This window comes from Corella eumyota, chromosome 1 (assembly GCF_963082875.1).
Source record: "Corella eumyota chromosome 1, kaCorEumy4.1, whole genome shotgun sequence".
Taxonomy (NCBI): Eukaryota; Metazoa; Chordata; class Ascidiacea; order Phlebobranchia; family Corellidae; genus Corella; species Corella eumyota.
In genome coordinates, this window is record NC_137490.1 from 20,212,712 (window position 1) to 20,330,510 (window position 117,799).

The 117,799-nt window shown below is 28.7% G+C and overlaps 8 protein-coding genes, 67 non-coding genes and 6 pseudogenes across 76 annotated transcripts; 9 read left to right on the forward strand and 72 right to left on the reverse strand.

The window, feature by feature from the left end:
- The first annotated feature begins 7,068 nt into the window (after positions 1–7,068).
- On the forward strand, positions 7,069–8,575 carry LOC145763938 (mitochondrial inner membrane protein OXA1L-like). The gene has a single exon (XM_082575496.1). It carries the CDS (start codon positions 7,107–7,109, stop codon positions 8,331–8,333), a length of 1,227 nt encoding a protein of 408 aa, XP_082431622.1. The 5' UTR covers positions 7,069–7,106; the 3' UTR covers positions 8,334–8,575.
- A 7-nt stretch (positions 8,576–8,582) lies between these two features.
- On the forward strand, positions 8,583–9,707 carry LOC145763939 (dehydrogenase/reductase SDR family member 4 pseudogene; annotated as a pseudogene).
- A 1-nt stretch (position 9,708) lies between these two features.
- On the forward strand, positions 9,709–10,672 carry LOC145763940 (uncharacterized). Its single transcript, XM_082575497.1, has 2 exons — positions 9,709–9,842; positions 9,937–10,672. The coding sequence occupies exons 1-2, from the start codon at positions 9,739–9,741 to the stop codon at positions 10,628–10,630; spliced, it is 798 nt and encodes a 265-aa protein (XP_082431623.1). The 5' UTR covers positions 9,709–9,738; the 3' UTR covers positions 10,631–10,672.
- On the reverse strand, positions 10,646–11,999 carry LOC145763941 (dehydrogenase/reductase SDR family member 4-like). The gene is made up of 2 exons (XM_082575498.1): positions 11,900–11,999; positions 10,646–11,805 (listed from the first exon to the last, which is right to left on the reverse strand). The coding sequence occupies exon 2, from the start codon at positions 11,725–11,727 to the stop codon at positions 10,969–10,971; it is 759 nt and encodes a 252-aa protein (XP_082431624.1). The 5' UTR covers positions 11,728–11,805; positions 11,900–11,999; the 3' UTR covers positions 10,646–10,968.
- A 701-nt stretch (positions 12,000–12,700) lies between these two features.
- On the reverse strand, positions 12,701–13,319 carry LOC145763943 (dehydrogenase/reductase SDR family member 4 pseudogene; annotated as a pseudogene).
- A 4,373-nt stretch (positions 13,320–17,692) lies between these two features.
- On the forward strand, positions 17,693–64,721 carry LOC145749896 (roundabout homolog 2-like). The gene is made up of 26 exons (XM_082565782.1): positions 17,693–18,026; positions 24,720–24,941; positions 25,835–25,981; positions 40,622–40,776; positions 41,423–41,543; positions 42,230–42,374; positions 42,517–42,644; positions 43,389–43,508; positions 44,197–44,364; positions 44,650–44,858; positions 45,007–45,088; positions 45,301–45,466; positions 46,579–46,745; positions 47,413–47,626; positions 47,982–48,100; positions 58,069–58,359; positions 58,554–58,721; positions 59,280–59,496; positions 59,622–59,735; positions 60,129–60,359; positions 60,738–60,896; positions 61,055–61,153; positions 62,063–62,187; positions 62,392–62,504; positions 62,876–63,554; positions 63,691–64,721. Exons 1-26 carry the CDS (start codon positions 17,981–17,983, stop codon positions 63,972–63,974), a joined length of 4,689 nt encoding a protein of 1,562 aa, XP_082421908.1. The 5' UTR covers positions 17,693–17,980; the 3' UTR covers positions 63,975–64,721.
- On the reverse strand, positions 48,130–48,211 carry Trnas-cga (transfer RNA serine (anticodon CGA)). Its single transcript has one exon. It is a non-coding gene; the product is annotated as a tRNA-Ser (tRNA).
- On the reverse strand, positions 48,293–48,374 carry Trnas-uga (transfer RNA serine (anticodon UGA)). Its single transcript has one exon. It is a non-coding gene; the product is annotated as a tRNA-Ser (tRNA).
- On the reverse strand, positions 48,447–48,528 carry Trnas-cga (transfer RNA serine (anticodon CGA)). The gene has a single exon. It is a non-coding gene; the product is annotated as a tRNA-Ser (tRNA).
- Positions 48,610–48,691, reverse strand: Trnas-uga (transfer RNA serine (anticodon UGA)). The gene has a single exon. It is a non-coding gene; the product is annotated as a tRNA-Ser (tRNA).
- Positions 48,764–48,845, reverse strand: Trnas-cga (transfer RNA serine (anticodon CGA)). The gene has a single exon. It is a non-coding gene; the product is annotated as a tRNA-Ser (tRNA).
- Positions 48,927–49,008, reverse strand: Trnas-uga (transfer RNA serine (anticodon UGA)). Its single transcript has one exon. It is a non-coding gene; the product is annotated as a tRNA-Ser (tRNA).
- Trnas-aga (transfer RNA serine (anticodon AGA)) lies at positions 49,081–49,162 on the reverse strand. The gene has a single exon. It is a non-coding gene; the product is annotated as a tRNA-Ser (tRNA).
- On the reverse strand, positions 49,235–49,316 carry Trnas-cga (transfer RNA serine (anticodon CGA)). The gene has a single exon. It is a non-coding gene; the product is annotated as a tRNA-Ser (tRNA).
- On the reverse strand, positions 49,398–49,479 carry Trnas-uga (transfer RNA serine (anticodon UGA)). The gene has a single exon. It is a non-coding gene; the product is annotated as a tRNA-Ser (tRNA).
- Trnas-uga (transfer RNA serine (anticodon UGA)) lies at positions 49,552–49,633 on the reverse strand. Its single transcript has one exon. It is a non-coding gene; the product is annotated as a tRNA-Ser (tRNA).
- Positions 49,706–49,787, reverse strand: Trnas-aga (transfer RNA serine (anticodon AGA)). Its single transcript has one exon. It is a non-coding gene; the product is annotated as a tRNA-Ser (tRNA).
- On the reverse strand, positions 50,006–50,087 carry Trnas-uga (transfer RNA serine (anticodon UGA)). The gene has a single exon. It is a non-coding gene; the product is annotated as a tRNA-Ser (tRNA).
- Positions 50,160–50,241, reverse strand: Trnas-cga (transfer RNA serine (anticodon CGA)). Its single transcript has one exon. It is a non-coding gene; the product is annotated as a tRNA-Ser (tRNA).
- Trnas-uga (transfer RNA serine (anticodon UGA)) lies at positions 50,323–50,404 on the reverse strand. The gene has a single exon. It is a non-coding gene; the product is annotated as a tRNA-Ser (tRNA).
- Trnas-cga (transfer RNA serine (anticodon CGA)) lies at positions 50,477–50,558 on the reverse strand. The gene has a single exon. It is a non-coding gene; the product is annotated as a tRNA-Ser (tRNA).
- Trnas-uga (transfer RNA serine (anticodon UGA)) lies at positions 50,640–50,721 on the reverse strand. Its single transcript has one exon. It is a non-coding gene; the product is annotated as a tRNA-Ser (tRNA).
- Positions 50,799–50,880, reverse strand: Trnas-cga (transfer RNA serine (anticodon CGA)). Its single transcript has one exon. It is a non-coding gene; the product is annotated as a tRNA-Ser (tRNA).
- On the reverse strand, positions 50,953–51,034 carry Trnas-aga (transfer RNA serine (anticodon AGA)). Its single transcript has one exon. It is a non-coding gene; the product is annotated as a tRNA-Ser (tRNA).
- On the reverse strand, positions 51,116–51,197 carry Trnas-cga (transfer RNA serine (anticodon CGA)). The gene has a single exon. It is a non-coding gene; the product is annotated as a tRNA-Ser (tRNA).
- On the reverse strand, positions 51,279–51,360 carry Trnas-uga (transfer RNA serine (anticodon UGA)). Its single transcript has one exon. It is a non-coding gene; the product is annotated as a tRNA-Ser (tRNA).
- Positions 51,438–51,519, reverse strand: Trnas-cga (transfer RNA serine (anticodon CGA)). The gene has a single exon. It is a non-coding gene; the product is annotated as a tRNA-Ser (tRNA).
- On the reverse strand, positions 51,592–51,673 carry Trnas-aga (transfer RNA serine (anticodon AGA)). Its single transcript has one exon. It is a non-coding gene; the product is annotated as a tRNA-Ser (tRNA).
- Trnas-cga (transfer RNA serine (anticodon CGA)) lies at positions 51,755–51,836 on the reverse strand. Its single transcript has one exon. It is a non-coding gene; the product is annotated as a tRNA-Ser (tRNA).
- Positions 51,918–51,999, reverse strand: Trnas-uga (transfer RNA serine (anticodon UGA)). The gene has a single exon. It is a non-coding gene; the product is annotated as a tRNA-Ser (tRNA).
- On the reverse strand, positions 52,072–52,153 carry Trnas-uga (transfer RNA serine (anticodon UGA)). Its single transcript has one exon. It is a non-coding gene; the product is annotated as a tRNA-Ser (tRNA).
- Trnas-uga (transfer RNA serine (anticodon UGA)) lies at positions 52,230–52,311 on the reverse strand. The gene has a single exon. It is a non-coding gene; the product is annotated as a tRNA-Ser (tRNA).
- Positions 52,384–52,465, reverse strand: Trnas-uga (transfer RNA serine (anticodon UGA)). Its single transcript has one exon. It is a non-coding gene; the product is annotated as a tRNA-Ser (tRNA).
- Trnas-aga (transfer RNA serine (anticodon AGA)) lies at positions 52,539–52,620 on the reverse strand. Its single transcript has one exon. It is a non-coding gene; the product is annotated as a tRNA-Ser (tRNA).
- Positions 52,702–52,783, reverse strand: Trnas-cga (transfer RNA serine (anticodon CGA)). Its single transcript has one exon. It is a non-coding gene; the product is annotated as a tRNA-Ser (tRNA).
- On the reverse strand, positions 52,856–52,937 carry Trnas-uga (transfer RNA serine (anticodon UGA)). The gene has a single exon. It is a non-coding gene; the product is annotated as a tRNA-Ser (tRNA).
- Positions 53,014–53,095, reverse strand: Trnas-uga (transfer RNA serine (anticodon UGA)). The gene has a single exon. It is a non-coding gene; the product is annotated as a tRNA-Ser (tRNA).
- Trnas-uga (transfer RNA serine (anticodon UGA)) lies at positions 53,168–53,249 on the reverse strand. Its single transcript has one exon. It is a non-coding gene; the product is annotated as a tRNA-Ser (tRNA).
- Positions 53,323–53,404, reverse strand: Trnas-aga (transfer RNA serine (anticodon AGA)). Its single transcript has one exon. It is a non-coding gene; the product is annotated as a tRNA-Ser (tRNA).
- On the reverse strand, positions 53,486–53,567 carry Trnas-cga (transfer RNA serine (anticodon CGA)). The gene has a single exon. It is a non-coding gene; the product is annotated as a tRNA-Ser (tRNA).
- Positions 53,649–53,730, reverse strand: Trnas-aga (transfer RNA serine (anticodon AGA)). The gene has a single exon. It is a non-coding gene; the product is annotated as a tRNA-Ser (tRNA).
- Positions 53,800–53,885, reverse strand: Trnas-cga (transfer RNA serine (anticodon CGA)). The gene has a single exon. It is a non-coding gene; the product is annotated as a tRNA-Ser (tRNA).
- Trnas-cga (transfer RNA serine (anticodon CGA)) lies at positions 53,962–54,043 on the reverse strand. The gene has a single exon. It is a non-coding gene; the product is annotated as a tRNA-Ser (tRNA).
- Positions 54,125–54,206, reverse strand: Trnas-aga (transfer RNA serine (anticodon AGA)). Its single transcript has one exon. It is a non-coding gene; the product is annotated as a tRNA-Ser (tRNA).
- Trnas-cga (transfer RNA serine (anticodon CGA)) lies at positions 54,283–54,364 on the reverse strand. The gene has a single exon. It is a non-coding gene; the product is annotated as a tRNA-Ser (tRNA).
- Positions 54,437–54,518, reverse strand: Trnas-aga (transfer RNA serine (anticodon AGA)). Its single transcript has one exon. It is a non-coding gene; the product is annotated as a tRNA-Ser (tRNA).
- On the reverse strand, positions 54,595–54,676 carry Trnas-cga (transfer RNA serine (anticodon CGA)). Its single transcript has one exon. It is a non-coding gene; the product is annotated as a tRNA-Ser (tRNA).
- Trnas-cga (transfer RNA serine (anticodon CGA)) lies at positions 54,758–54,839 on the reverse strand. The gene has a single exon. It is a non-coding gene; the product is annotated as a tRNA-Ser (tRNA).
- Trnas-aga (transfer RNA serine (anticodon AGA)) lies at positions 54,921–55,002 on the reverse strand. Its single transcript has one exon. It is a non-coding gene; the product is annotated as a tRNA-Ser (tRNA).
- On the reverse strand, positions 55,079–55,160 carry Trnas-aga (transfer RNA serine (anticodon AGA)). Its single transcript has one exon. It is a non-coding gene; the product is annotated as a tRNA-Ser (tRNA).
- Positions 55,230–55,316, reverse strand: Trnas-cga (transfer RNA serine (anticodon CGA)). Its single transcript has one exon. It is a non-coding gene; the product is annotated as a tRNA-Ser (tRNA).
- On the reverse strand, positions 55,393–55,474 carry Trnas-aga (transfer RNA serine (anticodon AGA)). Its single transcript has one exon. It is a non-coding gene; the product is annotated as a tRNA-Ser (tRNA).
- Trnas-cga (transfer RNA serine (anticodon CGA)) lies at positions 55,551–55,632 on the reverse strand. The gene has a single exon. It is a non-coding gene; the product is annotated as a tRNA-Ser (tRNA).
- On the reverse strand, positions 55,705–55,786 carry Trnas-aga (transfer RNA serine (anticodon AGA)). Its single transcript has one exon. It is a non-coding gene; the product is annotated as a tRNA-Ser (tRNA).
- Positions 55,868–55,949, reverse strand: Trnas-cga (transfer RNA serine (anticodon CGA)). The gene has a single exon. It is a non-coding gene; the product is annotated as a tRNA-Ser (tRNA).
- Positions 56,031–56,112, reverse strand: Trnas-aga (transfer RNA serine (anticodon AGA)). Its single transcript has one exon. It is a non-coding gene; the product is annotated as a tRNA-Ser (tRNA).
- On the reverse strand, positions 56,189–56,270 carry Trnas-aga (transfer RNA serine (anticodon AGA)). The gene has a single exon. It is a non-coding gene; the product is annotated as a tRNA-Ser (tRNA).
- On the reverse strand, positions 56,340–56,425 carry Trnas-cga (transfer RNA serine (anticodon CGA)). The gene has a single exon. It is a non-coding gene; the product is annotated as a tRNA-Ser (tRNA).
- Positions 56,502–56,583, reverse strand: Trnas-cga (transfer RNA serine (anticodon CGA)). Its single transcript has one exon. It is a non-coding gene; the product is annotated as a tRNA-Ser (tRNA).
- Trnas-aga (transfer RNA serine (anticodon AGA)) lies at positions 56,665–56,746 on the reverse strand. Its single transcript has one exon. It is a non-coding gene; the product is annotated as a tRNA-Ser (tRNA).
- On the reverse strand, positions 56,823–56,904 carry Trnas-aga (transfer RNA serine (anticodon AGA)). The gene has a single exon. It is a non-coding gene; the product is annotated as a tRNA-Ser (tRNA).
- Trnas-aga (transfer RNA serine (anticodon AGA)) lies at positions 56,977–57,058 on the reverse strand. Its single transcript has one exon. It is a non-coding gene; the product is annotated as a tRNA-Ser (tRNA).
- Positions 57,135–57,216, reverse strand: Trnas-cga (transfer RNA serine (anticodon CGA)). Its single transcript has one exon. It is a non-coding gene; the product is annotated as a tRNA-Ser (tRNA).
- On the reverse strand, positions 57,298–57,379 carry Trnas-cga (transfer RNA serine (anticodon CGA)). Its single transcript has one exon. It is a non-coding gene; the product is annotated as a tRNA-Ser (tRNA).
- On the reverse strand, positions 57,461–57,542 carry Trnas-aga (transfer RNA serine (anticodon AGA)). Its single transcript has one exon. It is a non-coding gene; the product is annotated as a tRNA-Ser (tRNA).
- Positions 57,619–57,700, reverse strand: Trnas-aga (transfer RNA serine (anticodon AGA)). The gene has a single exon. It is a non-coding gene; the product is annotated as a tRNA-Ser (tRNA).
- On the reverse strand, positions 57,773–57,854 carry Trnas-cga (transfer RNA serine (anticodon CGA)). The gene has a single exon. It is a non-coding gene; the product is annotated as a tRNA-Ser (tRNA).
- Trnap-agg (transfer RNA proline (anticodon AGG)) lies at positions 57,927–58,008 on the reverse strand. Its single transcript has one exon. It is a non-coding gene; the product is annotated as a tRNA-Pro (tRNA).
- On the reverse strand, positions 61,249–61,330 carry Trnas-uga (transfer RNA serine (anticodon UGA)). The gene has a single exon. It is a non-coding gene; the product is annotated as a tRNA-Ser (tRNA).
- Trnas-aga (transfer RNA serine (anticodon AGA)) lies at positions 61,412–61,493 on the reverse strand. The gene has a single exon. It is a non-coding gene; the product is annotated as a tRNA-Ser (tRNA).
- Positions 61,566–61,647, reverse strand: Trnas-cga (transfer RNA serine (anticodon CGA)). The gene has a single exon. It is a non-coding gene; the product is annotated as a tRNA-Ser (tRNA).
- Trnas-uga (transfer RNA serine (anticodon UGA)) lies at positions 61,715–61,796 on the reverse strand. Its single transcript has one exon. It is a non-coding gene; the product is annotated as a tRNA-Ser (tRNA).
- Positions 61,870–61,951, reverse strand: Trnas-aga (transfer RNA serine (anticodon AGA)). The gene has a single exon. It is a non-coding gene; the product is annotated as a tRNA-Ser (tRNA).
- LOC145749908 (vesicle-associated membrane protein 7-like) lies at positions 64,574–66,791 on the reverse strand. The gene is made up of 6 exons (XM_082565794.1): positions 66,566–66,791; positions 66,024–66,200; positions 65,797–65,909; positions 65,459–65,526; positions 65,181–65,273; positions 64,574–65,008 (listed from the first exon to the last, which is right to left on the reverse strand). Exons 1-6 carry the CDS (start codon positions 66,709–66,711, stop codon positions 64,916–64,918), a joined length of 690 nt encoding a protein of 229 aa, XP_082421920.1. The 5' UTR covers positions 66,712–66,791; the 3' UTR covers positions 64,574–64,915.
- A 1,190-nt stretch (positions 66,792–67,981) lies between these two features.
- LOC145748028 (von Willebrand factor A domain-containing protein 3B-like) lies at positions 67,982–88,299 on the forward strand. Its single transcript, XM_082564931.1, has 44 exons — positions 67,982–68,084; positions 69,019–69,279; positions 69,558–69,649; positions 69,801–69,923; positions 70,225–70,352; positions 70,651–70,810; positions 71,608–71,777; positions 72,414–72,667; positions 72,938–73,140; positions 73,678–73,832; positions 74,220–74,358; positions 74,608–74,731; positions 75,135–75,241; positions 75,494–75,523; positions 76,058–76,240; positions 76,567–76,686; positions 77,274–77,410; positions 78,360–78,514; positions 78,735–78,872; positions 79,057–79,120; positions 79,475–79,631; positions 80,195–80,367; positions 80,661–80,782; positions 80,887–80,993; positions 81,182–81,268; positions 81,419–81,484; positions 81,564–81,661; positions 81,894–82,047; positions 82,166–82,252; positions 82,458–82,603; positions 82,886–83,018; positions 83,205–83,282; positions 83,434–83,511; positions 83,688–83,753; positions 83,929–83,951; positions 84,386–84,492; positions 84,796–84,885; positions 85,170–85,245; positions 85,495–85,618; positions 85,823–85,960; positions 86,335–86,455; positions 86,927–87,052; positions 87,486–87,594; positions 87,905–88,299. Exons 1-44 carry the CDS (start codon positions 68,009–68,011, stop codon positions 88,011–88,013), a joined length of 5,394 nt encoding a protein of 1,797 aa, XP_082421057.1. The 5' UTR covers positions 67,982–68,008; the 3' UTR covers positions 88,014–88,299.
- An 887-nt stretch (positions 88,300–89,186) lies between these two features.
- Positions 89,187–90,095, forward strand: LOC145741883 (retinol dehydrogenase 14 pseudogene; annotated as a pseudogene).
- A 941-nt stretch (positions 90,096–91,036) lies between these two features.
- LOC145748044 (retinol dehydrogenase 14-like) lies at positions 91,037–91,975 on the reverse strand. The gene is given in 1 exon segment (XM_082564932.1): positions 91,037–91,975. A coding segment is annotated over 1 exon segment (909 nt). The 3' UTR covers positions 91,037–91,066.
- Positions 91,976–92,770: 795 nt separating this feature from the next.
- Positions 92,771–93,676, reverse strand: LOC145741889 (retinol dehydrogenase 14 pseudogene; annotated as a pseudogene).
- Positions 93,677–94,529: 853 nt separating this feature from the next.
- On the forward strand, positions 94,530–95,435 carry LOC145741900 (retinol dehydrogenase 14 pseudogene; annotated as a pseudogene).
- Positions 95,436–95,725: 290 nt separating this feature from the next.
- Positions 95,726–97,897, forward strand: LOC145751398 (retinol dehydrogenase 14 pseudogene; annotated as a pseudogene). The gene is made up of 2 exons (XR_014283734.1): positions 95,726–97,239; positions 97,766–97,897. The product of XR_014283734.1 is annotated as a retinol dehydrogenase 14 pseudogene (transcript).
- On the forward strand, positions 97,360–98,074 carry LOC145741906 (thymidylate kinase-like). Its single transcript, XM_082559592.1, has 2 exons — positions 97,360–97,368; positions 97,766–98,074. Exons 1-2 carry the CDS (start codon positions 97,360–97,362, stop codon positions 98,072–98,074), a joined length of 318 nt encoding a protein of 105 aa, XP_082415718.1.
- The last annotated feature ends 19,725 nt before the right edge of the window (positions 98,075–117,799 follow it).

The window sequence follows — 117,799 nt, forward strand, 5'->3', positions numbered from 1 at the left end:
TATAAATAAAAAGATAGCCTATGCATAATCATTAACTAAGAATATTACATATATTTAATTTTCAATTAACAAACAAGCAACAATAAATAATATTTAACCTAGTTTTAAGTTGCTAATATTAGAATACACATTATACTTAATTTTAAATATCTAAAATTGATTTTTGATTTTTATTAAATAAACAAGCATTTAAATATGATTACTAAACGATAATGATTTTTTGAATATAATTTTTACCTACTTATATTATCAAATACATTATACTAAAATTTTAATGCTTAATATCAGACTTTAATTTTTAAAAAACAAACAAGCATTTCAATATAATAAACAAACAAAAATTAAATTTTTAATTTATTTTTGAGTTATAAATAGTATAATATATAACCGACCAAAATTTCAAAATCTAATACCAATTTTTAAATTTTAATAAACAAACACCTATTACTTAGTAATTAGTAACAAATATTAAACTTTTAATTCATTTTTGAATTACTAATATCATGATATACAATTGACAAAAATTTAAAAAATTAACAACAACCTTTGAATTTTAATAAACAAACACTTTTTAATTAGTAATTAGTGATAAAAATTAAAATTTTAATTCATTTTTGAGTTACTGATATCATGATATACAATTGACCAAGATTTAAAAAATAAATAACAAACTTTAAATTTTAATAAATAAACACTTATTAATTAGTAATTAGTGATAATTAAATGTTGTAAATAGGAGAATGAAAACATAATCTGATAATAAACAACATACTAAAATTTCAGATTTTTAAATTCTAAGGAACTAAAGATATCTTCTTTCAAAATTGGGACTAGAAAGAATAAAAATAATAATAAAAATAATAATAATAAGTATAATGACAATAACAATAAGTTTAATAATAATCAGTATAATGAACCATAATAATAATAAAAAAACCATAATAATAAGTATAATGACAATAACAATATGTTTCGAAATCTAAGATTTCGAACCATAATGACAATAACAATATGTTTCGAAATCTAAGATTTCGAACCATAATAATTGTTGACTTCTAGTTTAAATTAGCAAGGTATAAATTTATTTTTTCAAATTCATTATTTTTAAAGAATTCTAACTCTTCGCCTACAATAATTTTAATATTCTTCAATATTGTGCCTTAAGAATTAATGGTCTGTTTCACTGTTGGAGTAAAAATCAATTATTTTAAATTAGAAAATGTGTAAATCGAAACTGCAAATAATGTGATTGCCTTCGTTGAATCTGTCTTTTAAGTGAAAAAAATAATTTAACCATTTGAAATAAACAAGTTCCAATTAAAGTAATTAACCGAACTTGAAAGACGGTTTAATAGTAGGCGTATGAGTATAAATATGAAGGTTTAACAGTAGGCGTATGAATATAAATATGAAGGTTTAATAATAGGCTTATGAATATGAATATGAAGGTTTAATAGTAGGCGTATGAATATAAATATGAAGGTTTAATAGTAGGCGTATGAATATAAATATGAAGGTTTAATAGTAGGCGTATGAATATAAATATGAAGGTTTAATAGTAGGCGTATAAGTATAAATATGAAGGTTTAATAGTAGGCGTATAAGTATAAATCCGACACTGTGGTGTAGTGGTAAGAACTCTTGCTACACCACACATGAGGTCGTGGGTTCAATTTCCACTGATCTCATGCTGTAGCGCCCTTGAGTAAGGCGCTATAAACAGTATGAACTCCTGCTGAGCCAGCACTTAATCAGCAGCATAATTAGCGGACAATTATAGTCTCCATAATATCCCAAACTGCCACAGGCAACTCGAGACTGGGTCGGAGTAACTGATGTTACTCTATGTTTAAGTCGCGCAGTTGACTTTCCCACATCGAGGATAAAGATATATACAAAAAAAAAATATGAAGGTTTAATAGAAGGCGTATGAGTATAAATATGACGTCACTTGTTATAAAGTAATAAACCTATCCCTTTAAAGCCAAGGTTTTTTACAAATAAAACTGTTTTTTAACACTTTGTTTCATATAAAAAGATTCTTGTAATTTACAAACAGTTTTTTTTGTAATCTAAAATAGAATAATTACAACTTATTTTCTAGATTTGCTTAGGTGCGTATTAATCTCATTACGTAATGCTATATCGTTGCGATTCTTTTATAATTACATCACGAATTTTAACTAAGTAAAAGCCGTGATAAAGTCCGAGTAGGGTTGTTTATTCACAACAAATTTGTAAAGATAAACGAATGCTTTTGTTATTGATGATTAGACATCGTCTGGTCATTGAAAATTGTCATTTATTTACCATTACGTAATTTTATTTTGAGAAATCTAGACCTAACCTAACCCAAGCCTAACCAATACATATTCTACATTAAAATTGATATTATTTTTTTCTATACAATTTCATTCTCAATATTAAATTTGAATAAACAAACACCTATTAATTAGTAATTAGTGACAAAAATTATAATTTTAAATCATTTTTGAGTTACTAATATCACGATATACAATTGACAAAAATTTAAAAAATTAACAACAACCTTTAAATTTTAATAAACAAACACCTATTAATTAGTAATTAATGACAAAAATAAAAATTATGTTTTATTTTTGAGTTACTAATATCATGATATACAATTGACCAAGATTTAAAAAATTAACAACAACCTTTAAATTTTAATAAACAAACACCTATTAATAAGTAATTAGTAATAAAAATAAAAATTTTAATTCATTTTTGAGTTACTAATATCATGATATACAATTGACCAAGATTTAAAAAAATAATAACAACCTTTAAATTTTAATAAACAAACACCTATTAATTAGTAATTAGTGATATTTAAGTGTCGTAAATAGGAGGTTTGTGATTCGTTGGGATAATAACAAACATACTAAAAATTAAGAACTTTTAGTTTTAAAGAACAAAAGTTATCGTCTTTCAAAATTCGTCAAATAAGAATAAAAACAATAATAATAAATATAATGACAATAACAATATGTTTAGAAATCTAAGATTTCGAACCATAACTAGATTTATTTGATAAATAAAATATGGTTCGAAATTATTTGATTATGTTTAGCATAAATTTTTATTAATAAAAAAAAGATGCATACACCTTAACTAAGAATAGTACATATCTTTGATTTTTAATAACAAACAAGCATTTAAATATATTATACAAATAAAATTAATTTTTCAACCCAGTTTTATGTTGTTAATATCAGGATATACATTATAGTAAATTTTAAATTCCTAAACTTGATTTTTGATTTTTAATAAATAAACAAGCATTTAAATAAAATAAACAGCTAAAAATTATTTTTTAAACATGTATTTTAATTACAAATATTATAAAATACATTTTATTAAATTTTAAATGCCTATTATCAAACTTTTATTTTTAATAAACAAACAAGAATTTAAATACAATAAACAAACAAAAATTAAATTTTTAATCCATTTTCGAGTTATTAATATTATAATATATAACTGACCAAAATTTGAAAACTTAATAACGATCTCTAAATTTTAATAAACAAACACCTATTAATTACTAATTAATATTATTTAAATTATCAAAATAGGAGGATTGAAACACAATATGATAATAAACAACATACTAAAATTTTAAAAATTTATATACACAAAATCAAAAGTTATTCGATTTCAAAATTCGGATTAGTAAGAATAAAAATAAAAATAATAATAAATATACGGACAATAACAATATGTTTCGAAATCTAAGATTTCGAACCATAATAATAATAAGTATAATGACAATAACAATATGTTTCGAAATCTAAGATTTCGAACCATAATAATAATAACTAGATTTATTTGATAAATAAAATATGGTTCGAAATTATTTGATTATTTTTAACATGAATTTTTATAAATAAAAAAAGATATGCATAAACATTAACTAAGAATATTACATATCTTCGAAGAAACAAACAAGCATTTATATATACTATACACACAAAAACTAATATTTAACGCAGTTTTAAGTTGTTTATATCAGGATATAGATTATACCAAATTTTAAATTCCTAAAATTGATTTTTGATTTAAATTAAATAAACAAGCATTTAAATATGATAAACAATTGAAACTTATTTTTCAAATATGTTTTTTAACTACTTATATTTTAAAATACATCATACCAAATTTTTAATGCTTAATATCGGACTTAAACTTTTAATCAACAAACAAGCATATAAAAATAATAAACAAACAAGAATTAATTTTTATTTCATTTTCAAGTTATAAATATTATAACATATAATTGACCAAAATTTAAAAACCTAATAACAATCATTAAATTTAAATAAACAAACACCTATTTATTAGTAATTAGTGTCAAAAATTAAAATTTTAATTTATTTTTGAGTTACTAATATCATAATATACAATTGACAAAAATTTAAAAAATTAACAACAACCTTTAAATTTAAATAAACAAACACTTATTAATTAGTATTTAGTGATTAAAAATTAAAATTTTAATTCAGTTTTGAGTTACTAATATCATGATATACAATTGACCAAGATTTGAAAAATTAATAACAACCTTTAAATTTTAATAAAGAAACACCCTTTAATTAATAATTAGTGATAAAAATTAAAATTTTAATTCATTTTTGATTTACTGATATCATGATATACAATTGACCAAGATTTAAAAAATAAATAACAAACTTTAAATTTTAATAAATAAACACCTATTATTAAGTAATTAGTGATAAAAATTAAAATTTTAATTTATTTTTGAGTTAGTAATATCATAATATACAATTGACCAAAATTTAAAAAATTAATAACAACCTTTAAATTTTAATAAACAAACACCTATTAATTAGTAATTAGTGATAATTAAATGTCGTAAATAGGAGGTTTGCGATTCGTTGGGATAATAACAAACATACTAAAAATTTATAACTTTTAGTTTTAAAGAACAAAAGTTATCGTCTTTCAAAATTCTGACTAGAAAGAATAAAAACAATGATAAATAAAATATGGTTCGAAATTATTTGATTATGTTTAGCATAAATTTTTATAAATAAAAAAATATGCATACACCTTAACTAAGAATATTACATATCTTTGATTTTTAATAAACAAACAAGCATTTAAATATATTATACAAATAAAATTAATTTTTCAACCCAGTTTTATGTTGTTAATATCAGGATATACATTATACTAAATTTTAAATTCCAAAAATTAATTTTTGATTTTTAATAAATAAACAAGCATTTAAATAAAATAAACAACCAAAAATTAATTTTTAAACATGTATTTTAATTACAAATATTATAAAATACATTTTATTAAATTTTAAATGCCTAATATCAAACTTTTATTTTTAATAAACAAACAAGAATTTAAATATAATAAACAAACAAAAATTAAATTTTTAATCCATTTTCGAGTTATTAATATTATGATATATAACTGACCAAAATTTGAAAACTTAATAACGATCTCTAAATTTTAATAAATAAACACCTATTATTTACTAATTAATAATACTTAAATTATCAAAATAGGAGGATTGAAACACAATATGATAATAAACAACATACTAAAATTTTAAAAATTTATATACACAAAATCAAAAGTTATTCGATTTCAAAATTCGGATTAGTAAGAATAAAAATAATAATAAATATACGGACAATAACAATATGTTTCGAAATCTAAGATTTCGAACCATAATAATAATAATAAGTATAATGACAATAACAATATGTTTCGAAATCTAAGATTTCGAACCATAATAAAATGTATTTTATAATATTTGTAATTAAAATACATGTTTAAAAAATAATTTTTGGTTGTTTATTTTATTTAAATGCTTGTTTATTTATTAAAAATCAAAATCAATTTCAGGAATTTAAAATTTAGTATAATGTATATCCTGATATTAACAACATAAAACTGGGTTGAAAAATTAATTTTATTTGCATAATATATTTAAATGCTTGTTTGTTTATTAAAAATCAAAAATATGTAATATTCTTAGTTAAGGTGTGTGCATATTTTTTTTTATTTATAAAATTTTATGCTAAACATAATTAAATAATTTCGAACCATATTTTATTTATCAAATAAATCTAGTATTCTTGTTTTTTTTTGTATATTTTGTTAATTTTTTAACCGCCAATTTTTAAATGGCCTCTCGTTAGTTATATTCGTTTAAATAGTTTGAAAATGTTGTATTAGTTAGCGTAGCTTTGTGAAAAAGTTGTTAATGTGTATTTTCTTATTATTCAAGTTGATTCGTTTGTATATCATATCATACTGCTAAGTTTAATTGGCCAGGTATGTAAGTTATTTATTTTAATAGGCACATACGACTGCATCATTTTATAATCGGCTTAATCTATTCTTTAATTTTTTAACGAGATTTAACTTCGTTACAAAACAAAGTTTAAATTTTAGCGGGGTGTAAGGTTTGCCCCGCTTATTGCTTATAACCCTGTTAAGTCTGGCGTTAAAATATTTTTAATTAGTAGTTTTATGTTATATGTTAAAAGCGTTAATCATAAAGTATATCATTTAAATTTTTAGTGTAACGTTTTTTATTAAGGTCGTTGTAAAAACTTGAAAATAAAAATATGCGGAACACTGCGTTTGTCGAATATCGGTTACCAGCATTGTTTGAAAAGTATTGTAGTCGAATCTGACTTAATCTACCTGACAAAAATATATATTTGACGGATCAACGGATCGAACGGATTAATGGATCAAGTTTTATTAACTGAATCGAATATATATTAAATAGATATTACATAATTCAAATGCATATTTGACGGATATTTAATTAAACAAAAAGTTTTCATGAATTAAACCCTTACCCTAACCCTCACCTATTCAGATTACCCATTAACACATCCGACCCTTTCGATCCTTCTATCCATCTAATAGTCAATCAATCCATACAATCCGAAAATATATTCTCGTCAGGTGGATTAAGTTACAATCATTGTAGTCATGTGCGTTAAAGAGACTTTAAGGTAGAAGCAAATAATAATTTTTATTTTAAAAAAATACAGCATGTTAGGTGTTATTTAAGTAATTGATTAAATAAAATGTTGCAAAGTCGACTTGTGCGTTATTCCTTACCACTTTGCCGGCGAATTTGCTTTCAACAATGTAATTCTGTTAAAAATTTTAATTTTTCAAGTAATGTTAAAACGGTAAGAGCATTTTCCATATCAACTAGAAAGAATGGATCCACAGATGAGGCGGTAAAACAAGCAGTAGAATCCGTGCCTTTTTTATTAAAGTCGGAGGTTGCTGGAAAAATTGTTGACCCGTCTTTTGCAGATATGGGCTTAGCAACTGGCTGGCTCCCTTACAATTATATTCAAGGTTTGTATGAATTTCTACACAACACATTTGATCAGCCTTGGTGGGCAACTATTGCAGTTGCAACACTGGCTGTCCGCTTACTTACGTTTCCACTTTATATATCATCAAAAAAGTTTGCTATTAATTCAAACAATAAAAGAGAAGGCCAACAAAAATTGGTTCAACAACTTGAAAAAGCAAAACTTAACAATGACTACATGAAAAAAATTGTAATGCAAAAAAAACTCATGGAGTACATGAAAAAACATAAAATCGGGCCTGGACGTATGTTAATTACGATTCCGCTACCGTTATTATTTATGTCTTGCATGATAGCTATTCGTAAGATGACACAACTACCGATACCATCTTTAGATGCAGAGTCATTTTTTTGGGTATCTAGTTTATGTGCCCCTGATCCCTATAGAATTATTCCACTTACAGCTGGAATTGTTTTGGGATTTACACTTAGAAGTGTGCTAAGTGCTGGTCATGCAGACACAAGAAGCGATGTTCTAAGAAAACTTAGCCCATATCTTCCTTTTTTGCCGCCTGTTTTTTTCGTCTTACTATTAGGAAAAACGGCTTCGATTGTAAGTATGTACATTTTAGTAAATGGCATATTTACTTGGGGGTCAACTTTGCTTATTTTAAACCCAACTGTAAAGAAAGCATTTAATATACCCGAACATATAGTAAAACCAGCAAAAAATGAAGAAAGAAAGGGTATTTTAAGCATGTACAAAGACCTAATGAAAGATTCACAGGAAAAAAGCAAAGCTAAAGCAGTAGTAAAACAATTTCAAGCGGATAAAAAACGGCAAGATAAGGAAAGAAAAAAGGAATTAAAGCGTGATCCACCAATCACTTTTGAAATTGGGTCAGAAGCGAAAGAACGGGTGTTTGTTCCGGATTTTGAAAGAGAATGGAAGCCTAAATTAACACGTCGGCAAGATTATATGTAACAAATATATAAACATGTAAAAAAAAACTTAAGTTAATTCTTTTATTTTTGAGTTATTTTTTATGCGAGAAATATTGTTACGGTTTCATACTATTTTCGTTGTTTCAATTTTAAATATTCAGATATTTTGACTTGTTTGTGTTAAACCTAAATTTTTTAATGTTCTTAACCAACTTCTCAAGTTAAAAACGATATAAATTAAACAACAAGTAATGCTTACTTCAATTTGAATCTTTTTTTTTTCAGCAATTAGCTTAAAAACTTTTTGAGCAATGTTGAAAAATATAGGAAGGTGTATTTTATCATTTAATGCGCATCTATCTACCGGTGCAAGATGTAATGCCAATCTAAATGGAAAAGTTGCAATTGTTACAGCTTCAACAGATGGTATTGGATTTGCAATAGCACGAAAACTTGGCAAAGATGGTGCAAATGTTACGATATGTAGTCGAAAGCAGGACAACGTAGACAAGGCAATTGAAAACCTAAAAGCTGAAGATATTAATGTTTCTGGGTATGCATGTCATGTCGGGAATCCTGACCATCGAAAAAATTTGTTGGAATGTGTAAAGGAAAAGCATGGAGGTGTTGATATTTTAGTCTCAAATGCAGCCGTAAATCCATTCTATGGTACTCTTCTAGATACCCCGGAAAGTTCATTTGATAAAATATTCGACATAAATGTGAAAAGTGCGTTTATGCTTGTAAAAGAAACTGTACCACTCATGAAAAAAAGTAGAAATCCTTCCATTGTTTTTGTGTCTTCGATTGCTGCCTATTCCCCATTCAATTTGCTTGGAGCATATTCTGTCAGTAAGACTGCTCTGGTAGGACTTACTAAAGCATTCTCAATTGAATTAGCGCAGCATAATATTCGTGTCAATTGCTTAGCGCCTGGAATTATACAAACCAGATTTAGTGAAGCACTTTGGCAGAACGAACATCTCAAAAAGGAAGTTGTAAAGAATGTGCCTATGGGAAGACTCGGAGTACCTGAAGATTGTGGAGGAATGGTTTCACATATTTGCTCTGACGAGGCTTCGTACATCACTGGGGAAACCTTTGTAGTAAGCGGGGGAATGCAATCGAGATTGTAACAGTTTTGTGATCTTAGTTTTTATTAATTTAATAGAAATTTATTTATATGCAATTAAGTGTTTAATTTTTTTATAATTTTTAGGTTTCTTATATATTTTTTTCATAGCGTAAAATAGGTTCTTTTTTAATAATATTTATTCAATCTGTTGCTCATATTGTACTCTATTGGTGTTATATAACAATGAAATTTTCTACGTTTTTTTAAAATAAATAAACTATTGTTAAAAATATTAAGGATTTTGATTTATATTTAATGTTATTTTTAATTTTTCTGCAGCTTTATATACAATTTTGTAAACTAGTTAAACATGAATACAAGTTGCAATTATAAAACACTTCTGCCTATACAACATAATAAATGCCGTTATGAAACCTGTGTTAAATGTAATAAGAAATTTATAACAACAAAAAGGTAACATATGTAAAGTATTCAATCCATATATGCCTTAAGCATTTGTTTGTTTTGTGTTTTAAAGTTTAACTCACAAAAAAATAATTTTTTTTAGGGAATGCAACAGTTTTTCTGAAAACAATTGGACACAACATCAATCTAGATCAACCCAAAATATTAATTTAAGGCCAAGTTTAAAACGGACTTATTCTGATAGTTTCACATTTCTACAGGACTCAATAATCCCAAAATTGCTGAATCATTCAGGAAAAAGATTATGCCAACATATAACAAAATGTACTGATAATATTTTTGAAGTATCTGAATATTTAAACATAATAAGTGTTTATCCTAATAATGTTTCATGCGAAATATTAGACGAAGTAACTTTACCAATCATCACACAAGTTTGTGAAAAATGGGCGAAACAACGTTACCAGTCAAGAGTTAATGAACAAAGCGAAATAGTTGGCAACTTAAGTGACCTAGCAAACAACAATAAACAAACAAGCTCCTATGTTAATCATACTAAGCCAAAACCTAATGATAAAAGTATATCTGTATCATCTAAATATGAAGATTCCTTTTTTAATGCATCTTTAAATGAATTCGAAAATAATGATTTACCAAGCTCACAACCACTTACTTCGAATCCTATATATGCCAGTACTCCACTAAAAACCATTGAGAAAAGAAAAATGAAATACTCATTGCATTGGGAATCACTAGAACTATTTTCTGCACATGAAGATATTAGTAAAAACCAAGTTTCAAGTAATACCGATTCCTCTTATGATTTATTTATGTGATTTTGAGTGCAATAAACTGTTTATTCGTTATGTTGTTTGCTATTGTAGCAAGTTTAATAAAACTTGCTCTTAAAAGGTAAATTTTTACACCAAACGTTTAAAGTTACAGTTTTGATATATTTAAATTTAACTAAGTATTTTTTTTATTTGCGTAGAAGAATTATTGATATTTTAAATAATGAATAATCAAACGCTTCATTTTTGTACATAAACTTAAAAAATAAGAAATTAGGAAAAGGCTAAACTCTATAGATGTTAAAGCTCAATCTTAAAAATGAGTAAAAATTGAATGTGACATGGTAATTAGGAAAAAATGTAATTTTTATATTGTAACTATTTTACAAATTGCATGGTATCCCTCCAGCAACAACAACGGTTTCTCCTGTGATGTAAGAACCTTCATCGGAGCACAACAATGCCACAATCCCACTGCAATCCTCCGGTACTCCCAACCTTTGCAGTGGAATACTTTTTGCTATATCCTCTTCTGCCCCTGGCCCATTATATATTGCAGAGCTGAACTTGGTTTTAATAATACCAGGTGCCAGGCAGTTTACTCGGATATTCATCGAGCTTAACTCAGGGGTGAGTGCTTTTGTTAAACCAAGTAATGCTGTTTTACTGATCGAATATATACCAAGTAATTCATTTGGTTTGTACCCAGCAAAGGAAGAAATTATAACAATAGACCCTCCACCTTTCTTTTTTATTAATGGAATAGTTTCCTTTATTAAAAGAAATGTAGCTTTCACATTGACATCGAAGATCTTGTCATAAGCACTTTCAGGAGTTGCAAGAATTGTTCCAAAATATGGATTTACTGCTGCGTTTGAAACCAAAATATCAACACCTCCAAAATCCTGTTCAGCTTTATCTAATAATGCTTTTCTGTCACCTGCTTTACTTACATGGCAAGTAATACCAGAAACCTTTAAGTTTTCATCTCTTAAAGTTTGTACAGCTTTTTCAACGTTTTTAGCTTTTCTGCTACTGATAATTACGTGAGCCCCTTCCTGCGCCAATTTACGGGCTATTGCAAATCCAATGCCTTCAGTAGAAGCAGTTACTATTGCTACTTTATTTTCAAGTTTCCCCATTTTGCAACGAAGTAAGTCGACCTTGTGTTAAAACGATACTATTGCATAGAGTTGATATTAATGCCTTTAAATCCCAGACTGTTAAGCAAAATATAGTAAATGATTAACTTGTACAAATTCACGCTATTTTTTTACGTGACTTAGCATTTTATTTTGTTTAACACAAGCTTACCTAAAAGGATCCCAACTAAATATAGTAACACTTTATAAAATTCTTCGAAAAACCTTAAAGTTACGTTAGTTAGATTTTTTTAAATATAGCATTACACTAGAAAGTAAACACTAACATTTTGTATCACTTTTGGGTAATTCCCAAATTAACCACGTGAACATTTGTAACAAAATATGAAAAACCTTCTTAACCAAAATTTTAGGGTAAAAAACAAAGTACAAAATTATATTTATATTACTATTAAAAATATTTAGGCATTAATTTTTACGCTTATTTTAAAAAGACCAAATGATCTTTATTTTTGCTGAATATGAGTTTGCTTTAGCATACGTTGACACTTCAAACTATTTTTGCAAAAAAATATTGTTTATTCAAAACGTGTACAAGTTATATGGCAGATAAACGCATGAATAATTTACAGTTAGGTGTATTAAAAATTGTTTTGCAAAACAATATCTGTAACAGTCGTGGTTTTGAGTTAGATAAAATAGGAAACTTTGCAGTAGGCTAAACATTTCAATGTTTAACAAGCGACTCGATACATTATTATTGACAAAATACCAAGAAGCAAAATAGTGCAATCGATGCACTTTTTAAAAAATTGTTAAACACAGTTATTGCAAGGCAATTTGTACGCTTAATATGGACAATAATTTAATTTTAAAAACAGCTTTTAATAAGCAATTAAACAAAACATGTTTTCAGTAAAAGCATTAAGCTACTACACAAAAAAGTGCGTTTTTAACGCTTCCAGTTTTCTTATATTTTTCAACATTTACATTCTTGTGGCTTTCACTTGTTTTACAGACGGCATGGTATCCCTCCAGCAACAATAAAGGTTTCTCCCGTGATGTAAGAACTTTCATCGCAGCACAACAAAGCCACAATCCCACTGCAATCCTCCGGTTCACCTAATCTTTTCAATGGAATATTTTTCACTAAAGACTCCCTCTCTCCGGGTCCTCTAAACATTGCGGAGCTAAACCTGGTTTCAATAAACCCAGGCGCTAGACAATTAACTCGGATATTCAAATTACCCAAGTATGTAGCTTTTTAAGAAGAATGTAGCTTTTACATTAATATCAAAATTTTTGTCGTATACACTTTCCGGTGTTGCAAGAATTGTTCCCAAATATGGGTTTACTGCTGCGTTTGAAACCAAAATATCAACACCTCCAAAATCCTGTTCAGCTTTATCCAATAATGCTTTTCTGTCACCTGCTTGACCAACATGGCAAGTTATACCAGAAACCTTTAAGTTTTCATCTCTTAAAGTTTGCACAGCTTTTTCAACGTTTTTACTTTTTCTGCTACTGATAATTACGTGGGCCCCTTCCTGTGCCAATTTACGGGCAATTGCAAATCCAATACCTTCAGTAGAAGCAGTTACTATTGCTATTTTATTTTCAAGTTTCCCCATTTTGCACAATTATTTAACAAAAATGCTTTAATAGACTTTAAAATAGTTTGGTATATTGACTGTTAAACAACATATTTTTTGAAAGGCTTTTTTCTGGGTGATTTTATTAAAGTTTACACACACATACAAAACTGATTACTGTCATATTGCCAAAAACCATTTTACCGAGTAGTTTTTTTACCGAAAATCATATGGTCGAAAAGTCTTTTTAACTACAGTACTATATTTTCTGTTAACCCCCTTTTGTCTTAACCCATTTTCTGCTAAATATCTTCAAATTAAAAAAAAAAACATAAAATGCGGTAAAATACACAAAATTTTGTTTTTCGGGTATACGCTTATTCGGTAAAATGCTTTTCGGCAATATAAGCGGATACCACACAAAACGTCATAATAAAAATATAATAAAAACATAATTTTCTTATTTAAAACAAATGTTGCAATAGTTCTAAACAGATAAATGACTATTAAAATGTATTTGCTAATTATAAAATAGCAAAACATTATAAAAATATATAAAAAAATTTATGATTTGATTTTAAAAGATTAAAATGATCTTAATCGTCTTTTAACATGCTAAATGTCCACCCGCATTCTGACTGTGACTCAATTGTTTTAACTTTAATCAAATACCAGCCCAGTTTACCAACTTCTTCCAACAAAACAACATGCAGTTCGTCTTTTGGCAAGCAAATTGCAGCAGATTTTTTCGTGAACCCGTAACCGTTCCGGTTGTGATTCGAAGGTAACTGAATCTTGTATTTTGAACACTTTGATGATTTAGAAACGGTTTTTATCACTCTAACGTTGTCCTCAAATGACTCCAAAACGTCTTGCAATGTTACCGTAACAACGTCTTCGTAGCCCTTAGTTACTATGGCAACAAAATCAACACTTTCTGATTTAAAATACAAGTGTGGCATTTTTGGCTGAAAAGTAATGTAATATATTAGCATTTAAATTGTTCAAACATAAGCCTTTTCCGCTTAATATCATTTCTATCGTGCAAATTACTAGGAATTATTGGTGCGTTACTACACTTTTTTGTTTGATTAATAAACTCTTTTAACGGCTTAATATAGATTTACACTTTTTACCAAACTTACTGTAATCCCTGCCTGTCTTTTTTACACATATATTATTTAGTATGCTAGTAGTAAAACCTAGTGAAACTTATTACCATAATGCTTTGAATATTTACTTTGGCCTGTCACAGTTTGTAAGCATTGGTAAACAAGCAGTAGGTTTTCGCCTTTCTCTGCAATTCAACTGATCTGAATATACCCGCTAGCAATAGCTGAACTGAACAGGCCAACAAAAACAATATTTAGCACCTTATTTAGCATAACTATCTACAATACAATACTCAGCAGTAAAGTACTTTATTTAAATATGTATCTGCAGTACAAAATTCAGCGGCGGAGTACTTTATTCAAATGTGTATCTGCTGTAGGAAACCATTAAGCTACTTGCTAGCAAAGCACAACTTTCCTATTTCGATTACCACAACACATTATCAATCAAAGTGCATGACGCAAAGCAATTCTACGCCAACTCGAAGCAGATTAATTTTATTACCATATCCTGTGGTATTGTATATTTGACCGCAAGATTTAATAAATATTGTAAATTCAAATTTAATATGCAACGAATTTGAATAATAAATTGAGAAAGGGTTTTAAATTTTAAATAAAATATATAAAAAAGCAAATAAATATAATATTTCTTTTGTTTATATTTTGATATTTAATTAGTTAAAGTCATGACTAACGTAGTGTCAAGTCAACGTCAATAAAAATTTTGTTTTTTTATAATAAACAAAACGCATTAATTTCTTGATTAGCAATTAACTGTCACTACACGTAGTTTACGTGTTAAAAAAATTACTATATTTTGTTTTAATTTTATTTTGGTATTTAATTTTTGTAGTAAAAAAACTTATTAATTTTAAATTCATGATGTAAAAAAATAAAATTAAGGCTTCAATGTTGTGATAAATACTGGCCGCTAGGTTGCAGGCAAGTGTCATGTAAACTATTTTATTTTTTTCACTAGTTTTTCTTAGTTTTATTAAAAATACGAGATTAATATATCTTGTTTTTTGATTAAATTTTTTTTATTTATTTATTTAACTAATAATTTTTGCTTTTTAAATCATATACTAAATTATATATCATTCAAATTATGTTTATTAACTACTACGGCGCCTAAATCTTATTTAAAATGGACCAAGTACATATATAAGAAATTTTTGAGGGTTAATAAATCAAAATTTTTGTTTGATGTTAACCGTATTGTGTATTACTCAGTGTGCTTTATGTGTAGTGTAAATATATTGTCTATGACGTCACGCAACGAAACAATATAACATACATTGCGTGAAATTTTGATTACTGGACACTTTTGACCCAAGAAAAGTCTTCTGCGTTGTTGACCTGCTGTATTAAGATTTTAAACTGTTGCAATATAACGGCAATAAATAAATGACGAAATCAAATAGATAAACAAACTAGATTGCTTGATTTTATTGAGCACTTCGCACGAGCTCAAGAAACAAATATTGTCTTCTGATATTTTTTAATTAGCATATTAAAATATATAACAATTTGCCTAAAATATTAACTTTTTTACAAAAATATAATTGTTTTGTATATGTATTATTTTTGTTGGTTGTATTAGAATGAAAACCAAATGTAAGGATTTGGAATATTGTATTCTTTTTTCTTTGATGCGCTTCCAGTTTTCTGTATCGCGACATAACAGAATGTAGGCCCTGACAGAAGGTGAAGTCGCTATAATATAATGTCGAAACCAAAAGTTATATATTTAGATAAATATTATAAATAGTTGCATAGAAAAATTATCTAAAGATATATGTTATTTAAATTTAATTAATATATAGAATATTGTTTTTAAATATTAGGTTAGTTAGCAGCATATACGTTTTTTAAACTAAACGTATATAATAGAATATGGTAATTTAAGGCTATTAATTTTTTTTATAAATTTCACTTGTATGTTTAAACCTTTTATAATTAGGTATTGTTTGGAATAATGAAACTAAATTCGTATAAACAATCTTTTGTAAAAAAAACTGACTGTCGAAAATTTAGCGGAAAACGAAAAAAAATTCCCGTAGAAAGAAAAAAAATTTACCGATGTCAAATTCTCGATCGAAATAATTTAATTTTTATTATTTAATTTTAATAAAAAATCTTCAAATGGTTATAGAATAACTAAAATTTATTATTTTTTTTGGTAAATTTAGCCATACATAATTAACATACATTTTTGTATACTACAATTCAGGGAATATACAACTTTAAAAATCGCATTAAGTTATAGGTATTGTTACCACATTATATATAACGTAATATACAACAAAATCTTTTATAATACTTAATTTATGCGTCGTGGTCAGTCATACGGAGTGGTCTAATCCTTGTTTTTTTCACTGAACGAAGACAAATAAAAGCGAAACGTGTGTTAACATATGGGCAAGTAGCAAAAAGCGAAAATCGAAAAACATTTATGTCAATTGTCTTGAGAAGGAATGTCAGATTCTTTAAACCTAAAATAGGGTTACTAATAGCTGAAGTAAAATAGGATTAATACAATTATTTAGAAAGATATAGACTGCCTACGAAGCTAACAGCATAGTTATCTTTCAATATTATATTATTAATGTCTAAAAATAATATTATTTAAAAAAATAGAATTGTTAAAGTTGTACAATTTGTTCATGTTATATAATCAAGATTGGTCAGTTAGTCAATTGTATTTAAATAGAGTTTCCTGCGTTTTCAGACAGTGTCATTTATATACTCCTTTTTATTGAATTAAATCAGCAAAAATTGTAGATTTGTCTGGAAAAAAACAAAAAAAAAAGAATTTTCTATTGATGTTGCAATTTATAAAATTGATTTTTATATTAAATTTGAGGGTTTGAGCCAAATATTTTTTAATAAAGCACAATAGTTAATTTGGCGTTTAATAAAAGGGGAATTAAGATACAGTGGGATTATAAGCTTAGAAATTGAGGAATTCTTTCGAGAGATAAAAGAGAAATCCCTTTTTTTTTCGAATGACAAATATTTCCTCTCTCTTTTTTGAAATTGTCGCGGCGTTTTTTTCGCTTTTCGTTTTTTCGTTTTCACTTCGTGTCGAATCATTCTAGTAGCAAGCGCGGCGGTCAGTAAAATAAAAGAAGATTGCGCGGAAAATGTGTTAAGATTTCTCTAATCAAGCGTAATGGGGATTACAGATGATTAAATTGTTAATGATCTGTATTATATTCCCTTTTGTATCCTGCTAAAGTTAGCACGTTATATTAAAAATCAGTTAATTTTAATTTTAACTTTTTTGCAGGTTGTGCCTTTGCTCTTAGGTTAAGATTCTGAGACTATTTTGTTCTGAATATTGCCCATAGCTTGCCGTTGAACGATACAGCAAAGGATTAAAGATTGAAAGAGGATTACAACACGCCAACCTTAATTTTCAAACTTAAAAATCCACTTGATAATGCGAATTATTTAGCAACTTTATTCAAAAATTCAAAAGAAAATTTTTCGACGAGCTTTAGCAAAATATTTATGGCCGTTTCTATTGCTGATTAAAAGAGAAGACGATTTCACAAATTCGTGAAAAAACAGAAGACGAAAATGATAAAAATATTGCTACTAGGAATTATAGCCGCGGCTACACAAGGTATGTTTCATTTTTACAAAAATTGTGTTTTTGATAAATATCAATACGGGCCTGTTTATTGTAAAAATTGCATTTTTTGGCAGTCGGTCGTCAATTTTTGTTTTGTTATTAAAAAGTGCATTTTTTATTTAGTCTACAACGGTACCACGCCTTTCGACCTAATATTGTGTTTAATCACTTTTAAGAGCACTTGATGTTTTTAAGTAGGCTGCTTGTGCGACCTGTCGCCCAGCCGATATTGCAACAGAAGTGTTATAAAATAACGTGTAGCCAGCATCTGACAGTATACTGCTAAAGCCTTGTTTACGTTTCTAAGGCGCTTTCGTAAGTAGCAGGCCTACTGCAAAACGCGTGAGATTGGCAGTGATTAAAAGGTCTCGTCAGCTTTTGTTTATAAAAAAATACTAAATCCTACAAATGTAATTTAAATGTAGACGTTCGACATTTTTGTCTGTTAGCACAACTAACCGTATGTTAGTTTTCTGGTATATTTTCGGTTCTTGAAATAAACATGACAAGCGTGGACACAAAGTATTGGAAATTCGACATACTAGTTCATTAACATACCTCAATCAAATTAAGTTTGATAGAATCAAGACATTTAACATTTCTTAATGGTTTTTAAATATCAAAACCCTAATTAAATACAACACTGAAATACCACAAACAACATAACTAAATTAACAGCGGTTTTTAAATCGGAATAATTAGAATAGAATGTGTATATTTCCTTTTAAAAATACCGGTGCCCTTCCGCTAACTCTTAACTTTTTTACAGCTTTTGTTTAGCCTAATCACTTTTATATATCCCATTCCGATAAAAACCAAAACATTGTTAAATAGGAAATAAAAGCTGGAGCAGCTGTTGCTTTTAAGATTTTGGGACAGTTTTTTCTTCACTCTATAAGATACAGTTCTATATTTCATTGATTTTTAGTTATTATTTAATATAAAGGATTTGCAATAAAACAGGTTTTTAATCTCTACGGCCTTTGTGAATTTGAAAAATATAAATCGATTTTTTTTAATTATTGCTTTTTTGAATAAGAATTATTACGATTAAAGTTTACAAAAATTGGCATACACAAAAAACAAAATAATAATCAACAATTAAGAATAATTATAATATATTCTTTAATTTTAAATTTAATTCCTAATTACAGTTTATTTTATTTGTTTTTAGTTTTATTTTTGTGTTTTATGTTTAAATAGGCGTAAAATTGTAACGACATTTTATAACTTTGTTTTTAAACTGGTCTGGTTATTACCTCGTAAAATCATTGACTATTATTAACACGACTTTAAAGAAATAAAGTTTATTTTTGTGTGGTTTGCGCCTGTTTTATTGGTCACAATAAAACCATTACTTTCTGTCGAAGGTGTTTGCAAAATATTGGTTGAACTCAAAAAAATTCTTCGGTTTCAAAATTGTGGAGTTCTCGAATTTCGTTGACGTTTGATCAGGAGCGCTGACCCCATTATTAGCGAATAATGACGTCTAAAAGAACAGCGATTTTTGGCCAATCCACTATTTTGCATAACCCGTACATCCTACAGTACGCTTAATAGGTGCGTTAACCACAGTTCTGTAGTTATTAGTACGCAAATTAGAACCTGACCGTGAGATAAGATGATGTTTTATTGCCGAAGCCGAATTAGAACCGTTAAACTTTATTAACTTAAAATATTTAAACTAACCGATGAGAATGTAGCCCGCCAAGGCAATTACCGCAAATCGACATTTTGTGACGTAACAATTAGCACCGCGTGCGCCTTATCGCTTCGTTGTTAACTCGTTAGTTTGGTGCCATTGTCTTAAACAAAAAGTTCGCAATGTTTTGATTGATAAGTTTCTCTGTCAGCACGACCAGTCAAACACACGATCGTTAGTGGCTATTGTTACACCGGCAAACGATATTATGACGTCACAGTGACCCGGTTTGCTTCCTGGTTCGATGCATTTCGTCGGTGCAACCCAAACCGTGTTCATATCGGGTCACGTGACGCGCGCTGACAGCGCTCCAAGAAGCAAGTACGACGAAATTACCGGGTTAACACGCGGAGGGAGCGCGACTCCATCGATTAATTATTCATCCGCGGCGAAGACAAGACAGCCGCGCATATTGTGTTACGTGAAAATTTGGGACGATTTTTATATATATACTCTATGAAAATAATCCTGTAATTGTATAGCATAAAACAATGACATTCAATCAGACAGTATCAATTGAATAATTTATATTTTTATACTTAAACTAGACACAGTCTAATTTCTTAATTGAGTGCTGCCGCATAATTCTACGTTCTTGTTTTATGAATGTTTTTGCGACATTTTTTTAATGGCCATCTGTCGACCGTCGCGTAATTCTTTTGGGCAATCTAATTCTTTAGGGAAAAGCTCACGTGAAACAATAACAGTTTTGTTATTATTCGTTTCCATTTTAAAACAACTCGAAATTGTTTTCTGCGGCTTTTGTTTAGTCTCAAATGCCAAAAATTTGATTAAGCACAAATAATGTTGTCTTCGTAATAAGAGCTCTATTGTTTCGCCATTGTTTGCTAAAAAATCGTTTATTTGTTGCGTCATAATCGGCAAGAGTTCATCATCGAATATTAGAAACTTATGAAAATATCAAGATTCGTTCGTTATTGACTTTTCGGCCGAATTTATTTGCTTTGCTCTTGAGGAAAGTAGCGATGTTCGTATATTTAGAAATTCCGTTATTATTTCTGACGGCCTGAATGTTGTTTGGTTGTTTTTGATTGCTTTTCTGTTATTTCGCAAGTCTGTTAAATAATTTGGGAGAATTGAATATTATTTTAAAACATGGTTTCGAATTTCTAAAAAAACAAAATTAATTTTACAATTTAAATATTATTTTTAAACTTTACCAAATTTATAAAATTTGTAAAAATTTATTTAAAATTAAAAAGGTTACATTTCGGTTTAAAAAAATTAGTTAAAATTTTACAAGAAATCTTCTTAAATTTCATGTCAAGTGCTTGGGTTTAACCAAATCCGTGGATTAAGTTACTGCGGGCCTGATTTCTGTCAATTAACAAGTTAAAACTGTAACCAACTTACATGTTATAGCCAACGTACACCCTACCTTCGATCTCACGCTCTTACAACCTTGTGACGTCACGAATAAAGTCACGTGGCCTGCCAATCAAAATTTTAATTTTTTTATGTTTGGAATTGAAATGATAAAAATTTTTTTAAATTGAATTTTTTTTTGTTTCGCGTGGCGCTTGTGCCAATTTCGGTCACGGGAATTTAGGTTTATGTGGTTTATTGGTTATGGCTTTCTGCGTCTTATACCAGCGATTTTTGATTAACAAATTTACAATAACAAATTTGCCCACACACTTTCTACAACAAAAACGCTTTGAATTGATTAAGAAGGCTTTTTATATTCTATAGTATAATTTAAACGGTGTATTAGGAATATTATATATTTTTTTGTGGTTTCCAATTATACAAACGCTAATTACCACGAGACGTTGGCTTCTTATTAACGAGGAATCGGTAAAAATATCGAATTATTGATAAAGATTGTGCGTTGAATATAAGTAATTAGGATGTATGATCGATTGATTTTTAACATCACTCTAACATAAATTACAACCGACAGGTTTAGTTATTTTATATATATTTAAAAAAATTTTATTAAGTTAATAAAATAATAATTCAAAAATAATATAACAAAATGCGTTTAAGCTATTGGAAACGGTGATACTATTTTTTTTAAATTAATTGAATCTGTTTTTTAACGCTTCTATAGTTACAGGAAAACCACATACCACAATTCAAATAAAAGCTAGGTTATTTTCAATTCCTATTTTTGTAAGACTAACCGAAAATTATAGACCAAAACTAGGTAGTATTAAACGCAATAGAGCATATCGCAAGCAATGACAGAATATGACGAATTTTTTGTGTACAAAATTTTAAAAGCACAAACAAATGGGTTAAATATTTTGGTATAAATACTATTATTGCCTGATGTTATATGAATAAGTTGTGATTTTTTTGTTAAATATGTTAATACGTTGTGTTAGAAAATAAAATTAACTGATTATAATGGATTAATATTGTTTAAGCTATCCGTACCATGAACGCTGGTTGGATTAATTTGAAATTTTTTAGTGATTCCTTTATTTTTAATCTTTATTTTGACGTTGAATTTTGACAATTTTTTCACATTCAAATTAAAATTTTTTCGATTGCTGATTAAGATTTGTAGTTATTGTATTTGTTAAAGTGTTTATTAGGTCGTTTTGTGTGTTTTGAGTACATACTTAATTATTTAAAATAACGGAATACCAAATTCAAATTCAAAATTGTTTTAATTTAAAAATTCAAAATATTTCTAACCTTTTTTGTCAAGGTTGTTTTCACACTAATATGAGAATTATTTCTTATAGGGAAAAATATTTTTTTAAAGTTGTCAAATAATTTGTTTATTTTAACAGTGATTTGTAAATTTACCGAACGCAGTCATGGCGCTTATGTCAATAAAAAAGTGTAAAAACTTGATTCAAGCGCAAATGTCACAACAAAATTTCGACCAAAATTGAAGGAAACGGTTTGTTTGGTTAAATTTAATCCAAACTACAAATATTTAAACTGTCTTTTTGGTAGGAATTTTAACCTGGTTTTGAATTTTTTTGCACAATCTTCAAAGCCAGTTTTTTTTATTGAACGACAGCATGTTACTTCGTTTTTTAGTATACTTGTAATTGCCTTAACCTGTTCACTCCCTTTTTGTTGGTTTGGGTGGTCTTTTAAAGGCAAATAGGCATTAAAAACATGTTGGTATAAAAGCTTTGTTTTGGACATGCTGAGCTACTCTTGTAAACCAATAAAAACTTAGTTAAAAAATTAAAATCTAAGTTTTTCAACTCCTTAGAAATATATTTAAAAAATAATTTGTTTTTAAAATCTTGAAAAATTATAAATGTAAGAAATTAATTAATGTAAAATGTAAGAATTTAATTAATGTAAAATGTAAGAATTTAATTAATGTAAAATGTAAGAATTTAATAAATGTAAAATGTAAGAATTTAATTAATGTAAAATGTAAGAATTTGATAAATGTAAAATGTAAGTATTTAATTATTGTAAAATGTAAGAATTTAATAAATGTAAAATGTAAGAATTTAATAAATGTAAAATGTAAGTATTTATAAATACCAAATGCCATTGGCTTTTATTTAAAATTTTTAACATTTAAATTCACGTATGGGAATGCTTTGAGTTTTTGCTTTTAAAGGTTATTATCTAACATCGCCAGCTGCCCGACTTTCGCATAAATATTTAATGCACCTTATTAAAAATTAAAATACTTAGTTCAATTGTATTATCGTCGTCGTTCTTACATGTACAATAAATGAACTCCATTAATGCATTGTCTTAATAGAATGACGTAATAATGAACTAACAATGTAATAAATTTAAATAATCAACAAATTTTGAGCAAAATTTAAAAACATTTTTGCTAATTTTTTTATAGTTTTTTTTTTAATCTTGTTAAATTTAAAAAAATTCTCTATTTTTTATTTTAAAATGGGTCAAAATGAGTGTGATTGTTACATATAACGTTTATATAGGCCATCAATAGCTTAGTTTAGCAAACATCTTGAAAAAATGGTAATTTTTGATTGAATTAGGAATTATGTGTAGGTTAATGCTATACACTTTACTTTTTACATAAAAACTTTAATCCTTTCTACAGGCACTTTAATATAACAAGGCTTTCATGCAATTCGACACTATAAACCACAAATAAATGTAAATTGATACTAAAGCATGTTTAAGATTATTTTTTTATTTTGGTTTTTCGCGCATTGATAAAAGTAAATAATAAATACGATATACAAATAATATTACAACAATGCGACAAGAAAAAATGACAAAATCGATTTAATGATTTAAAACATGCCAAAAATATTAATGTTTACATAAAGATTTTAAGTATGTTTTATGGCATGGTCACCGAACCCAAAATTTTGGCACTAAATGATATGTAGTATAACTGTGATAAATTTAAGTAAACAATTTCACAAAAAATTAAAATAATTAGATTGAGAATTTTTGTCACAAATCATCGGTAACTTAATATTGTTAATTGTTTAAAAATTTACAAACAATTTGTTGGAACGTTAATGTGTTATTACTTCTATCCGTTTCCAATCGTCGGGTTAATTTCGAATCCAGTGTTAACGTAAACCTATCTCGATCTTGCGGTTTAACTGGTAATTACCAAACGTTATCTGTGGTCAAACGATTCTAGTTAACGAATTATTTCGGCGACCAATTGACTGTAGGTTTCAATTTCAATCCATCTTAGTTAAAATTAACACGTGCGTTTTTTTTTCGACAGGTCAGTCGCCTGTTATTTATATCTTATAAAGCGGAGTTCCTATTTTTTCAGGTTAAACTATTATATCGGGCTCATTCGTCTTGTAAATCTGTCAAAAAATGTCAATATTAGGTAAAGATATACCCGCGTGTTATAAGGCACACAAGATGAATATTTTAAATTTTAATTTAATAAACAATAAATTTGAACAAAATTTAACTGAATCAAAAAAACTAATATTTAAAAAAAAAATTGTGTGTTAAAAAAATTGAGTGTTTATATATTAAAAATATCGATTTGTGCTTTATTTTAAATAATTTTTTTTTAGCTATTCCAGCTTCTCTTCCATCGGAAGACAACTTAGAATCTTTACCAAAACCCCTGGCTCAACGAAACTCGGTCCCAGAAGCCCCAAAAATTGTAGAACAACCCACAAATCAAATCGTTAAGAAATCAACCCCCAATGTAAGGTTGTATTGTAGAGCAGCAGGGTTTCCAACTCCAGTTATTTCGTGGCTTAAGGAAGGGAGACCTCTGAACGAACTTGGAAGTAGGATTTTTTTTTGGTTTTTTGTTAATTTATCGTTTTAGATTTTTTCCATCAACAAAAAATTTTAGTGACTTTTAAAAAATTATTTTTCACTATAATGACTCTACGCGATGCCTTCAGTTGGTTCCAAACTCAGGACCCCAAATACAGTAATCAAGGAACCTGTGCCTATAGCTGGTATCAAACCCTAGACTCTTACTACATTATTTAAGGACGCTTTACCTTTAGTTGGTATTAAACCACGAACCCAACTAAAATATTTAAAGACGCTATGCCTTTAGTTGGTATTAAACTTAGGACCTTAGGTTTTAAGGTGATGCGCACCTAAATGCCCTCTGCCATTGCTCCTACGTCACTTTTCAACTTGTCAAAATTCAATGTTTAGCACAACGTCAAAACCGTTTTCCATAACCTGATATAAACGGTTTAAAACTCTCTGTTTATTTATGTTTTCGGTTTTAAGTTAATCTAATTTTCACACGTATTTTGATGGAGAATTGTGTTTAATACGATTATAGGCAAATATTCACTTACTTATAACTACCACAAAATCTTTTCCGAATTAATTGCGCAAACTTTCAAATACCTTTAAACCGCACGACTTTTTAAAGCACCTAAAAAAACATCGAAAAGTAGCGAAATTGTTACGACACAAGGTAATGGGGATTTAGTACACTATATTGTGACGTCATAGCTAACAATAGAAATCTTAGGTCGTCTGATCCTGGATTTAAAATGGCAGTAAACATTGGAAATTCGATTATGTGAAAATTATAAAACGAAAATTGTTGTAATTTTTTTATTAAAAATAGCTTAAAAATTGCAATTTTGAAATTGTTACAAAAAAAGAATAATTAAACTTTAAAAAAAAAAATTGCGAATTTTTTTTACAGTTCGAGAGATTGTGATTCTTGGCGACGATTTAATCCTCCTAAAAATTATTGGAAAAGGCAAGGATGCGAATACAGGAGTATATCAATGTGTTGCCCGTAATACTGTAGGACAAGCTGTGAGCAGAAACGCTACTGTACAAATAGCAAGTAAGTCAAAATCTGTATTTTTAAACTCCCATTTTGTGTGATTGTATTATCTGTTACTAATGTAATTGATATTGTTACATTGTGTTATAATGATATGTGATGGGGGAGTGAAGTGTTATCATTTAGTTATCAGTAAAAATAGGGGGTAATATTAGAAGATATTTAAACTTTAGGTTTTAAAATTAACTTTATTAAAGCAAGGGTATTACAACTTATAATATTTGTTATTTTTAATGGCGAATAATTTTAATCAAAATTCGCATTCCAAACTATGTTATCATATTGGATTAAACAGTCAACTCGCTAGCTATATTGTTATCTAAATCGTCACAAAAAAACTTTAAAAATCACGTATTTTTATTTGTCTGTTATGTTTACCAGCTTCCAGTAATGGTTCAGTTACATTTTTGAAACATTTTATCAATTTAAATATTTATTTTCGTAGTCAATACTTAATACCGCGCAGAATATGATTAATATTTCATGATATTTAATATCAAATGGATAGAAATATGTTTTAAGTAAGTTTGTTTAACTTGATAACAACCCATTAAAAAATCCAATGTTGATATTTTGATAATAAACAGAAAAAAGTTGAATTCCAAAATTTGAAAATTCTCACAATTTTCAAGCGCGCTATCTTAAACACGTCACAATCCATCTTATTATCACGTCATATTGAGTTGTTATTATATTAATATCCACTTTTATTGGTTTCCTATATATTGGTTACTAAGGCGTTGGGATGTTTTTGTTTGGAAAATTGTCGTTTTTTTGTGACCCGTAATACAAACCTAACACCTGCCATTGACCACCTAGGCTTTCGGACTTTGATTCGCCGACCTTAGGACTATAAAACATGTCAAAAATACGATTTTTAACCTACTTCTGTACGGTGTGTATTCTTGTCATATAAAATTCCTTAGCAAAGATTTATTAAGATTGTGTAATTTTTTTAACATCTTTAATTAAATCGCTTTCGTTGCGGGGTAGCAATGTTATTTGTATTAGCTTGATATTTATTACCTAATATTAACTGTTGCAATATCATATTGTGTAATTCATTTATGTCTACATATGACTGGTAAATTTTAATAATTTGACCCCCTTTGGTTTTTGTTTATTTATTAGGCTGACTGGGTTTATTTATATTACATAATATTTTATGTTATAGACTGAAATTGTAATAAAAAATGTGTCATTTTTTGGGTGGCAAAAATTTAAGATTTTTTTGTAAGAATTTAAATTTTGCGTGACATTGTTTTTGGCCGCACCTGTTTGACAATTATCTAGAAAATCGAACTAAGCTTTTGACAGAGTCTGTTTAAAATTCGACACAAAAATTTTAATCATTTAAAAAAAAATTTTATAATTTTCTATACCATTGTTAATAGGTATACTACTAAAAAAGCAATTTTTAGACAATTTTTGATTTTTATTTAAAGTTTAAATGGGTACAAGTTGGCCTGCTCTAGAAAATGTATGTAGGGACTCCGAAATAATTCTTTATAAGTGAATTACCCGCTCTTAAATTCCAATTTGCTTGCTTGTAAGCGCTAGGCTAATTTAATTTCAGTTCAAGCTTCATTTTAAAGTTTGTGTTTTTCCTTAATTACTTGAAATTTTCACTCAAAATTGAAATAAAATCGATTAAATTTTCGTCTTGAAAGACCGGGTTGTTAAAATACTGAAATTAAAGTTAAAATTGTTTTGTTAATGTTCCGTCAATTTTTTCGAAATTCACGCCCGACTTTATTGCCAAAAAGTCATCAGTTGTAATTTCATTTATCTTGTGACGTCATAGACATTTGAAGTTCATATTAAAAAAATTTAAAATAACATTTTTAAAAGTTGTTACAAAAATTTAAAAAAAAATTTTGAATACTGTTTTATTAATCAATTTAAATATTACCGTATATATACACTAATTTTTAGACTTTAATTAACAAAATAAATAAATAATGTTGGTCTAATTATCAACAAATTTAAATTGAATATTGATAACCTTTTAACCTTAATTTAAAACTAAATTGATAATTGGTAAATAAAAGTTGGAATTTTTATTTCCAATTAACATAGAACAGGGTTAAATGTTATCTTAACGTTGTTAAACTTTAATAAATAATGCATAGGTTAAAAACAAAGTTGTTTATTTGTTAAATTTGTTTAGGACTACTTTTTAAAATTTTAAAAATAATTACATATTGGTCTAATGTTTTTTGTATTGTTTTTAAATTAAATTATAATATATCATCTAATTGTAACTGTCATTTAAACACTTAATCCATTTAAACCACCTTTATTAAACTATAAATGGCCTTTTATTAGGATTGACAAGTATAATAGTTTATTATCATCAATTCTCATGAGATTTTCTTATTACCTCTTGTGTTAGATATTGTATTTGAAGTTATATCGAGCTGTGAAAACTAATATAGAACTCTCTTAAATTACATCTCACCTTATTAAATATAAATATGCTTATACATTTTTTTGGGCGTTTTTTTTTGTAAACTATATGTAAACTAAAACTATTCAATTAGTTGGGTTTAAATAATTAATTAAAATAATAAATTATTAATAATAGGTATTCTAAAATAAAGGAGTCTATTGTAGAATAAACAGGTTTTATTTTAAATTTATTAATTATTCGTTAGTTTTTTTTAAAACTATAAAACTTCTTTGAGTAAACAATATTTTTAACCCGTACACTGTCTGTTGAATTATTCAACATTTTAACGCAATATCCTTTAAAGATCATTTTGTCTTTGAGATGAGTTCTTCCATAATTTATGTTTAAGAAAGATAAGTAATTACTTTAAAGGGCAAAGTGGTTTCGTGACAAGTTTATGTTACTAAAAATACTTCAAATATATTTTTGTTTTTAATATTACATAAAAGTTTGCTTTTTTGTCTGTTGCAAAATCTGGGTATTTTAACTTTATTTGTTTTTAAAAGTCGACTATACATAAACAAACATCAATTTGCCATTCTGTTATATATATAATGTGTCAAATTACAGAACCATATGAAACAAAATCCAAGTTCACGGCCTCTGCGGTAAATGTGTACAATTATATCTCAGTAATAAGCATGTAATTGTGTTTTGTGTTATTTGTTTTCGCAAACAAAGAGGTTTAGACATTGACTGATACAGAACGGGGTTTAATATAGAACCCACGGGTATAATTTACACAAAATTAGCCCAGTTATGGTATCAATTTAGGGTTAGGTTGACAGACTGGCAAAAAGCACGTGACAGGGTGATATATGCTGTCAAAATCATTTTTTCAGTCGTTCTTTGATCGCTTAACTAGCGCCATGCTTGAACGCTTATAAATGAGGCGAAGTATAGAACTGTTAAAATCTCGGTATCCAGATATCAACGCCTAAAAGACTCATAAAAATTCTGATCTAAACGCCTTTATATTTGATGTGTGTAAACGTGTGATACTGACTTTGATGTCAATCGTCGCCTTTCGTTTCATTAAGATTTAGATTTGGGTCGGGGAAAAATGTTTGTGAAGTCTCGACGCTCTATTCAAATATTGTTATCGAACGGAAATCAGAAGCTCTTTAATTTGTTCCTTTAAACTTCGCACCTGTGATATATATGGCACAGTTCCATATTTAACTACATCACACCGTGGGAAAGTTTTCAATGTTAATTTTTTTGTGCCTGTTGTAAAATACCCTTGGCAATGGTAACAATTTTTACCTACTAAAAAGCAGTTAAAATGCACTTAATAGATCAACTAGACTTAACATAGCATATCAAACAATAAAATAAACGGACCTTGAGTAGGTAATACAATATTAACGTTAAAAATACCTTTGATACGACTATATTAATCCATTGGCCGATATTTTATAATTCAAAGCCTAATACAGTTGTCCAGGCTTATCTACAAAGGCAGAGCCCAGCTTTACTTATAACCCTGGGCTTGATAATAACAGGTATATAGATCACAGATGTTGAAATAATACCTGGTCTTGTCGGTTTTATTGTATATCGCACGTTCGGTAGGCCTTTAAAGCTTTGAAGGCGGGTAACGAGAGCATATAACGTCATAGTATAATTTTGCAGGTGGTTTTGGGAATTTATTTTATTAAATTATTTGATTATTCGAAGTCTTTAAATTAATGTTAATTTAGTAGCGGCATTGGTGATTACTGTAAATTATTGTCAATTTAAAAATTAGGTTTTGTTATTTTTAAATGCAAAACTAATTCAATGCTGATTTTTCTTGAATTTTTATATTTGTTTTTTTATTTATGGATTTTATTTAAATTAAATTTTACTTTATATGGAACTTTTTACTGTAAAAACAAATTGATTTATTTTTAAACTCCGACCAATACACAAAACTCATTAAAATCTAAAAACACAAGATGACGTATTATCACCAGCTGCACAAATGTCAAAATTGTTACATTTTTAACTTTTCCTCAAAAAATGTGATTTGTGTTTTGTTTGTTAACTCGGCGTGACAATTCGCTTGTTTGTGATGTCATAATAGACCGACGGGAGACTTGTTGACTCACAGGTCACGTGCTGAGAAGGAATCTTTTAAATTATTCTGGAATTTGTAATAAATATTTTGACTTGTTTCCATAAAAAATCCAGCGTTGTCGACATTGCTTTATATGGGCATATATTGATAGTATACTAAGTTGTAAAGTACGTTGTCTAAATTGAGGATAAAATATCTTTTGTTTAAAATTATTTATTTTTCGGATTTAAAGAAAGATTATTCTAATACTATACCCGCTATTTAGATCAGCAATTTATTAAACATCTTATATTACATAGAGCTATGACTTAAGCTACTATTTCAAACGTTAAATTACGACCCGGCGACTTATTTTTACTTAATCTAGTCCACGATATTGCCTTCATGGTATAGGGTGTCATACGTTCTAGTTGTAACTTAACTCTCAATACCTTTAATCGCATTTTTCATTTTCTAAAATGTTTGGTTTTCGAATTATAAAGTGACGTAATTAGAACGAATTTGAAATCGTGACTTAGAAAACGTGATTTTTTTTTAAATGTAAATTGCATAATTTTCCGACGGAATTTGTGAATTGAAAATTTTTTCGAAAATTCAAGGGGAATTGACCACAAATTAGATTTTAAAGTGGATTATTATATCTCACCGAAACGGGGAAAAATATCATTGTTTGATTGCTACCTTTAAAATTGAACCTATTCCTAGAAATCGCTTTTTGGTTGGGCGGGTTTTTTGAAATTTTACGTCATCTGACGAAGGTGTTATCCGCAGACTTCCTGCATTAATGTATTCATCCGCCGTATTCCCACGTGACCTGGAAAATATCTCACATCGTAACCTTTCTTTAAAACCTAATTGAATCGTCTTTTACAGTCTACCGCCGATGTCTATAAAAGGATTAAACCGATTTCGCATATCGTAAACATATTTATATAATTTATAAAGTCCGGTGACTGATTTATAGTGACGTCATTTATTCTGTGACGTCATAATTGCGCGGAAACGCTAGGGTGATAGGGATCACAGTGGATTATGTCGAGCGTAGGTGGTCTTACGAATATCTCGATTTTTGAGAAGGTTTAAACTTAAACAATGCGACATGCTGGGCCATAAAACACTGGTGACTTTAATGTATTATTGTACTTGACTAATGGTGAGCTTTTATTGGCGAAAAGGGCAGTTTTTAACGCGTCTCTCTAGACGGTCATAAAATGTGTCGGGCCTCGATAATTGACTTAATAGCTATCCTGTGCGTACATGAGAAAATTATTTCGATTATTTTTTAGTCACTGATGTAGTTAAATTATGATAAATAAAAAATAACCTTTGGTACTTACATAAAAAATCGTTATTTTTGAGTTAAAAAAAAAAAAAATTTAATTCAGATATTTTAAAGTTTTCTATTTTCTAAAATTTTAAATATTTACTAAAACAATACGGTTGTTAAATTTATATCTGGTTTAATTTCGAATTAAGTTCGACCTAGCTCAATTAAGTTGAACCCAGTCTAAAGGAACAAAATATATGAGCTCAAATTTTTAATAACATAATTGAGCGTTGGTAAATATCCAATACGACCCACACACTTTAAATAGGACAGGAGTTTATAAGTTCTATGCAATTATGGCTCACACTTTAAAAGGATTATGGACAGCTTGTTTAAAAATAAATCAAATTTTTGACACATTTTAGCTTTTGTACTTGTAATTACAACACTCTTATAAAACCACATCCATGGCTTATTTGTGAGAAAAAAAAGAACAAGTCAATGTATATATATATATTGCCTTGTTTACATGCACGCTAAAACTAAAAATGTAATGCTATATTTTATTGACTGTTTTATATTTTAACTAGTCTATATTTTTACGTAAATAACACCCACATAATAGGCTACACACTTAGGTCAAAGTGTATGCAGATGAAACTTATTTTATCGCAAGAATAACCAACCAGCTGTACACCAGTTACAAGTCACTGCATTTTTCTATTTACCCAGCATTTCCAGATCATATTGTTATTAATAGTTGTAGCAAAACAATAGCGCTTATGTTTTGTAACAATACTTAACCGCATGTCTATAAACCATATCTGCAGAATGCTCATTTTTTGACTTATTGTTGGATCCGTTTTTTGAAGTGCTTCCTTAATTGTGGTGGATTGAATAAGGGTTGTAACCGCGTGCGCTATCTTCCGGAAAAGTTGTCAACCAGAAATTTTGTTATCAAATTTCGGGGAACTCAAACCCGTCTCCATTCTATTTTAAGGGTTCTTGATTTAAGATAAAAACCAAAGATTACTTGATTTCTATTTTCCGTTTAGTTTAAAAATAGGGACATTGATATGTGATGTGTTTGTGCGATTTGCCAACTTTGTTATTCAATTCTCAAAGAAAGTAACAGGATAGCGGTTAAGGTGCTATGAAGTGCAGCCATGCGCATGGATAGGAAATGGGGCTGTTTACTAAGATCTGAGGGTAAAGGATGAGATTTCAGGGAATTTATCATAACACCAATCACTAGTTTATTTCCAAAACAGTTAGTTTTTTTTGCGCTACTGCTTATCCAGCATCCTTGAATAACGTTTACAAAAATCCCTACTTGAAATAAATAAACAACTTTTAACTAATATTAGCGACACTTTTTAAAAATCGCATTTTTAAGTTGTGTTTTAAATTTAATTTTTGGATGATTGAAATGGTGTCATTTTACATGTACACATAGCTTGAGAATGTAGAATCATTTTGTATGTGTCAAGCCTTCTGCACTGACAACAAAATGCCTCGACTTCTGCACTGACAACAAAATGCCTCGACTACTTTTTGAAGATCACTTGCCGATAAAAACAGAGTTATCTAGTTTTTTTGTTTTGTTATTACAAATCAAAATACTGATGTACTGATAAACAAAATTGTAAATTTTTACCATATTTCCACTTTAAGTTAATTGATTTAATTGAATCATTAGGCGGTGCAATTTAGCTTATGCCCTAGTTGAAAAGGTATTTAGTTTCTTTAATTAATATGTATATACAAAGGTATTACTAACATTTAAAACCAGTGCTATATGTAAAGTCTTATGTGATCTGTTAAGCTTACATTGCTAGAATATTTTGATTTTATTTTAATTTTGGAAAAGTTTTTCTGCCCACTCTTAATTTGGCTTACCCAAGAATTTTTGTTTTTAAGCCCATATTTTATTGGCGCCCGCTCGAAATCTTTCCCTTTCCGGTGCTGCTAAAATCAATGTAAACGTTACTGACAGGTTTATAACCCCACCACATCAAAGAAATAAGCGAAAAGGTAGAAACCGTAGACGGAGAATTACGATTTCTGTGCCAAGTATTAAACCGAGTATACGAGATCGTCTGGCTTTCAATTACAATCAACCGTAACATATTGGGTCGCTAAATGCGCCCTGCCAATTATGAAATATATTTAAACAACAGACATGGCGTAGTCATTAAGATATAACCCCGTGACCCAAGGTAATAATGTTATGTAGAAGTCGCACGAAGGAAGTAACGAGTTCGCTTTAGATTTGCTGATAGGAAATGAAGTGACCCTTAGACCGGCAGTTCACTTTCCATTTGGCAATACTAGTTCTTGATAGGTTTGTGTTGTTAGTGTCTTTTGTTTTTAAGAAATATTTTTTTTGGCTCAAAACATTAAAAGATTTGAAAAATTTGTCTCAAAACATGAAAAAATTTGCTGAATTTTTCAATCTTGCAAAACTTTTAAAAATTTGGGTCAACTTTTATTTTTTAAGCCATTAAATATATTTTTTCTGTTAAAAATATGCCGTTACATTTAAATTAAACCATGCTGTATGAAAACAATATTAATGGACCACAATCTTTTTCCAACAACCATAAGTCGTTCGAAATGTTGACACAGCCTCAACTCAAGATTTTAGCCCGGTTTTGACAAAATACAACCTAGCCAAGCTCTCTTAAACATCGATTTTGGTTTTATATAGACTCCGAATCACTTAAAGTCGATTATATCACAGCATTTTGCTATTCCAAGTATGTACAATTATGTCATCAATAACTGTTGTGTGTCAATTTGTTTTTTCTAATTGTGTCTACACTTTTACTTAGTTCTGGAAAGGGATCAATGTACAAAAATCTGGTAAAACCTTTTTGTTTATTTAAGATTTCTACTTTTTGAACTTTGTCAGTTTTTTCGAGTTAGTTATTTAGGCTCGAGTTATGATTATATTGATGCTTGAAACATGCTAAAGTTGTTACAAATGTCAATGTGTGGGGCCTGGACTGTATATACAACTTTACACCATCACAATGATTTGTTTAGGCTGTGTTCAGTTCGTTTTTGTTTGCTTAAGGGCTTTGTCGATACAACAATTTCATGTTAAGAGTGTTATTAAAGTGTTTCAAATGACTCTGCAAATGTCGAGAATTGAATTCTCAAAAAATGAAAAAATGTCGACATTTTAAAAATTTTCGAAAAAAAATTAAAAAAAAGAAAAAAATTTTCAAAGATTTTATCCAGTATAATTTGTTTGTTTTTACTAAATGTCGGTGGTTATGTTTTATCACCGATAATATCAGACAGTTCCTGTTTGAAATCTAAACCCTATATATAGGAAATGAACATTTAAATCTTCAAAGCTCAACCAGGGGCGGGGGCAAAAAAGTTTTTCGTTCAATTATACATGACTAGCACCATGACTTACAAACGCTTGCTTTCTGTCGTTTAAAGTAGACATAACTGATCAAAACCCTTATTTTCTATATTTAATCAAGATTTCAAACTGTTTTGATTTGCCGAGGATAATTTCAAAAGTATTTTAGGAATAACATTTTCGGGCAATCTTTGAATATTTTTTCCCCGGAAACGATTTCAAATTTTTTTGAAGTATTTTTATTTCGAATTGTTTGAAAATTATTTTATTTTTTGATATCAACAACTTTTTCAAAAATGACAAACTTTATTTGATTTACTCAAGCCATTTTTTTATCTATTTAATTTACGATTTATTTTAAGAATAAAAATTAAATACTCCCCTCAAAAGATTTAACAATACCCCCCTTTATTACTTTTAAGTTACAAAAGATAATCTAAACAAAATGTCTTCATCTTTTTAAAGTCAATTCAGTGGGAAAATAATATTACAAATATTTACATTATCTCTTAAATTAGATTATATTAAATTTAATAAATATTTTTATTGGGGTATTTTTAATTTAATTTTTTGTCTTTTGTTATGAAATAAGATTGATGACAATTTGACAATATTGTTTAGAATTTTTTAATAAATTAGAAATAGTGGAACTATATTAAATTTTTTTTGTTATTTTTTTGCTTGGGTAAACCATATATCGATTATAAAAGTTTAACATGACATTACATGTAATTTAAATTACCATTAGACCTTAATTAGCCCAAAATCTCATTAATAAATAAAACTATGACGTAATTTAAATATTTACAAAAAAAAATATTTTTATGAACTTTTTGCATATTTTAATTGTGTCACGTGACTGGCATAATTCTAGAACAAAGTGCATTGTGTACGTCATCACTTGTCAGAAAGTAAAATTTACGGAGGCGCCTGTCTTGTCGATAAATCTGAGTTAAGAATTGCCAGTTGAAAGATCCGTCATATTTCGAATTTTCGCTAAAAGACAGCATTATATCGGTATTGAGTACCCTTTAAAAATTCCAAGTAATGCTTACGTTATAACATACTAGAGGAAAATAATAAAGATTGTATAACATTTTTTACATATTCTGGATTTAGTGACCTTATCCAACATAAGTTTTGTCATTTTTTCTGTGTTTAAATTTTATTTTTGTATGATTTAAGACAGAGTTATCACTTTAGAATGTATTTAAGTTTTATGCAATTACAAATACTCAAAATAACTAAAGTTAAACGCTTAAAAAAGTTTAACGGGACAATTGACTTATAAAATATAAAATCTTCGCTTATATTCTACGCATAGTTAGTATAGCATGCTGTTGTGACAATGTTTAAAATTTTTGTGTTTAATTTTTGCACAACTGACTTGGTATGCAGACTTTTAGGTTAAATTGTTGGATAGGCTACTTGAGCATTAGGTCATGAAGGTCACTTTAACATCCGGGCCACGTTGTTGCTAAAATTATCAGTTTTTTTTACAATAATTACCTACAATTTAACGCAAGGTTTTACTAATTACGATTGCGTTCTAAGTCTAGGTTTATGTTTTAAAAATGCATGAGGTTTGTGTTGTTTTGTATGTGTATGTCTTATTATTAATTATTCATTTTATTTAAATGCAAAACTTGGGTTTGTTACAGTTCAAATATTGCATAAAAGAGCTTCAAAGATTTTAAATTAAACGAACACACTAACACGCAATATGGCTTAACACTACAACCCTTACCTTACAGCCTTTTTTTAAATACTCAACGCTACTGAAAGTTTAAATTTACCTTTAAAATTGAATTTAAAAGGAGCTAAAATTGCTATTTTTATCACCTATTTAAATGCCTACTTTTTCCGTCTGTCAGTACCTCATTTTCTTTAAATTAAAGTGTTAGAACGGTGTCAGTTTTTATCCTAATCCCAAGTAGGTATAGGGTTACTTGGTAGCGGTAACATTATCCTTTAACTTACATTGAGAAATGCTTTACTAGCGACCACATTTTCTGTCTGCTTCTAGGTGCATTTTCATATATATCGTTATCCTCAATGTGTGAAGGTCGAATTCGCGACTTAAACATAGAGTAACATTTGTTTCCACGACCCAGTCTTAAATTCCTTTTGCAGTTTGGAATATTATAGATTATAATTGCCCGATATATACTGCCGATTAAGTACTGGCTTAGTATGACAGTTGATAGCGCCTTACTCAAGGGCGCTACACCATGAAAACAGTGGGGATCGAACCAACGCCCTGATGTGTTTTGGCAATGATGAATATTAGTAGATGTGTATGTACAATGTTTTATTACTGAGTTTGTTGGCCTTTTTCCCTGATATAAGCAATGTATGTGTTTTGACATTTTTATCCAACTAAATTAAATGTTTTTGTTATAACTGTTTAAAATTTGGTGACTCTTTAAATCTTTTTAAGCATTTAACCCCTTCTAAATCCTCCCATTTAGGTTTTGTTTACATTTTCGAATTTATTTATTCTCTGTCATTATGTAAACAGTGGATTGTCACATCCGGTCAAAACCCCTGTTCAATTACCCGAGAGACCATTAAGCCCTCTATGACATCACAATTAAAATCATGAGTATGGTTGAGTATGAGAAAGTATCTCCCGAAATGAGATCATAATCCGAACATTACATATTGTGACGTCACATAGGCTAGAAAGCCGGTGTATCATAATAACTTTAACAACGTGATTTATGAAAAAAATTTTAAATTTTTAGAACCTAATTTTTTAAAGGCCACTTGTCCTATATAATAAGGCACCAAATTTAATCCTAGGATTTTCGTGTAGCATTTTTTAAGTAGGTTTTGTTAATATAAGACGAAAAAAAAACAACAAACAAAAATGTTTTTTTTTTGCGACAAAAAATTTGAATTTTAAAATATTTTAAAAGCATATTTCTTTACAATCATCAGTAAAGGCAAATTTTTCTTACGAAATTTTTATTTATTGATAATGGAGATAGAATTGTTATCCTCCACTTTACATTCCTATACCAAAAAATCGACATTCAGCCGGACGTGCTTATTTTCACACGTATCCAAACCGACTGTTATTTACCCTTAATGTTAAATGCATCGAGTAGAAGTGAGAATAAGTATTGCGCACTTACATAAGCGACTATTTTACCAGATAAGATCTTTTCGCTTTCGTATGCCACCTGTATGTGGTAATGTATTATGTTTTATCTGCTCTTTTTGGTTAAGAATCGTTTAAAATGGAATTCCAAATAGCAGTACATTTAAAATTTTGTCGCTAGCGCTATAAGTGCCTTATTATGACGTCATAATACTAGGTTGCGGGCCAGCCAAGCGTGCTATCGAGTCCAGCCGAATATTTCCCGTGCGAACTTAGAAATTATCACCAGAATTCTATATCAGTCATTTCCTCTTTAATTATTTCCGCGGACGTGACGTCAGTTTCGTTGCCGTTAGATGTCGCCAGACCGGATAAAAATCTCCCGACTTTTCTCGAATTCGTGTTGTCTGTCAACATACCCACAATGCAATTTCATTTCCACTCGCTTTGTCGCTCTAACGACTTTTTCATTGTAATTCCTGTTGACCAACAAATACTTAACCCCTAAATCGAGTGTGGGTGAATTCACGCGCTTGGGGTGGCATTTTATCGCTTACCCATCTCATGACCCTGTGACGTCATAATCGTGCTGATAAAAACGATTGTTTGTCGATATAAAGAGTTAAGGTTTGTTGTGGTCATAATAACTTCTATTATGACGTATCGAATGTCAAAAATCGAGAAAATATTCTCACGTGGTTAAGAATTTCGCTGGCATTACACATTGATGACGTCACAAAGAGGTATTGTTACGCCTAATGGGTAACATTGTAAAGATTTCGTTGATATTAATGGATATTATCTTTATTCAGTGACATATTGTTATCGTGAATTGTTTGTATATTTTGTAGCATTTTTAGTGTGATACATCTTGTAGAAAAATTGTCTAAAAATTATAGTCCCATTTTTTTTTACTTAAAAATTAATAAAGTTGGTGTCACTGAACACAAAAATGGTTTAAACTTTAAATAATTTTACCTTTTTTTTTAAATTATACAACTTTAAAAAAAATAATTTAATTAAAATGAAAGGCCTTGTTTGTGATGGAGTAGAAAGTTCTAGCTTGTATACATTCATTACGTTAACTTAGTACTTTCTACGTCACACAAACAATATGGTAACCTGGTTTTAAAAATTAAATTGTAAGTACCACAGACATTATTCAGAGGTTCTAAAGGCATTTTGTGATTCAGTGTCAACCATACTAACGTGCTATATACAACACTTACAAAATTGCAAAAACTCACTAATATAGCACTTTAATATTTTGTGTATTTTAACAAGATATTTCAAATAAATATCACATCACTTTAAAAAGGCATATTTTAACTGAAACCAGGTGGCCTACTTATCATTAATGCCACATGATAATGTAATTTAAACCAAGACCACCTCGGTAGCTTAACAGGAATTCCGAATTTTATTAAATTCGGGCGTTTTTGAACACAATTTACACCTCTATCGTGTGTGGCATTAAACACTTGTGTTTTTATTCTATAAACTTTAATCCTCTTAGCTTATAGATCGCCTATTTCTTATAACTTTGTGTTTTTTGTTAACAGATTAGGTAGCTTAATTATATAAACATAAATGTATTAAAGTTTATAGGAATTTAGATTTGATTATGCTGTAAATATTTAAGTACTTACAAACTTAAAACGATGTTTATACTTATATCTACTTACTACCGTTTATTTATTATAGGTTTTAATAAAAAAGGCAATTTTACAAAAAGTAAAAAATAATTTTTTTGGGGATTTTTTTTGTTGAAATTATTGATTGGTAAACATATGGTGTTGTAAAAAGATTATCAAGTTATTTTTCCATTGTTTCTTAGCGTGACTAAATATGATAAACGAACCCAGTTGATATGCCCATTTAAATAACTCTATAATGGGATTTATTATACGCGACCTATGCGATAAACTATACAGACGCCATATGCTATTACTCGTACTTAAAGATGATATCATTTCTTATTAGATTCTATCTTAAAAATAAATTTTTATTTTTTTGATGTAAGAATATGGCTTTGACACTTTATGGGCGGGATTTAATCTTGTTATAATTCTAGAAATATGTGACATTTGCTTAAAAAGATTTTATTAAAATACTGTTTACCCATTTATTTTATACCAGTTTTAACATTTCATATCATTCTATACAGTTTAAATTATGTATTTTTGGCGGTATAGGCTGTTGTTAATATTCAAAACTTAAGTAATTTACCTAAAAAAAGGTTTTAAAAAGCGCTTGGTAATTTGCTTAATAACATATAAGAAAAAGAAGGCATTTTTTATGACCTTAAAATATTGTGTTTTTTTAATTTTGGTCTGGTAAAATAAATCACTAATGTTAACATTTTTGTGTGTAGGTATTAAAGACGAATTTCGTGTGAACCCAATTGACACGGTAGCCAGTGTAGGTGGTACAACGACCATGGAATGTGAAGGGCCGAGGGGAATCCCCGAACCTACGATCTCGTGGAAGAAAGACGGAAAGACGATTCAACCGAACGACCGAATTCAGGTAAATTAAAAAAAAGATCTTTTTTAAATTACTTAAATTTATGAACTTTAATTTTTGCTGTTTTTTATAAGAAATAAAATGCAAAATTTTAATTTATTTGTTACATTTTATTTTGTAATTATTATAAATCACTTTTTAGCCTTTAATTCAATACTAACTGAAATTTTTTATTATTTTTTTTCTGTCTATCCAATTAGTCTAAACTCTTGACCTATCGACATGCTTTAAAATACTTTATCAAAACCCCAGTAATTCGTTCAACTATCAAGCTAGTTTTACGGTTTATTCAATAAGTGGATCCGTTTAAATAAATTGTTCGAATATTAAATTACAAAATTGAAGCCGGATCGTCCAATTTTGGTTTTGATGTAAAATTGCTTTTAAATTCGATGATTATTGTTTATATCAATTTAAAGTTGGCGATGTAATTGCTTATGACGTCATAAAGTTCGATAAGACTCGTGACTAATAAATAATTTCAAGTTATTTTATTGTTTTGAAGTATTTTTTATCAACAATAAAATTATTTAATAAAAAATGGAAAAATACTTAACTTTTTATTGATTTTCTTATTTATTTTTTTTTAAATTTTGTAGTATTTTTATAGTATATTTTTTATTGCATTTTTTTTATTTTTTTATTCTAGATACGAAATGGAAATTTAATAATAACTCGAGCACAGAAATCTGATCATGGGGATTATGAATGTGTGGCGAGTAACTTGGCGGGAACGAGGGAATCAGCTTACGTCGTTCTTATGGTACAAGGTGAGTAAAAATATAAAAATTAAATCTTAAAAAAAAAAAAAATTAATTCTAAAAAAATGTAAAATGTAAAATGGTAAAATTAGTGAAGAATTGTAAAATAAGAAAATGGCTTTAAAATTAAAAAATGAGTGTATTTAAAAAATTGTAAATTATAGTAAAATGGTCTAAAAACATAAAATGAGTGTATTTAAAAAAATTTGTGTAAGATTATAAAAAAATATGGAAATGTAAAACGATCTAAAAATGTAAAATGAGTGTATTTAAAAAATGCGTTTAAAAAAATTTAAAAAACTTTATTAAATTAATCTATTTCATTTTGCATTATTTATTTAAGCAAAATTAATAAAAATAATATAACAATAAATTATGATTATTATTTTAAACTTTTTAAAGACCACACATAACATTTTAGTGATTAATTAAATAACAAAATAACAAGTTGTCATAGAAAGGCATTAGAGCATAACCTTAATAAATGAACTGTTTTATATTCTTTGTATTTATTTAAGAAATTGTTAAATTTGATTTATTTCTCTGTCAAAGTTTTGTTATTATAAACAAATTAGTTTATTAAATAAATAAATCTTCCTTAAAAACACAAAAAAAATATAATTTATTGCAAGTAAATTTCTAAAACAATTTTTGTGATTTTTTTTTAAATTTGTGAAAAAAATTTTTTTTTTTAGTTCCACCCCGAATTGTTGTAGAACCTCAGAAAAATAATCACGTGACAGCTGGGCAGAATATTGAGTTAAATTGTGTAGCAGAAGGGGAACCCCTTCCTAATATTAAATGGCTCAAAAATGGAGGACAACTTCCTAACGGAAACAGGTAAAAAAAAAACCTTTTTTTTTAATTTTTTTTTTATTTATTTTTTTTTTTATTTTGAAAAAATTGCAACAAAAATATTTTATTTTATTTTTTTTAAATTATTTTCAGTAAAAACACAGTCTAATTTACGACATTTTTACAGGATTTCGTCTTTAAATAACGGTAATCTTCTTATCTCACAAACCCAATTAAGTGACCAGGGTCAGTATACTTGTGTTGCAACCAACAGAGCTGGAAAGGATACGGCTTCAGCTTATATCAACGTTCAACGTAAGTTTAAATATTTTAAAACTATAAAAAATAAAAAAGTTTACTTAAAAAAATTTTTAAAGTATCAGAATATATTTTAAATTAACAAAATAAAATTGATAAGTAGTTTTTTTAATTGTTAAATTTTTTTTAGAATTTTTAAACTTTTTTTTCCATAAGTCAAAGTTAAGTTAAATTGCTAAGCCACTTAATATAAAAAAAAATGCTTTTTAATAACAGTTTGACGTGTGTAAAGTTGCTAATCTACATTTGTTTATATCTCTAACCACATTCACTTAAAATATTTTGCTTTTGTTATTTTTATAAAACGGAGAAAAATTTTAAATATTGGATTTTTCTTAAACCCGGATATTTCAATATATAACTACTTAACATTCCTTTTCAATAAATCGTTTCTTGTCACGGATTCGTGGAATAAAATTCTTATTAAATTTGGATTCGGTTTTATAATGTTGTCACGACGTTTTTTTAATATTAAAAATTAAAATTTTTGATTTTTTTGCGAATATTTTTTTTAATTTTTTAAATAATTTTTTTGATGTAGCATTTTAATTTTTATTCTTGATTTATTGTCCTAAAATGTTATGCTTTATTTAAAAATAGATTTTTGTGTTAATTATAAAGTTAATTTTTTTTTTAAATTAAATCATTTTTTGTTGTAGCTTTGTAATTTTGTAAACATATTTTTATTTAAAAAGGAACATCACTTTTTGGTATTTTTACCTAATATTTTTCATTTTTTAGCTAAGGCCTCGTTCAGTGAAATATCACCAGACCAAACAGTAAAAATGGGGGAAACTGTAACACTTAAATGTAGGGCCTCTGGGAACCCACAACCAACTGTTTTCTGGCGGGATCTACAAGGTACTTAGTGTATTAAAAAAAACAAAAAAAATTATATAATTTTTTGATGTATTATCAATGTAAAAATATGAACTCCATAGTCCGGTAGTGGGGTGAACAGGTCATGGCGTCGGACTACGAGCCGAAAGGTTTCGTGTTCGAGTCGCACCATCATCACACTATTCGCTTTTGAGCCCGGCGTTTACGGATAGCTTAAATACGTCACAATATCACACCCCTACCCTATAAAAATATCAAAACCTATCACCTTAAGGGTCCATAATGTGAAAAAAAAGAAAAAAAATATAAACTCTTTAGCCTTAATGTATGCCCATAATTTCTTTTTTATTTTTACAAATTTAGTTTTCTAGATATGTTAAACTATTAACCTACACTCAAAACCTTAAGATAAGAGTCTATAGGGCGGTAACCATTTAATAACATAGTAGAACAGGGTTTGGGCAAATTCCTTATTAACTAGCCTATAATTCTATCTCTACTAGTTAAAATAACTTGTTAATTTCGGATACTTAAGTTTATATATATTTATATAATGAGTCAACAGCTTTAGAAATAATTTTCATTTCATTTTAGAATATTACTTTTTGGAGAAAAAATATTTTTAATTTGTTGTTTTTAAATTGATTTTTTTTGTCTAGTACACATATATATTTCTAAGATTTTACAAATTTTTTCATTTTTTTTTTAGGTAACGAAATGTTTGTCAAAAATTCTTACCAAGACTCGCATATGGTCGTAAGTGCTGACGGTGACCTTATTATATATAACATCAACTTTAATGATGCTGGAACGTATAAATGTACGGCGCTAGGTGGCGCTGAAACGATCACAGCTTTAATACTAGTTACTGTACAACGTAAGTAAACTAAACATGAAATATAATTTTATATTTTTGTGTTTTTTGGTATGAGTTGGGCTGTGATTTATTTTAAAAGTCTAATTTTAACATATTTTTGAACGTTTCAACCTAGATTTTTTATATTTTTTGTCTATTTTTTTGTCTAAACATTTTTGTATTTTAATTTTAAAATGTGGATTTATTTTATTTTTATCTTAGTCGAAAAAATTCACTTTTTTTACTAGAAAAAAAATTCACTAAATTTTTGCATTTTAAATTCTATTTTTAAATGTTTTAACATAGCTCGTCAGATAGGTGTCCCCCCTCCCATAATAAGAACTGTACCTCTCAATACAACCGTAGTGGAAGGTGGAGTTGTTACTTTTACTTGTAACTCAGTTGTTTCAACAAACAAACAGACTTGGTTGGTTAATAAGATCCCCCTTCAATCAAGTTCAATCAGAATGAGACAAACGAGTAGTTCAGGGACGCTACAGATAACTGAAATCCAAGTAATATTTTTTAATTATTTTTTGGGGAATATTTAATTTGCTTTACTTTACAAAAAAAGTAATATGCCCAAATAATTTGGGGATTTTTGTGCTAAAAACTCTTTTTTATTATCATTTTAAATTAAAATACCTTTTTTTAACTTTTTAGCTATCGGACGCTGGTAGATATACTTGCAAGATTACCAGCGATTATGGGGTGTCTACTTGGGACGCATTTTTAACTGTTTTACGTACGTTTGTCAATTGTTAGTTTGTTTAAATGCAAAATTAATTTATATATTTGATGTTATGTAGATAAAAATTGTCTGTAAAACAAAAAAATTATAATTTTTTGGCGTAATATATTTTCAAATAGCGATATCATGGTACATCAAGATTCATGTATTAAAAATGTATTAAATTTAATATTAATTTGAAATTTTATTTTATTTTTTTTCTAAAGCACGTGGTAGCTTACCTCCTCCAAAAGTGACGTCAGCCGACTTCCCTAGCGCCCCCTTGCGGATACAACAAAGCAACGCAACCGATTCGAGTATTGGAATAAATTGGAACGTACCGAATTATAACGGAAACTCGGAGATCGCTTATTATACAATCGAATATTACAGGTAATTTAGAATTATTTTTTTTATTTTTAGATGACGAAATATGACGTCACAACCATTTAAATGTTTTTTATGCCACAAGTTTTTTTTTGTTTTTTTTTATCATTATTTTTTAATTTTTTTACTTCGCAAAAAATAATTTTGACACATTCTCTAAAATCACGTCTGTCATATTACGCCCAGACTTGTCTACCACAAATCATAAAGTCACGTAGTTCATGAGATAATGGACTTCATTGTTGTATAACTTATGATAACACATTCTCTCACAATGATAACATAAGTGTAACAACTCCACTGTTTACCACGAAATGGTTCAGTTTTCTATTAAGTTAAATACAACTACATTATGTGTAGGTATGTTAACATGACAATAAGATAGGTATGTGATAAGACGTTATGCATGTTTTGATTAACCAACAATGAAATTATTATTATAAATTTAAAATATATTTCAGGATGTGATATTAATAGAGATTTGACCTGCAAAATTTGATAATTTCATGTATTTTGAATTTTAAAATATTAATATTTACTCTTTGTTTTAAATAATTGAATAAATTCAAATTAACGCCATTTTTTACATAAAATATTAAATAATAACCCATAGTTTTATATATGGCATTTTAATAATAAATTTCAATAAAAAAATTTTTTTTTTGACTAGTTTTTTAAATTTTTATGTTAAAAAAATGTCGCCAAACATTATATGCATTTGGCGTTTAAAATCCTTCGGTTTCAAATTACATTTACCGTTTGTTTATGGGCTAAGAGAGGTTAAATATTGTCAGAGTGTTCTAGGCACGACCAGTTTTATGCTTGGCTACGAATAACAACAAAACACAATAATTTAACGTCAGATTTGGCAAATTTTTGATCCGAAAAGTGCTGGTTTAACAAGTTTAACGCAAAATAAGTCGAGTTTACTGTTTTGGTTTTGAGTATGTTTCTGTAGTATTGAATTACAAAACTTAAAAAAAATAATTGAAAATTTTTCGGATGAACTAAACTTGTTTTTTTACACAGTTTCGCACAAAATATTTATTATTTTACGATCTTTGATTTTATATAAATACATAATAATTTGATTGTAATTTGTAATTTATTTGTTGCAGAATCGGTGGTTCATCTATCTCGTGGGAAAAAATATCTGGGATTAAAACTCGATCTTTTATTGCTCGTTCGTTACTGCCTTCTTCTCAATATGTCTTCTTGGTTCGAGCTGTCAATCAAAATGCAATCGGTGAACCAAGTTCGATGTCGAAACATATGAAAACTAATGGTAAGATGGTGCTTTTGAAAATAGAATATAAGTTAAAAAAATTAAAGCTGTATATTTTGAAATACCCAAAATAACAAAAATATTAAAATTAAAATTTTTTGATTAATTTTGAAAAAATCTCTTTTTTAATTTAATTTTTAATTTATTAATAAAAAAATTTTGTGATTATTTAAACTTTTTAATTTAATGCTAGATGATATTTTAATTTAATTAAAATACCTAATATTTAAATATTTTATATACAATTATACGTAAAAATTCGAACCATAATCTCCCAATAATTTTAATTTATAAAAATTACTAATCAATTTAACTTATTAATACCGGATATTAATAAAATGATTATGAATTTGTGGTAAAGTTGTCCAAAAATTTAAAAAAAAAGAAAATTGAAATAAATTAATTTTGATTTTTTCAGCTATTGATATAAACTTGTAATAAAAACATGGCTATTAAAAAATTAAAGAACTTATTATAACTTATATTAACTTTATTATATTGGAAAAGGGTGTGCTTTTGTGACGTGTTTAAGCTATCCGTAAACGCTGAGCTTAAGGGCGAATAATGTGGTATTGGTGCGGCTTGAACCCGAAACCTTTTGAATCGTAATTTAATTCCATATTTCATATAACCAGATAACTTTTTAAATTAAAACTTATTTTTACAGCTCTTAGTGTCAGTTCTTCACTCGCAATAAACAAAATAGCTGTCACATTATTGGATGCTGTCCCATTACCCGACCCTACAACAGGCACTGGTTCTATTCGAATAAGATGGAGTACTACAAGTAGTTGTAATGATATTGATGGATTTAAAATATTTGCCCAACCTCTGACGTCAGATGGTGACGTCATCAGTGTAACGACCACGTGTGCTAACAGGTAGGAAGTTAGTTTAGATATGGTTGAGTGATTATAGCCTCTTTTAATTTTTTAGGGAGGGGTAATATAAGATTTTATTTAGTTTATTGGCTTAGGAAATTAATGTTAATTTTTTATGATTGATTATTTATATTTTATTAATTTTTTTTTCTAATTTTGTAATTTTATTGATTTTATAATTTGGTTTGAAATCTATATTAATTATCTTAGTTAAACAATTTTTCCTTATCATATTTTCCTAGATTTATATCTGCAATTCTGTTAATCTTTATAATTTAATAATCAATCTATATCGGTGATTGTAATCAAATATTATTTTATTCCTTTTTTTAAATTTTTTTATTTTTATTAACAGAGCTATTGATATCGATAACCTCAAATCAGGAATAAAATATGAAGTTCGTATTCGGCCTTATAAAGGACAATTAACTGGAAACCCAAGTCAAATAGAATTTGTATCTCTACAAGCTGGAAGTAAGTTAAAGGGTTAAAAAATAAAAAATCGTTGTCGGCAGGATTCGAACCTGCGCGGGCAGAGCCCAATAGATTTCGAGTCTATCGCCTTAACCACTCGGCCACGACAACTCTTGTTTACTCTCCTTGAAGCAGCTAGCGTGATTTTAATTAATTAATTAAAAATTTAATTTAAAAACTTAAATAATAAAACGTTGTCGGCAGGATTCGAACCTGCGCGGGCAGAGCCCAATAGATTTCAAGTCTATCGCATTAACCACTCGGCCACGACAACTCTTGTTTACTCTCCTTGAAGCAGCTAGCGTGATTTTAATTAATTAATTAAATTTTAATTAAAATAAAATACCGTTGTCGGCAGGATTCGAACCTGCGCGGGCAGAGCCAAATAGATTTCGAGTCTATCGCCTTAACCACTCGGCCACGACAACTCTTGTTTACTCTACCTAAAGCAGCTAGCGTAATTTTAATTAATTAATTAAAAATGTAATTTAAAAACTAAAATAATAAAACGTTGTCGGCAGGATTCGAACCTGCGCGGGCAGAGCCCAATAGTTTTCAAGTCTATCGCCTTAACCACTCGGCCACGACAACTCTTTTTTACTCTCCTTGAAGCAGTTAGCGTAATTTTAATTAATTAATAAAATTTTAATTAAAATAAAATACCGTTGTCGACAGGATTCGAACCTGCGCGGTCAGAGCCCAATAGATTTCGAGTCTATCGCCTTAACCACTCGGCCACGACAACTCTTGTTTACTCTCCCTAAAGCAGCTAGCGTAATTTTAATGAATTAATTAAAAATGTAATTTAAAAACTAAAATAATAAAACGTTGTCGGCAGGATTCGAACCTGCGCGGGCAGAGCCCAATAGATTTCAAGTCTATCGCCTTAACCACTCGGCCACGACAACTTTTGTCTTCTATTTTTGAAGCAGCTAGGGTGATTTTAATTAATTAATTAAATTTTAATTAAAATAAAATACCGTTGTCGGCAGGATTCGAAGCTGCGCGGGCAGAGCCCAATATATTTCTAGTCTATCGCCTTAACCACTCGGCCACGACAACTCTTGTTTACTCTCCTTGAAGCAGCTAGCGTGATTTTAATTAATTAATTAAATTTTAATTAAAATAAAATACCGTTGTCGGCAGGATTCGAACCTGCGCGGGCAGAGCCAAATAGATTTCGAGTCTATCGCCTTAACCACCTGGCCACGACAACTCTTGTTTACTCTCCCTAAAGCAGCTAGCGTAATTTTAATTAATTAATTAAAAATGTAATTTAAAAACTAAAATAATAAAACGTTGTCGGCAGGATTCGAACCTGCGCGGGCAGAGCCCAATAGATTTCAAGTCTATCGCCTTAACCACTCGGCCACGACAACTCTTGTTTACTCTCCTTGAAGCAGTTAGCGTAATTTTAATTAATTAATTAAATTTTAATTAAAATAAAATACCGTTGTCGACAGGATTCGAACCTGCGCGGGCAGAGCCCAATAGATTTCAAGTCTATCGCCTTAACCACTCGGCCACGACAACTCTTGTCTTCTATTTTTGAAGCAGCTAGCGTGATTTTAATTAATTAATTAAATTTTAATTAAAATAAAATACCGTTGTCGGCAGGATTCGAAGCTGCGCGGGCAGAGCCCAATATATTTCTAGTCTATCGCCTTAACCACTCGGCCACGACAACTCTTGTTTACTCTCCTTGAAGCAGCTAGCGTGATTTTAATTAATTAATTAAATTTTAATTAAAATAAAATACCGTTGTCGGCAGGATTCGAACCTGCGCGGGCAGAGCCATCGCCTTAACCACCTGGCCACGACAACTCTTGTTTACTCTCCCTAAAGCAGCTAGCGTAATTTTAATTAATTAATTAAAAATGTAATTTAAAAACTAAAATAATAAAACGTTGTCGGCAGGATTCGAACCTGCGCGGGCAGAGCCCAATAGATTTCAAGTCTATCGCCTTAACCACTCGGCCACGACAACTCTTGTTTACTCTCCTTGAAGTAGTTAGCGTAATTTTAATTAATTAATAAAATTTTAATTAAAATAAAATACCGTTGTCGACAGGATTCGAACCTGCGCGGGCAGAGCCCATTAGATTTCGAGTCTATCGCCTTAACCACTCGGCCACGACAACTCTTGTTTACTCTCCCTAAAGCAGCTAGCGTAATTTTAATTAATTAATTAAAAATGTAATTTAAAAACTTAAATAATAAAACGTTGTCGGCAGGATTCGAACCTGCGCGGGCAGAGCCCAATAGATTTCAAGTCTATCGCATTAACCACTCGGCCACGACAACTCTTGTTTACTCTCCTTGAAGCAGCTAGCGTGATTTTAATTAATTAATTAAATTTTAATTAAAATAAAATACCGTTGTCGGCAGGATTCGAACCTGCGCGGGCAGAGCCAAATAGATTTCGAGTCTATCGCCTTAACCACTCGGCCACGACAACTCTTGTTTACTCTACCTAAAGCAGCTAGCGTAATTTTAATTAATTAATTAAAAATGTAATTTAAAAACTAAAATAATAAAACGTTGTCGGCAGGATTCGAACCTGCGCGGGCAGAGCCCAATAGTTTTCAAGTCTATCGCCTTAACCACTCGGCCACGACAACTCTTTTTTACTCTCCTTGAAGCAGTTAGCGTAATTTTAATTAATTAATAAAATTTTAATTAAAATAAAATAAAAATTCGTTGTCGGCAGGATTCGAACCTGCGCGGGCAGAGCCCAATAGATTTCGAGTCTATCGCCTTAACCACTCGGCCACGACAACTCTTGATTACTCTCCTTAAAGCAGCTAGCGTGATTTTAATTAATTAATTAAATTTTAATTAAAATGAAAAATCGTTGTCGGCAGGATTCGAACCTGCGCGGGCAGAGCCCAATAGATTTCTAGTCTATCGCCTTAACCACTCGGCCACGACAACACTTGTGATGAATTTTTGAAGCAGCTAGCCTGATTTTAATTAATTAATTAAAAATCTAATTTAAAAACAAAAATGAAATACCGTTGTCGGCAGGATTCAAACCTGCGCGGGCAGAGCCCAATAGATTTCGAGTCTATCGCCTTAACCACTCGGCCACGACAACTCCTTTTCACTCTCCTTGAAGCAGCTAGCGTAATTTTAATTAATTAATTAAAAATGTAATTTAAAAACAAAAATAAAAAATCGTTGTCGGCAGGATTCGAACCTGCGCGGGCAGAGCCCAATAGTTTTCAAGTCTATCGCCTTAACCACTCGGCCACGACAACTCTTTTTTACTCTCCTTGAAGCAGTTAGCGTAATTTTAATTAATTAATAAAATTTTAATTAAAATAAAATAAAAATTCGTTGTCGGCAGGATTCGAACCTGCGCGGGCAGAGCCCAATAGATTTCGAGTCTATCGCCTTAACCACTCGGCCACGACAACTCTTGATTACTCTCCTTAAAGCAGCTAGCGTGATTTTAATTAATTAATTAAATTTTAATTAAAATGAAAAATCGTTGTCGGCAGGATTCGAACCTGCGCGGGCAGAGCCCAATAGATTTCTAGTCTATCGCCTTAACCACTCGGCCACGACAACACTTGTGATGAATTTTTGAAGCAGCTAGCCTGATTTTAATTAATTAATTAAAAATCTAATTTAAAAACAAAAATGAAATACCGTTGTCGGCAGGATTCAAACCTGCGCGGGCAGAGCCCAATAGATTTCGAGTCTATCGCCTTAACCACTCGGCCACGACAACTCTTGTTTACTCTCCCTAAAGCAGCTAGCGTAATTTTAATGAATTAATTAAAAATGTAATTTAAAAACTAAAATAATAAAACGTTGTCGGCAGGATTCGAACCTGCGCGGCCAGAGCCCAATAGATTTCAAGTCTATCGCCTTAACCACTCGGCCACGACAACTCTTGTTTACTCTCCTTGAAGCAGTTAGCGTAATTTTAATTAATTAATAAAATTTTAATTAAAATAAAATACCGTTGTCGACAGGATTCGAACCAGCGCGGGCAGAGCCCAATAGATTTCAAGTCTATCGCCTTAACCACTCGGCCAAGACAACACTTGTTTACTCTCCTTGAAGCAGCTAGCGTGATTTTAATTAACTAAAAATGTAATTTAAAAATAAATTAAAAAATCGTTGTCGTCATGATTCGAACCTGCGCGGGCAGAGCCCAATAGATTTCAAGACTATCGCCTTAACCACTCGGCCACGACAACTCTTGTCTTCTATTTTTGAAGCAGTTAGCGTAATTTTAATTAATTAATTAAATTTTAATTAAAATAAAATACCGTTGTCGACAGGATTCGAACCTGCGCGGGCAGAGCCCAATAGATTTCAAGTCTATCGCCTTAACCACTCGGCCACGACAACTCTTGTCTTCTATTTTTGAAGCAGCTAGCCTGATTTTAATTAATTAATTAAATTTTTAATTAATATAAACAATCGTTGTCGGCAGGATTCGAACCTGCGCGGGCAGAGCCCAATAGATTTCTAGTCTATCGCCTTAACCACTCGGCCACGCCAACTCTTGCGATGTATTTTTGAAGCAGCTAGCCTGATTTTAATTAATTAATTAAAAATCTAATTTAAAAACAAAAATAAAATACCTTTGTCGGCAGGATTCGAACCTGCGCGGGCAGAGCCCATTAGATTTCGAGTCCAACGCCTTAACCACTCGGCCAAGACAACTCCTTTTTACTCTCCTTGAAGCAGTTAGCGTAATTTTAATTAATTAATAAAATTTTAATTAAAATAAAATACCGTTGTCGGCAGGATTCGAACCTGCGCGGGCAGAGCCCAATAGATTTCAAGTCTATCGCCTTAACCACTCGGCCACGACAACACTTGTTTACTCTCCTTGAAGCAGCTAGCGTGATTTTAATTAACTAAAAATGTAATTTAAAAATAAATTAAAAAATTGTTGTCGTCAGGATTCGAACCTGCGCGGGCAGAGCCCAATAGATTTCAAGTCTATCGCCTTAACCACTCGGCCACGACAACTCTTGTCTTCTATTTTTGAAGCAGCTAGCGTGATTTTAATTAATTAATTAAATTTTAATTAAAATAAAATAACGTTGTCGACAGGATTCGAACTTGCGCGGGCAGAGCTCAATAGATTTCAAGCCTATCGCCTTAACCACTCGGCCACGACAACTCTTGTCTTCTATTTTTGAAGCAGCTAGCCTGATTTTAATTAATTAATTAAATTTTTAATTAATATAAACAATCGTTGTCGTCAGGATTCGAACCTGCGCGGGCAGAGCCCAATAGATTTCTAGTCTATCGCCTTAACCACTCGGCCACGACAACTCTTCGGATGTATTTTTGAAGCAGCTAGCCTGATTTTAATTAATTAATTAAAAATCTAATTTAAAAACAAAAATAAAATACCTTTGCCGGCAGGATTCAAACCTGCGCGGCCAGAGCCCAATAGATTTCGAGTCTATCGCCTTAACCACTCGGCCACGACAACGACTTTTTACTGTCCTTAAAGCAGCTAGCGTAATTTTAATTAATTAATTAAAAATGTAATTTAAAAACAAAAATAAAAAATCGTTGTTGGCAGGATTCGAACCTGGGCGGGCAGAGCCCAATAGATTTCTAGTCTATCGCCTTAACCACTCGGCCACGACAACACTTTTTTACTCTTCTTGAAGCAGCTAGCGTGATTTTAATTAACTAAAAATGTAATTTAAAAATAATATAAACAATTGCAGGATTCGAACCTTCGCGGGCAGAGCCCATTAGATTTCGAGTCTAACGCCTTAACCACTCGGCCAAGACAACTCCTTTTTACTCTCCTTGAAGCAGCTAGCATAATTTTAATTAATTAATTAAAAATGTAATTTAAAAACAAAAATAAAAATCGTTGTCGGCAGGATTCAAACCTCCGCGGGCAGAGCCCAATAGATTTCGAGTCTATCGCCTTAACCACTCGGCCACGACAACTCCTTTTTACTCTCCTTGAAGAAGCTAGCGTAATTTTAATTAATTAATTAAAAATGTAATTTAAAAACAAAAATAAAGAACCGTTATCGGCAGGATTCGAACCTGCGCGGGCAGAGCCCAATAGATTTCTAGTCTATCGCCTTAACCACTCGGCCACGACAACACTTGTTTGCTCTCCTTGAAGCAGCTAGCGTGATTTTAATTAACTAAAAATGTAATTTAAAAATAAAATAAAAATCCGTTGTCGGCAGGATTCGAACCTGCGCGGGCAGAGCCCAATAGATTTCGAGTCTATCGCCTTAACCACTCGGCCACGACAACTCTTGATTACTCTCCTTAAAGCAGCTAGCGTGATTTTAATTAATTAATTAAATTTTAATTAAAATGAAAAATCGTTGTCGGCAGGATTCGAACTTGCGCGGGCAGAGCCCAATAGATTTCTAGTCTATCGCCTTAACCACTCGGCCACGACAACACTTGTTTACTCTCCTTGAAGCAGCTAGCGTGATTTTAATTAACTAAAAATGTAATTTAAAAATAAATTAAAAAATCGTTGTCGTCAGGATTCGAACCTGCGCGGGCACAGCCCAATAGATTTCGAGTCTATCGCCTTAACCAATCGGCCATGACAACTCTTGTGATGTATTTTTGAAGCAGCTAGCCTGATTTTAATTAATTAATTAAAAATCTAATTTAAAAACAAAAATAAAATACCGTTGTCGGCAGGATTCAAACCTGCGCGGGCAGAGCCCAATAGATTTCGAGTCTATCGCCTTAACCACTCGGCCACGACAACTCCTTTTCACTCTCCTTGAAGCAGCTAGCGTAATTTTAATTAATTAATTAAAAATGTAATTTAAAAACAAAAATAAAAAATCGTTGTCGACAGGATGCGAACTTGCGCGGGTAGAGCCAAATAGATTTCTAGTCTATCGCCTTAACCACTCGGCCACGACAACACTTTTTTACACTCCTTGAAGCAGCTAGCGTGATTTTAATTAACTAAAAATGTAATTAAAAAATGAAATAAAAAATCGTTGACGGCAGGATTCGAACCTGCGCGGGCAGAGCCCAATAGATTTCTAGTCTATCGCCTTAACCACTCGGCCACGACAACTCTTGTTTACTCTCCTTAAAGCAGCTAGCGTGATTTTAATTAACTAAAAATGTAATTTAAAAATAATATAAACAAATGCAGGATTCGAACCTTCGCGGGCAGAGCCCATTAGATTTCGAGTCTAACGCCTTAACCACTCGGCCAAGACAACTCCTTTTTACTCTCCTTGAAGAAGCTAGCGTAATTTTAATTAATTAATTAAAAATGTAATTTAAAAACAAAAATAAAAAATCGTTGTCGGCAGGATTCGAACCTGCGCGGGCAGAGCCCAATAGATTTCTAGTCTATCGCCTTAACCACTCGGCCACGACAACACTTGTTTACTCTCCTTGAAGCAGCTAGCGTGATTTTAATTAACTAAAAATGTAATTTAAAAATAAAATAAAAATTCGTTGTCGGCAGGATTCGAACCTGCGCGGGCAGAGCCCAATAGATTTCGAGTCTATCGCCTTAACCACTCGGCCACGACAACTCTTGATTACTCTCCTTAAAGCAGCTAGCGTGATTTTAATTAATTAATTAAATTTTAATTAAAATGAAAAATCGTTGTCGGCAGGATTCGAACCTGCGCGGGCAGAGCCCAATAGATTTCTAGTCTATCGCCTTAACCACTCGGCCACGACAACACTTGTGATGAATTTTTGAAGCAGCTAGCCTGATTTTAATTAATTAATTAAAAATCTAATTTAAAAACAAAAATGAAATACCGTTGTCGGCAGGATTCAAACCTGCGCGGGCAGAGCCCAATAGATTTCGAGTCTATCGCCTTAACCACTCGGCCACGACAACTCCTTTTCACTCTCCTTGAAGCAGCTAGCGTAATTTTAATTAATTAATTAAAAATGTAATTTAAAAACAAAAATAAAAAATCGTTGTCGGCAGGATGCGAACTTGCGCGGGTAGAGCCAAATAGATTTCTAGTCTATCGCCTTAACCACTCGGCCACGACAACACTTTTTTACACTCCTTGAAGCAGCTAGCGTGATTTTAATTAACTAAAAATGTAATTAAAAAATGAAATAAAAAATCGTTGTCGGCAGGATTCGAACCTGCGCGGGCAGAGCCCAATAGATTTCTAGTCTATCGCCTTAACCACTCGGCCACGACAACTCTTGTTTAGTCTCCTTAAAGCAGCTAGCGTGATTTTAATTAACTAAAAATGTAATTTAAAAATAATATAAACAATTGCAGGATTCGAACCTTCGCGGGCAGAGCCCATTAGATTTCGAGTCTAACGCCTTAACCACTCGGCCAAGACAACTCCTTTTTACTCTCCTTGAAGCAGCTAGCGTAATTTTAATTAATTAATTAAAAATGTAATTTAAAAACAAAAATAAAAATCGTTGTCGGCAGGATTCAAACCTGCGCGGGCAGAGCCCAATAGATTTCGAGTCTATCGCCTTAACCACTCGGCCACGACAACTCCTTTTTACTCTCCTTGAAGAAGCTAGCGTAATTTTAATTAATTAATTAAAAATGTAATTTAAAAACAAAAATAAAAAATCGTTGTCGGCAGGATTCGAACCTGCGCGGGCAGAGCCCAATAGATTTCTAGTCTATCGCCTTAACCACTCGGCCACGACAACACTTGTTTACTCTCCTTGAAGCAGCTAGCGTGATTTTAATTAACTAAAAATGTAATTTAAAAATAAAATAAAAATTCGTTGTCGGCAGGATTCGAACCTGCGCGGGCAGAGCCCAATAGATTTCTAGTCTATCGCCTTAACCACTCGGCCACGACAACTCTTGATTACTCTCCTTAAAGCAGCTAGCGTGATTTTAATTAATTAATTAAATTTTAATTAAAATAAAAAATCGTTGTCGGCAGGATTCGAACCTGCGCGGGCAGAGCCCAATAGATTTCTAGTCTATCGCCTTAACCACTCGGCCACGACAACACTTGTTTACTCTCCTTGAAGCAGCTAGCGTGATTTTAATTAACTAAAAATGTAATTTAAAAATAAATTAAAAAATCGTTGTCGTCAGGATTCGAACCTGCGCGGGCACAGCCCAATAGATTTCGAGTCTATCGCCTTAACCAATCGGCCACGACAACTCTTGTGATGTATTTTTGAAGCAGCTAGCCTGATTTTAATTAATTAATTAAAAATCTAATTTAAAAACAAAAATAAAATACCGTTGTCGGCAGGATTCAAACCTGCGCGGGCAGAGCCCAATAGATTTCGAGTCTATCGCCTTAACCACTCGGCCACGACAACTCCTTTTCACTCTCCTTGAAGCAGCTAGCGTAATTTTAATTAATTAATTAAAAATGTAATTTAAAAACAAAAATAAAAAATCGTTGTCGACAGGATGCGAACTTGCGCGGGTAGAGCCAAATAGATTTCTAGTCTATCGCCTTAACCACTCGGCCACGACAACACTTTTTTACACTCCTTGAAGCAGCTAGCGTGATTTTAATTAACTAAAAATGTAATTAAAAAATGAAATAAAAAATCGTTGTCGGCAGGATTCGAACCTGCGCGGGCAGAGCCCAATAGATTTCTAGTCTATCGCCTTAACCACTCGGCCACGACAACTCTTGTTTACTCTCCTTAAAGCAGCTAGCGTGATTTTAATTAATTAATTAAATTTTAATTAAAATAAAAAATAGTTGTCGGCAGGAATCGAACCCGCGCGGGCAGAGCCTAATAGATTTCGAGTCTATCGCCCTAACCACTCGTCCACGACAACTCTTTTGCTTCCTTCTTGAAGCAGCTAGCGTAATTTTAATTAATTAATTAAATTTTAAATAAAATAAAAATTCGTTGTCGGCAGGATTCGAACCTGCGCGGGCAGAGCACAATAGATTCCTAGTCTATCGCCTTAACCACTCGGCCACGACAACTCTTCTATTTCCTTTTCGAGGCAGCTAGCGTGATTTTAATTAATTAAATTTATTTTGCAGAAATTCAACCGATCGCTCCAATTCTATTCTGGAAAAACTCGCCAAAAACAAAATCCATTACATTCTCGTGGGCGGCGCCTAGTGACGTATCAAGTGATTACGTCACAGGGTATAAGTTAGATTGTAATTCACTGGACAACCAAGAAAAACACACTTTATTTTTCAACGCGACTTCAACACAAACTACGTTAACGAAGTTACGAGTTGATACAACCTATGTAGCATCTTTAACTTATTTAACTCAACTAGGAGACGGGGTGACCAGTCCACAAGATAAAATAGCATTAGGAGGTAATGTAAATTTAACAAAATTTTTCTTTTATAGGAATGTATGTACATTATTCATTTTTTTGTAATTTTTTAAAATCAAAATATAAATTTTTTACAAATTTTTTTAGTCGTTATAAACCACTTCATTTTTTTACATTTTTTTAAAGATATTTTTTAAGACACAAAAAAGTTTACCCCTTTTTTATATTTTCTAGTTGTTATTACTGAGGACCCAACAGATGGTGGATTTGCTGGTTTAATCCAACGACAACCAGCAATAATAATTGGTGTTGCTATCGCATTGTTGGTCATAATAGCTATTATTGTTGGTGGTTGTTGTTATTATAGAAAGTCGAAAAGTCGAAAAGCTAGAGGACTTCACGGTAAAAATGCAAAAATAAATAAATTTGATTGCTTTTTAGTTTTTTTTTTATACAAAATGCTGCTTTTTTATAAAATTATTTTTTAGCATGTTTTAAAGACTTAAAATAACCACAAATATTTAAAGCTTTTTGGTATAACTCACTCTCTGCCTTTTTTTAAAAAGCGCATGTTTTTTGCAAATAAATTTTTTTTTCGTAAAAATTTTTATTTTTATTTTCTGCATGTTTTCTTTACTGACATTTTATTCTTATTTTCACTGCAGTTCGATCCTTCAGCTTCACCCCACAAGCAGGTATTACACGAATCTGTGTGTGTTGTGCAAATATTAATAATATGCATGGTTTGATATTTTTAACTATTTCTCATCAAAAAATTTTTAGTAAAATCGATTTTTTGTCACATTTATTGTTGTTGTTTTTTTATTTCTGTAATAAAAAACGGTAATTTTTATAGAAACACTCAAAACTAATTTAATTTCATAAAAAATAAGTTTATTTTTTAAAATTTTATTTTATTTTTTTTTAACAATTCAAAAACTTCTTTTTTTTAATTTTTAGGTGCACATAGAAACAATATAATCGACCGATTCGACTCCCCTTACACTTCAGGCTTCCAAATGACAGCAACAGTGCCCCCAAACATTGGGGGTGGCGATGTAGGGGTCAAGGATAACTTATTAGGGGGTGAAAGTGATGTGTACCTCCAACAAAGTCCCACTAATATTGGGGCCCCAACAAATGTGTCAAAAAATGCAGTGATCTATTATAATGCAAAGTAAGTTTCAAAAATAAAAAAAATCTTAAAATTTGTAAACTAAAAATTAGAAAAGTATTCTAAAATTCAATTTTGCAAGTTTTTAAATTATTTTTTTTATTTTTAAAATGCTTATCTTTTTTTAGAAACGGTAACACTCAAATCGGATTGGACGAAAAGCCAACCAATCAGGGCTCGTTTTCTTATGTCGCTGATCAGTTGACTAGTAAAACCGATATTCCTCCCCAATTCTCAGCAAGGTAAACAACCTCTTCCTAATTTAAATATTAAAACAATTAATTTACATTATGTAAAAAAATAGAAAAGGGAATACAGTCAGATGTAAAAAAATTTGCTAGGTAGTGTAATGGTCAAAACACTTGGCTTCACTACATGAGGTCCTGTGTTCGATCCACACTGCTTACATGCTGTAATGCCCTTAAGTAATGGCTAAAAACAGTATGAACCCCTGCTAAGCAAATTTAATCAGCAGCGTAATTATCGGGCAATTATATTCTGTAATATTCCAAACTGTTAAAGGCAACTACTTCGAGATTGGGTCGGGGTAACTGTTGTTACTCTATGTTAAGGTCGTAAAAATAATGTTCTTACAGCGAAGGTAAATAAGTATAAAAAAAATTGTTTCTTTGTAGACCTAGTATAATTTCAACCCAATCTAGCGTAACCCAACAATTACAACAACACCAACAACAACTCATACGTCAGCGAAGCGGAAGCAGCAATATGTTTGCACACGGCACTAACTCGACGGTCTCTATGGAACAAGATTATCCTCACAACGATTCGAGTCAGAATATTCGAGGGGAACTCCCACCACCGCCACCAAGTCCTCCTTTATCACAAAGAACCGCGATAAGTGACAGGTAATAAAAATGTTTTTTTTAAATAATAGATTTTGTATTAAAATATTTTTTGGGATATTTATTAATTTTTAATTTGTGAAAGTCGACTTCAAGACTTAAACATAGAGTAACATCAGTTACCCCAACCCAGTTTCGAGTTGCCTTTGGCAGTTTGGGATATTATAAATTATATTTGCCTGATAATTAAGTTGGTGATTAAGTGTTGGCTCAGCTGTAGTTTATACCGTTTTGGGCGTCTTACTTAAGCGCTACAGAAGAAAAGCAGTTGGGATCGAACCCACGACCTCGTGTAGTGTGGCCAGGTGTTCTGACCACTACACCACACTGCCTGTAAAATATGGAATAAACTCTACAAATAAACGTTTTTTAAAATTATAGAAGTCGTACAAGTAGTAATATGCAATCAACTGGAAGTAGATCAGGACAAAGATCGAGACGAACAAATCAAAGAAATCGACTTCCATCTACTCCTAAACAAACTAATTCAACAATTCAATATTTTCCTATGGATAATACTAAGCATCACTCACCGCAAAGGTATGAGCATTCTTTATTAGTTTAAAAAAGCAAAAGATTTTTTAAATCTAGCATTTTTATAATTTATTCACAATTTCTTTTATAAAACTCATTTAAAAAAAAAAGTTTTAATTAAGTTTTTTATTTTAGTTAAAATGTTTTTATTATTGATTATCTAGGAATGAGGAATATATTGGTTCACCTACCCCTGCTACACCCCCGGTTAGAGGGGCTTCATATCCTTATAAGGGTCAATCTGTACTTCAATTTGATAACAGGTAAACCATTTATCACACTTGTAATTTAAATGTTTATTTTACAAGAAATTCAACTAACCAGAAAATGTTTTTTATTTACTAAAAAATAGAAAAATCACTGTCGGTAGGATTCGAACCTGCGCGGGCAGAGCCCAATAGATTTCAAGACTGTCGCCTTAACCACTCGGCCACGACAACTGTTGTGTTCAATTTTTGAGGCAGCTAGCGTGATTTTAATTAATTAATTAAAAATGTGATTTAAAATTAAAAATAAAAAAACGTTGTCGGCAGGATTCGAACCTGCGCGGGCAGAGCCCAATAGATTTCTAGTCTATCGCCTTAACCACTCGGCCACGACAACTCTTGGGTTTTCTTCTCGAGGCAGCTAGCGTAATTTTAATTTTTTAATTAAATTTTAATTAAAATAAAAAATCGTTGTCGGCAGGATTCGAACCTGCGCGGGCAGAGCCCAATAGATTTCGAGTCTATCGCCTTAACCACTCGGCCACGACAACTGTTGTTGGTTGCTATCGGGCAGTTAGTGTAATTTTAATAAATTAATTAAAATTCTAAATAAAAAATCGTTGCCGGCAGGATTCGAACCTGCGAGGGCAGAGCCCAATAGGTTTCAAGTCTATCGCCTTAACCACTCGGCCACGACAACTGATAGGCTTCTGTATCGCGGTAGCTAGCGTGATTTGATAATGTTTTTAAATTTTAAAACAAAAATAAAAATTCGTTGTCGGCAGGATTCGAACCTGCGCGGGCAGAGCCCAATAGATTTCTAGTCTATCGCCTTAACCACTCGGCCACGACAACTGATAGTCAACAGCTCTCGACAAAGCGACCTAGTGCAGAGTTTCGAACTGAAACAAAAACCCACAATTGCGCTTGTTGAAATAAAATCAATTGTGTGTTTTTTATCTACAGAGACCCGACTTTAAACTTGGGTTATTTAGCTGGTCCTTCTGAAGGTGAAACCGACGTTGAAAATGATCAAGTCGGACAACTTCGTAATTTTAATCAAGATATTGATCCAAGAAACAGTGTAGCAGGTGAAGATTAATTTCAATATAAAATTAGCTTTTTTTATCAACTAATTTAAAAATAAATTTAAAAAAGACGATTTTTAATTATTTAAGTGCGTTATAATATAAAAGCAATAATTATCACGTATTTTATGATTACCTCATTTTTTTGTATATTTTTAAATTTCTTCATTTTTTTAATTTTTTAGTAATTTATTTTTTTATTTGTAGTATCAGGCGTGTCGATGATGAATGCTTATGGTTCCGAGTTAGAATCCGACCACGGATCAGATTCAAATGTTTCATCTGATGACGATTCTTTACACATGGAATCCGCATCACAGGTAAGCAAAAATAAGTTTAAATAAAAATAAAATAAAAATAGATTTTGAATTGTTTAAAGTTGAAAAAAGCGTTTAAAAGTCTTATATTTGATTTGTTTCATTAAGTTTGTCATTAAATCTATTTTAGTTTATCGTACTTTTTAAATTTTCTGGTGTTTGCTGTATTTTAATTCAATAAAAAAGGGTTTAAAATGTTTAGTTTTTTTTCTATTAAGTTCGTTCCTAAGTTGGATTGTATTTTTAACATAAAATGTTTTATATTTTCTGCCAATATCTTCATTTAAATACTTTAAAAACATTTAAAAAAAATTGCAAAACTTTAAGTTAAATTAATACTTTTTGGTAAAATAAATTTTTAAATCTTATTTTAGGTTGGTCCCAATATTTTATGTCAAGAACCCCAACCCCTTCCCCAACCTCGATCCTACAAACAACCAAACCACACCGACCAATCACCCAATCGGTTGTTCCCTCAACCCCCTTACACCCACCATGAGGGTATCCCCCTTCTACCTGATACCAATCAACATATATCCACCAAACCAAAGCCCCATCGAAAGCAGGGCAGCAAAGCAAGACGTACGACAGCTAAAAAGACCACAAATAGTAACATAGCACGATCTGAGACTAGCTCTTCTTCGTCATATCAGCAGAATACTGGAGATAGCGGTATGAGCGCTGGTGTTGGTTGTTCTACTGAACATAGCAGTCTTGGAAGTAGTGCTAGCGGGGGTAGCGCGAATAAAACTGGCTCAAAAGTCGCGCGAAGTCGAACCGCGGGGAATTTAACCCAATATGAAAACGTGGGCACCCCCCTTGAGAACACACCTCATGGTGAAAGTTATAATAATACCATGGACGCGATTCGAACCCAAGATGGCGGGTTCTCACCCGTTTCACCGAGTGCTAGTGAGATTTCGGAACAGAGTGGATATAACAGCACAGCTTCAAGTTGTTGGCAATACCACCAGCAACAACCACGGAGACCTCCGAGAATGGGAACAAATGGGAAAATGCCGGGGACCCCACAAAGACCTAAAAATTTTGCAGGTAAAATAGAAGCTAATTGTAAAAGAATATAAAGATTTTTATTTATATATTTAGGTATAAAATTGATACCTCAACGCTTTATATTATTTTTATTATCCCAAACTGCCAAAGTTCAAAATAATGTTAAATTTTTTAGATTCTGGTCCAATAAATTTTAATAATTCCCAAAACTCGGGACTTCATTCTCCCAATTACGGGGAAATCCCCTCTCCAATCTCTCCAGAGCTTACCCCGATCATATCCGATTATGACGTCACGCCTACTAACATTCCGCCCGGAATGACGCAGTTCCAGGTGGCCCGGGCAAATTTCGCCGACATCGGCGAGAAAACGGCGCTCGGGAAGCCGCAGAATCTTTCAGATGTCCCTGAGGTCTCGACCTCGGATTTTTGTGAAGATTACAGCGACCAGAGTCAATAAAATCTTGTTCCGAATATAGAACACAATTATCACAAATCGTGGATATTTATAGACAATTTATAAACCGCCAGTATCGTTTACTTTAGGCTATTTTATTGGCCACAATAATTGGTTTACGGCAGTTTGTTTTTTTTTCTTCTTTGTAAGTCTAGTTCCATTTTTTTATTTCCAGTTTTAATAATTTTTTATTCACTATTCGCACAAAGTTTTTTTTATTGTTTAAACGGGTTTAAATATTTTGCGGAAAAAAATTCCCGTCAATATTCTGCATGTAACTGCCACCAGACCGCATGCAAAACCACGTGGTCGAACACGTGACTGATGTTTTTATCACGTGACCGTTTGCTCATCACGTGACTCGATATTTTCTTCAGCTGGTATATTTAATGCAGTTTCAAGTTTTTGTTTGTTTATTGTTCGTAGGGTTTCTCGAAGCACAAACTTTACTTCTTTCTCGTATTTTCCTATTTATTGTTACCGTGATGACGTCACGTTCTATTTTTGATGACGTTATCGCACTCTAAACGCGTTTACGAGCTCTTCTTTCAATAAAAATCTCGTTTTTCATTTAGATTTTTTTTGTAGTGACAGAAAAAAAACTCATTTTTTTTAATTTTATTTTCAATACAAAAACACTTAAGGCAAGCTCTTATATACTAACTACTAAATGCAAAAAATTAAAAACATTTTTTCTCACATTGTGATAATTTTACATGAAAAAATATTAATAATTTTTAACTAGAGAGAGCTATCGCAAACAAAGGCAAGATGATTAGACAAATAACATGTAAACATCGACAAATTATGTATAATTGTGCAGTAATCACCGAAACTAACATAATACTTGTTAAAATGTTTTTTTAAAAAATAATAAACTCGATGGCCAGCTCCTGCTCTGATCTAACCCAGCTTTTAATGGACTACAATTGTGTAAGGGAAAATCAAGGAGTCGTTGTCCCGTTATTTGATGATTTTACACATTTTGGCCAATTTAAACCACCACACCCAGCTGATATAAGAAAATATAACACAACCTAAAAAAATGGAAAATTTTTAATAACCCTTTCCAATTTTGTTAACTAAAGAATTATAAATTTAATTTACTGTATAGATTTAAAAAATGGTAATATAATAATATATTATTTACCCTTTAAATAAACTTAAAAACCTTGAAAAATATAAAACGTTTTAAAGTTAATAACTTACAATTCCAACGATAAATAAAATGATCGTAAGTTTAAAGTTTTTCCACCATAATTTACGGGCCAGATAAGTGCTTTGTTTTTTGAAGGTGACAGCCTGCATTTAATTATATCAGCATTAAAATTTCTAATCAAAAATTTCAGATAATTTACCAAAAAAATTTGGGAAAATAAATAGAGAATTTGCATTTAAAATTTATGTCAATCAAGTTCTTAATGCTATACTTTTTAATAAAAAGCCTTTTTAATTTACTTTATTTAAAGTTTGATAATTAAACTTACGTTATCAGAAAGGTCTTCAGTTTTGTCAACAAGCAAATTTAAATTTTCTCCACGATCAGCTATCTTATCTATAAATTAATTTAAAAAATTCGATAACCTAATTAAAACTTATTTGTTAATAAATTAATTAAATTCATAAGCTTTCCTCAACTTAAGTAAACATTTTAAAAGATTACCAAATTAAATAATATGAAGTGGTCAAATAAAGAAGACTGTAACTTAATAATATTTAATATGGTAGGCTATTATAAATTATTAAGTATAATATCCTTAATTAATCTTATAATATACTTCACCATATATAGGCTTGTATAGTTAAATAAATTTGGGATAATTACCAATATTTTGAACCATAATTCCTTTTAACTCATTCAGTTGTCCCTGGACTTCATCAACTTTGTTAAAATCTTTTTCTTCTTTGCTGAAGTGTTTCATTTGAAGCATAAGGGTGCTAACAATTAAATGGAAAACTGATTAAAAATGTTTAAAAATAATGACAATTGGGTATTAATAAATAAAATTAAACATTTTAATTTTTAATTGCTAATGTTGCTGATTTTGTAACCTTGAAAACTCAGTGTCCATTGCATATGGTTGTGCAGTTTGTGCACTTTGTCCATATTGAATTTGAAATCTTTTTTTAATTTCGGTTAAAAATCGAAAAGCTTTCGATCTTTCAAAATCGTCTTCAGTAATTGCCATGTAAACTATTTGATCCTCACAAATATAATGGAACAGAAAACTAAAAAAAAAAAAATATTTGTAATTATTCATTCTTGATGTGGAAAGGTCAACTTCATTGCTTAAACATAGAGTAACATTTGTTACCCTCACCCAGTTTTAATTTGACTTTGGTAGTTTAAGAAATATTTAAATATTGCCTGATTATATTGTGCTGATTGGGTTTTGGCTTAACCCGAGTTTATAACGTTTAAAGCACACAACTTAATTTACTAAGGTTTACAGCATGGGACTGTGGGAGCAATGGGAACCAAACCAGGTTTTGAAAATATCAACACAACTATGTCTTTAATCCAATTTTTATCATTGAAATTTAATTATTTTGCAACAAACAATTAATTATGCGTTAAATAAAACATTACTTACCAGCCATGAGAATATGTTAACTTGGCATTTTCTTTCGATATTTTCGACAAAATTTGCTCAACGACTTCCTGAAAATTTCCAGCACAAGAAGCAAACCTTGCAAGCACCGTAGGTCCCCTGGCTACCACAGAATACAAAATCGTCATTTTTTAAAAACTTTCGTAAGTTTTAAAACTAAATTGTTCCAAGAACGAGTTGAAAACAAAATGAAATCAGCTGACTATGTTTTGTTTTTACTCACGTGACCTATCAACACTTTATGACGTAATTACAATCACAAAGTAAGTGTAGAGTTGTCAATTTTAGAAATAAATTAAGTTATATTTGATTATTTAATCACAAAATTCATGTTAGTAAAAATAATAACCATTTATTTTTAAGTTTGCTACTTTATTAATGTTGCTACAAGGTTAAGTAAATGTTTTTTTTACATAAATAGAGTAATTTATAAGCGTATAAAGTATTTAAGTTATGAAAAGACCAATATGAAAACTAAATAACTTAAATACAAGGTTTTTAAAAGTTTTTAAACCTTTAATTAAATCAATTAACCACATTTTTTAAGTTTTAGTAAGGGCTTAGTTGGGTGATTTGGCGCGTTGTATTGCGCCATCTAGTATAGTTGGTAAGGCAACAAACAAAGCGGCCTTGAGCAACACTTAAAACCACAAAAAGTAGGTAATAAAATCAACATTGTAATACTTCAAAAGTTACAACTTGTTTGCTACTTATAAGTGTAGAAAGTAACTACTTTTACTAATTTAAATGTTGTCTTTACATATATAGTTATACAATTAAATTTTCAGTTTAGCAGACAGATAAAAATAAACCTAATTTGGTTGGCTATCTGACTATATTTGTATCTCTAATTTTTGGTTAAATGTTTAAAAAAATCTATTAGAGTTAACTGTAGTTTTATCTTGGGTTATTTATATAATATTAAAGGGTTATTTTTGCAAAAATTTGCTTAAACATATTGGGTAGTACTAAAATACAGGATGCGGGAAGTTGCGGGGTGCGGGAAATACCAAGGCCGCATGTAAACGTTAACAAAAAAACGCTGAATGCGGAAAAGGACGGACTTTTTATACCCTTCCCTAATCTTTCCATGTGCTTTATATTCAATTTCGCATCATTTCTTGACCTTTAAAGTCAATCCCGCATCACCCCTTAGCCCTTTAGATTAAAACAGCAATCATCCCGCAGAAAAGTACAAAAATTTCGTTCCGTCCCGCATTCCGCGAATATTTGTTAACGTTTACATACGGTCCCGCACTATCCCGCATCCCGTACTTTAGTATTGTCCAACATATCCTATGTATTTGCTATTTGCTTATTTTTAATTTAAAATTAAATAGGTCTATTAAAATAATGAAGCATTTTTTTGCAAATAAAATTTATAAAAATATTCTAGTTTTTGGTTTTAGATGATAAAAATTAGAAATGGTTGATGTAGATATAAGTAATCCCGATCTTTTAAGAAATATTGATCCAATAAGAAAGGCTGTCTACGATGAAGGTATGTTTTATCTTTTATATTACCAAAACCAATAATAAAGAAGTCTACATAGTTTATGTCATTTAAAAATATTCTTAATACTTGCAAACTCAATTTTACAGCATAAAATATCTGCAAATTAGTTATGCTTTTTAGGTATAACTTTTTTAAATTTTTTGAAATTTACTAGACATAGGTACAATTGGAATAATTTTAAAGGCTAAAATTAAAAAAAAAATTAAAATATACTATTTTAGGATGGTTTAAATTTTTAACATTATAGTATCAGTTAATCAGTGTTTAGGGCATTTACAAAATAAACCCATTCATTCCAAACAATAGACATTATTGTGTGATTTTAAAGTGACAATAGATCTCATTGTTAGATCTTTAATTTTATTATAATGATTAAACTAAATGAATGGCGCTTGTAGGCTGGCCTTGTTACTTAGCAATTTGTTTTATTTATTTAACAAAAATTATATAATTTTGTAGTTTTTTGAAATAGTTAATTTACTTTACAAATTTTGTATTTAGAATTATATTTATAAAGAAATAATATTTGTTGAATATTAAATATTATAACATTTTTGTTTTAATTTTTTTTTAAATAACATTGTTTATTTTTATTTTTATTTTTTACAAATAAATTTGGATAAACTTTAAATTAATATTGTTAAAACAATTTTTTTGAAAGAATTTTTTATAGCTACCTAAATGGTTAATTTATTTTAAAATTTTATTCTCAATATGGAAAGGTCAACTTTATAACCTAGTAAAATCAGCACCTTATCGAAGGGCGTTACAGCTTAAGAGCAGCTAGGATCAGACCTAAGATGTTATGTAGTGAAGCCAAGTGTTTTGACCACTACACCACACTACTGCTGGCAATTTTTTATACACTTTTATAAAATAAAATCAATTTAAAATAACAATAAAATTTTTATTTTTTTAGGTGCTACAGCAAGTTTCAACATAGGACATTTAAATGAACCACAACCAGCAGACTTATATGGGTGGGCTGATAGAGAACGAGGTTCAAAAGCTCCCTATGAGTTAGTTGAACAAAATCAGGATGATGGTTTAGAAGAAAAATGGGAATTAGATGTTCGGCCTCTTATAAGTTCAACTAAATGGTTGAAAATTCATGGTCTTCAGAGGAATAGATTGTCCATGAAACAAATTTTGACACAGATAGGATTTAAGCATACTGAAGGTAACTAAAGATTTTAGTAGAATTTTTATTATAAAATTTATAAACAGGCTACTTTAAAAAAAGCAAAATAAGCATGAATAAAAAAATGGATATTCCAAAATTGTAATGTTACTCTTTAAACGTTAAATGAATTTTTTTGTTAAGCGAAAGGCTGAATAAAAAAGGTTAAACAAAAATTTGTAAAATAAGCTAAAATTTTCGATTATAATTTTGTTCTTTTAATTTTTTATATTTTTATTTGGTGTTATTTATATCAGATTATTTTTTTATGTTTACAGAATATGTTGAAACACTTGGCAGACCAGTTGGTTCTTATTATGGTCAAGGTTTATTTCAACAATTTAAAAGAAAAGATGGACAACTTTATAATGTAAGAATTCTACTAATATATGTATTTTTTAAAATGGATATTAATATTTTTTAACAAACGCTTCTTTATTTCTATATTACAACAACCGAATAGTAAAAAACTTAGCTTGGTATTTAAAATTAGGATTTATTTTTAATTTATTATTCAATAGGTAACAGTTGGAAGACCAAAATTAATTCAAATTGGCGAAAGTTTATTAAAATCTTCTCATTTATTTAAAAGAAGATTACAGTGGCTATCTACTGGTAGTAGGAAAATATTTGGAGTTATTCAGGTATGAATAGAAAAAAAATGCCATTTTTGACATTATTACCTATTTTTGAACTTAGCTTAAATCATAATAGAGTTTTTATTTGGTTTTTGAAGATCAAAATTTTAATTTTTAACAGTAGTTTTGTAATCTGCCTTAAAGGTGGCTATGTTAAATATTTTATTTCTTTTTAGGAGCATTTTTATTAGATTTTTAAAATGTCATATTTTTGTATACATTAAATATATATAATGTTTATTAGTTAACAGTATTTCTGTAACTTATTTTAAGAGTAGCATATGTCACATATTGTGTTTATTTTTAGGAGCATTGTATCTGTATAGTAATAGATGTAACAACAATGTCACAAACTCAGTTTGATTTGTACAGAGAATCTTTATGTCAAGTTATCAGGGATCAAGTATCACAGTTGGCTAAATTTAATATGATAAAGTAAGTGAACTGTTAGGTTTTAAAGTCCAAGATTTTATAACATGTAAACGCAAAAAAGGTTATGTTAAAAAAAAGTATTTGTTACCATGACATGGTTTTCAAAATTCTGAAGTTATTTGGCAGTTTTGTATATTGCCACCTAGTGGCTGGTGTGAAATATATGTATGGCTATTTTTACTGTAATTTTTTGTCATAATTTTCTTTACAACTTGAAAAATTTAAAACAAAAAAAATGCAAAAAAATGTGCGATAAAACGATTAAAAATATTTTTTTTACTAATAATTATAAAATACTCAGAGCACAGGCTGATATGCAAATGTGGCAGGAGCAAGCCACTCCTGTTACTGAGGTAACCCTCCAGTCTGCCATCGAGTGGATATGGAAGTTGGACAGAATGGCTGAAACATCGAGAACGGCTTGTGCAGAGGCAATCATGAAATCTTTGGAAGATGAAACGGTGGGTTTTGTTTTTGGTTAAAATTTTTTTCAAATAAGTTTTTAACATTCTAAAAACAACTTTATATTTTTTGAAAAATCTATTTAAAGTTTAAAATTGAATTAAAATTAATGTTTAAGTTATATATTTAAAGATTAAAAATAGGTTAAATTTATTTTTTAAAAGTCAATGGTTTAAAAATAGCCTAGCATAAGGTTTTACAATTTGTTGTGTTTTGATGTTACTAGATGATTACCTATAGGCTGCATTTTTACTTATTTGGCTAATTACTCTTACATCACTTTAAAGCAATATGCTCCAAACTAAAAGCACCACAAACAGCATTATTTTTATTTTGAAGGTCAATTAAGCAAGTGTCAAAATATTGTTTTCAAGCCAGTAACACTTTTTAAAATACACACACTTATAGATGTTAGCACATGTTTTACAAGTTTAAAGTTGTATGCACTTCTCCTACTTAGATGTTAAAGTGTACAAACACACTACTTAAGTTTTAACTTAAACTTAACGGTTGGCCATGTGAAGTGGGTTTTGAATAAACAATAATGTTGTAATACTGTTTTTGTTTAAATAGCTACAATATATTATTAGTTTTTAACAATACAGCTTAAGTATACTTAAAATTGTATTGTGAAGCAGTAGTGTATTTAACTGTTAGATTATCCACTATTTAAGTTTAAATATTTACTTAAAATTTGTGCCATAAAATTTTGATTTTTTTTAATAACTGTGATTTATGACATTATATTAAATAACAATTAATAATTTAAAGTTGTCATTATGTACATATTTTGCAGCTGGAATCTGTTTACTTATTTGCTGAAGGTGACGCTTGTGAAAGTTCGAAAGAAATTCTGAGACAGAAATTAACGTCATCTGAGCATGTACTTCATACAGTTTCATTTAATGCAACTAAATCTTCAACAATTAAGTTTCTGAAGGAGATAGCCCAAAGTGCTAATGGAAGGTATAAACAATACGTATTTAAAATCTGCTGATTTATATTTTTTATCAATAAATTTATGTGTTTTTTAAGCACTTATATATCTGAAAGTCATTTTTGATAAATACTCTCTTACTTTTTTATTTTGATGGTACTTCAAAATATAAAAAAAAAAAATTTTTATTGCTTATTTTTTTATTAAATGCTTTCAATAAATCTATTATTACTACTAGTTGATAGTTCACCCTATGATTGAATTTTGAATTATTATAATATGGTTTACAACTCTTACCTAATTCTAGCCTATGATAATTGACCCGAACATCACAAATGGCATTTTATTTTATTTTGTAGGCCTATAAACTGAATATGCACTTAAATTTTATCCACTTAACTTCAATATTTTTAAAGGAAAAATGTTGTTTTGTTTTTGTGGTAATGTGGTGAACCGGTCATGGCATCAGACTACGAGCCAAATGGTTTCGGCTTCGAGCTGCATTAACACTACACTATTCACCCTTGAGCCTGTCGTTCACGGATAGCTCAAACACATCCCGAACCGCACACCCTCACCTTATAAAACTATCAAAAACCTATCCCCTTTTGGGAATATGAAAATAAAATGTTGTTTATATTTTAATTTTTAAAAATGTTTTTCAGATTTCATGCATTTGTTGTGAAAAGCATTTACGAGACTGATGCTGAAGCATATCCAAGCTCTGCTGCTCCTCCTGGCGGTGATGCACAAAGGATCTCGGTGCGACTTGCACAGAGAGCAAAAGGTGGAGTCCCAGCTGGAGCAGGAGTCAGGGAGGATGTGTTCCAGATCTGGGCAGAGCTGGAGGAATGTAGGAATAATCACGCCCAGATTCAAACTCTGTTGACGGAAATTCCTGAAACTCAATCAGAAAATAGTAAGATTTTAAATTTTTAAAAATTAGGGTGAAAGACAAATTGCAACATCTTAGAAACTTAAAATACCCAACAAATTTCCGTAACAATTTAGTTATTAGGAGTAAATTAAAATGGCTAATTAGTTTTTGTTTAATACCAAAATTTTGTAAATTAATTTTAAACGGTTTTTAATTTTCTTAAAAATTTATTTTTATTTATTTTTTTTTAAATTTAAGTTTGCATAAAGTATAAACAATATTAAATTATAAATTACTTGTCTTTGTTTTTAGCTGTGATAGACAGACCAGCTATCACAAATGGAGGATATTCTGAACAATACATGAGCTCAAAAATGTGGTTAAAAAGACATGGTTTGGATGTGAAGAAATTAACAGCATTTCAAGTGTTAGCAAGTTGTTCTTTTAAACATATTGATGGAGTGGTGGATTTGAAAGGAAAACCAGGACCTAATAATAATCATTCATCTGATGCTGTAAGTAAAATGAAAAAAGTTTTAATGAACAAATGTTTTTTTTTGTATATATCCTTATTTCCGATGTAGGAAGGTCAAATGCGCAACCTAAACATAAAGTAACATTAGTTAACCCGACCCAGTCTCGAGTTGCCTTTGGCAGGTCGGGATATTATAGATTATATTTGCCCGGAAATTATGCTTCTGATTAAGTGCTGGCTCAGCAGGAGTGTATACTATTTATAGCGCCTTACTCAAAGGCGCTACAGCATGAGAGCAGTTGGGATTAAATCCTTGGGCACAAGTGTTATTACCACTACACCATGCTGCTCGTTTTTAGTTAGTGGACATAAATTTAAAAAATAATTATAACAAATATTACAAAAAATATGTGTAAATAATTTTTTTTATATTGATGTAGTATTTTGTATTTTAACTTGTAGTTTTTATAAAGTTTTGGCACCATAAAAATTTTTTTGCCTTAATAAATTTGTCATATTTTAATATATTATCTGTTGTTTAGATTTTTATTTACAAATTTTCCTTTCATTTTAACAGGATAATGTTCGTAAATTAGTGAATGCAAAATACTGTGAACACTTTGCTCATACAAAATGGAAGGACGGCTCAATTGTTCATGTTCATATCACTGCTGAACAACATAAAATGTATGAGAAAAAAATGAATACAACTTTGAATTCTATACAACAAAGGTAACAAAAAAATTATTTAATTAAAACAATATTTAAGTAAAATTTCAGTTGTAAAGAAGAATAAAATATCAAAACAGTTTAAATAAAAGAGTTGGCTATTTATTTATATTTTATAACCTAAGGTATATATAAAACCATATCTTAGCACTTAATCAGCAGTATAATCATCGGGCAAATATTATCTATAATATCTCAAACTGCCACAGGCAACTCGAGACTGGGTCGGAGTAACTGATGTTCTTCTATGTTTACCCACCCACTACAAATTAAGATTTTGATTATTTAGCTACATTATATATAGATTATTAAATATTGTGTATATTTTTAACATAAAAACAGCACTTTTTTATAAGACTTTTTACATTTAAACTTTTAATGTTATTTTAGAGTTGACTGGTTACAACAAGGCAGTAGAGAAGTGTTTGGGACAATATTAGAAGAACAAGTTTATATTTTAATTGATACTTCACAATCTATGAGGGAGAAGCTAGCTCTAGTTAAAGAGAAATTATTTCAACTGATGCAGGTAATAAAAAATTAGTTTAGAAAAATTAGTAGTTTATAAATTAAGCACTATAGTTGATTCTTTTTAAAATTTAATTAATGAAATTATAAATTTCAATACACAAATGCTTTAAAAACTAAACACAATCTTTTAACATTTAAAAATATGTTTTATCTGCTGTCCTACCCCAAAATACAGTAAGCAATCAAAAGAACTTTCGTTGGGTAATAAAATAAATTGTGTTAAAACTAAATATTATTTTATACTTAGGAGCAATTACGGCACAAAAGCAAGTTTAACATAGTTAAGTTTGACACCAAAGCTGTTGCATGGAAAGATAGAGTGGTGGATGTGAATGAACAAAACTTACTCAATGCTTGGAGTTGGGTTAAAGGTAATTTAAAGCTGATTACAAATATTAATTTATAATATTACAAAAAAATTAAGACCAAGTCAAACTTGGTACTTAATGGTATATGCAACAACAATTTTACCTAATAGACATACTTCCAAAAACCAAAGAGTAGAAAATGATATTAAAATTTAGGTCATAACTTTTAAAGCATTTTCTGAAAAAGGGTTGGGGTAGAAGGGGCTTAATAGAAAGTGTTTTATTATCGGTAATATGACATTTCTGGGCTTTTGGTTCTCAAAAAAGTGTATTTTTGGTAAAACGGTTTTTGATAATATATCAGTGAACTGTCAAATAGTCCTAAGTTTCTGTTATTTTAAGCTGTGAGTTTTCTTTTCTACAGGGATAAAGAGATTAAAAAATTATATTTTGTCCAACTTTACAGATATAGGGGTAGGAGGTAGCACCAATACATTAGCAGCATTAAGATTGGCTCTATCTGATCCTCATACTCATGCTATTTATTTATTATCTGATGGTAGACCTGACCAGGTTGGTATTATTACTATTCTCATTTGTTTTAAGGATTCTATAAAATAGTAACTTTTATATATAAAAATATTTAAAAGTATTTTTTGTTTCTAAATGTTTTTGTATTTTTTGAAAGAGTGTTTTTTGTTTATAAATGAAAATACTTAAAACTTTCAATTATTTGAATTAAGTTAACTGAATTCCTAATGAATTAGCAAAATCTGCAAAAAGATGTTAAATTGTGTTTTTATTTATAAACAATTTTTTCTTAAGCCACCTTGGGTAATATGGAAATTTATTCAGGTATATTGCATGGCTTCACTTTATTAGTATTTATAATTTGAGATCACAAATTATTATCCATATTTTCTTGCTACAGAAAAATATTAAATTTGCCAAAATATTCTTTAGCTTGCTATAAAATATTGTAAAATTTGATAGAATTTAGCAATTGCCAACACATACACCTTTTATATTTGAATTTTTTTTCAAATTTATATTTTTGAGTTTTAACATGACTTTTTACAATTTTTGAAGCCTTGTCTTCATATTCATGTTCTAAATATCATTTTTGCATTACAACTTAAAACATTAAATCATTTACATATATAAAAAGGAAATAATAATTGAACCTTTATATGTATGTTTAGTGTTTTTACAAGTAGCTTTCAGGGTTTTTCACTATCAATCAAATTTAAAAAAATCATGCATCAAAAAATCAACTTTGTTGATCAAAAACAAAAACTTAAAATTAGTTATTTTTTCTGGTTTTCTTTAATATAAAATTTACAACTTTTTTATTGATAATATAAAACTTAAATTTTTGTTGTTGCTTAGCAACCTCGTTCAATTCTCGCTCAAGTTCAACTCCAACACCCAGTTCCAATCCACACAATTGCTTTTAATTGCCATGACAATGAGGCTAACAAGTTTCTACACCAGCTCTCTAGTGACACTGGTGGTAGATATCATAACTTCTCGACAGACGGAGCTCTGCCTGATTCACCTCCGCCTTTCGAGGTAAAAATCTAACAAAAAATTGGTTTTTAAGTTTAACAGTTTTTTGATTTAAGAATAAATATAAGTTTTTCCGGAATGTTATTTTTAGTATTTTAAAAATTAAAGGACAAAACTTATTTTTGGTAATTTTAAAATCCAGTTTTGTCAATATTATTTAAAAGCAAAATAATTTAAAAAATTTTAAGTGATATTGGTAATAGTTATGCCCACTTTTTTCAATTTTGTTACATGCATTTGTGTTTTTTTGTCTAAAAACCTAAATACAACTTTATCTTAGTTAAAAACCATTTTTGAGAAAGGAATATAAAATTTTGTTTCTATTTCAGAGCGAAGATGTTTGTCTACTGAAGAAAGAAATTGAGAGAGGAAAATCTGATTTGGAAAAAGTTTCGAAACTTCGTGCGCGATGTGTTATGTTGGATTGGTATCATAACAATAATAACAAGGTTAAACTAATGAGATTAATTTTAAACTTAAAGTGCTATATTAGAGAATTTTGCAATTTTGTAAGAAATGTATATAGCACGTTAGTATGGTTGACAATAAATCACAAAATGCCAACCCCCTAAAAATGTCTGTAGTACTTACAATTTAATTTTAAAAATACTGGAAAATGATTAACATAAAAAACCAGGTTACCATATTGTTTTGTGTGACGTGGAAAGTACCAAGTAGCGTAGTGAATGTATACAAGCTAGTACTTTCTACGTCATCACAAACAGGGCTTCCTTTTTCTTTTTTTTAAATTAATTTTTACTTTTTTTTAAAAAGTTGTACAACTTAAAAAGTAAGTAAAATTATTTAAAGTTAAAACCATTTTTGTCTTCAGTGACACCAATTTTATCAATTTTTACGTGTAAAAATATCGCTAATATATGACTTTAAAAGAAGTTTATAAAATTTTGTGAAAAATGACTTTTAAAATAAAAAAATAGAATTGTAATAATGTATCAATAAAATAATATTGAATTTGTTTAGTTAAAGTAGTGTCAACCATTTTATCAACTTATTTGTTAATATTTTTTATTTGCAGCAAAAAGAGTTAGAATATCAAAGTTCATCGAGTAAAAGGTCGTCAAGGTCAACTTCGAGGTCAAGGTCATCAACTGCTTTAATGTTACACAAACAACAAAGACCACACAGTGCTTGCTCAAATACATCTGATAGCAGGTAACATTTATATTCTATTTATATTATATATATCTATTTCTATTATATAACATTTTTTGGGCTTATGTTATGGGTAAATAATTTTTTTATGTGTTTTTTTTTATATTAATCTTTTTTTCAGATATTTAGTATATTGTCTCTAATTTTTTTTGTGTAGTATTTTGTTTGTACTGGTTTGATTAAAGGGTAGTTTCCTTTAGCCTTTTTGTATATTTAAGCAAAATATTGTAGGTTTAATGTTGCTTAATTAGTAAAAAAATGACTAAAACTGTAGATCCAGAACTAGGTTAGATTCACTATTTTTCGTCTTTTGCTTTGGAATACCGGCATAGTTTTTACCAAATTTATTGATCTATTAGATAAATAAGCTCAAATTTGTAACATCTTTCAAAGCAAATTTAGGAAAATATAATATACTAAAGAGTTGTCAAAACAATTTGGCAACACTGTGTTATTTTATTCCATTTCTATTGTTACCAAACAATGAAAGTTTTTCTAAAACATTCTTGCTATAAAAATCTTCCTTCTGACCAAACAATAAAATGAAAAGAAAAAGTTTTAAAGACTTATATTGCCAAAGTAACAGTGGGGAGGGGTAACATGGGAATTTAATTTCAACAAAGGTTTGTGAGCAAAGTCAAGCTACATAGTAAAAAGTTTGTTTTTAATTTTGGGAATTAAAAGTATAGTGCATATTAGTTTATGTACGAAAGATTCTAACTATGCCTAGGTAAATAATTAGTTTGATTAAATGAGTAATATTTTTTGTGATTGTTTTTTATGAGTAACTATGGTAAAGATTTTAAAGTTTGTGCAAAATTGAAATATTTGGAAGTAAATAGTTATAAAAATAAACATTTAAGAAACATTATTATTAATTTGGGAAAAAGTTTTAAGTTAAAAAAAAAAACTGGCATAAGCATTTTTTTGCATTTTTTTCCATTTTTAGTTCAAGTAGTGATGATAGGAGACCCCACACAAGTCAGGGTTTTTATCGCCCCACACCCCCTTTACATCGTAACCATAGAGGTCAAAGGGGGGTGAATGATGAGGTCATCTTGAAACGAAGAAATAAAAAAAGAAGTAAACAAGGATATGGAAAAGGTAAGTGGATATTAATACAAATGCAATAAAAAAAGTTAATTTTTTAAACTATAATGTGTTTTTACTCTGTTTTTTTTTTTAATATCTGTTTTTTTAATATTTTAATTTAATAATGTCTTTAAATAAATTTTAATAAAATATTTTAGTTAAAATGTCAAATTTTTACGCTTTATTATTTTGGCATTTTAATTTTAATTAAATATTTGGAAAATTTTTCAAGGTCATCACGCTGGTCATACCAAAACGAGCCTGTTACGCTTGGCTGGTCAAGGTGATCAGGAATTACACGGTTGGATGCTTCCAGAGTCGAGAGATTTTATGCAGCGACAAATTGACCACTCGATGGAAGCATATCAAGGTAAATAACAATTTTTTTATTTTGACAAAAACTGTAGATTGTACTTTAAATGCTAAAATTAAATTTTAAATTTATTTAATCAAATGTTTTTTTTGAAAGTATTTTATTTAAAATTTATTTTTTCGGATTTTTATTATTTACTTATTGATTTCTTTTTACTTATTTTAACTGTTTTGTTGTTTAGATCTTGCAAGATTGAAGTTACAGAAGCAGGGAGGTCCAAAAAAGTCGGCTAAACCATTTAGAAAGTAAGTTTTATTTTAAATTTAATTTTAAACAATGCCTCGAAAATATACTTTATTTATTTAAAAGCATTAATTTTCTGTTCAATAACTCAGCCTAAGAACTAAATAACTAATCACATATAAAAATGTGTTTGTGTCGGTTAAGACCAAGCTAAAGCTTAAAAAAAATTTTTTTTTGTGTATTTTTGAAATTGTAGTAATTGAATTCTTGAAAGGGTTATTATTTGTATTTTTTTTTGTAAAAATTGTTGATTGGTCAAAATTGTATAGTAAAGTCATAGAAAAAACATAACTATAGATGCACATTATTTGTTTTTTTTCTGTTAGCAAATATATTAAACTACAATTACTTATTAGTTCTTTGGACATACCAAATTACAAATGGTTGAAAAGATATGGGTTGGCTGCGCGTAAACTAACAATAATGGATATTTTGTCCCCAACTGTTGTAAGAGTTTCACCAAAATATATTCCAGTTCTGGATACTTATGTGGTGTCAAAAGTTTTTAATGAGGTAAGCTGTGCTAGCTTTTGATTCTATTGTTTTTAATTTATTGTATTTTTTTAAACAGCATTTTTGTACTGCTGGGCTTTATTTTTTTAATATGTAACAAAATATTTAAAAGCGAGTCTTGTTGAATATACTCTTTTATTCTTAAAGTAAAAAGGGTAATTGACAACCTAAATTTGCAGATGATTATTGCAAAATTATTATTAGTAACATCACAAATTTCTGCAGTTATTTTGAGACTGAGTCTGGTTATTATTGTTTACTTCTATTTTGGATGAATTTTTTTTTATATATTTATTTATCTGGGATGTGGAAAGGTTGGCCTCACAACCTAAACATAGAGTAACATTTTTTACGCCGACTTAGTGTCTAATAGTTAACCTGCTAATTAAGTATTCACTCAGCACGAGTTCATACAGTTTATAGCACCTAATTTAAGGGCGCTACAGCAAAAGTGCAGTGCCTTGGACCGCATGTAGTGAAACTAAATTTACTGACCACTACACAGCGCTGCCGGTAATACAAAAAACTACCACATTTTAATTATAAATATGTTTTACTTTAAGGTTCTTCCAATAGCTCATGTATCCCCAAGATGTAAGCAGGCTGTGAGGTTGGTTAATCCTGCTGCTGTTGACTTAAATGGGTATGAGAAAAGATTGTTGGAAGCCCTGGGTGAATATAAGAACAGATTGGACATGATCGTGTGGAGGAATTTGAATCAAGAAGAAAGGGAGAGGTAAAAAGAAGTTTTTATAGTTTAATTAGATTCTTAAAAATAAATTTAACTAAGGTCCTGTTTTTTTTAATTGGAAATCCCTTTTTTCTGGTCTAGTCTTAAAATTTTTTTCTTATTTTTTTCGATTATTTTTTGTATAATTTTAAAATGTTTAATAGAAATAACATTTTTTTAATCTCTAATATATTTTTGTAATTTCGTCTTTTATGTTACAGAATAGTTTTATTTTAAAATGCAATATTTTAAAGCCATTAAAATGTACCATGCTAAAAAAATATTTTTTATTAATGTAGTTTTGGAGAAGGCCCAATATCCTATTTTGAAAACCAAACAGCAATTCATCAAGCTTTTGATAGGTTGAACTGGCCATATCCACAAGGAGACTTACAATTACTAGTGGATGAAATACATCAAGGTAAAATTGTCAAGTTAATAATTTAATTCATCCAGATGAAAGGCCCATAATTACCTTTTTTGGTTTCACAATTTATTTATATTAGCAATATATTGTTCTTTTAGGTCAGCGATATCTTCAACAATCTAAAGATATAACAGATGCATCAAAACAACATGGCATGGGAAAAAAGAAAGAAGAAGACAAAGAGGATACAAATAGATCCTTCAAGGTACAACAACATAATATTAAAATACGTTCAATATATTGCATTGTATATGCACACAAGTGTTATTTTAGGCATGCAATAACAGGTTTTACACTCTTAATACTTGGAAAAACTGTTCAGTTGTATTTAATTTCTTGGATCAATATTTTTCAATGAATTAGAAATAATTATTGTTTTGGATTATGTTTTAGCAAAGTGGTAAGGATAAAAAACATAGGAGAAAGAACAAAACAAAAGATGAATCAAGTCTGGATACTACAGATATTACAAGCTCAAGTGTAAGTCAATTTACCAATTTATTATTTAAAAACTTTAACGAAATTTGTAACCAAAATTTGTATATTTTCAAAAAATGTTGTATAAAATTAAAATTTATTTTATTTAAATTGGGTTATTAGGCAAGTCTTGTTAAATTGTTATTTTTTTAGAATGATGATGAAAAATCTAATAATCATGAAAAGGAAATTAAGGAAAGGAAAACACCAACCAGTGATGTAAGTAAAAGATGATTTTAAACAAAGCAAATAACCACTAAACCACATTTTTAATTTTTTTATTGTATTTGTATTTTAGTCAGAAGAGTCAAGCAGCAATTATGCTGAAGAATACCAATCCAACAAAAAACCAAAACCCAAAATTGACAGATTGAAAGGTCAAAAAGTAATTGCCAGGTAAAAGACTAGAAAAAAAATAGAATTAAAATGCTATGATCTACAATAAAAAAAATTGCAATTTTACTAACATTTTATATTTAGGGCATAAACTAAAATTAATGTTTTTTGTAAAAATTTATATATACTTGTGGATCATAACTTTAAACCTTTATTTAAAAAATGGTGTTTTTTTAAATCATATTAGACAAAATGATTTAAAATTATGTAAACCCAAAATTGATTATTTTAGATTTGAAGTGAATGGTTATTACTACCCTGGTATTGTTGTTAAGTCATTAAACATTCGCAAAGTTGTGGTTAATTTTGACTTTGGTGCGGAAGAAGTTATTCCAACAAGATATGTTATCCAAATGTCAGGAGCTATATCTTGCCCTTCATTAAAGGTAATAATAAATATTAACTAAAGTTGATTTTTTGCATATCAAAAGTTAGTTATTTTTTAATGGTTAATGTGTATTTTATTTATGTTTTTTTTACCAAAACCTAATCTTTTTATGTTAGGTCGGTGATTATGTTTTAGTTTTGTGTGGAAAAAAACATCCAAGATATGAACCGGGTCAGGTATTAGGAGATGCTAGGTTAAGTAAGGTAAACAACTTTACTATTTAAAAGTTTTATTTTGTGTTTGTTATTTTGGTTTTTCCTATAATTGGTTTTTACTTAATTTATGATAGTTATATATTGCTTAGTTCAAATTTGTATAGGACAATAACAATGTTTTGTAAAGAGAAATCTTAAATCTCTTACATTAAAAAGTTTAAAACACATTCTCTCTTTACTATTTTACCAACAGAGCCATTATAACAAGCATATAGTTGTTCTAAAACCTGATGGATCACAAGCAACAGTAAGGAGAAAAAAGTTGATCAAAATAAGCGAAACCCGATACAAGTTTGCTTCACGTTACATTCAACAAGCTAAAAAAATTGACACCACTGTGTAAGAAAATTTTTTAAATTAAAATTTTCTAAACATTTTGTAAAGTTTTAATCTTTGTATGCTTTTTTTAAGTACTAGTAAAAATCATTATTTTGTGATTTTAATTTTATTTTAATTTCAAAAGATTATTCTAGTAAAGTGATCATTATTCACTGCTAAAATAGGAGTAATATAAACAACTAATGTATTGTAAAAAATATAGTTTTTTGCCAAAACAACCTAAATCTGTTTTTCATTGTACAATAAATAAACTTTTTTTCTGATTTTACATTCATTTTTTAGACCCCCAGTAAATTTTGAACAGCCTGTGGAACCAGGAATTACTAAACATGACATCATAGATATTAAAAATCGACTCGATGACGTTCAGATTCAACTTGACGACCACAACAAGGAACAAAAACATCAAACTCAAGTAAAAACTGAATTAAATAATATTTTACAAAATAAATATTTAAAAGTGTGAAAAATATATTTTGTTCAACGCAGTTACTTTATAGAATCACAAATAGAATTTTTTTTTTTTTTTAATTAACAATTTGTTAGGAAATTTTCTTTAACTTGTACATTTGTTAAACCTTATTTTGATTTTGATTTTTAGATTATTCACAAAGGATTGGATAAAAACATAAAAGGAAAAGATGAAATTAAAAATTTGTGCAAAGAAAATAAGGAAGAGGTAACATAACTGTACATTGTCATCATTACAAATGCTTTAGTGTTTTAGTTTAAGTGGGCTAAAATTGTGTGTTTTATACTAAAAAATATAAGTATGTTTTGTTGCAAAAGGTACCCTTTGTTTTTGTTCTGTAAATTTTTATTTTTTTTAGATTATTGAAAACCAAGAAAAAAATTCAAAACTTGTGAAAAAGGTTATGAAAGAAATATCAACACAAACTAAAAATGAGGTAAAATAAATTAATTAAAATCAGTTTAAATAGTAAATAGCCTTACCTAAAACTCTAAAAACCCTAAAAATGAGTCTGTTACAAACGATAAAGTATATCAAATATTATTAATTTTTTTATATAATTAAAGTTATTTTAAGTTATATCATATAATGTCTATTATGTTATATGTTTAGATAATGACTTACAATACAGCTTGTACAAATGTGATAGCTGATCATATTGCTGCATCTACTGAAAATGTAAGTAATATTGGTTAAAAAATTTAATAAAAAATTAAGGTTTTCAAAGCACACGATAAGTACAGCAAATAAAATCATTATTTTGTAAAAATTTGTAAACTATTTTAACTAATGTATTTGTATAGTTTATATATCTAAATTAGACCAATAAATAATTTGAATGTTTGCAAATAAGGTTGTCAAGGAACTAGATTCGAAGTAAGTAGCATGGCTTAATGTGTGTTGTAGAAATCAACAGTCTGTAAAATATTTAAAAAAAATTAAATTTCTGTTGTGTAGTTTGTTATTCAAATACTTAAGAGTTGATCTCACTTCAATCACATAAAAAAAATTATGCATGTTAAGATTCCTTTTTAATTTTTTGTGTTTCATAATTACATAATTAATTATCGGTATCTGACTTTGCTTTTTAGACACAGTTTTGTGTTATTCAAGTGTTTTTTGTTTTCATAGACTGTATTGCTATTTCATGTTAGAGTATGTATTTGCATTTAATTGTGTGGTAGTTTTAAAAGTTATGTTAATTTGCTGACTATAGTGTCGGCTTATGTTAAATGCTTATCATAGGGCTGGCTATTAACTAGTTGAACCAGTTATATTCAAAATCTAAATTTAAGAAAAATATATGTTAGGATGGATTTTAAATCTAACCTTAAAGATACCCCAACCCAAACTGAACCCATGTCTTCATTTGTTCCTAAACAACCTGAGCCTGTTCCTGTAACAACTCCTGAAGAAGGTAAGGTTTAGTTTTGTTCATCTATTTTTGGATTTTAAAGATTTTACGTGTGACGATTTGATAATATACACCAGGTTTCGTGTTAATATTAATTGTATGCAGTGTTATTAATTTATTAACTTTTTTTGTAAAGCTGGTTTAATTTTAGTTAATTTTAATTTAAGTAATTTTGTAAATTTAATTTTTTGAAATTATATACTTATTATCATGTTATAAATAACAACTAAGGGTGATATTAAAATTATTGATTTTAAAGAGCAATCTTTACTAACAAAGTTGGTTTTACTAACATGTTTTTATTAGAATTGGTTGAAAATAATCCAACAATCGTATCTTTAAACAAGGATAATTCTTCTGTTACAATTACTAAAGATGATAAAGGAGTTCATATTTGTATGTTGTTTTGCTTTTAATGTATAAAATATGTTGTTAATATACTTTTTAATATTAATATGCTAATTTTTCAACGTTTTAAAATGTTTTTACAACATTTATTTGTATGTTTTTAATATGAAAAAATTTGTATATTTTAAATATTAAAACGAAAATGTTGTGCATATTTTTAAATATATGCTTTTATTAATATTAACCCCTAACACTTTGGCAGACTTAGCAATTTAGTGCTTTAGTTATACATACATTCTTGCTTAATATTTGTATTACTTGTTTTTATTTAGCACAAAGACCTTCACCCTATACTATTATTAATGAAGAAGTTTTATCTAGATGTGATCAAGATGGATGGTATTACAGGTAACCTGTCTAAACCTAGAATAAAGATAGGTAATATAACATTTTTTGTATATATTTATTCTTAATGTGGTAAGGCCTTATGTCCTAAGCATAGGGGTAGCATTTGTTACCTTGACCCACTCTCGAGAACAAGGTCTTTAGATTTTCTGTTATAAAACACGTTTAAATGTGGTTTTGGTTGTCACTGCTTTAATGTCTAAGGGTTTTTGTGAGAGCTGTTTCTAGACCTATTTTTTTTTACTTAAACAGGGGAACAGTTGAGAAGCAAAATGCTAATGGAACTTTTGCTGTTAAAGACACAACTGATTATGTTCAAAACACCTACAGAGATCATATAATAACTGATAAGGATGATGAAAAAAGTGTTCTAAAGGTAGTAATAAAATACCTCTAATTTTTGATATTGTATGATACTAATAAATAGAATGTAAACAATGCCAATGGTAGGAATTAAACAATGAACTGTAGGTTTGTAAACTTTTAACCTAGGGTTATTTATTAAAATATGATTTTATTATTTCGATAATTTAAATTGATTTTTGTTTGCTAATTATAACTTAACTTTATATTTTATTAGGAGAATGATTATGTTATAGCAGAAAGACCTGACTTCCCACATGCTTATGCACCGGCTAAAATTACAAGAGATGTTCAGGATAATTTCTACAGAGTTCAGTTTTACGACACTTCACTTGCTTCAATCAGCAGAGAAGAGGTATTATCAACTTTTACTACATGAAAGTTTTTAGAAATATTATATTTTAAAAACATGAACTTTTTAAGGAATAATATTTTTTGAAAGTTAAATATTTTTTAAGGGTTAAGGAAACTTAATTAAAAAAATTAATTTGAAATGGATTTAGTTAAATTAAATTATGAAATTTAAATTGTTTTACTAGGTTACCTAAATAAACTTTAAAAAATACTATTATATTTGCAAACTGTTTAATTTTAGTGTTTCCATTTAGTTAATTTATCTGTAAAATGTCTTATTATTAATATCGTATAAAATTATTCAAACTTTTTAGAAAAATTCAATATTAAAAAAACTTTAAAACTTAAACTATGACAATTTATATTTTTTATTAGTTGTACAAAATTCAGCCTCAAAGATACAAAGATGCTGTAAAATACATCGAAGAATGTGAAAATAAGTGGATCGGTGAAGCAGTTGTTGCTCGTAGTGATAATGATGGAATGTATCATTTAGGTAAAAATAAAATATGTAAAAAATTATAATTTTTGTTGTAAAAATGTTTGTAGAACGTTATTGCTACCTCAATGATCTAAAGGCTTTGTAATTTATTTAAAAAAAAGGTTTAATAAGAAATGTAACATAGCATGCCATAGCGCCTTTGAGTAAGACGCTATAAACTGTAAAACTTTTTGCTAGGCTAAAACCTGATCTGCAGCTTAATTATCACGCAATTATAATTTATATTATTGCGAAAGAAACTCGAAACTGGGTAAGGGTAACAATAGTTACTTTATATTCTGGTCGTGAGGCCGACCTTTTTGACATCGGGAATAAACAAAAATAAAGAAACAGATTTTCCGTTTCGCCATACGTTATCTTTCTTTTTTAATTTATTATAAATAATTTAATATGGGTACAAAAATTTGACTTTTTAATGAAAATTTTTGATTACTAACCCCTTCTTTATTGTGGTATTACTCTTAGCTTCTTGTCGAGATAAGGTGGATAAGAAACGAGTTTACCATATTCAGTTTGCTGATGGTAGTTATGGTTTACAACATTTAACTTGTCTATTTGGAGCCAATACAAGAAAAAGAAAATTCAAAACCGGTAAGTCTTTAATTAGTAACACGGAACCTATGACATTGTATTCTGTATAGTGATGTAGATATAACCACCTATTACAAAAATGAGAAGAGTAACTTTTGATAAACGTACAACTGCAAGGGTTAAAAAAGATTGGCTTCTTATTGGTGTATAAAACAAAACACTGTACAAATTTAACAAAAAAATCAAAAAATTCCAGCAGCCTTGTATACTAGATACGGTATTCGTTTACATGCTTGCTTAGGCTTAGATGACGAGACTTATCAAAGCAACACTATTTGTCTTTAAGCTTATGGATAACTGATAGCTTAAACACGTCACCTGGGACATTTTTCGTAATAAAAATACAAAAATACACAGTAATATGGCATAAAGTGAGCCTAATTGTGAAGCTCCAAAATGTTTACAAAAAACAATGCTTTTTATGATGTCACAGGTGATAAAGTACTTGCCATCTGTGATGAAAGAACTTTAGATTATCTTCCAGGTCGCGTTATTAATTCAGAAGGCCAAAAAATGACGGTTGAATTTTGTAACCGAGCAAAGTAAGTTATATAAATTCTACCGAAAATTTTGTAACGATATTTATTAATTCCTATCCTTATTAAAGAGGAACGACCTAACAGCTTAAACATGTTACTTATCTTGCCCAAGCGCAGTTTTAACGTGTATTTTTGACTTGTTGACATTGCCTGATAAGTTTAGTTTTAAGCTGGCAAATAAGGGGTTACCCATGGTATAAAAAAAACCTCGCTTAAAAACAGTGGGGATCGAACCCCAACCTTGTATTTTATTTGTGTGTTATATACATATTTTATTATAATTAAACCATCAACCATTTTTCATACTGAACAGATTAAATTCTGTTGAGCCCGACCAATGCTTCTGGCTATCCCGACAATATTATGAGTTAGCAGTTTCATTTTATCTGAGTCAGCAAGGTTGCGAGAAAGATTTTAATTAAAATAATTTTTGTTGTGCTAAAATAATTTGTCATCTTACGTCATTGTGAAATTATTTTTAAAGCTTTTTGAGATTGATTTTGTTTTAGGCACTGATTCACTTTAAAATGTAAGAATAAATAGTGTTTAGTTAAAGTGCTAAATTTATGTTAATTTTTAGGTCTTAAAATTTATTATCGTTTTAATAATGTAGCCGCACTTGCTTTTTATTTCGTTGTTAGTTTTTTAAAACGTACTGTAAAATGTAGAATTCGATAAAACGTAACATTTTAAGTAATAAAAAATACACACTTAACTTTTGTTTTATGATATCTTTTTTACCATATTTTTAAACTATTATAGTTTAAAGTCGCGCAAAACTTGTTCGAAACAGTTTAAAAGGCAATTATTTAATTTTGCTTTAACGTTTTAGGCTACAAATCATTTTTGCTTAACTAACAGTTGTTTAAATTGTATTTAAGTAGGCCTAAGCTTCGGAATATAAATGTAAATTGTTTAAATGAAGTTTTAATACAAGTTAAACTTATGTCTACATCATTAAAGGCTTCAGTGCGGTAAGTTTATGTTATGAAACTTTTTATATTTTTCTTTCTACTAGTAATATTAGGTGTTAGTGTTGTTTGTATTTTAGTATACTTTTCACATTTAAAATTTTAGAAATAACTCAGAAAATAACCTAATAAGGTTACTTTTTAACCACAGACCTACAGAAAAGTTAATAAAAGATAAAGAACTGCACTTTGAATTAATATTAAAGATTGTACAATAATTTTAAATGCGTTCTAAGTCACGAACTTGTTACGAGCATCCTGTAAGTTATAATTAAAACGAATTTTATCTAATTTTTTAATATTTTCCATTAAAAAAAATTGCGAAATATGACATCATTTGGTATTGCGTGTGTTTGCCTAATTAATATTATCTGCAAAGAAACGTGCTGCGGAAATTAACGAATATTTGGAATGCAGTTAATGACTTTGCGTAAGTTCAGATCCAATTTTACGTCACGATTATTATATAATAGGTATATAAAAGCTTCATAAAAGTCTATCTTTGTTTTGTAAAACTTTTAAGTTGTTTAGACTTTGAATTAACAAACTGTGGCTTCGGTTAATCTTTGACTAAGGCGTTTAACTTTCACATTTATTAAAATAAAACGTTGATATTAAGTTATAATGGCAACTGTAAAAAGTGCAGAGAACGGAATGGTAAAATGTGATGTGAAATTGGATGGCAAAACAGTTTTAATAACTGGAGCTAATTCTGGTTTGGGATTGGAAACTGCAATCGACCTTGCTAGGCGAGGTGCTCGAGTTATAATGGCATGTCGAAATATAGAAAGGGCTTCTACAGCGAGGGAAAGAAAGAGTTTTAAAAGAAGCTAAATGTGACCCAAATAATGTTGTTGTCAAGATGTTAGATTTAGCCTCGTTTGCATCAATCCGAAAGTTTGCTGCTGATATTATTCAAACTGAATCCCGTTTGGATATATTGGTCAATAATGCCGGGGTAATGGTTTGTCCTCTAAGTAGAACAGAAGACGGATTTGAACACAGTTTGGTGTAAACCATCTTGGTCATTTCTTGCTAACCAATCTTTTACTTGATCTAATTTAGAGAAGTGCACCTAGTAGAATAGTTGTTGTTTCTTCTCTTGGGCATACATTTGGCCCAGTTCATTGGGAAGATTTGAACTGGGAAAAAAATTATCATGAGCTGGAGGCTTACTATTCTACCAAGTGTATGAATATTTTGTTTGCACGCCAATTTTCTAAGATTTTAGAAGGTACTGGGGTGACTGCAAACAGCCTTCACCCGGGCGCTATCCATACTAACTTGTTAAAATGGGCAAACGATGAAGAAGGAAAACGTTTACAATATATTATCGAGAAAGCAAAAGGAAAATGGATAACGCCACTGGAGGGAGCACAAACGCAAATCTACGTTGCCATAGCACCCGAGTTGGAAGTTGTATCAGGAAAATATTTTGACAAATGTGAGATTGCCGAAGAAGCTGAATATGTAAAAAACGTTGATGATGCAAAACGTTTGTGGGATTTGAGTGTCAAATATACAAAACTTTAAGAAAACCAATAAAAGAACAATAACACGTTTTTATCATTTATAACTGTCAATGTAAATATATATATATATTTTTTTTTGTATATATCTTTATCCTCGATGTGGGAAAGTCGAATGCGCGACTTAAACATAGATTAACATCAGTTACTCAGACCCAGTCTCGAGTTGCCTGTGGCAGTTTGGGATATTTTAGATTATGATTGCCCAATAATTATACTGCTGAATAAGTGCTGGCTCAGCAGGAGTTCATACCGTTTATAGCACCTTACTCAAGAGCGCTACAGCATAAGGACAGTGGGGATTGAACCCACGAACTCATGTGTGGTGTAGCAAGCATTCTTACCACTACACCACGATGCCGGAATATCATTGTAAATAACGTTATTTAAATTTGAATTAAGTTAAATGTTAAAACTGGCTTGCCGAATAAAATAATTTTAAAGTTACTATAAAATTTCAAGAAAATGTTATTCTTAACTGATATTACCACAAACTTATTTTTAAACAAGTATGTAAAACACAAATATTTGTTCTCAAATATTATAGACTCTTTATTTTTTACAATTTCATATTAAATGTTTTAGTATTTGTAAACAAAAAGGTTAATAAATATGAGTTCTATAATGTAATTTAACTTATGTGAAGTTAATAATAATTAAATTATGTTTTAATAAGGTTTAAAACAAGTTAAATATTTGTCTCTTTAAAACGCTAAATTTAGGCCTTAATATATTTGATAAAAGCTTATTTTTTAGTTGAGTTGTTTATTTCATATTGCTTGCATTTTGGATAAGGTTTTTATTAAAATTCAAAACAAGCAATGGAAGTAACTTAATGAAATTAATAACAAACTTAAGGGCTATATTTAGAAGAAAAGTTCGTCAAAAAATAATAAACAGCACTATTAGTAAATGTTTGGTTAAAAGTTAAGATCAGGTTGAGTAAATGTTGTTAAAATCATCTGTAAAAAATCTTTATATAAGTTTTGTATATTCGACGCTTAAATCCCACAAACGTTTTGCATCATCGTTGTTCTTTGCATGTTCAGCTTCTTCGCCAATCTTACATTTGCCAAAATATTTTCCCGATACACCTTCCAACTCGGGTGCTATGGCAACGTAGATTTGCGTTTGCGCTCCCACCAGAGGTGTTATCATAGCATCCAAGTTTCTGTCGACATAGCTCTTAACACGTTTACCTTCCTCATCGTTGGCCCATCGTATTAGATCAGTTTTAACCATGCCGGGGTGAAGGTTGTTTGTAGTCACTCCTGTACCTTGTAATTGCTGAGAAAGTCGGCGTGCAAACAAAATATTCATTATTTTGCTGGCATGATAAGCGAGCCATTCGTCGTAACTTTTTTCCCAGTTAATATCATCCCAATAAATTTGTCCAAAATTATGCGCCATAGATGATACATTTACAATTCTACTAGGTGCACTTTTTTTGATGAGGTCAAGTAAAAGATTGGTGAGCAAGAAATGACCAAGATGGTTTACACCAAACTGTGTTTCAAATCCGTCTTCTGTTCTATTTAAAGGACAAGCCATTATCCCAGCATTATTGACCAAGATATTCAAACGAGATTCTGTTGAATTAATATCAGCAGCAAACTTTCGGATTGATGCAAATGAGGCTAAATCTAAAACCTTTAAAACTACATTATTTGGGTCACAATTTGCTTCTTTTAAAACTCTTTCCTTTGCTGTAGAAGCCCTTTCTATATTTCTGCAAGCCATTATAACTCGAGCACCTCACCTAGCAAGGTCAATTGCAGTTTCCAATCCCAAACCAGAATTAGCTCCAGTTATTAAAACTGTTTTGCCATCCAATTTTACATCACATTTTACCATTCCGTTCTCTGCACTTTTTACAGTTGCCATTTTTAATAACAGTGTTTAATCTTATAATTAACCAACTAAAATCAAAAAATAGTCAATGATGCTTTAATATTTTTTGGGTTTTTTAATTACCTAACGCTTGAACATTACAGTTATTGGTTTAGTTTATTATTTTTGGCAACCAATGGTATATTTGCATGCAATATCTCATACTTAATAACAGAATACAGATTATATACAGATTATATAGGCAATATATATTGCTTTAAAATGTTGTCCTGACCCTATTTTTTCAGGTTTTAATAAAAAAAAACTCAAAGGTAAAACTAATCTAAGCTATTTACTATGCACCTAATATTATATTTGTTAAAGTCACATATATTATGCTTATATAATAAGTTGAGGGCGTCGTCATTTCGTTTTTTGTTTTGTTTGGAAGTTAAGCGAATGATACAAAAGCAAATATATCAAATTACAGTTCGTCTGGTTGAATTGTTAAGTTTAACCTTTGTCATAATAAAACTTTTGTGATCCTAGCACTATTATTAAAATTGTCATGGTATGAAGTTTTGCTGTGTCATTTAAGTTTTTGCTTGGTCATCTAAGTTTTTGCTGTGTCATTTAGATTACGTTTTATATTGTTAAAATTTTTTTAAGATTTTCAACAAAATAAAATTAATACTGAAATGATCTTTATTAGTTTACTTTAAAGGTTTACGTTTTTTAACTGAAAATTAATTTTAAATTAAACTCTCGCAACACTTATCTTTAAAAGAAAATTTAATATTGCAGAAATTAAAAAAATTAAAATTGTAATTTTTATGTTGTTGGGTTTCTTTAAAGTTTTGTATATTTTACACTTAAATCCCACAAGCGTTTTGCATCATCATCGCTTTTAACATAATCCTTTACTTCAGCCATCTCACAATTATCAAAATATTTTCCTGATACACCTTTCAACTCGGGTGCTATGGCAACGTAGATTGACGTTTGTGCTCCCTCTAGTGGTGTTTGCCAGGCCACGACGGTTTCCTCTATAAAGTCTTTTACTCGTTTTCCTTCTTCGTCGTTCGCCCATCGTATTATTTCAGTTTTAACAGTGCCTGGGTGAACGCTGTTAACAGTTACTTCAGTGCCTTGTAATAGCTTAGAAAGCTGACGAGTAAATAGAATAGTCATACACTTGCTAGAATAATAAGCTTCCAATTGATGATAACTTTTTTCCCAGTTCAAATCTTCCCAATGAACTGGGCCAAACGTATGAGTAATAGAAGACAAGACAACTATTCTACTTGGTGCACTTTTCTTGATGAGGTCAAGTAGTAAATTTGTAAGCAGAAAATGACCAAGATAATTTACACCAAATTGCATTTCAAATCCATCTTCTGTTTTGAATAAGGGGCAGGCCATTACCCCGGCATTATTGACCAAAATATTTAACTTGGGTTCAGTAGAATTAATGTCAGCAGCTAGCTTACGAATTGATGCAAACGAAGCTAAATCTAATATTTTAGTAACGACATTGTTTGGGCCACATTTTGCTTCTTTTATAACTCTTTTTCTTGTCTTGAAAGCCTTTTCATAATCTCTGCAGGTCATTATAACTCTAGCACCTCGTCTAGCAAGGTCAATTGTAGTTTCCAATCCAATTCCAGTATTTGTTCCAGTGATTAAAACTGTTTTGCCATCCAACTTAACATCACATTTTACCATTCCGTTTTCTGCACTTTTCACAGTTGTCATTTTAATCAAAAGCTAATACCGATTTCTGACAATGTATGTATCTTAATATTTTTGTGACAGTTTACTAAAGTTGTAAAAAGTAGGTTAAAGTTATCGCATATTAAATTTTACCACGGTTCAATAGACAGTGCATACATTAAAGATAACAATTTTTAAACACGCCAGCTAAACGTAACTGCAAAGAATTTATTTAAACACGACTTGACATTTTAGCAACAGGAATTTTGTATTTACAAAACGACGTTAAAACTTAAAACCTGGTTATTTATCGTATATTTATGATATATTGTTTTAAAATGTAAAAACTTTTGTCAAATTGTACGAATTTGATCTGAATAGTTTTCGTCGTCCATTATTTGACAGTTTAAAAACGTTCACAAACAAATTATATTGAAATAAATTTAAAAAAATATTTTCCATTTTGTTGTTACATGTATTCGTTTGTCTAATTAACAATAAATGTTGCAAAAGTTTTTAATGTAGGCAATGTAGCAAATACTTTACACGCAATTAGTGAAACAGTTCAGGTATTCGTTTATTTAGGTCTTGTATCTGTTAAACATAGCCTAAGTTGTTGAAACACTAAAAACACACAGGTTGCGAGATGGTTAATATTTAGCTTATGCGTAGATAAACTACTTCTAAAATACACAGAGATTATGATTACTAAACATAAGTGAAGATAAAACGCCATATTCTTAGGCTATTTTATTTTTAGCAAGTTTTATCAGTAAATTTTTTGAAATTTAAAATATAAGAAATTTACGAGTAATTGTGTGTTTAAATAGCCTAACAATATCAATACATTGTTTAACTTCAAGGTTGGAGTTAAAATCGACAGAATAACTTTAAAATGGCAACTGTAAAAAGTGCAGAAAACGGAATGGTAAAATCTGATGTTTAGTTGGATGGCAAAACAGTTTTAATCACTGGAACAAATACTGGAATTGGATTGGAAACTACAATTGATTTTGCTAGGCGAGGTGCTAGACTTATATTGACATGCAAAGACTATGAAAAAGCTTTCAAGACAAGAAAAAGAGTTATAAAAGAAGCAAAATGTGACCCAAACAATGTCGTTACTAAAATATTAGATTTAGCTTCGTTTGCATCAATTCGCAAGCTAGCTGCTGACATTAATTCTACTGAACCCAAGTTAAACATTTTAGTCAATAATGCCGGAGTAATGGCCTGCCCCTTATTTAGAACAGAAGATGGATTTGAAATGCAATTTGGTGTAAATTATCTTGGTCATTTTCTGCTTATAAATCTATTACTTGACCTCATCAAAAAAAGTGCACCAAGTAGAATAGTTGTCCTGTCTTCTGTCACTCATACGTTTGGCCCAGTTCATTGGGAAGATATTAACTGGGAAAAAAGTTATCATGAATTGGAAGCTTATTATTCTACCAAGTGTATGACTATTCTATTTACTCGTCAGCTTTCTAAGCTATTACAAGGCACAAAAGTCACTGCGAACAGCGTTAACCCTGGCCCTGTTAAAACCGATATAATACGATGGGCGAACGACGAAGAAGGAAAGCGATTTCAGGATCTTGTCAAAGAAAAAGTCGATGTCTGGTTAACACCGCTAGAGAGAGCACAAACGTCAATTTATGTTGCCATAGCACCCGAATTGGAAAATGTATCAGGAAAATATTTCGATAATTGTGAGATGGCTGAAGTAAAGGATTATGTGAAAAATGAAAATGATGCACAACGCCTGTGGGATTTAAGCATCAAATATACAAAACTATAAAGAAACCATACAGTGTTAAATATGTGTTCAAGTTATGCAACTTTTAAAAAGAAAATTAAAATTAATTAAAAAAAAGAAAAGGGAAACCCTGTTTGTGATGACGTAGAAAGTACTAGCTTGTATTTCTCACGCAGGTACTGACTTTGCAACATTTTAGGTATCCGTTTATTTAGGTCTTGTATCTGTAACACATAGCCTAAGTTGTTGAAACACTAAGAACACAGGTTGCGAGATTGTTAATATTTAGCTTATAGCGTAAATAAACTACTTCTAAAATACATAGAGATTATGATTACTAAACATAGGTGAAGATAAAACGCTATATTCTAAGGCTATTTTATTTTTTGGCATTTTTTATCAGCATTTTTTTTTAATTTAAAAAATAAGAAATTTACTAGTAATTGTGTTTTTAAATAGCCTTACAATATCAATACATTGTTTAACTTCAAGGTTGGAGTTAAAATCGACAGAATTACTTTAAAATGGCAACTGTAAAAAGTGCAGAAAACGGAATGGTAAAATGTGATGTTAAGTTGGATGGCAAAACAGTTTTAATCACTGGAACAAATACTGGAATTGGATTGGAAACTACAATTGACCTTGCTAGACGAGGTGCTAGAGTTATAATGACCTGCAGAGATTATGAAAAGGCTTTCAAGACAAGAAAAAGAGTTATAAAAGAAGCAAAATGTGACCCAAACAATGTAGTTACTAAAATATTAGATTTAGCTTCGTTTGCATCAATTCGTAAACTAGCTGCTGACATCAATTCTACTGAACCCAAGTTAAATATTTTGGTCAATAATGCCGGGGTAATGGCCTGCCCATTATTTAGAACAGAAGATGGGTTTGAAATGCAATTTGGTGTGAATTATCTTGGGCATTTTCTGCTCACAAATTTATTACTTGATCTCATCAAGAAAAGTGCACCAAGTAGAATAGTTGTCTTGTCTTCAGCCACTCATACGTTTGGCCCAGTTCATTGGGAAGATATCAACTGGGAAAAAAGTTATCATGAATTGGAAGCTTACTATTCTACCAAGTGTATGACTATTCTATTTACTGGTCAGCTTTCTAAGCTATTACTAGGCACAAAAGTCACTGCAAACAGCGTTAACCCTGGCCCTGTTAAAACCGATATAATACGATGGGCGAACGACGAGGAAGGAAAGCGATTTCAGGATCTTGTCAAAGAAAAAGTCGATGTCTGGTTAACGCCGCTGGAGGGAGCACAAACGTCAATTTACGTTGCCATAGCACCCGAGTTGGAGGGTGTATCAGGAAAATATTTTGATAATTTTGAGATTGCCGAAGAAGCTGAATATGTAAAAAATGATGATGATGCAAAACGTTTGTGGGATTTAAGCATCAAATATACAAAACTATAAAGTACAGTGTTAATTACACGAATTATAAAGAAAAATTTTAATTTGTTTAACATTTATAATTTGTAATAATTTCTGTATAAAATGCTTGACAAGATATTTGTCAAAAACTCTATGCAATAACGTTTTGATATGTGAAAAATCATAATTAAAATGAATTATACTTTTAATTCTTAATATTTTTGCTAAATATAAAATCATAAATAAGTTTTGCTAACTTTAAAGTTAATGTAAGTTCAAAGTTAATGTTAAAGTTAATTTAAACTTATTTAAATAGAATCGAAATAAATATACATAATATTAGAATATGCATTCAACACTAAAAAAGAACTAGTCCAAAAAAGCTTACATCCAAAAACACATCTTGCAAACAATAAAGATAGCAGTAGACGTAAACACGTGACTAGAAGAAATAAAAGGTGTAAGCACGTGACTAAGAAGTAGATAACGACATTCCAATATTTTTACATTAATAGTAAAATAATAAATTTTTGTGACACTTCTAAGCCTTGCGAATATAAATAAACTTAATTTATAAAATGTATAGAGTAATTTTCATGTTGTAACTGAGTTTAGGGCAAATGTAAATTATTTTGGTTATGTTTTAAATTGTTTGCTAAATATTTTTTTAAGGGATGTTTTTTGTTTGCTAAATATTTTTTTAAGGGAAGTTAAAACGACAACCAAAGTTTTTTGATTAGTTTTATATATATTTGGTTTATCATGTTTTTTTTTAATTAAAATCCTACATTGGCAATAAATATATTTGGTTTATCATGTTTTTTTTTAATTAAAATCCTATATTGGCAATATTTTTAATTAAAATCCTATATTGGCAATAAGGTAAAAGGCATTTTTTTAAAGGTATTTTACATAAAATTTTTAGTTATTGGTATATATATACATTATAAAAACCTATTAAAATAAATATTAATTCTTTTACAGGGTTTAAATTTGGAGTGGTGTAAAAAATGTCCTGACATTGGGTTACCGAAACCTGATCTCGTTCTTCTCTTGGATCTCAAAATATCAGAGTCCGAAAAACGCGGTGATTTTGGTGGAGAAAGGTACGAACAGATAGACTTTCAGAAAAAGGTTTCACAAAATTACCAAAAACTTTTCGACAAATCTTATTGGAGGAATGTTGATGCAGATCGGCCAATGAAAAAGGTTACTTCTGATATGCAAAAACATATTGAAGATGCTATCAAAAGTGTTGGACAAACCCCTATTGAACAATTATGGATAAAATAACTTTTTTACATTACTTTACTTGGTCAATTTTTAAATAAATACTCATTATAAAAAGTGTTTTATACAATCATATTATTATTGTGTCAGTTTTGTAACATGAACAAATTATTTTTTTACTTTTTCTTAAATTTATATTGTAGATTTATTTAGACTGTATTATTTATTACACTAAGAATTGTTATAGGATCCCTGTGTAAGTATTGAAATATTAATAAAATTTTATTTTTACCATTGCTTTTAATTTTACCGGCAGCGTGGTGTAGTGGTAAGAACACTTGCTACACCACACATGAGGTCGTGGGTTCAATTCCCACAGATCTCATGCTGTAGCGCCCTTGAGTAAGGCGCTATAAACGGTACAAACTCCTGCTGAGCCAATACTTAATCAGCAGCATAATTACTATGCAATTATAATCTATATAATATCCCAAACTGCTACAGGCAACTCGAGACTGGGTCGGAGTAACTGATGTTACTCTATGTTCAAGTCGCGCATTCAACTTTCCCACATCGAGGATAAAAATATATAAAAAAAAATTACACTTTCTTAAAAATTTTAAAAACTGTCATTTCTAAATTTTTTTGCAATTTCCTATTACCAATATATTGTAGATTTATGTAAACTGTAAAAATTATTGTACAAAAATTGGTATAGAATATCTCTTATAAATCTTAGCCTATTGGATTTATGTTTATGTCTAAATTTTGTTAAATTATTTTGTTGTAAATTTGTTTTTTAAATATTTCTTTGTTGATAACTAAATTAAATGTCTGTGCCCACTATTGGTATGACTTAAAAAAGTTTATTGATATTATACTTAGATAACTTTCATAAATTAGTTAAGGGTAATTTAATAAATTATTGTAAAAAAGTAAAATAAGGATAAGATTTTTTAATTTAAAGAAATTAGTAAATCTGTTTTGTGTTTAATTTGTTTTATTTTTTAAATACACAAAACATAAAAAATGTATTTTGATTAAAATTTTAATAATAAACTTAACTAGATTTATTTGAAAAATAAAATATGGTTTGAAATCGTTTGATCCTTTTTATAGAGATATTAAAATTTAATATGTATATTAAAAAAATTTAAATGTTAACTTTTCTATAATTAATACCAAACTTTACCAATTAAACACACATTCATTAATCACGCAAGATATGACTAAATTAAGTTTGAAAGCAAAATATCGATCTTAATTTTATTATAAATCAAACGAGTTTTAATGTATAACTAACAAGAAAATGTGTTTTTTTTTATTTTTAGTGTTTTTATTTATGACACAAAAATGGGCGAAATTTGAAAGCAAAATATTGATATTTACATTTTATTAAATTAACAAGTGTTAAAATATAATTTTTTTTTTGTATATATCTTTATTCTTGATGTGGGAAAGTCGAATGCGCGACTTAAACATTGAGTAAAATCAGTTACTTCGACCCAGTCTCAAGTTGCCTGTGGCAGTTTGGGATATTATAGATTATAATTGCCCGATAATTATACTGCTGATTAAGTTCTGGCTTAGCAGGAGTTCATACCGTTTATAGTGACTTACTCAAGGGCGCTACAGCATAAGATCAGTGGGGATTGAACCTACGACCTCATGTGTGGTGTAGCAAAGGTTCTTACCACTACACCACGCTGCCGTTTTGTTAATTGTTTTTAAGACAAACATTTCATCATTTTAACCTTATCGAGAGAGGCACGCGCGTTGATTAAATTCACGCCAAGATTGCAATTTTCGGCCCCGGGTTTGCAAGAAGCGCAAGGAATTCTAGAACCTAAATCACGTGGCGCTTTCTTGTCTAGACCGCGTAGTAAAAGGTCTTAGAAATCTATGCTTAGTTTATATCAAGTTTTATCGTCAATTTTGAATGTTTTTTGCCACAATTCTACAAAAAAATCAGAAAGTGTAGTTATTATGACGTCATACTCAAGTGCAAACCATCTAGAAAGCGGAAGTACAAGAATTAATCGACAATTTATATTTTATGACGTCATAAAACAGTCAAGAAAGAAAAATGACATCTAGAATTGGAAATCAAATCAATTTTAACTTCAGAGGTCTTGAAGATCGATCTTACCTCTAATACGGTAAATCTAATTTTGTTATTTTTTTGTAAAATTAATTTTTGTTTAGAATTTTATGATTTTTGCTACGTTATCAATTGTTTAAACATTTGTTGGTTTTAAGAGTTTATTTTTTCTATAATTTGTAACATATAAAACGAAGATAAATCCAAAATGCCCAAATTGGCTGGTGCCGTTATTAAACTTTTTTAAATATTTTAGTGGTTAATTTTTTTACTATTTTGTTAAAATAATTTAATTTTTGCAGACAATGTTTCGACAAAAGTTAGCGCAGTAGAAAATGACTGACCGGTGGTCAGTGACGTTGATTGTGACGTATACCATGACGTCATGGTGATTTGGAAATTCCTTTAATTATTGTTAGTTCACTTAAATTTAGTTTTGTCAAATTAAACCAAGAAAAAATATTCTAAGCGCTATTTATTGCCATAACTTTAATATATTTTACAGTTTTAATATATGCTGCATGTTGCATGATTACTGTTGTTTGTTTTTTGTTTTATATTTGCGCGATGCTGCTGCGCGCTGCGTTATTGCTAGTTTAAATTTTAAGACATCTATGCTATAAGCTGCTGCGTTTGCTAGTTAACTAAATTAAACAAAATTGGCTGTTGTAGCGTTGCAACTACCTCTTCTTCATGTATTCCAATCTTTATTTCCCTATTTTCTACCAATGCGCTGCTGCTGCGAATACTGAATAAATATTAAATAGTTTTTTTTTTAAATACCTAAATTAATAAAGTTTAAAATATAATTTTCAGTTTTTGCCATGATTTACATATATTAACTATTTTATTTTAATTTTTTTAATTTTATCGTCGCTGGAGTCCGACATTTACAAGACTCTACGTCATGTGACGTCACCAGTTTTTATGCAACGTCACCATCCAAACAACCACCAATTGACGTCATCAATTCGACAACGTGAACGCCTTGTCGTCGAGGAAATGTAAAAATGCACCCAAATAAGTTTAAAGGTATTTGATTAAAATTATTTTCTTTAAAGTGACTTAACCTAATGTCAACCGGCAGCGTAGTTTAGTGGTAAGAACACTTGCTACACCACACATGAGGTCGTGGGTTCAATCCCCACTGATCTCATGCTGTAGCGTCATTGAGTAAGGCTCTATAAACGGTATGAACTCCTGCTGAGCCAGCACTTAATAAGTAGCATAAATACTGGGCAATTATAATCTATAATATCCCAAACTGCCACAGGCAACTCGAGACTGGGTCGGAGTAACTGTTGTTACTCTATGTTTAAGTCGCGCATTCGACTTTCCCACATCGAGGATAAAGATATGTACCAAAAAAAAATTGTTTGTAGTACTAAAATGCAACTTTATTCTTGTTTAAATGTATTTTGAGTCACAAATTGTTAGATCGGTTTAAGCCCAATCGTCTTTATAACTTACCGTGCATTAGTGACGTCATCACACCCTTTTAAAATTTAAAAAAAAAAATTTTAAATTATGCATTAAAATTTAATAAAAATCTACGATTAACTAAAATTTTTTTAATTATTTTTATTTTTTTGTTGCAGTGATAAGTCAACGTCACTTTTATGTTCATCTTGTCACCAGAAAGTGACGTCATCGCTAATAACGTCACATCTGATAAGATTAGAGCCCGAATTGGAACTGCTGTGTTTTACCGCCCTATGCTGAAGGTAAATTAAAAAAAAATTTTACATAAAATTTAATATTTAAATTTATTATAGAATTGTGATGTCGAGAGTTTTTGTGTATGACGTGTTATTTATATATATGACGTAACTTATCTGACTTAAAATGTGTTTTGCATCTGTATAGTCTTATGTAATGTGACTTTGTATAATTTGTGTATTATTTGTATTAGCACATTTTTAATAATTTTATTTACGTTTAGAAATCCGGAAAAATGATGTCGCTTCTTCCAATCTTGGTTACTATTGTTCCTATCTAAAATGACGATTTTAGATTCAACAATTATTACGTCACGTATTGTCAATGTGACGTAGAATTGGATCATTATTAAATGATCTGAAAACAAAGACATTGAGATGAGATTTAGATTTTTTAATTTTGATTACTAATTTTGAGGTCTTAAAGTACTAGAATTGGACAGAATTGTATGCAATATCTTTCTCTTGTCCCAGTGTATTTTTATTTTGCGGACTGTCCCAAACCTAGATTTACCCATTTCGCTTCGTGGGTCGGTCGAAGTTTGGGATCAAACAGTCAATGAGCGGATGCGTTCCCGGCGGCCATTTTTCCCAATACCATTGTTAGGTCCCCATAGGTGTCCCATGTGCCAGTACTAATCTGTGTTTTGGCCCTTATGGTCAGCAGAACCACGTTTCGCCAAATGGTCGTCCGGGCTGTCCCATGTTGTATATTTTTTTTCACATTTATTTTTTTATTACTGTTGTATTTCGTGCCATATCGTAATTTCATTTTTAACATAAACAACGCACAGCTCATCTGATAGGTTTAAAAACGCACCGAACTATTAAATGTGGGAGGCTTAACCTCAACAGCCAGGGACTAAACTTTAACTAAAGAAGCAACACGCTTGGGGGTGCAGCAGAGTTTATTATAATTAGAGTTTCGCGCTAATTAAATACCGGCATCTATAAACTCCGGTTTTCCACTTTCTATCAATTATTTTCTTCCTTAGTGAGCATGGTGCGATTTACTCGTGGGTAGTATATAGCACCACGCTTAGTCTGCAGAATTGTAAATTATTAGTTTGTGAAAATGGAAATTTAACTTCGCAGGGTAGGAGGAACTTGGATCAAACATGGATGGAACAAAATTAAGAGTTGAGTAAAAATAATTAAAACCTAAAACTTGAACCCAATTCTGTCAAATTTTCTGCCATGTATTTTTTGGTGTAACGTCATATTGTAATTGTTTATTAAATGCCATATATTAAATACTAGTTTCTAGTTAAAAAAAAAAAATTTAATTTTGTAATATAAAACAACTCGGGACGTTTAAATTTAAAATTTTATGTAATCTTAGGTAATTTTAACAAATAAATATTAAGTGTTTGGTTAATATGTAATAATTTAACGTTATTGTAACTTGTTTAAAACTTAGAACCTAAAACCAAATTATTTTACTCTTCTCCCAATTCTTTATTGTACTTGTATTAGGACAAAACTAAAATCGCGATGTTAAAATTTAAAGCAGTCTAGTTTTAAAAAAAATATTGTAACTTTGCTGGAGTTGGGTAAACCACAAAGTTATTAACATTGCCTAAAGTTAAACGATAGGAAGGTTAATTAGTTGTCAGTTTGCTCGGTATAGTTTTCTTCTTTCGTTCTGGTGAAAGAAAACTGGAATCCTATTTACATGGTAAGTTAAAAACACAAATATGGTCCGTTGCCATCTCTCTTACACTTTTTCTCTAACTATTTTTATTTTTACAGGCTTTTACAGGTTCTAATTATATATATTTATAGGCTATAAACCAACACCTAATTATTTTTTTACAGCCTTTTACAGCTTCTCCCATGCTGTACTCTTGGACTCTTTATCTTTAAGCTTAAAGTTAGCCTAATTTACTTAAACGGTTTAGTACCGTAAGATCAAAAACAGTTTCCTACTATACCGAGCATTAGAAATTAGTCGCGCACCCTCGAACTTAGTTTAAATTGGGGTTTGGAAAAAAAATTGGCTTATTACTAAATTAAAGGCTTTTATTTGGGATTTTTTAGGTGTCTTACCTTTCCAAGGTACCTTTAAAATCCCATCGTTTGCCTTCCTATTGGGTAAAATAACCTGTTGCTTTCTGGTTGACCTTGGCGTGGTGCAATGGCTTATTACCAACGAACCAGAGTTTTTAGACATAAATACATGATAAATGATGTCATTACCCTATTTTAATATAATAATCGTTAAATAAAATTCATTACGCTATTATAATTTATTTACATTTTAGATAGTAATTACTATACACTAAACATTTTTAAAAATAATGTCACGCAAATAGAAAATTCATTGTTGACGTACAACTAAAATAATTAAACACAATGAAAAAAATTATAATTATTTCCTGATTGCAATACAAAAAATATTTCAGTTAGCTAAATAAAAATAATACCAACTACAAACCAAAATTTCAATAGATTTAATTAATTGAAACAACATATATTCCTTTTCAAAAAAAAAATTGAAAATAAAAAGCAGACGATAACGATATATTTCGGAATGTAAGATTCGATTAAACCATATTAAAAAAATTTAAATAAAATTTCAAAATGCATTAGTTGGGATTCAAACTCGAAGGGCATTACACTTCGCAACCACCAAAGTCGACGTAAACTCACTCAGCATTGCCTTAAACTGTAAACAAAGTCACGTGGTTTGGTTTGTTTTGATTTTTTCTCAAACCCTTCATTTGTAACAGAGCGTTTAAAGTAAGAGACCATGTTTTTTAAAGTTAAAAGTTGGATTAGATTTTTATTAAACAGGTTTAAATTACTTTTATTTATGTTGGTATACAAAGAAATAAAAATAATAAAAATAGAAAAATATATTTCTGGTTTACAATGAGTTTTATATTTTAAAATAACGACTTTAGTACAATTATAAATCTTCTGTTAAACTATTTTCTGTTGTGCAGAATTAATATATTATATGTCTTTAGAAGCCAAGTTGATCTTCATATTAAAAGGACTAAATTTTCACTCTAAAAACTCTGTATTTTTGAAGGCAAGGTTTACAATATTTCATTTTTGTGTAAATTTTAATACTTTAAAAAAAACTTGAATATAAATACTTATATGTTTCGAATAAATATCATAACACTATTCTTATGTTAACTATTTTGCAAACGATTATTGCTTTTTTGAAGCACCAATCAACATTATTATTTAAACAGGTATCCATAGAATCGGTAAATAATAAAATACCTATTAAACTGGCCTAACTGTAACAACCGCCGAGGACCAAATAACATATTTTTAAAATAGGTTAAAATGATAATAATATACAAAACAATTATGTCACTACTATTGGAATTGTAAAATTCTTCAAACCATTAAAATTTAGCATTTTCTTAAAACTGCATTGTCCTAAATAACATTCAACAAAATAAAATCTAAATTCGCAATTTCCTGTATTGAACTACCTACAAATATTTTAAAATATACTTTACATTTTAAAAAGTTATGACACTTTTATTAGAATTTATTCATTTTTTTAAAACAGGGATTCATATATTTTATTATAACTGCATTGGTCTAATTAATATTCACGATAAAAAACAAAAGTTACAATGTTTTTATATGTTGTATTTAGATCTATGACATCGTCCTTTTATTTATGTTCAGGTTCGATATCAAATTGCAGAAACCTAATGCTGTAGCTATCATTCTTTTCATAAATGAACGTTTCACAACGTACCTTAAAATTAAATATTTAATGTTGTTTTTTTAAAAAGATTTTTATCGTTTTGTATATTTTTTTCGTATTTTTTAACTCGCTGTTCGATGTATATACAAAATTGTACTTGTTTAAATACAACTTCGATAGCCTGGTGGTGAGGTGTCAGTTCACAAATCTTAAATTTCAGGTTCGATTCCGATTTTGATTAGTTTTATATTACGATATGTGGTTGTTTGTTTATCAAAAATTAAAGATCGATTTTAAAAATTAAAAATTTACTATAATGCATATTATAATATTAGTAACCTAAAATCATATTTAATAAACAATAAAAAAAATTTACTTTTTTATCTAGTTTCTTGTAATAAATATTATCTGCATATTTCGTCAAAATTTTAAAGCGTAATATCTATTTTTAATTTTGTTAAACAATCAAGGATTTAAAAATAATAAACATATCAAAAATAATTTTTTTAATTTCTTTTTGTTGGTATTACATATGCTATTAACCAAATTAATTCTTTAATTATCAAATAACAAAAATAAATAATTTGTAACTGCATTATTAAAAAAAAAAATTAAAATAAAAAAAAAGATTTTATAATTATCATCAATATTAAGCTTAAAGATTATAGTTTTTAACTTTGTTTCAATAAAATTAAAAGGCTAGAAGTGTTATTAATGCGATTACAATATTCCAATATCAAATATCCAACTTATTTTGTAAATTAAACAAAAATATAATTAATTGCAAAGCCATATGACATAGCCCAACCTAGAGTTTTGAGATTTCATAAAATTTTAATAAAAGTGTGATAACTTTTATGAATACTAATATTTTCGAAAAATATTTTGTGAACGCGTTAATTGGACCTGTGCAGTTCTCACGAAGCAATTATTTTTTAATTTAAAATTTTTGATTTTTTTCAAAAAATTTATATGCAATATCATTGGCCAAAAATATCACGTGACGTAATTAAACCCAAAATAAAAATTAGCTTTAACTTTTGTTCTACCGAAAATTTTTGCGAAATGTTTTATTTTGAATGTTGGTTAGGCCAATGTACGTCTAATAAAATATAAAATTTTAGGTTTTGAGATTTCATAAAATTTCAATAAAAGTGTCATAACTTTTATGAATATTAATATTTTCGATAAAAAATTTGTGAACACGTTAATTGGACCTGTGCAGTTCTCACGAAGCAATTATTTTTTAATTTAAAATTTTTTATTTTTAAAAAAAAATTTATATGCAATATCATTGGCCAAAAATATCACGTGACCTAATTAAACCCAAAATAAAAATTAGCTCTAACTTTTGTTCTACCGAAAATTTTTGCGAAATGTTTTATCTTGAATGTTAGTTAGGCCAATGTACGTCTAATAAAATATAAAACTTTAGGTTTTGAGATTTCATAAAATTTTAATAAAAGTGTCATAACTTTTATGAATATTAATATTTTCAAAAAATATTTTGTCAACACGTTAATTGGACCTGTGCAGTTCTCACGAAGCAATTATTTTTTGATTTAAAATTTTTTTATTTTTTTTAAAAAATTTATATGCAATATCATTGGCCAAAAATATCACGTGACGTAATTAAACCCAAAATAAAAAATAGCTCTAACTTTTGTTCTACCGAAAAATTTTGCGAAATGTTTAATCTTGAATGTTAGTTAGGCCAATGTACGTCAAACAAAATATAAAATTTTAGGTTTTGAGATTTCATAAAATTTTAATAAAAGTGTCATAACTTTTATGAATACTAATATTTTCGAAAAATATTTTGTGAACGCGTTAGTTGGACCTGTGCAGTTCTCACGAAGCAATTATTTTTTAATTTAAAATTTTTGATTTTTTTCAAAAAATTTATATGCAATATCATTGGTCAAAAATATCACGTGACCTAATTAAACCCAAAATAAAAATTAGCTCTAACTTTTGTTCTACCGAAAATTTTTGCGAAATGTTTTATTTTGAATGTTGGTTAGGCCAATGTACGTCTAATAAAATATAAAATTTTAGGTTTTGAGATTTCATAAAATTTCAATAAAAGTGTCATAACTTTTATGAATATTAATATTTTCGAAAAAAAATTTGTGAACACGTTAATTGGACCTGTGCAGTTCTCACGAAGCAATTATTTTTTAATTTAAAATTTTTTATTTTTTTCAAAAAATTTATATGCAATATCATTGGCCAAAAATATCACGTGACCTAATTAAACCCAAAATAAAAATTAGCTCTAACTTTTGTTCTACCGAAAATTTTTGCAAAATGTTTTATCTTGAATGTTAGTTAGGCCAATGTACGTCAAACAAAATATAAAATTTTAGGTTTTGAGATTTCATAAAATTTTAATAAAAGTGTCATAACTTTTATGAATACTAATATTTTCGAAAAATATTTTGTGAACGCGTTAATTGGACCTGTGCAGTTCTCACGAAGCAATTATTTTTTAATTTAAAATTTTTGATTTTTTTCAAAAAATTTATATGCAATATCATTGGTCAAAAATATCACGTGACCTAATTAAACCCAAAATAAAAATTAGCTCTAACTTTTGTTCTACCGAAAATTTTTGCGAAATGTTTTATTTTGAATGTTGGTTAGGCCAATGTACGTCTAATAAAATATAAAATTTTAGGTTTTGAGATTTCATAAAATTTCAATAAAAGTGTCATAACTTTTATGAATATTAATATTTTCGAAAAAAAATTTGTGAACACGTTAATTGGACCTGTGCAGTTCTCACGAAGCAATTATTTTTTAATTTAAAATTTTTTATTTTTTAAAAAAAATTTATATGCAATATCTTTGGCCAAAAATATCACGTGACCTAATTAAACCCAAAATAAAAATTAGCTCTAACTTTTGTTCTACCGAAAATTTTTGCGAAATGTTTTATCTTGAATGTTAGTTAAGCCAATGTACGTCTAATAAAATATAAAACTTTAGGTTTTGAGATTTCATAAAATTTTAATAAAAGTGTCATAACTTTTATGAATATTAATATTTTCAAAAAATATTTTGTCAACACGTTAATTGGACCTGTGCAGTTCTAAAAGAGCAATTATTTTTTAATTTAAAATTTTTTTCAAAAATTTTTTATGCAATATCATTGGCCAAAAATATCACGTGACCTAATTAAACCCAAAATAAAAATTAGCTCTAACTTTTGTTCTAATAAATATTTTTGCTAAATGTTTTATCTTGAATGTTAGTTACACCAATGCGCGTCTAATAAAATACAGAATTTTAGGTTTTGAGATTTCATAAAATTTCAATAAAAGTGTCATAACTTTTATGAATATTAATATTTTCAAAAAATATTTAGTAAACACGTTAGTTGGACCTGTGCAATTCTAACAGAGCAATTATTTTTTGATTTAAAATTTTTTATTTTTTTTTTTAAATTTATATGCAATATCATTGGCCAAAAATATCACGTGACCTAATTAAACCCAAAATAAAAATTAGCCATAACTTTTGTTCTAATAAATATTTTTGCTAAATGTTTAATCTTGAATGTTAGTTACACCAATGCGCGTCTAATAAAATATAAAATTTTAGGTTTTGAGATTTCATAAAATTTCAATAAAAGTGTCATAAGTTTTATGAATATTAATATTTTCAAAAAATATTTAGTAAACACGTTAATTGGACCTGTGCAATTCTAACTGAGTAATTATTTTTTGATTTAAAATTTTTTATTTTTTAAAAAAAATTTATATGCAATATCATTGGCCAAAAATATCACGTGACCTAATTAAACCCAAAATAAATTAGCTCTAACTTTTGTTCTAATGAAAATTTTTGCAAAATGTTTTATCTTAAATGTTAGTTACGCCAATGCACGTCTACTTAAATATAACATTTTAGGTTTTAAGATTTCATAAATTTGTAATAAAAGTTTTTATGAATATCAATATTTTCAAAAAATATTATGTGAACACGTTAATTGGACCTGTGCAGTTCTCATGAAACAAATATTTTTTAATTTAAAATTTTTTATTTTTTTCAAAAAATTTATATGCAATATCATTGGCCAAAAATATCACGTGACTTAATTAAACCCAAAATAAAAATTATCTCTAACTTTTGTTCTACCGAAAATTTTTGCAAAATGTTTTATCTTTAATGTTAGTTAGGCCAATGTACGTCTAATAAAATATAAAATTTTAGGTTTTGAGATTTTATAAAATTTCATTAAAAGTGTCATAACTTTTATGAATATTAATATTTTCAAAAAATATTTAATAAACACGTTAATTGGACCTGTGCAATTCTAACAGAGCAATTATTTTTTGATTTAAAATTTTTTATTTTTTTCAAAAATTTTTATGCAGTATCATTGGCCAAAAATATCACGTGACCTAATTAAACTCAAAATAAAAATTAGCTCTAACTTTTATTCTAATAAAATTTTTTGCGAAATGTTTTATCTTGAATGTTAGTTAGGCCAATGTACGTCTAATAAAATATAAAATTTTAGGTTTTGAGATTTTATAAATTTTTAATAAAAGTGTCATAACTATTATGCATATTAATATTTTCGAAAAATATTTTGTGAACACGTTAATTGGACCTGTGCAGTTTTCATGAAGCAATTATTTTTTAATTTAAAATTTTTGATTTTTTTCAAAAAAATTATATGCAATCTCATTGGCCAAAAATATCACGTGACCTAATTAAACCCAAAATAAAAATTAGCTCTAACTTTTGTTCTACCAAAGATTTTTGCGAAATGTTTTATCTTGAATGTTAGTTAGGCCAATGTACGTCTAATAAAATATAAAATTTTAGGTTTTGAGATTTCATAAAATTTTAATAAAAGTGTCATAACTTTTATGAATATTAATATTTTCAAAAAATATTTTGTCAACACGTTAATTGGACCTGTGCAGTTCTAAAAGAGCAATTATTTTTTGATTTAAAATTTTTTATTTCTTTTAAAAAATTGTTATGCAATATCATTTGCCAAAAATATCACGTGACCTAATTAAACCAAAAATAATAATATCTCTAACTTTTGTTCTAATAAATATTTTTTCGAAATGTTTTATCTTGAATGTTAGTTAGACCAATGCGCGTCTAATAAAATATAAAATTTTAGGTTTTGGGACATCATCAATATTTAATAAAAGTGTATTAACTTTTATGAATATCAATATTTTCTAAAAATATTTGGTAAACACGTTAATTGGACCTGTACAATTCTAACAGAGCAACTATTTTTTGATTTAAAATTTTTTATTTTTTTCAAAAAATTTATATGCAATATCATTGGCCAAAAATATCACGTGAATTAATTAAACCCAAAATAAAAATTAGCTTTAACTTTTTTTCTAATAAATATTTTTGCGAAATGTTTTATCTTGAATGTTAGTTACGCCAATGCGCGTCTAATAAAATATAAAATTTTAGGTTTTGAGATTTCATAAAATTTCAATAAAAGTGTCATAACTTTTATGAATATTAATATTTTCGAAAAATATTTTGTAAACACGTTATATGGACCTGTGCAGTTCTAACAGAACAATTATTTTTTGATTTAAATTTTTTATTTTTTTCAAAAAATTTATATGCAATAATATCATTGGCCAAAAATATCACGTGACCTAATTAAACCCAAAATAAAAATTAGCTCTAACTTTTGTTCTACCAAAAATTTTTGCAAAATGTTTTATCTTGAATGTTAGTTAGGCCAATGTACGTCTAATAAAAAATAAAATTTTAGGTTTTGAGATTTCATAAAATTTTAATAAAAGTGTCATAACTTTTATGAATATTTTCAAAAAATATTTTGTCAACACGTTAATTGGACCTGTGCAGTTCCAAAAGAGCAATTATTTTTTGATTTAAAATTTTTTATTTTTTTTTTTAAATTATTATGCAATATCATTTGCCAAAAATATCACGTGACCTAATTAAACCCAAAATAAAAATTATCTCTAACTTTTGTTCTAATAAATATTTTTGCGAAATGTTTTATCTTGAATGTTAGTTAGACCAATGCGCGTCTAATAAAATATAATATTTTAGGTTTTGAGACTTCATCAATATTTAATAAAATTGTCATAACTTTTATGAATATTAATATTTTCAAAAAATATTTGGTAAACACGTTAATTGGACCTGTGCAATTGTAACACAGCAATTATTTTTTGATTTAAAATTTTTTATTTTTTTTTAAAAATTCATATGCAATATCATTAGCCAAAAATATCACGTGACCTAATTAAACCCAAAATAAAAATTAGCTCTAATTTTTGTTCTAATGAAAATTTCTGCAAAATGTTTTATCTTGAATGTTAGTTACGCCAATGCGCGTCTACTTAAATATTAAATTTTAGGTTTTGAGATTTCATAAATTTTTAATAAAAGTGTCATAACTTTTATGCATATTAATATTTTCAAAAAATATTTTGTGAACACGTTAATTGGACCTTTGCAGTTCTTACGAAGCAATTATTTTTTAATTTAAAATTTTTTATTTTTTTAAAAAAATTTATATGCAATGTCATTGGCCAAAAATATCACGTGACCTAATGAAACCCAAAATAAAAATTAGCTCTAACTTTTGTTCTACCAAAAATTTTTGCGAATTGTTTTATCTTGAATGTTAGTTAGGTCAATATACGTCTAATAAAATATAAAATTTTAGGTTTTGAGATTTCATAAAATTTTAATAAAAGTGTCATAACTTTTATGAATATTAATATTGTCGAAAAATATTTTGTCAACACGTTAATTGGACCTGTGCAGTTCTAAAAGAGCAGTTATTTTTTAATTTAAAATTTGTTATTTTTTTTAAAAAAAATTTTATGCAATATCATTGGCCAAAAATATCACGTGACATAATTAAACCCAAAATAAAAATTAGCTCTAACTTTTGTTCTAATAAATATTTTTGCTAAATGTTTTATTTTGAATGTTAGTTACACTATTGCGCGTCTAATAAAATATAAAATTTTAGGTTGTGAGATTTCATAAAATTTTAATAAAAGTGTCATAACTTTTATGAATATTAATATTTTAAAAAAATATTTAGTCAACACGTTAATTGGACCTGTGCAGTTCTAAAAAAGCAATTATTTTTTAATTTAAAATTTGTTATTTTTTTCAAAAAATTTTTATGCAATATCATTGGCCAAAAATATAACGTGACCTAATTAAACCCAAAATAAAAATTAGCTCTAACTTTTGTTCTACCGAAAATTTTTGCGAAATGTTTTATCTTGAATGTTAGTTAGGCCAATGTACGTCTAATAAAATATAAAATTTTAGGTTTTAAGATTTTATAAAATTTTAATAAATGTGTCATAACTTTTATGAATATTAATATTTTCAAAAAATATTTTGTCAACACGTTAATAGGACCTGTGCAATTCTAAAATAGCAATTATTTTTTGATTTAAAATTTTTTATTTTTTTCAAAAAATTTTTATGCAATATTATTTGCCAAAAATGTCACGTGACCTAAATAAACCCAAAATAAAAATTAGCTCTAACTTTTTTTCTAATAAATATTTTTGCGAAATGTTTTATCTTGAATGTTAGTTACACCAATGCGCGTCTAATAAAATATAAAATTTCAGGTTTTGAGATTTCATAAAATTTCAATAAAAGTGTCATAACTTTTATGAATATTAATATTTTCAAAAAATATTTTGTAAACACGTTAATTGGACCTGTGCAGTTCTAACATAGCAATTATTTTTTGATTTAAAATTTTTTATTTTTTTTAAAAAATTCATTTGCAATATCATAGGTCAAAAATATCACGTGACCTAATTAAACCCCCCAAAAATTAGCTCTAACTTTTGTTCTAATAAAAATTTTTGCAAATTGTTTTATCTTGAATGTTAGTTACGCCAATGCGCGTCTACTTAAATATAAAATTTTAGGTTTTGAGATTTCATAAATTTTTAATAAAAGTGTCATAACTTTTATGAATATTAATATTTTCGAAAAATATTTTGTGAACATGTTAATTGGACCTGTGCAGTTCTCACGAAGCAATTATTTTTTAATTTAAAATTTTTTATTTTTTAAAAAAAATTTATATGCAATATCATTGGCCAAAAATATCACGTGACCTAATTAAACCCAAAATAAAAATTAGTTCTAACTTTTGTTCTACCAAAAATTTTTGCAAAATGTTTTATCTTGAATGTTAGTTACGCCAATGTACGTCTAATAAAATATAAAATTTTAGGTTGTGAGATTTCATAAAATTTTAATAAAAGTGTCATAACTTTTATGAATATTAATATTTTAAAAAAATATTTGGTAAACACGTTAATTGGACCTGTGCAGTTCTAAAAAAGCAATTATTTTTCAATTTAAAATTTTTTATTTTTTTCAAAAAATTTTTATGCAATATCATTGGCCAAAAATATCACGTGATCTAATTAAACTCAAAATAAAAATTAGCTCTAACTTTTATTCTAATAAATAATTTTGCGAAATGTTTTATCTTGAATGTTAGTTAAGCCAATGTACGTCTAATAAAATATAAAATTTTAGGTTTTGAGATTTCATAAAATTTTAATAAAAGTGTCATAACTTTTATGAATATTAATATTTTTAAAAAAATATTTGGTAAACACGTTAATTGGACCTGTGCAATTCTAACAAAGCAAATATTTTTTGATTTAAAATTTTTTATTTTTTAAAAAAAATTTATATGCAATATCATTGGCCAAAAATATCACGTGACCTAATTAAACCCAAAATAAAAATTAGCTTTAATTTTTGTTCTAATAAATATTTTTGCGAAATGTTTTATCTTGAATGTTAGTTACACCAATGCGCGTCTAATAAAATACAAAATTTTAGGTTTTGAGATTTCATAAATTTTTAATAAAAGTTTCATAACTTTTATGATTATTAATATTTTCAAAAAATATTTTGTGAACACGTTATTTGGACCTGTGCAGTTCTAACAGCGCAATTATTTTTTGATTTAAATTTTTTTTTTTTTTTCAAAAAATTTTTATGCAATATCATTGGCCAAAAATATCACGTGACCTAATTAAACCCAAAATAAAAATTAGCTCTAACTTTTGTTCTACCGAAAATTTTTGCGAAATGTTTTATCTTGAATGTTAGTTAGTCCAATGTACGTCTAATAAAATATAAAATTTTAGGTTTTGAGATTTCATAAAATTTTAATAAAAGTGTCATAACTTTTATAAATATTAATATTTTCAAAAAATATTTTGTCAACACGTTAATTGGACCTGTGCAGTTCTAAAAGAACAATTATTTTTTGATTTAAAATTTTTTATTTTTTTCAAAAATTTTTTATGCAATATCATTTGCCAAAAATATCACGGGACCTAATTAAACTCAAAATAAAAATTACCTTTAACTTTTGTTCTAATAAATATTTTTGCTAAATGTTTTATCTTGAATGTTAGTTAGACCAATGCGCGTCTAATAAAATATAAAATTTTAGGTTTTGCGACTTCATCAATTTTTAATAAAAGTGTCATAACTTTTATGAATATTAATATTTTCAAAAAATATTTTGTAAGGACATTAATTAGACGTGTGCGGTTCTAATAGAACAATTATTTTTTGATTTAAAATTTTTATTTTTTTTTTGAAATTTATATGCAATAGCATTGGCCAGAAATATCACGTGATCTAATTAAACCCAGAATAAAAATTTGCTGAAACTTTTGTTTTACTAAAAATTTTTGCAAAATGTTTTATCTTGAATGTTAGTTAAGCCAATGCGCGTTTAATAAAATATAAAATTTTAGGTTTTGCGACTTCATCAATTTTTAATAAAAGTGTCATAACTTTTATGAATATTAATATTTTCAAAAAATATTTTGTAAGGACATTAATTAGACGTGTGCGGTTCTAATAGAACAATTATTTTTCGATTTAAATTTTTTTTTTGAAATTTATATGCAATAGCATTGGCCAGAAATATCACGTGATCTAATTAAACCCAGAATAAAAATTTGCTGAAACTTTTGTTTTACTAAAAATTTTTGCAAAATGTTTTATCTTGAATGTTAGTTAAGCCAATGCGCGTTTAATAAAATATAAAATTTTAGGTTTTGAGACTTCATCAATTTTTAATAAAAGTGTCATAACTTTTATGAATATCAATATTTTCAAAAAATATTTTGTAAAGACGTTAATTGGACCTGTGCGGTTCTAATAGAACAATTATTTTTCGATTTAAATTTTTTTTTTTTAATTTATATGCAATAACATTGATTTTTTATACATACACTAATTAGGTCAATGCGTTTTAATTGGTATAAATGAAATTTAATTTAAAAATTGTGATTTTTTAAAAAAAATTTTGACCTTATGTATTTACCATTTAATATATGCCAAAAAAAAAAATTTTAAATCGAATTTGAACCGCGCTAATAGAATCATATTAATCTAACTAACATATTTAAAAAAAAAATTAAAAAATATTAATAATTATTAAAGTTATGACATATTTATCATATTTTTCCAAATTCTCAAAACTTAAAATTAAACATTTTGTTAGATGCGTATTGATCTAACTAACACACTAGATAAGGAATTAAAAAAAAAATTAAGTAAAACAGAAATTATCAAATATAAAAAATTATAAATGTATTTAAAAAAGAATATTAGTTGAATTGTTACACTTTAATAATTATGGTTTGAAACTTTTTGGTTTCGATATTATGTTGGCCTCTTAAAACGTTTACGTTTTAAATCTTACATTTCGCTTATTTTAACAAAAAAAAGCGTTGAGAGAAAACGTAAATTTAAAGCCCGTAAGTTCAAATCCCGGCAAGCGAAAATTTTTTAGTTTTCTTTTAAATTAAATTAAAATCAATTCATGTTTTAAAAACTAAAACACTTGTTTCTTTTGTATGTTAATGTATAACTTTTTATGTGAAAATAAAATAGCGTCACAAAATTAAATATTTATTAACAACAAATTTGTTGACAATGATAAAACACCATAAACAAAATTTAAATAAATTTGGTTAGTACTATATATTTTATTTTAACAAATTGATTTTTTAAATTAATATTTAATTTAATTTAAAATATAAAAAATGATTGTTTACATATAATTTAAACGTTAAAACAAAAGTTGGTCTTACAAATTAAATAATAAAAAAAATACCTTAAAAACTTTAAAAAATATGTATACAAAAAGATAATGCACTAAAAATAAATTATTTTAAATATTGAAAAATTACAATATTGAAAAGTTTACGAAAATAATTTCACAATGTATAACTTATAAAGCACCGTTTAAAAACATGAAAAACATTTTTAATTCTAATTTTAAACATAAGTAAAACTATAAATTTATGTTTTTTTATACTTTGTATTTTTAATCAAACAAAATCAAAAAAAAAAAATTTAAACACATGATTATGGATAAAATAGAATCTTAGCGCAATTTAAAAAAAAAATCTACTAAAAAATGATTTCAATCTTACAAACTTAAAAAATAAAAAAACTTAAATTTTTAGGCTTGAATATTCAAAACCAAGATATAACATATTTATAGAAAACTTCGCAATTTTAAATAAACTTTGTTTCGTTTTACTTATGCATTTGCGAATGCCTTTTAATGCTATTAAATAGCACCCTAAGAAAGTTATACAATTCAAAAAAAAATTATATTTTAAACCATCACATAAAAACATAAAAATCTTAAACCTTCATTTTTATGCTTTACATTTAACATCAAGATTTACAAAATGTATTTATAAAAAATTAGCATTTTTGAAACTTTTATGTTTTATTTTTTACTTAAGCATTAGCATTAATATCACCATTAAGTAACGAAAGAACTTCATTAACCAAAACTCCATTGTTTCCATTGTTGTCAGTCATCAATTTACATTGTCTTTCATTAATTGCATATTGAAAAAATAACTTTTTTGAAATTTTCTTTTGGTTTTTGCAACAAAATAAAATAATAAAACACCATCAATGGATTACATCTAAAAAAAATTTAAACTTAATATTAAAATATGAAAAGTAATTTACTAAAATGGTGTTTAAATTTACAAATAGTTTTAAAATTATTAGTTAAAACAATAGTTATTTCAGTATTTTACTAAAATGGTGTTTAATTTACAAATAGTTTTAAAATTATTAGTTAAAACAATAGTAATTTCAGTATTTTACTAAAATGGTGTTTAATTTACAAATAGTTTTAAAATTATTAGTTAAAACAATAGTAATTCATATTTATGATTTTTGAAAATTTTTCTAAAGAA

Bases quoted from the DNA above. Each gene is read 5' to 3' on its own strand.
- LOC145763938 (XM_082575496.1), top strand. From the start codon at position 7,107: ATGTTGCAAAGTCGACTTGTGCGTTATTCCTTACCACTTTGCCGGCGA.
- LOC145763940 (XM_082575497.1), top strand. From the start codon at position 9,739: ATGAATACAAGTTGCAATTATAAAACACTTCTGCCTATACAACATAAT. The intron at 9,843-9,936 runs GTAACATATGTA...AATTTTTTTTAG, and splicing joins AAATTTATAACAACAAAAAG to GGAATGCAACAGTTTTTCTG.
- LOC145763941 (XM_082575498.1), bottom strand. From the start codon at position 11,727: ATGGGGAAACTTGAAAATAAAGTAGCAATAGTAACTGCTTCTACTGAA.
- LOC145749896 (XM_082565782.1), top strand. From the start codon at position 17,981: ATGATAAAAATATTGCTACTAGGAATTATAGCCGCGGCTACACAAG. The intron at 25,982-40,621 runs GTAAGTCAAAAT...TTTTGTGTGTAG, and splicing joins CGCTACTGTACAAATAGCAA to GTATTAAAGACGAATTTCGT. The intron at 45,467-46,578 runs GTAATTTAGAAT...TATTTGTTGCAG, and splicing joins TATACAATCGAATATTACAG to AATCGGTGGTTCATCTATCT.
- LOC145749908 (XM_082565794.1), bottom strand. From the start codon at position 66,711: ATGACGATTTTGTATTCTGTGGTAGCCAGGGGACCTACGGTGCTTGCA. The intron at 66,201-66,565 runs GTAAGTAATGTT...TTTTTTTTTTAG, and splicing joins TTAACATATTCTCATGGCTG to TTTTCTGTTCCATTATATTT. The intron at 65,274-65,458 runs GTAAGTTTAATT...AATTAAATGCAG, and splicing joins CTGAAGACCTTTCTGATAAC to GCTGTCACCTTCAAAAAACA.
- LOC145748028 (XM_082564931.1), top strand. From the start codon at position 68,009: ATGGTTGATGTAGATATAAGTAATCCCGATCTTTTAAGAAATATTGAT. The intron at 73,141-73,677 runs GTAAGTAAAATG...TCATTTTAACAG, and splicing joins ATAATCATTCATCTGATGCT to GATAATGTTCGTAAATTAGT. The intron at 83,283-83,433 runs GTAACATAACTG...TATTTTTTTTAG, and splicing joins GCAAAGAAAATAAGGAAGAG to ATTATTGAAAACCAAGAAAA.